The 105,312-nt window shown below is 45.8% G+C and overlaps 1 protein-coding gene and 1 long non-coding RNA gene across 14 annotated transcripts; one reads left to right on the forward strand and one right to left on the reverse strand.

Moving 5' to 3' along the window:
- Positions 1-5,879: 5,879 nt before the first annotated feature.
- BLK (BLK proto-oncogene, Src family tyrosine kinase) lies at positions 5,880-78,173 on the reverse strand. 12 transcript variants are annotated; one of them, XR_003521020.2, is made up of 14 exons: positions 77,999-78,173; positions 28,951-29,059; positions 26,232-26,283; positions 24,306-24,399; positions 23,247-23,345; positions 21,976-22,079; positions 17,354-17,500; positions 16,770-16,922; positions 15,318-15,497; positions 14,034-14,110; positions 11,082-11,232; positions 9,752-9,883; positions 8,759-9,047; positions 5,880-8,412 (listed from the first exon to the last, which is right to left on the reverse strand). XR_003521020.2 is itself a non-coding variant. In XM_027600249.2 (13 exons), the coding sequence occupies exons 2-13, from the start codon at positions 29,056-29,058 to the stop codon at positions 8,842-8,844; spliced, it is 1,503 nt and encodes a 500-aa protein (XP_027456050.1). In that variant the 5' UTR covers position 29,059; positions 77,999-78,173; the 3' UTR covers positions 5,880-8,841. The 12 variants fall into 12 exon arrangements, 8 of the variants coding, with proteins under 8 accessions (XP_027456050.1, XP_027456052.1, XP_027456051.1 ...); XM_027600249.2 differs by having other exon boundaries at positions 5,880-9,047; XM_027600251.2 differs by lacking the exon at positions 77,999-78,173 and adding an exon at positions 49,618-49,676 and having other exon boundaries at positions 5,880-9,047.
- LOC113925693 lies at positions 33,765-50,944 on the forward strand. 2 transcript variants are annotated; one of them, XR_003521024.1, is made up of 3 exons: positions 33,765-33,824; positions 45,412-45,490; positions 50,755-50,944. It is a non-coding gene; the product is annotated as an uncharacterized LOC113925693 (long non-coding RNA). The 2 variants fall into 2 exon arrangements; XR_003521025.2 differs by lacking the exon at positions 33,765-33,824 and adding an exon at positions 35,923-35,970.
- Positions 78,174-105,312: the final 27,139 nt, after the last annotated feature.

A 105,312-nucleotide genomic window follows, 5' to 3' on the forward strand; every position in this document is an offset into this window, starting at 1 on the left:
GACTTGCCAGCATCGCTACCTTCCTCCTGGCCCGAACGAAGAGAAACCAAGGCAAACATGCCGGGCAACACAAAGCAAGGACACCCCTTTGTAAATGGCAAGTGCTGCATCCATTCCGAGGAGTAACTGAGTTAAAGGCTCTATGCTCTGTTCCAAGAAATAAATTGGTCTTCTGGCATGGCTATGGAATGGGGTTTTCTAGGGAATCAACTAACCCGATTTGGAGAGTGTTCGGATATAAGGAATTCTATTTTCAGAAAAACCTGGAGTCAACGAACATCTATCCCCCAGGAAACCGAGTGTGTTGGGGTGGACAGAGAAAGGACTTGGTCAAGTGTCTGGAGGGCTGGGCCCTAGTGTGTGGGCCCCATGTGGCCTCAGTTTCCCATTTGTGAGATGGAGAGTGTGGACAGAGCATCCGACTAGGTGACTGATTTTGAAAAACAATCTTAAAGCCACACTGTGTTTAAATAACTCTTGTGGGGCAGCTGAAGGTGTGAAACAGATGTTAAGAGGGGCCTCGGTGCCCAAAGTGGGTGGGTAGGGTCTTCTCAACTCCCACCTCTGTCCTACTGTGAGCTTCCTACTCCCAACATCCCACCATAGATCCCCAAGGCTCCTAGGAGCCCAGCTTGGAACATCTTGACCAGATTCTTTCTGGAAGGATGATTAAGTAGTGAGTCCTCACTCCACGACTTATCAGCTGTGTGTCCTCGGGCCAGTTACTTACCTCTCTGTGCCCCAGTTCCAGCATGTATAAAATGAGGATCATAGGACCTACCTTTTTAGGTTGTGATGGCACTTTAGACTCAATAAATGTTGACTGATCATGAAGCTTTTGTTCAGCTAAGATTCTAAACATGGTATCAAGGTTGGCTGTCTATTCCAGAAGAATTGAAGAGCTCAGCTTGGCCACAGGGTTCACCGCAAGCTGTTGGAGGTCCAGGTGTCTGTCGCCTTCCCTGATCTGCCTGGGGTCACGGTGCCTGCTGCCTTTTGCTCTCTCCCCTACAGCCGAGTGCCCCAAACTGGACATGGTTCTTTCCAGTGATGACAGAGATGCTGTGTATCATGCAAAGCCCTGTGAACACCTGAGTGCGTGTCTTCCAGGGTGCAGGCCTACCTGGGGATGGCTGGTGAGAGCCCTGGGCAAGTCCAGGTCACCCTGAGGCGGTGCTGAGCGGACTCCTTCAGAGGGAAAAACCGAGAGGCTCTTTCCTCACGCTAGAGTCCTGTTCCCTGCCCCGGGACCTCTGCCCAGCTGGGACCTCTCAGCCAGGCCCACGAAGGCCCCTGAGCCCCAGTGCCCCATGGGAGACAGCCGAGGCCTCGGCCTGGAGCGGTTTGTCCTGAGCACACACGAGGGAACAACCTACTCCTAAGAAACTCAGAGTCACCTGAGGGTATGTCAGAGAGGACTGAGGTTCTCTGGGGCCCAGAGTCGAAGGAAGTTGGGTTATTGCTGTTAAATGACACTATCCACCTCACACCCAGTAGGAGGGCTAGGTCAAAACAAGCAGAAGATACCAGTGTGATGGAATCGGAACCCTCGGGCACTGCTGCTGGGGATGCACAACAGGGCCGCTGCTAAGCAAACAGTATGGCGGTTCCTTTAAAAATTAAAAATGGGGGCGCCTGGGTGCCTCAGTCGTTTAAGCATCTGACTCTTGATCTTGGCTCAGGTCGTGATCTCAGGGTCCTGGGACGGAGCCCCATATGGGGCTTCATGCTCAGCGGGGAGTCTGCTTAAGATTCTCTCTCTCCCTCTGCGCCCCCCCACCCCCAGCTTGTGCACATGTGCTCTCTCTCTAAAAAAAAAAAAGAGAAAGGGCGCCTGGGTGGCTCAGTTGGTTAAACGACTGCCTTCGGCTCAGGTCATGATCCTAGAGTCCCGGGATCGAGTCCCGCATCGGGCTTCCTGCTCAGCAGGGAGTCAGCTTCTCCCTCTGACCCTCTTCCCTCTCGCGCTTTCTATCTCTCATTCTCTCTCTCTCTCAAATAAATAAATAAAATCTTAAAAAAAAAAAAAGAAAAAAGAAAAAGAAAATGAAAATAGAACTACTCTATGGTCCAGGCTTGAATCTTTTTTTTTTTTTAAGATTTTATTTATTTACTTGAGAAAGAATAAGAGAGAGAGAGAGCATGAGATGGGAGAGGCTCAGAGGGAGAAGCAGACTCCCTGCTGAGCAGGGAGCCCGATGCGGGGCTCGATCCCAGGACTCTAGGATCATGACCTGAGCTGAAAGCAGACGCTGACTGAGACACCCAGGCGCCTGCAGGCTTGAATCTTGAAGAGATATTTGTAAACCCATGTTCATAACAGCATTATTCATCGCAGCCAAAAGGTATAAACAACCCAAGTGTCCTTCAACAGATGAATGGATAAACACAATGCAATATAGACAACACATTGTGGACTCGTTTCAGCCTTAAAAAAGGAGGGAATTCTGACACAGGTTACAGTACGGATGAACCTGGAGGGCACCATGTGAAGTGAAATAAGCGGACACAAAAGGACACATGCTGTATGAGTCCACTTACATGAGGTATTTAGAGCAGGCAAATCCCCAGAGACAGGAAGTAGAATGGGGGCTGCCAGGGGCTGGGGGAGAGGGAGTGGGGAATTGGCGTTCATGGGGGACAGAGTTTCAGTTTGGAAGATGAACAAGTTCTGGAGATGGATGGTATGGATGGTTGCACAGCAATGCGAGTGTACTGGACACTGCCAAACGATATACTTAAAAAGTGCCGAGGGTGGTAGGTACATTTTATGCTATGGGTATTTAACCACAGTTAAAAACAAAACCAACGACAACATGAGGCCTGAGGAACCTCGAATACTACTTTTAAAGTACCTAAAGGAAAATGCGGTGGAAACTTTTATAAAATAAATCATTAAAGACAGCTATATCTTTTGTGTACATCTGGACTGTCATAGATGAGTTTGCTGGAAGCTGGTCCTCTGCTGGGGTGCCTGGCTGGCTCAGTCAGGAGAGCGAGAGACTTTTGATCTCAGGTTGTGAGTTCGAGCCCCATGTTGGGTGGAGAGATTACTGAAAAATAAAACCTTAAAAAAACAAAGCTGGTCTACTGGTATTCCAGCTTAGCTGTGGATCTTACTTATTTGTGGCACACCAAATATTCTTGTTTCTGAAACTAGTCAGTCATAAGAATACACTAACACCTACTTTGTGCCCACTACTGGGTAGGGGTAGTGGAAGATTCGAAAGAAGAAATAATTATTACCTTTATGTGTTACTATTTGTGATGGGTTGGACTGTGTTCCCCCCAAATTACTATGTTGAAGCCCAAACCCCCAGTACTTTAGGATGTGACTGTATTTGGGGATAGGGCCTCTAAAGAAGTAATTAAATTAAATATGTTCATTGGGGTGGACTCTAATCTCACTACTGTCCTTAGAAGAAGGGGAGATTAAGACACAGACACACACAGGGAAGGCCATGTGAGGACACACGGAGATGGTGGCTGTCTGTGAGCCGAGGAGAGAGGCCGCAGGAGAAACAATCCTGCTGACACCTTGATCTGGGAGTTCCTGTCTCCAAAGCTATGAGAAAATACATTTCTGTGGTTGAAGTCCTCCAGTCTGCAGTACTTGTTACGGCATCCGGATCTACTCTTCCATTTTTAAAGTACTCTTTAAATCCTTAAAACAACCCTGCAACGGAGTCATTGTTCTTCCCTGTTCACAGACAAGGAAGTTGAGGCTCAGAGAATTTGAGTTATTTACCCAAGGTTGCACTGCTGGAAAGTGCCGGCTATACCTAGGTCCTTGACTTCAAATTCTGTGTGCTTTTTTTGCCATGCTGCCTCAAGGGTGGGAGGGGTATGAAAGTAGATGAAGAAAAATCACAGCAACAAATGGAAAACAAAACACTGGTGGTATTAGAAGCCCAAGCCTGGAGACAGATCACAGAGGACAGGGAAAACACCCAGGTAATGTGTTGGAGGTTGTGTGTCGGCATCTTTAAAGGCCTTTCTTTGGGGAACTATCCTAATAATAATAAGAGCTAACATTTCTGTGCATTTACGAGAAGACAGGCACTGGGATAAATGCCTCGCTTGTACTATTTTGTCTAAATCTTGAAACAAGCCTATATTTTAGGTGTTTTTTTAAAAAGATTATTTATTGGGGCACCTGGGTGGCTCAGTCAGTTAAGCGTCTGCCTTTGGCTCAGGTCATGGTCCCAGGGTCCTGGGATCGAGCCCTGCCTCGGGTTCCCTGCTCAGCGGGAAGCCTGCTTCTCCCTCTACCAGTCCCCCTGCTTGTGTTCCCTCTCTCGCTGTCTCTCTCTCTGTCAAATAAATAAATAAAATCTTAAAAAAAAAAGATTATTTATTTATTTATTTAGAATGTGAGCTGGGAGCGTGGAGGGAAAGAGGGAGAGGGAAGGAGACTCTCAAGCAGATTCTGCGCTAAGCTTGCGGAGCCCAATGCTAGGCTCCATCCCACAACCTGATCACAACCTGAGCCAAAATCAGGAGTCCGAAGCTCTATCCATGGAGCCACCCAAGCGCCCCTATTTTGGGTGTTTTTATTTCATGTCTATTTTATAGATGAAGAAACTGAGGCTCAGAGAAATCAAGCCAAGTGTCCAAGGTCACACATCCTGGGAAAGGAAGTGCTTGGATTTGAACCCAGGTCTCTGTAACCCCAAAGATCTAGCCGTTCTTCATTTTCCAACAGCGCTGCACATGTGTCTTTGCTCTGTGCAGGGAGAAGGATGGGAAGGCACGGTCTCCACCACAGGTGGGAAGACGTCCGGCTACAAGGCTGGGTGTGCTCCTCACCAGAGCTCTGGGTGAAGGGCAGCAATCAGATGTCTAGGGCCAGGGCCCTCCCTCTCATCTCCTCCCACGTGCAGATCCTGGTGGGAGAATATGGCCTCCACAGCCCTGAGTGAGCTGCCTTCCCACTCAGAAGACAAATTCCCAGAGCAGGAAATGTCGCCTTTGCCTGTTCATGCACTCTCTGTGTCTCTGATTCTCTCTGTCTCTATCTCTGTTCTCGGTCATGCTGTATCTCTCTCCATATCCTCTCACACTTCACTTTCTGGCTGGGAATTGAAAGGCTTCCTGTCCTTTATAAAGGGATTTTTAGTCCTAATGAAACACCGCCCCCCCCCCCCCCAACCCCGCCAGGGCACTCAGGCTCAGTTCCTGGCACCGATGAGGCAAGTGCACCTCCTGGTGGGGAAATGTCCCTCAAGGTCCGGCTCCAGCCTCACCCCCAGGAAACCTCTGTGCGCCTGACAATGTGCGTCAGAGAAGGTGCTGGGCTTGCGGGCTTCTTTCCTCACCCCCAGGAAACCTCTGTGTGCCTGACAATGTGCGTCAGAGAGGGTACCGGGCTTGTGGGCTTCTTTTCTAGTTTCTGCAGGTTAGAGCTTGCATAGACAACTGGGAAAAGCCACAGACATGAGCTCGTCCTGCAATTGCAGGACCTGAGCATCAGACTTGGAACCCCAGGTGCATTGCAACCTGCCCTCCTGGGAGAGGTACTTCCAGACCCCACGAAGCCTAGCCCCATGGTTCCCAATCCTGGCTGAACTCTAGTACCAGCTGGGGACATCTAAAATGTGCTGATGGTTGGGCCCTGCCTGGAATCCTGGCACTGGTATTTTTAGATGTGCCCACCCCCCTGTCATGGCCCAACGTCCACCCGCCATCATTTGAACTGTAGCCAGGGTTGAAACTATAGGAAAGATGGGGTTTCCAGATCCTACCTTCGGCCTGCTGGATCAGAATCTCAGAGAGAGACTAGAAGCCTGTCTTTTATTTTTTCAAGGATTTATTGATTTTAGAGAGAAAGAGAGAGAGAGAGAGCATGTGGGAGGGGGGCAAGGGGAGAGAATCTCAAACAGACTCCCTGCTGAGCATGGAGCCCAACACAGGGCTGGATCCCATAACCTGTGAGATCATGACCTAAGCTGAAACCAAGAGTCGGGTGCTTAACCAGCTGAGCCACCCAGGCACCCGAAGAAACCTGTCTTTCAGAACAAGGAGCTGAAGTGATTTTTAGAAACAGTGCAGTTACAAAGCACTGGGAGACCCCCCCTTCATCTTTATGGGAAGGCAGTGGGGTCCAGGGAGGTGACGAGCCAACCCCAGGCCTTGCAGCTTGTGGACAGCTGGGGCCCAAGTCGCTGGATACCAGTTCAGAGGGGCCATGAGAGGCAGGGAGGCAGTGCCAGGCCATAGGTCCAGGCTGCTAAGCGGGAAGGAGGGACTCATTTCCTCTCCTGCTTATACGAGCCCTTCTAGTCCTACCTCCAAAGGCATCCTGAGGTCCTCTCAGTGCCCTGCTCCTCTGTGAGCCCTATGGGCTCAGATCTGTCTCTGTCTGGCACCCTCCCCCTCCCTCTACAGGGGCTGTCGACTGTCTGGTGCCCTGAATTCCAGCTTAGTTTCCTCCAGCCATGCGCCCTCATCCCAGGGTCTGGGCCTGACAGCCCCGATCCCAAGATTGTGGGGAGATGGGATGTGGGCACTAGGCCTCCTCCAGAGTTGGGGGAGGCTGAGCTGCAAATTTTTTTCTGAAAGACTCAGCAGCCACCTCCCCCAAAGAGCCCTTGGTTCCTGGGGAGGTCAGAGGCAATTCTCTGGGGACCCGCACTGCCCCGAGGACAAGGTTCTCTGTCCCTAGAGCCCTCTACCTCCCAAACCCTGGACTGCCCAGGGGAGATCTGTCCAAGCCCCAATCTGACCACGTTGCCCGCTAAACACACACACACACACACACACACACACACACACACACACACGGCTCCAGCTGAGACTTGCTCGGTGAGCCTGCCTAACCTACCTGGGCCAGTACCCCCTGCTCCTGAGAGTGTCCTCTCGCCTACTTAGTAGTTTATGGCAAGGGGCTGGGGGCAAAGAATGGGTTCAAATCTGGGGTCCAGCACTGGCCCGCTGAGAGCCTCTGGACAAGTTTTGTGATGTGGAGTCTCTGCCATTTACTTCTTGTATGGAAAAGAGTAGAGGCATAATAACAATGGTGATGCCTTCCCAGAGCTGTTTGTGAATCTATAGATAGTATGGGAATGTGCTCTGGAAATCACAAGGACTATACAGACATGAGTTTTTCTTTGCCCAGTCACTTCTGTTCTCCTTCAGAGGCAGCCCCCGCTGTGAGCTTCTCCCAGCCCAGCAGCTCCCCGCCAATACTCTGCCGCCACAGTCTAGCAGCTGTGCTTGGGTCCACATCCCCATCCCCCCATTAATGAGCAGCGTGGCTTAGGAATACTACCCAAACTCTTTGTGCCTATCTTTATTCCTCCGTACATGGCATTGTAATATTCCTGCTTCCTTGGGTTACCAGGATCAAAGGAGTCAAAACATGGCAAGTTGATGGCCAGGGGTTCAAAGGGAGGGAAGGAGGGATGAATTGAAGCACAAAGGATCTTTAGGGCATCAAAACTCTTCTGTATGATAGTGTAATGCTGGAGGCATGTCATTATATATTTGTCCAAATCTATACAACATAACACAAAGAGCGAATCCTAATGTAAACTACAGGCTTTAGCTAACAATAATGTGTTAATTTGGCTCATCAATTGTAACAAATGTACCACACTATTGCAAGATGTTAATAAAAGGGGAAATTGAGGGGTGGGAGTGAGGGGTTAATGGACATTCTTTGTACTTTCCACTTGTTTTTCGTAAACCTAAATGCTCAGAAAAATCTATTATAATAAATCTATTTAATAATAATCTATTATAATAAATCTATTATAAATAAAACAAACAAAAAAATCTGTGACAAATAGCGAGCCTCCTGAACAGTGCAAAGGCTTGAACGTTTTTTTGGAGTTACCATCCCGTCATTGTCCACACATCGTTGATGAGCATGGTCTCAAGACTGGGAGCCCAGGGCACTTGCTCCCCTGTGTACGCATCCCCAAAAAGCACGGCTCTCACCGACAGTTTGGGCGTTTTGCTGAGCAAAGAGTCCCCGACTCAGACCTGGAACCCAAGGATTTCTGAGGTGAGGGCGCCACCTGCTGGCTCTGCTCAAGCCTCCCCTAAAAGGCAATGACCTTTGGGTGTGCGGCGTTGTCCTCGGGGCGGGAGCCTCGGTTTCCACGGATCCGCGAGTCCCTCGCTGTGCCACTCATGCAAACCACCTGTGTCACGTAGCGAGTCCAGGCTTGTCACCAGTAACGACATCTCATGACTTTATTACGGAGAAGTCCCCAACGTGCTGGAGCGCAATCAAGATCAGGGGCAGGTGGACGCTTCTCTGGGCGGAGGTCTCGGAGGACCCAGTCCTGCTTCCGGGCTAGCAGAAAGGGAGCAGCACAGGGGTGCGACGGCGCAGGTCGGAGCAGCGGGACTCCCAGCCACCGGTAGCGACGTCTCTTCTCGCTTTTGGCGCCAGCACAGGGGAGTCTTAAGGATGCCAAACATTTAACGGTGTGTCAGGACCTATTCTGAACATCTTACTGGGGTTAACTAATATAATCCTCTTGAGGAACATACGAGGTAGGTACTATTATGGTTCTTCCCTACTGTACAAATGAGACAGCGGAGGAACAGAGAGGCCAGCTGACTCACCCAAGGTCACACTGTCAGAGAAAGGTGGGGCTGCAATTGGATGTCCGGAGTCCATGCTGTGTGAGCGACCTCTCAGGCCGCCTCTACCTCTACTTTCCTCATCTAAGAAATGGGTGTACCAATTCCTCCGTGCCTTTCCAGGCTGGCTGGGGCTGGAATAAAAGCTGAGAGGTGAACACACCTGGTCTGTTCTACAGGTTGGGCCACGGGTGTGAGCCATCCCCGGGCCCCACGGGTGCCGGACCCGTGTCCCCGCGCCAGGGTCTAGGGTTGCAGCTCGTACTGCTGCTCGGTTGCCGTGTGGAAGTCCTCGAGCACCGACTGCAGGAATTCGAAGGTGGGCCGCTCCTCCGGCCGGTTCCTCCAGCACTCGGCGATGACACCTCGGTACAGCTCGGGCGGGCATGAGTCGGGGCGCGGCATGCGGTATCCGCGCTCCAAGCTGCGGATGACCTCGGGGTTGCTCATTCCTGCAGGCCGAGGGGATGCAGAGCGCGGCTGAGGGGCGTCCTGGGCCCGTGAGCCACAGACCGCCGCCTCCTCCCTCGCAGGTCACCGGGCTGCCTGGCTGTGCCACTGAGAAACATCCCTGAGGCTGGGGATGGTCTCCTTAGTGCAGGACAGTTCCTCCGTGTGTGGGACCCTGTCTTGCTTATTGGCGATGGGCACACAGCCGAAACCCGTCCCTCACTGGGCAGGTGCTCCATGAAGACACACCAGCCAGCAGAGGGACATCGCTTGCTGCAGGCTGCTGAGCTGCCCAAGCCCTTGGGGGCTGGGCCGGGGGGCTGGGAAACTGCACAGTCAGGATAGGGCTTCCCGGAGTACACCCCAGGTGGAAGGCCAAGGGAGAGACAACCTGTCCTCAAGTGAGAACAAACCAGTTTGGAGTAAACTTGAGTTCAGACACTGACCTTCACTTAATTCCTGGTTTGGGGGTTTACTGACCTCCGCTGAATGAAGGGGGCACAGCCCTGTTGCCAAAAGCAATGTTGAGGAAGGGGGCGGAGCCTCTGTCCCCAGAGTGGCATACATGGGTCTCTGTTCCGGCTGCGGGACCCCATTCTGGCATGGATGTGGGCAACCCCAGGCACCAAGGATGGGGTATCTGTCATTGCAGCCATTTCTGGAAGGCAGGAAGCCCATCTAGTCACTGCGGGGCGAAGCCACCTACCTGGGTAGGGTACACGCCCATAAGTGATGATTTCCATCAGGAGGATTCCAAATGACCACACGTCTGCTTTGATGGTGAATACCCCAAAATGGATGGCCTCTGGGGCAGTCCACTTGATGGGGAACTTGGCTCCTGTGAGAAAAGCCACGAGCAGCGTTGTGAGGCCATGACTGCCTGTCCCTATGCACCTGTCCCTCCCCCCTTTTGCAGGGCTTGGACCACTCTATACAATGGAGATGCTCCCAGAGACCCACTGAGACTCACTAGGGCATGGGAGCAGGAACGTTTAGACAGTAGGGGTCCACAGCACAAGACACAACCTCTGTCACCCTGTTTGGGTCTTGGCTCAGTGGGCTTCACAGCGCAACCCACATGTGTTTCCACCTGGGACAGAAGGGTCATTTTCCACCTCACATGTTTAACAACAGGGATCCGTGGCTTGAGTAAGTCTCCTTAACTTGTCCCTGCCTCAGTTAATCCTTACCTGCAAGATAGAAATGATGACATAGGACTCATGGACCACCTAGGTCACAGTGAGGAGGGAATTCCAATCCTGCTGTGCCATGAAGCCCCGTGGATGCCTGCAGTCCTGGTCAGCATTCAGAGTAGATGGCATACAGCTCAGCACTGGATTGCCTCCTTCCTTGCCCTGCTTTCTTGGTCTCCCCAGCCAGCCTGAAGTTTCCTCAGGGAACAAGCCCCACTGATCCTTCTCCTGTACCAACTGGGAGTAATATGCTCAGCTACTATTGCTGGCTAGCTTACTTGAGACATGTATTTGCCATTTCAAATCCTCTCGCGAAGAGGATTTTTTTACTTCAGTTATACCAACACAGGAAAGCAGAGTGCTCTGTGGAAACCCTAATTCGTGTATAAGCTTTTGCTGCTCATGCTTCAGAAAAGTGTTTTCCAAAGTGTGTTCTGTGAAACCCTAGTTCCGTGGGAGGCTAATAGAAGCTAAGTGGAAAAAGTATCTTGGGCTCAAATTAGTTTGGATGAGACCAGGTGAAGCAAATGTACACTGTTTCTTTGCTGCAAGACTTCTCAGTGCCTTTAATACATCGGTGTGCACCAGGAATCTCCAAAGGGGGCCTGAACAGACTGTGCAGCATTTCCAAACCTGCTCCATCACAAAGCCATTCCTCATTGGGCACTAGCACTCTGCAGAGCACCTTTAGGGAAATGCTGGTCTGCCTGGGAGTAAGGCCAGAATTGGGAAAACCACAAAGCTCTCAGATCTCTTCACATAGGGCTCTGCTCTGGAGCAGCAAGGAGAAGTCCAAGGGGGTTTGAGGAGTTGGGGAAGGTAAGGTCCAAGGTCTCTGCTCACCTTCTTGAGCGGTGTATTCACTGTCAATGATGCGGGCCAAGCCGAAGTCAGCGATCTTACAGCACAAGTTCTCAGACACCAAGATGTTGGCTGCCCTCAGGTCGCGGTGGATTGAATTCATTTGCTCAATATACGCCATTCCTTCAGCAATCTGGGGGAAGAGGCCACACATGAAGGACAGCGTAGAGACCTCCAAGCAAGGATGGAACCCACCCAGCATCCCCTGCACAGCCCCAGTGAGGAGAGGAAGGACCCTGCCCACCTATCTGGAGGGCCAGGCTTCACTCCCTCACAGCCCTGAAGGGGCAGGAACACTTGGGGGTCTGTGTTTGTATTTGTGCTCGTGTTTGTTGGCAGGGGCAGAGGGGGTGGAGGGTGCTGCTGGGGAAGGAGCAGGTTCTTGAGTGGAGAGGACAACCGGCTTCAGTTGCTCCTCCGCTGAACAAGCCATGCACCCCAGCCCTCGAAAAGCCCAGAAAAGAAGAGATGCTGGTGTCAGAACCAGAGCTGCCTGAAGCCCTCCTCACTCACCTCTGTCTCCTTCCAAGTGTCTGCCTGGGAGGAAGGCAGCAGAATGAAAGCAGGAGAAGAAGGTCTCTCAAGGGGCAGGGGAAGAGAAGGGCAGGGAAGGAGGGAAGGAAAGGATTTTATCTCCTCGCCCAGTCGGAAGCACTGTTCTGGAGCAAGGAGCCTTGGATTGGAGCTGCTTAAGCTCCCGGAGGGCACCCCGTCCTGACCTGCAACACGAAGAAAGGGGTCTCCAGGGTGCGGAGTTGAGGTGGGTGTTATACCACACAGGAGGCCAAGGGCCTAACCCAGCGCTGTCCTAGGCAGGCTCTCAGAGGGCATGCGCAGAGTCCCCATGGCCCAGCGGCCATTTCTGTTTCTGTCCCCGATCGCCAGCACCGGGCCAGGTATAGCAGCTCGTGTGGCCCTTGTGTCTTGTGGTTGAGAAAACTCATTCAGGCTTTATTCACGGCACTCTCAGATGATGGATGAAAAAATTGAGGCAGAGAATAGAATGCTAATGTATCTCCTCAGACCAGCGATGGCAAGAAGGCAGCACTGAAATTCATCCCACTTCTCCGTATGTGTCCAGCTGCACTGGTTTATTCATGAGTCCATTCACTTAGTCATTTAGTTATTCCTTTGCTAAATCAGTGCATCAATATACATTTATTGGAATGCTACTGTGGGGACTAGAAAGCTGAATACCAAATATCTTGGATCTGGATAGCATCTACCAGTACTCCTCCCATTAACAAATATGTACTGAGCAGTACTAAAAATACCACCAAAAAGAAAAAAAAAAAAGTTGCGAGGGACCCAGATGTGCTTTCAAGAAGACTACACCACGCACAATGCTAACAGAAACTCGTGTACTAAGTGCTCTCTGCCACTTTCCCATCCAGGGAAATTTGAATTGAATTTATCTTGGGTCTTGAAGGTTGATGAGGATTTTGCCAGATGAAATGCCAGGATTTTGCCCAGGCGTTCTGGACGGAGAGGGCAGCCTGAGTGAGGGCTCACTGGTGTGACAGGACATTTGGGGCTGCAAAGTAGGGCATACGGGTTATGGCAGGGGAGATTTGCATTTCATCCTGCAAAGCAGGAAAGGGGGCGTCCAGAAGGGTAGTGCGTGTGTGTCCACACGTGTGCATGGTGAGGGGCTAGCATGATTAGAATGTGGTTTAGAAGCTGTTCACTTGGAAGGTTCTGATTTTCTGGTTTCCTAACCCTTAGATTCTTGGCCACGTCTAGGTATAAATGCAGGTGGCTTTTCACAGCCTTTGCCCCTGGGGGACCCGATTTCCCCAGGGACGGAGAAAGAGACAGAGGAGAGTGAGAAAAGGCAAAGAAAGAAAGAAAAAAGGGGTGGACACGCTTATCACTGTTATGTGGTTTGAAACTGGTTCCCAGCGTTAATTTTCCGAGACCACTCAGCAGCCTACTCAAACCCATCTGCGCTTACCTCAGTGGAAAAAGGGCATCGTGACATCAGTTCCTGCACTGATACTAATAACAGATAATACCAGCCAAGGTGGGGATGGGGTGGTGTGGGGTGAGGGGGAGGTTTCCTCTCTGGAGGCGGAAGTGTGTCTTTCTGTGTCTCACCGGCTGACCACAGACCAGAGCTTTTCTGCTGAGAGTTCCAGTTCTAACAGACACACACACTCAGGGCCACCAGATGTGTTTTCCTGCCAGTTAGAGAACCCTCAGCTAACATCCCCAGAGAGGAACGATCCCTCCTCTCCATTTCGCTCTTCATCTCATGAAGTCTGGATTGCAATTCACCTGCTAGAGAAGGCATTTGTGGGCACAATCTGAGGAAGAGAGGTGGTCACAAAACACCCATCTACACTCTTACATGGAATGCAAGTAAACTCTCTGGGTTTCCCACACTGTCCGTTCTCCCTCTCTTCCTGAGTAATAGGACTCACCTCATTCCATCCCAACGGCCCAGAATAAAGACTACATTTCCTAACCTCCCTTGCAGGCTAGGTGTGGCCAGGTGACATGGTTGGAGGTGGGAGGTGGGGAGAGAAATGTTAAAGCAAGGATAGTAGGTGACTTCAGGGACATGTGTCTAGAGGGAAGAAAGTGGGCTTTCATCTCTCTTACTTCTTCCTGCCAGTTGAGAAGAGGACAAGATGGTAAAGTGTGAGCAAACATCTTGGGCAAGAAGATGACATGCTAAGTGCACAGCAGGAGGAAGAAATGTGGGTCTCTGGGTCTTTGAGGGAAAGACCCACCTACCTGCCCCCACACAGACCACCTCTGGATGTTTACAAACTTAAACCATTATTACTTTGGGGTTTCTGTCCTTCCCAACCCAGCCTAAATTGCATGGATACAACCTCTGAACAGCCAATTTCAGGAAGCCACAGGGCACAGAGGAGAGGGCCTGGGGTCATTACTCTGGGGCTCCGCTGTACTTGATAGCTCACAAACCTGGGCTGACATGTCGATCAGTCTGGGAAGGGACAATCTGCTACCTTCATCCGTCTTCAGGAAATCCAGTAAGCATCCTAAGGAAAGAGAAGTTGCATCTGCTCTTCTGCAAAATGATCCAAGCCCAGCTGTGCCCGTCTCTCCCAAGTGAGGGCTGCTCCCCACCTGGCGTCAGGAAGCATGGGGAACCCTGTCAGATCTCTTGCACGCAGAGAATAAAACCCCCCACAGCTGCAGAGCGCTTTCTGCTTTACAGAAATTCTAGTCTTGGGCGCCAGAGCATCCCAGGAGGCAGGTACTGTGCTCCCAGCTGCTCAGAGGAAGGTTGGTTCCAGCCATGTTCAGAGCCACCCAGCCAGGGAGCCGGGAGCAGAACCTGCTCTTCCGACCATAAGTTTAGTGCCTATTCCTGGCATGCCATTCCAAAGGGTCTTCCTGTCCCCTTCACCCTTTGTTGGCAGAGATTTTGCCTCTGAGGACCAAGGGTGCAAGAAAATGCCAGAATGGAGAGATCTGCCTCCTGGGGTTTGGTGCTGGGGACAAATGCAGCTCCACCATGGCATCTAAGAGCTGGGAGGGATGGTCACCTGAGGTGGGCTGAGGTGAGCAGGGGAGCTATTGTGCTCCCAGCTCAATGGGGGGCCCCCTTCAGGATGATTTCTAAGGAGCTAGGTTAACATGGCAGGTTAGGATCCTACAGGAAGGAGTGGGCAATCAGGGTCACGGGAGGGGTGGGAAGGAGGTCACAGGCTGACCCCATGCCCACTGCCCCATGGGACCTTGCCCCTCCCCCCCGCCCCCATGGACCTCCATAGCCAGCTGGCCCGACCTCTCTTTTCACCCATGCTGTCAGTTATGGTTGTCAGAGGTCCACGGCTAGTGAGTGGCAGAACTGGGACCAGAACCCATCTCTGGACGTCCAGTCGACCACTCTTGGCAATGCTCTGCCTTCCCTAGTGGGGCATGCAACAGTTCTGGGCACAGAAGATGCCCTCCAAAAATGTGGCCCGAAGTGTGTCCAAATGGGGGACACAGCTCTGTAAGAACCATTGACCCATCTTGTTTCTCACCATCCTTCCCGCCTGCCCCCCAGCATGTGGAATACCTTAGAACTGTAGGACGCTGGCTAACTGATGCAGCCCATGGCTCAGTGATTCCCCCACGGAGGTCCCCTGACCGGCAGACCCACTGCAGCAGATCAGCCTCAGCCTTCTGGGCCCCCCAAGCCTGGACCCCGCCCCTCCCTGCCCCTGTCTGACGATGCAACCCCATGCAGGGCACCACCTCTGGCCATGTACTCCGTCACGATGTAAATGGGTTCCTTGGTGACCACGGCGTAGAGACGAACTAGCCTCTCATGCTGGAGAGTTTTCATCAGGTTGGCCTCTGCCAGGAAGGCCTCCGGAGACATGGTTCCCTCCTTTAAGGTCTTGATGGCCACTCTCACGTTGTTCTTGTAATAACCTGAGCCCGGGTCGGGGAAAGAATACAGAAGCCATTCAGAAGACCCAGACGCTGAGGAAGGTGATCCCTTCACTACAATGTATATCAGCTTTCAGAAGCCATCCTTATTCTATAGGTGGAAGACTGAGGCCAGAGCAGTCCCCTCCCTGGCACCCAAGAAGGAGCCCTGGGCTCAAATGTACAGCTCCTGCAAGTAACAGATGAGCTGGCCTCCCTTGCAGGATGCCAGCCTGTCTCAGCCTCTTGTGCTCGTCTGGAGCCTCAGGAAGTTGAGGAACTTCCCTGCCTGGAGGGGGGCCGTTTTACTTCCTCACCCCTGCACCGGGTCTATGTCGTGTCCCTTCTGTTCTCCCTATAGCCTGCCACCCTTTCCCGACAGGAGTCTCTTCTACCACATGATAGCTTCAGTCTGGAAATGAGCATCCCAGCCCGTGGCAACACTGGGAGGCAGAGGTGGCTTGCAGACCTCCCTCCCTCCTTTCTGTGCCCTGCGATATTCCTTTCCCACTGTACCTCCACATTCTCCCCTCCCTCCATCAAGTCCCCCACCCACATGAAAGGTAAAAGAAAAATCATAATTGGACTTGCCCTTCTCAGGGGAGCTTTGCAAGGACCTATGCAGGGCTCCTGCTACAAGTGCTTTGGGCATCAGCCCCAGGTGCTGGAGGGTTTGGGGATGCAGCAGGATCCGACCTTGATATCATGCCCCAGAGATATGAACCATTCCAGGGATAAAATAGAGCACTGCCTTTTATAGTCTGATAGTGCCCTTGGTGAGCAGGAGAGTGGTTGTCAACTACACATACAGGGACCTGGGAGTTCAGTGATTTGGCTAGCCACCCCTCTACAAGCAGTGGTTTGGTCTATTATTAGAGTCCTAGAGCTCCCGGATCACTGTTGACCATGTTTAACAGGTCATTTCATCTGGCAAACCAAAGCTAAGAGGAGTTAGCCAGATGTTCAAGTTCATATGCCAGTCCATGGCAGGCTAGCCTTGGGCAGTGAAGAGTGAGGGAGGGAACCAACTAAACTGTTGGGAGAGCTGGAGTCTACTCTTACTGCACCACCGTGGTGTCCTAACAAGTGAGGACAAGTCACTTCAGTGTTCTAGGCTTGCCTTCATTACCTCATCTGTAAAATGGGTACCATCGCCTCTGGCCCTTCTCCCGAATAAGCTCTCTGGGAAGCACAAGGCACTGTGCATATCCCGAGCCTTCTGTGCTTCAGGACACAGGGCAGGGAGAGAAAGGCTCCTGGCTGCCATGTACTCACCCATCCAGACTTCGCCAAACTGCCCAGACCCAAGTTTCCTGACCAGCTTGAGAGACTGCCGGGGGATTTCCCATTCATCCTGGGCCCAGGGGTTTTGAGGAACCAGGCTCACACAGGGGTGGGTCAGCCTCTGGCATAAACCATCCCCTTTCTCTGCATTAGGGAAGAAGAGACAGGGCTGGAGATTACCAGAGCAACCGGATCACAGCTCTCCTTCCCAGCTGTGTCCCCTTCTTGTTTTTGCCAACCACACTCCCATGTCCAAGTACACGTGCCCGGGTACACATATACCACACACATTCTCTGCCATTTGTATTCATTTTGTATAAAGCGAGGCATGTTGTCCATTGACCTGCTCTCTCTAAGACTGAAAATCCTTGTTAATCTCCAAGTGGTCACATGCTGAGTGAGCCAGCAGAAGGGACTAGGGACATAAACTTTGAATCATTATGTTGATATTTGCTCAGCCTTGGGATAATCCCCCCCCCCAAGATGGCACCAGTGAGTCACATGGTCTTGAGATCTTAGTAATAGATCCAAAGACTCCTCTCCCCGCCGCCCCCCAACACATCCTCCGCTCTTACGAGAATAATGTTGCACCAAAGCCTGGAGAGTAGGGAAGGTGATGCGGGGGGAGATGTAATAGCCCCCTTCATCCAGGGAGCGGATCTTGTAGTGTTTGATCATCTCCCCCTGGGTGGTCACATCCTTCACAGTCAAAGAAAAGGCACCTAGAGGAGTAATAAAGACACAAGGCGTACGAAGGGAAAATCAAGATTGAGATTTGGGCTTCATTTCAAAGCCTCCCCAAATTCTGCTCCCCATTTTGACCCTTTCCACCATAAGTTACCTTTCTTTCACCCCAACCTCAACCCTCCAGAAAGCCTTCCTTATTCCTCTCCGCCCAACTCAGACCTTGATGTTTCTCTCCCAAAACTCAGCCAGGAAATCCCGGAACTCTGGAGCGGGGGCAGGATGTTCTCGTAGCAAACATGCTGTCCCCCACTTGGGGACCTGGTCATTTGGGGACCCCCTTTGCCGTGGACTATTGAGAAATGTAGAGTTACTGGAGGAACTAGGGGATTGATTGATTCATGGATTCATTCACCCATTCATTCTAGCTGAAAAGGCTGCCCTGCCCCCACAAGGAATAGCAAATCCCAAATTTAAGCACTCATGTCCGTGGAGGAGAACAGAATAACTTATTTCCCAAATTCATACACATCTATGCACCTTGTCACGTATATTACTGTCTGCCTGCAGACAAGGGTGGGTAGCAGATGCTAAAGGTTAAGAGCAATCTAGGAGGCAAGAGTTTCCACTGGAAAAAAGTCTTTCCACAAACTTGATGTTTTTATAAAATGCCTCTGTGCAGATCTCTGCCCACCACGCCTGCCACTCTTAATTAGAAGATGAAGAAACTGAGGCCAGGAAGGGGAACGTCCCTTGCTCTGGGTCACCGGCTGGTTAGCGGCAGGCTTGAAGGCTCCCCATCCTCCCTGAGGACGCATTTGCGGTAAGCGATACCACGCTCCCCCGCTAGGTGTCAGGCTCGGACGCCTCTTCTTCTGGTCTCCCACGCCTGGTTTTTCCGAGGTGCCGTTTGTCTCCATCGCAAACCACCTTTCCCTCTCATCTCCCTTAGCTATTGAGCCTCTCATCACCCACTTGCAAAACGATGCAAGAAGTGTGTGCACCTCGCCAGGCCCATCCCACGCCCGCTACCCCAGCTCCACCCTGCACGCTGCAAACTGTCTCCCCCACCTCGCCCCGGTTAAATGCAACGGTGTCCCAGTATCTAAGAAACCGGAGAGTGGCTCTAGTGGGTTCATTCAACCTCACACCACCCCGGTAGTGAGGAAGAGGGCCTTTCTCCCCCCCTCCTTTTTTTTTTTTTTTCCAACTGTACCCTGTATAGGATGCATCATAAGAAGCCTGGGAGACCCTGCTCTCCTCCCCACGATGCTGCTACGGGAGCTCATGATTTAGGGCCTCCCGCTTGCAGGGGTTCATCCAAGGGCCTGCCCCCCATTTCTTTTCACAATTCAATATTCTTCTTAAAGGAGACCTCCAAATCCTATCAGCTGCAGGTTCAGGGCTCCCAGAGATTGAGATTTAACACCCGCAGAACTGTCTGCCTTTGGACTGGGAAACTAGTTGGTCCTCACACAGATACCAATAAACGAGGCTTGAGAGGCTAAGGGACGTCCTGGAGGCAACATGGGGTGAGAATTCATTTCCCCTGCTTCTGAGGGCAGAGTTCCTTCCTTGTCTTACATCTACTGGCTGTGGTTTGCAGATGTGGATGGAAGGCACTTGCTTCGGAGTTGTGAGGAGCATGTGTGCACAGGTGTCTATGTGTGTATACATGTGTGTGGGCTTGGTGATGCTGGGACAGTCCTGCAGCCCCGGCTCCACCTGGCCAATTTCCAGCGTGGACTAGTTTCTCCAGGGTGGTCAAGGACAGGAGGGGTAGCCCCACCTTTAGAGAATCCCTTCCTCCATCCTCAGGTTGGGGGTCCCTTTCTCTCCAAAGGGCACCTTAGCAATAGACAATGACTAAGAATCATGTGCAGGGGGAAATCACATGATTCTGGGACTTGCGTCAACATAGTAGGGGTGGGGTTACACAGGAAACAAGATTGGCTGAGCGATCATCGTCACAGCGGAGTGTTGGGTACAAGGGGTTCCATTATACTATTCTCTCTACTTCTGTACATGTTGGAAACATTCTATAAAAACAAAACAAGTACGTCACCTCCAGTGATTCCCATATCATTTCTTGGTCATAGGTGTTTTGCCGTTAAAATGGAATAGTAGCAATATGGCAATATCCATATATATACATATAGATGGATTTAATTCATCCGCTGGTGCATTTCCAGAAATTCTGTACAGAGCACCCAACTTCCCAATGCATCCCTCCTACTCCTCAACCTGACTCTGACCCTTTGAAGGGCAGGGAGGCGTCGGGGTCTCCCCTGAGCCTCCCAGGGTGTAATGAGCAGCTCTCTTGGTCCCACTTTCGCTGTTCTGGTGCTTCTACTCACTGCAGTTCTCAAGCTGTGATGGAGCTGAGGGACAAGGCTGGAGGGGTGCTCCCACTAAGCAGAACCTCTCTCTCCTCTCATTGCCCCAACCATAGGGAACCAACTTGCAGCCCAGCCACCGTCTCTGCCCTTCCTCCTCTGATGCCACGGTCACCACCTCCTCTCCAGTTAAAAATTGGCCATAAGGATGTACGAGGTCCTTATGGGCCATGTCCTGATGAACAAAGGCTTTCTTCACATTGCTTGGGAAATTTCCTTCCATCAGCCCATGACAGGCTAGCTGGACACACTGTAGAGCTCCTGCAGCCTCTTAGATGATGTGGGCTCTGACCCTCTGACCCCTGTTCACTGTTGGCCTCATGGGAGTCACTTCCTCCCTTAGGGACTCAGTTTCCTCACCTTTCAAATGGGGGTATTGGCTCAACATCCCAAAGATGGCAAATATGTACCATATATAATAAGGTTTGGAGCAGCATGTTCATAACAGCCCCAAGCTGGAAACAGCCCATGTCTCCCAACATTAGAAAGGAGAAACAGCTTACAGAATATTCATATGCTGGGTTCTATACAGCAGTGAAAATGAACGGACTACTGTCCTCCTTGACAACATGAGGGGACCTGTTATGGGCTAGACTGTGTCCTTCCTAAATTCCTGTGTTGGAGCCCTCACCTCCAGTACCTCAGAATGTGACTCTATTTGGAGATGAGAGCTTTAAAGAGGTAACTACCGAAGTCATCGGGGGTGGGGGGCCTAACCAATATGACTGGTGTCCTTGTTAGAAGAGGAGATTAGGACGCAGACTGAGGACAGACCAGGTGAGGACACAGGGAGAAGGCGGCCATCTGCAAGCCAAGGAGAGAAGCCTCAGGAGAAACCAACCCTGCTGCCACCTCAATCTTGGACTGCCAGCCTCCAGCATCGTGACACAGTACATTTCTGTGAAGCCCTCCAGTTTCTGGTACTTTATTACAGCAGGTCTAGCAGATTAATATAGAATGTCACAATGTCGAGTGGAAGGGACAAGACATACAAAAATAAAAAATGGTATGATTCCACTTGCATAACGCTGGAAATATATAAAACATGGGTGGCAAGGAAGGATTTCCCTAAAAGTTGGGGCATCTAGGTGGCTCAGTCGGTTAAGCATCTGCCTTCGGCTCAGGTCATGATCCCGGGGTCCTGGGATCGAGGCCCGCATCGGGCTCCCTGCTCAGCAGGGAGTTTGCTTCTCCCTCTACCTCTCCCTGCTTGTGTTCCCTCTCTCGCTGTCTCTCTCTTGCGCTCTCAAATAAATAAATAAAATCTTTAAAACAAAGAAAAAAAAAAAGAAAAGAGGATTTCCTTAAACACTGAGATAGCAGTGACCTCTCTGGGGGGTGGGTAGGTTGAGTCAGAGAGGGGCACAAGCAAGCAGTGAGAGGGGCTGTGGATGTCTGGAATGTTCGCTCTCTTTGTGGCTGCACAGGTGTTTACCTATTATGGCTATAATTATACCCTCACTTATAATTTATGCAGCTTTTATAAGTTTTATATGTCAAAACAAAGGAACTTTAAGAAGGAAAGGAGAGAAAAACAAATGAAAGAGAAAGAGAGAGCCCGGTGGCCTGTGGGCGGCGGCGGCAGAAATGTTTTGCTCCGTCGGGGGTTTTGAATCCATGAGTGCTCCCAGTTCTCCACAATGGCCACCCCCCTTCTTTCATATCTAGCTATGGGCCATTCTCCAAACTTCTGTCACCTTCCAGGCTCCTGTAATTGCCTCTGGCTGAGATGATCTCTAAGGAGTCTATTGGCTCCCAAATCCTTTGATTCCAAAAGGTGGCTCTAGGTCACACCCCTTCTCCCGACCCCGCCAGCCTCAGTGTCCCCGTTGAGCCAGAGATGATGCACAGTGGCCTGGGCGGGAGCAGCCCTCCAACTGCCTCTCCTCCCTGTGCCCTGTACATTTCCAGCCCGGCCAATGGAGACCTGTTGGTGCCACAGCCTCACACTCAGCTACTGGGCACTAGACGGGCTGTCCAGGCAGGTCCTGAATTGACAGGGAGACAGGAGACCCGGAAACCACCGGGTTCCCCTGGCTGGCATTCCCCTCCCAGAAGCATTCTCGGGGGGCTTCCTGGGGCCTGCACAGGAAGGGTGTGCTGGGGGCCATGCTTACCTTTGTTGGTTTCACTCTCTCTGATAAGAAAGGAGCCCGCCTTATTGATTGGAGCCAGAAGCTGCCTCTCAGCATCTTTCCGGCTAATTGATCTAAAGAACCATCTGGAAAAGGGCAAAGGCAGGCAAACCTCAGAGGCTGGTCATGCTTCTCGGAATATTCTTATCTGTACCTCCCTTCTAAGCTGTATGCCCCCCCCAAAATAAAATAGCATTTTCCTGTTTTCAGGTTAACCCTGAACTAACAACACTTCTCATATCTTGATTCATGAAATGCCCTTTGGCCCCTGGGCCCCCTTTTCTTTTCACTTCCCATCAGCAGATGGACTTAATGTTTTCTTGAACCGAGAACATTTTTGGGGTGCCCTTTGTTAATTCTACTCTGGGAGAAGGCACCCAATCACTTTCTCTCAAAGCAGCCCCCCCTCCTTGAGGTGGAGTCTGAATTCCACAAAGTACTGTGACTCTCAGAGCACAGATTCCTGCCATGTTGCTCTCAAGCATGGACCAGTCAGTGTGGAAGTAAGAACCCATAGCACCACATACTGTTCCAGGGAGAGGCATAGGGCTGGGAGTGTCAGACAGAGAACCCTCCCAAGGGTGACCATCGCTGGATGAGGGATACCAGGTGAGGCCACTAACCTGGTTCCAGGACTTTGCTCATGAGTTTGATAGACTCTGAGCTCTTTCAGGGGAAAAGCCACATCCTACTCATTCTTACAGCTTTCTCAGTATTAGGACAGGGTCAGAGTCTGGGTCCTGTTTGCTCAGTGCGTGCTGTGGGAGGGAATGAGTGACTGGTGCTGTGTGGAAGTGGGTTATTAGGATGCTGGGGAGCACTGCTCTCTGGAGGCCAATTCTGGATGAGGCCACCACGCTGTGAGTCCCCCTGAGGTCTCCGCCCCTGAGGCCTGCCCACTGGAGGCATGGGAGGAGAGGGAGCTGATCACCAGGCCTCGATGTTAGCTTGCAAGGCCATAGGCCAGGAGGGACGTTTCCCTCCAAGTGAGCCAGGGGAGGGGCAGCTCCATTTCCCAGATGGGAAGAGTGAAGTGAGCACGGAGGGGTGGCTCCCTGAGCACGAGGTGGTCTGGGACGGCGGATAAGCCCACCCTGGCAGTTCCAGTTGGTGCCCCTTTCCTGTTCCTTCCACGCTGGGCTCACAGAGGCTCAGCTTTCAGCCACCTTCTGACCCCTCCCTGCCCAGCAGACCCCAGAGCAGAAGCAGCAAGAGTGCCTCTGCTTTGAGGGGCCTTCCATGTGTCCACCTACTTTTCCACTTCCAAGGTCTCCACTCGGGCCACAAAGTTGCTGGGCACGTAGCCTTCTCTTCCGGTGATGAGAGACCTGGCCAACCACCAGTCTCCAACTCTACGGAGGAGGAGGGAAAACGAAAATGGCAGAGTAGCTCTTGTGGGCCTCTCTTGGGGGGCCGCTCACAGCCCTCGCCCCACTCGGATTGCATCCCTGAGGTGGGGCAGTCATGGAGGGCAGATGAGAGGAAACGTGTACAAGTTGCTCAGTGAGGGGGGTTGCTAACTTGCTGAGCATATCACAGCCTAAGCTGCCCCTGGTCCAGGTAGGAAGGGGATGATGCAGCCTCCAGGGGAAGAGTTTGTCCAGACAGCCTGACCACCCCAGAGGGCCCCTGTCTTCTGTGAGTAGCCTTCCTCTTGATTAATGGGACAGATCGAGAGTTCAGTGAGGGAGTTGGGACTGGACGGGAGGAGAGCTGCTGCCCAAAGCAGGAGCCGGGCAGCCCACGTATGCCCAGAAGGTTGGGGCTTTTGTGGTTTTGGCTCAAGGTCATCACAGAACTTCAAGAACAAAAGCAGAACCTCAGGGCTCCACAGAACAAGCTGGATGTTTGAGAGAGAGCAGACTTTGAAGGAGTTTCTGAGAGGGAGCACTGGAAATCAAGTGAAGTTGATTTCACGAGTAGAATCCTGTGCAAGGTCTGGTCTGGCAAAGGGGACGCACAAAGTTGTGGCGGGGCCACCAGGCAAGCGCTGTCCCCATCAGGAGGGCTTCACGGAGGAGGTGACGTTCAAGGTGGGTTTTGAAGGAAGAGTAGGACTTTGACAGTGGGGCAGGAGATAGTGAATGGGAACCACCTTGTGAGAAAGACTTTGGAATGGTAGATAGAAGGAAGACGACTGGGTCAAGGTGGAAAGAAATGGCCGTGACTGGGCTGGGGGTGGAGTGATGGAGGAGATACTCATGGAGGGTGGGGGTGGGGTGAGGTGAGGAGGTGGACAGCTGGGTGGCCGTGCTGCTGTGATAGGGAGCCACAGAGGCCTCTGGCCACAGAGCTGCATTCCAGAAACTTACTCCTTCAGTATCTGTAGCTTCTCCCCCTTCAGCATCTGCAGGTCCCTGTCATTCACCGAGCTGTAGTTGTACAGGGCCACCACGAAATGCTCCTCTAGAACGAACAAGGAAGAGATGGGCACTGCTCAGGCCCAGCAGAGTGAGGGCAGGGGCTGGATAAGTCTGTGCTGTGGGCCATCTCTGGCTGCCATGAGGTCAGGAGGATGCAGGCACAGAGGGGAAGCTGTGGTGTGCTTTCTTGCTCACCGATGCAGCAGAAGACACTCCTGTCTAGCAGAGGGACCTCCTGACCTTGCTGCCGGGAACAAGGATGGGCTGCCCCACAAAGCCTATCCTGTCTTCCCCTCTGGTCTCCACATAGAAACTCTAAGGCCTGGCCAGCGCCATGCTCTCCAGGAGTGGCTAGCCTGAAGATCTAGGGAGATTGGTTGCGTTGGGCTGATGGCTGCCGTCCCAAGTTTGGGAACGAGCATTGGCTGATTCCTTATTGCCTCGAAGGCACATGAGCTTCCCTTCTCTTCCCCTTACCCAGCTGCGCCAGCTGCTTCCCCTTCCCCAGCTGCCCCTTCACATCTATTCCAAGGGGGTCTTGGAACATGGCAGCCATAACCTTGACCTGTAACCGTGCCCAAGGCCCTGTCACAGTGTGCCTGGCAGGCGATACCCCTGACTTGCTGCTGGTCCTGGGAATGGACATCTGGACGACCACGGCCAGTGAGGAAGGCCTTTCTGAACAGCTCTGGGGAGCCAAGAGCCACTGGAAAATCACTTGGAGACCACCCAGCTTACCTGGGAGTAGATGACTCAGCTTTGTCACCTATGTGTGGTGTGATGGCTAGTCACCTCCCTATGGGGGGGAAGGGGGATTGGAATAGATGACAGCCCCCCCCTCCAGTTCTGAGATTCAAGTTATTGCACCAAAGGCAGTTAGTTTATTGTTTTCCCCAGGGCTTCCTTGCTGGGGCCGTGAATCCCCCTTGTAGGAAGTGATGGACAAGCCCTGTGGTAATTAACTGCATCCCCAGCAGGATGAGAAACACCAGGTACGATAGCTCATCTGGTTTCAGCATCTTGCTCAGGAGTTTGACAGACTCTGAGCTCTTTCAGGTTGAGGAGTCACGTCTTATTCAATTTTGCAGCCTCCCCGGTATTTGGACAGAGCCAGGCTCTGGGTACTGTTTGCTCAGTGCATGCCGGGTGGGGGAATGAGGGATGCAGGCTCTGGCAGAGCTCCTGGTGCTCCTGCAAGCCAGTTTTGAAGGAAGCTATCATCCTGTGAGCACCCCCCCACCCCAAGGTCCAAACCCCTGACCCAGGAGAGCCAGGATCACTCTTTATGCAACCCCCCTGTCCTACCCACCAGAGTGGCAGTAGAGACTGGGGGTGAGGGAGGGTGGCCTGAGTAGTCAGAAGGTCAATAGCAGCTTTTGAAAGTGGGGAAGTGGGCAGAAAGATGGTGCTTCCATACACGGAACAGACTCAGGGCAGGAGGGAAGACGCAGACCCATCGGCCCTCGCCCTTTGAGGTTGGGAGTTAGAATCTTTGAAAACTTGGGTTTGTTTTTATGCTGTTTGTATTTACTGTAATGTTTTTCTTTTTGTCTCATTTACAGTTTGTAAAGTCCTTTTTTTGAAAAACAAAACCCAGAAAGCCCCCCAGGCTCAGATACAGGAACTGGGGCTTGGTTCCTGGAGGGAACCCCAGGGGCAAGGGCAGGTGAAGCCTGGGGCACAGCTGGGCCACACCCTGCACTGTGCCTGGTTCAGCCCCCTTCCACCACAGCCTCTTCCTCTCTGACCCTAAAAGGGCTGCCCTGTCCTCTCCAGGAAGCTGCTCCCAACTGGGCCCCTATTCTGCTTGCACGCAGTCCGGGCCCAGAGCAGATGGCCTGTAGACCCTCAGCTTCAAAAGCAGCCCTTTCTTACCTTGATCCAGGCACGTGTCCAGAGGTGTAGGAGCCAGGTGGTTAAATAGGACCTGGAGCAGAAACACACACACACACACACACAAGCACACGCACACACACACACTGCATTAGTTCAGCTTTGCTGGGCAGGGAACCTGTTGCACCTGTCAGCTGTGTGCCTTGTAGGGAACGGCTCTGTCAACAGGAGGTTGCACAGGGAAATTGTACACGTGTGTCACAACTCCTCAGGGACCAATGTCATCTCACATGACCCCTGGACCATATATGGGGTCAGAGGAGGGGTGTGTGGGGATGCCCCAGCGATGTAAGAGGCAGCTATAGAATCGGGGGGCGGGGGTTGGAAAGTCAGATCACCTGGATTCAAATGCTGACTCTGCCATTGAATGATGAGGCTGCAAAAGGGTATTTGTTCTTAGGGAAAATCATTTTAAAAGCACAATTCCCTAAAACTCAACAAATCTATCCCTAGGTATATACCCTGTAGAGAAACTTTTGCATGTGTGTACCCAGAAACATGTACGAGAATGCTCCCAGCAAAAATTACAATAATATGTAAGTATTGTAAAGGGTGGAAGTCATCCTTATGACTAATGACAGAAAAATAGGCAAACTGGGGCACAGTCATGCAAGGAAATGCTACATATGCCACTGTGCGAGTTCCTGAGCTCTAGCTACGTGCATCAATGTTGATGAAGGTCACAGACATAACGGAGATCTGACAACCGAGGGTCAGAAGAATACACGCTGTTTGATTCAATTGATTGAAAGTTCATAATGGGCAAAATTAAAGTAAACAGGCTTTAGGAGTGTGCACATGTGATGATACAAAGAAGCAAAGCTCAGGAATGATAAACACATTCAGGGGAGGGACCTGCGGGGAGGGATGGACTTGGGGGGACAATGGTCACTTCTCCTGAAGGTCAGAGGGGCTGCGATGGGTGTTCATTTCATTATTCTTTTAATCTGATGGATGTGTTATGCATATTCTTTGTTTGCCTTCCACATTTATTGAGCACAATTTTGAAGTAGCATTTTGCCAAATGGTATGTACACTCTGGCTCCACTGAAAATATAAACACATAATATAAATAACATTGAGAATAGGCAATTTTTAAAAATTATTATGTTATGTTCATCACCGTACATTACATCATTAGGTTTTGGTGCAGTGCTCCACGATTCATTGTTTGTGTATAACACCCAGTGCTCCATGCAGACTGTGAAGGCAATTTTTTTTAATTATTATGTTATGTTCATCACCGTACATTATATCATTAGTTTTTGATGTAGGATAACATCGAGAATAGGGTGTGGGGGCAGGAACTCTGAAGTGCTAACTCTGGGTATCGCTGGCTATTGGGATAATGAGTATTTATCATTTTCCCCATAATTAGTATATTATGTAATTTTTTAAAAGTAAAAACATTGAGGCACCTGGGTGGTTCAGTCTGTTGAGCATCTGCCTTCGGCTCGGGTCATGATCCCAGGGTCCTGGGATCGAGTCCGGCATTGGACACCCTGCTCAGCGGGGAGTCTGCTTCTCACTCTCCCTCTGCCCCTTGCCCCTGCTCATGCTCTCTCTCTCTCTCAAATAAATAAATAAATAAGTAAATAATCTTTTAAAAAAATAAAGTTAAAAACATTCCAGGCTCTATAACTTATTAGCATGTAACTTTGGGGAAATTACTAAGTCTAAGTCTGAGTGTACCCCGGCCATCATTCACTCATTCAACAAACATCTCATTGTTCTGTGCCAAGCCCTGAACTAAGTTGGGACACAGATAAAATACCTTGTTTGTCTAAGAAATGGGATTAGCAATCCCCACGACCCATCAGGTCACTGTTGGACTAAAGTGATGACCAGTTGAATGTGCCCCTGGAGGTAGAGAGCAAGAGAGCGGGTTCCAGACATGACTCCCAACTGCCCCAAAGATAGGTGGCCAGTGTCACAAACAATCACCTAAAAATGCCTCTTTGGAATGCAATAGCCTCCGTGGAAGGGTGCTACGTGCTCTGTAAACAAGTCAGAATTGCATCTCAGGCTCCACAGGAAACTGAGGGTTTGCTGGGGAGGTGTGAATAGGTTTAGGATTCCTCATCCCTGGAGAGTAAGCTTCTTAGAATGCTGACAGCAGTGCCGTGAAGGGGGCACTGATGTCCAGGAGCTTCTGGGTAGGGATGGGGGCAGCAGATGTTGCTAAATCCCTCAGACCCTTTCCCACCACACCCTCTTCTCGAGCTGACCTTTTTGATTTTTTTTTTCTCTTCAAGGCTGCACTTGCAAAATGAGAACTGGTTAAGAATTATTGGGGACTACCCATGCCCGGTCCTGTGCTAAGGGTAGTATGTACAGAATTGCATGGTTGTATATACATCACATATTGTTACAGCCCTATCAGAAAGGCACTTTCACTATACCCATTTTACAGATGCAGAAACTGAGGCATAGGGGAGTTAAGTAATCCGCTTCAAAGCACACAGCTGTTCGATGTAAACACCGGCGATCCGGCTGCTAAACGTTCTACTAAACTGCCACACCAACATGAGGTGGTGCCACGTTTGGTGGCAGGGGCAAGGAGCCGATTTGTCAGAGCCCTGAATTAGTTAGAGATGGCCCCGAAGCTGGCTGGAAACAAGCAGCAGCCTCCAGAGAGCCTCATGTGCTCTCTGCTCTCCTCCCCCAACCCCACCTCCATCTGGGAACAGCCATCACTCACCAGGGGTGGCAGTGGTGGGGGGTCTTTGCTCTGGGTGCTGACCTTCACAGGACTCCATTGGCCCTTACTCTTCTCCTTCACCTGCTTTTTGCTGCTCACCACTCCCATCCTGGCAAAGAGCACACAGCAGATTGGTGATGTGACTAGGTCTTCAGAGCCTCAGTACAGAAGAGCTCCCCCAGCCCCGTCCGGATGGCCAATTAGAAAGAAAGGGAGGAAGGAGGGAAGTGGGGGGGGGGCAATGAAGGTCAAAATAAGAACATGGAGTCAGTAGGGGGTCTGGCAGGCTAGGCTTGCATCGTCTTTTTTTCTCCAGAGCAGGAAGAAGGGGTCCAGAGAGGAGGAATGACGAGGTTTAGGTCACAGAGATCATCTGGTCTGAGTAAACTTCCAGAAACTGATGGGGTGGACCGCTCTGCCCTGGGGACAGGAGCCCGGGCATCCAGAAAGAGTCTGACAACCTGTCTGGCGGTCTGGGTTCTAGTCTTCACTTTGCCACGGGAGGCATTACATGGGAAGTTCACGTTCCTCTCTGAGCCCGTGTGAGAACATGTGTGATTTTCTAAGAACACTCAGATTTTCAGGTGAGAGGCTATAAATTCAGGGCACAGTGATGGTTCAGGCATCTGAGGCCAACTGTCTCTTCTCAGTAATCTCAGGGAAACTTCCTTAGAGGTGAGAGAAATATAGCCAAGATTTTTCTTGGGTAAAGGATCCTAGAATGACAGAAGTGGGGAAACTGCTAGAGACCACAGCCAACATCACCATGACATCAGCACTACCTCCATTCCAGGGCTGGTTATTTAGCAAGGGCTTACTCTTGACCAGGAACTTCACAAACCCTGTCTCCCATCAACCTTTTCACTCTAAAGTAAATGTAAGTAGGTGTTATCACTGTCCCAGACTGAGGTTTGACATGTTCAATAGCTGGTTCATGGTCACTTAACCTTTGAAGAGCCAACTCCGGAGCCCTGGCTGACCCCACACCACCATACTCCACCTCCCACCTGGCCTATCCCCAAGATGCAGACATTTAGTTCCTGCTCTTGTCTGAAGGGCTGTGTGGTTGATGGAGAGTTCCTGACGGCTTGCGGATATGTTCACAGTATCTCTTTGATTCCAAGATGTACCTTTTTTCACATTTCAATATCTCTGAAACCATGATGTATTTTATAATTGATGATGGTTCATAAAGTAATTAGCAGCATCTTTTTCCCCTATGTTAGTGATGCATAAAATAAAGGCTAGCCTTCCAAACAGCAGTGTCTTAGATTTAATGAAACGCAGTGTTACTTTTCTTCCAGAAAGTTGAAAGCGCATGTTTCATATCACTTCCCTTCAAACTCACCTCGAAGAAAAGGAAGACTATAATAATTTTAAATATAAGACAGAGAGCCACAATAACAAATAATCCATAAGTACTTTGTTGGAGTACGCCTTGTGTACAGAGCATTCAATACCTCACATTTGTAAAAGAACAGGACTTTTTTTGTTTTTAAGTAGTTTCTTTATGTCAGTTCAGATAAACCTTAGCAGCAAATGAAATCATCTCAGTTTTCAGAGATTTTTTAGTATCAGAATTTTGCATAAGGGATCATGGGTTTCTATTAAGAATTGATACTGAGCCCCGTGTCACGTCAGGCTCTCTGCTCAGCAGATGGTCTGCTTCTCCCTCTTACTCTCCCTCTGTACTCTCCCCACCCCTCAAATAAATAAATAAAATCTTTAGAGGGGGGAAAAAAAAGACTTGATACTGAATTTTATCAGGTACCTATTGAGTATCTCTTCATCTGATAATTTAATTTGTTGCTGTGATGAATTATGTTGATAAATTTTCTGCTACTGAAACTTCCTTCCATTCTGAAATAAAAGCTATTTGGTTACAATTCATCAGTCTTTTTGATACATAGATGGATCCTATTTGCCAATATTTCAAATGAGAATCAATATTCCCGAATGGGTTCTGTGTATGAGGAGTTAACACTAAGATGATGCTGGCTTCATAACATACAGGAGATCTGTCCACCTTTTTTCCTATGGCCTTGAATTGTTTTTTTTATTTTTTATTTTTTTGGCCTTGAATTGTTTAATAACCCTGGGACTCTCTGTTCTTTAAAGGCTAACTAGAATTTACTAGTCATCTGTTCTTGGGGTCTTTTTAAAAAGTAGATATTCAAGTAAATTTCCAATTTCTTTTATAGGAATTTGTCAGTTCCCATTTTTTCTCCTCCTCGCACCATTTTGATGATTTATATGATTTATTAGTAGAAATTTGATTTCCTCCACGTTTTCCAGTTTGTTGCCATAAAGTTTTATGTAGTATTGTCTTGTAATTATTTTAACCACTTCTCTTTCTTATGTCCTCTTTCTAGCTCCTAATGTAAATTAAATGAACTTTCAATAATAATTACAATTTTTAATATTATAAAATTTATCTGAAGTTTTCTCTGACCAAATAAAGTTTTATCTAGCTTTAAAATGATGAAAAAGAAGACTGTAATCAAAACAGCATAAAATTGGAGTAAGAATAGACATATCATCAGTGGAGCAGAATAATGAGTATGCAAACAGATTCCAGTGCATTTGGAACTGCATATATGAAAAAGGTAGCATTTTACTTCAATGGAGAACTGATGGTTTATTTTAATAAATGGTATTAGGAAAATGGCTGTCTACTTAGAAGAAAAGACAATCGGACTCCTACCTCACACCATATTAAAAATAAATTCCACGTGTACTGAAAAAAATATTAAAAATTTTACAAACTTTAATTGAAAGAAAATTTAGGAGACTATATAAATGACCCAGAGTTTGGAGATAACAATTAACAATGATAGAATAGCCAGAAGCTGAAAGGACAAAAAGACATGTTGATAGCAAAAAGACAAATTTATAAATGTGAAAGGTATTATATGGTAAAAGAAACCATTATGAAGTCAGTACCTGAGCAATAGATTGGGAAAAAGGCATACTGCAGATAAATGTGTTTATAATATACACAGAGCTCATGAAAATTAACAAGAATATGGGTCTAACATACAACCCACTCAATAGAAAAATGAGTAAAGATTGTAAATGTCAGTTTATCCAACACAAATCCCACTAGCTAAATAAACATGTGAAAAATGTTGAAATTACTTACTGATGGGGAAATGCAAACTAAGATAATAAAATAATCACACTACATCAATAGGATTGGGAAAAAATAAAAGGAACGATAATACCAATTGTTGATGGTAAAGCAAGGGAGAATTATGTTTTCATACATTTTTGGTACAAAAGTATTTATTATAATTACTGTTCTTTCATCTCTTCTTCCCCATTGTATTTCCAAGATCAACCCTCAGTGAGGTCTGGGATCTTTGTCTTACTCATTGCTGAATCCAAATTGCCTGGCAAGGAGTAAGGACTTAATAAATATTTATCAGACAAATAAAATATGAAATATTACTGTGTAGAAATTCAGTTTTATTAAAATTTAAAAATACATATATATTTAAATTTACAATCCCACTTCTGGGAATCTCAGAGACTAATCAAACATCATTATATAGGAATATATGAGATATGAAAACGTTTATTACAGCAATCTTTGTAGCTACAAAAGCAAAACAAAAAAACCCTGTAATGGCTCACCCATTTGGGGAATTATTGAATAAATATGCATTCTAAAATCTCTAATATATTACACAAGTTTTAAAAAGAATGTACTAGATCTTTACAAGTAAAGCTAAGAGGAATTTCTAGAACATGCTGTTACATGAGAAAAGCAAGATGCACAGAGGTGCATGAAGTTAATCCCATATTTGGAAATACCAAAGAATAAGAAAAGAAACCTCTATGTAGACACATGCATACATTTTTATGTTACATGAAGAGAGTTTTGGGAGGATGAACACAAAGTTATTTACTCTCACTATTGGTGGTGGAGGTAGAGACAGACAAGGGAGGTGGAAAACAAAAGAAAACAAAGCAAATTATAAAAATCGCGTGCGTGCGCGTGTGTGTGTGCGCATATTGTAGGTGTTACTGGGAAGCAGTGCCTCAAAAAGATACTTCCTAAAATGTTAATGCTGTTTACCTCAGGTGATAGGACTTCATGTAACTTTTACCTTCTTTCGTATAATTTTACATGTTCCTTGAATTCTTTAATAGGAAGCATGTATTATTGGTACAAGCAGAAAAAGAGAATACCAGTGACTTATCCAGCAACAGAGAGGGACAAGGCCTGGAGCCAGGACCAGCCCCAGTTCTTAAGAACAGCCACTGAGCAACCACCAGGGCTGCCTGAGCCTCACCCCTTTCCTGACCTCTGGCTCAATGAAGGGTCAGCAAACAGTAGCTTCTAGAATTTTCCCAACTTGGACTCCTCCTTCTGCCACTGCCCAAATGATCAGCCATATCTGGTCAGCCATATTGCCACCAATTTTAAACTTCCTGAGCAAATGTTTATGTCCGCTTAACATAACCGAACATTTAAATATTGACAAAAAGTAAAATTCCTGAAATCAAATCACCCACTACTTACACTTCTTTGTCCTTCGACTCCTTAGCAGTGTATATACAGATGACTTTTCATGGTTTCTATACATATTAGGTTCTCTATGGGTCCCTCCACCCCAATAGCTCTGACTGGAGACTAGAGTTACTCAGGGGGCCATGTGACAACCAGAGCTGTGTCTGGGTGCTGGGGCTGCCACCCTGCTGTGATATTTTAAGTTTCAGGCTGGGCGGAGCCAGGAAATGAAGAAGTCCATGCAAAACCAAAGTGTAACACGTGCAGGTCCTGGGTGGCTCCAGGGGCTTTGCTGCACCGAGAAGACATTGGCCTCCATTCCAGTGGTGAAGGAGGGAAGGATGGATGGAAGAAAGGTGTAAGTCTGTGTGTGTGTGTGAGAGAGAGAGAGAGAGAGACGGAGTAGGGAGGGAAGGAGAGAGGGTGTACACGTGTGAACCTGTGCATGTATCCATGTTGCGTGTGTGTGTGTGCGTGTACGTATGCGTGCATGCGTGTGTGCGTGCGCGCGTGCGCGTGTGTGTGTGTAGTGGGGGGCAGCTAGCGAGAGGACGAGAAGGTGAGGCAAGGGACTTCTGTTTGTTTATTTGGAATGGATTCTACCCCCCTGTGCAGACTTTGACCAGAGCAGGGAGGTCAGTGTTTGCCCCAGGGGAGATGCTCAAAGCCTGACACACAGCTGCAGCCTGACAGGGGATGTGGTGGAGGCAGCAACTAAAAATAGAGAAACTAGAAACACTTTATTTACAGTTGCCCAGCAGTTCACAGGTAGAAAAGCACTTGGCATATATGATTTATTTGATATTCATGAAAGCATCGATAGGTTGGTTACAATTATTCTCATTTTATGGCTGAAGATAAGAGCGGCAAGGTGGCTCGCTAAGGTTACACTGAGGTGGCAGAGCCAGGAGCTCGAGTACTGCCTGGAACTCGCTGCTCAAAGCAGGTGCACAGGTGGCCCTGCCTGGGGCTCCATCCCCCTGACCCACAGTTCAGGTTCAGGTTCAGATACCCTGTTCTTTCCTCCATGAGGGCTGCCACCTGCCTCGGAAGCCATCCATCGAGAGGAGAAACCTCCAGGTTTGCTGCTAGAACGGGGAGGTCTGGGGGCTGTGTGCCCTTCTGGAGTTCGGGCACACTCAGGCAGATTTCTCCCTACTCCTGGTGCAGTGCAGGGAGTCAGGGGTTCAAGGAACCTGGACTCAAAAGCAAGCTACGTACTAGCCGTGTGAACTTGGGCAAATCCCTTAATCTCTCTGAGTCTCAGTCTCCTTACCTATAAAATGGGGAGGTTTGAAACTTTTCTTTGTTTCATACATAAAGCCTTCCTGAAAAAGCATACTCAATGGTGAATGCTGAAAAAAGTTAAACAATGGATTTTGCTGTTTTGTGGGGAGAGAGCAGTTTTCTACAGAATTAAGCCATGTTATGAAATTCTCAACTATGTCTTGTCTATTTGGCAAATCTTCACCATCTATTTTCAGCCTCTCACAGGTGTTTTTAAATTATGCACTCATCCATCATTATGGGCATAATTTCAGCGACTATTCAACTATTTGTCTTAAATTAGAGGGAAAATGCACCAAAATATTAAACCAATTGTGCAAACACAAATACCCAGGCAAAAATGGTTGTCCTGCCAAGACTGAGCTGCTGGCAGGCGGTCGCAGGCGCCTGTGATGCTGAGAAACTTCATTCACCAGCTGACGTGCTCAAGTTCAAATGCAACATATGGAAAATGTTTTGGGATATTGACACACAAATATGTAGGTTTTCTAAAGGTCAAGACCAACAGCTTGTATATAATTCTCATGGTTGTCATGCAAACCAACAAGATGAGGGCAGGAAAAGAACAGAAGATAGAGAATGCTAAATAAATATTAACTAGAAGACGCCCAGAGCAACTTGGGTGATGCCTTCCCTCTTCAGGGTTTTGTGATGCCCAAAGGTGGCCCTGGGATCCACAGGGATTCCCACCTATTTTTTTAGGAGGGGTTTCTGAGGGCCTGGTGTTGGAAGCCAGGATGTTTGGTGGTGGTGGTGGGCAGGGGCACAAAGGCCAATGTAGATGGGGCTGCTGTGTGGCCCAGAAAACTGTTGATGGCTCTGGGTCCCTCCACCTATTATACTCGTTGCTCCAGAAGACGAGGCATGTTATTTTAGAGGCAGGGGGATGATTTGGCTGAAAAAAAAGTTTCGTGCATGAGGTTATGGAATGCATATAGTTTCATGACAGAAAACTCAGCTTGACTCTGGTTTACTTTTTTATTTTATTTATTTATTTATTTATTTTTAAGATTTTATTTATTTATTTGAGAGAGAGAGAATGAGAGACAGAGAGCATGAGAGGGAAGAGGGCCAGAGGGAGAAGCAGACTCCCCGCCGAGCAGGGAGCCCGATGCGGACCTCGATCCCGGGACTCCAGGATCATGACCTGAGCCGAAGGCAGTCGCGCAACCAACTGAGCTGCCCAGGCGCCCCTGGTTTACTTTTTTAAATAGCAGGTACTATAACATCTTAAGTACACTGTCGTGTTTGAGAGAGACCACGCAGCACAGGAGACAAGAATACTGAGCTCTGAATCCTGGTTTAGCGATTTTCTACTTGTGTATCCTTGGGCAAGTTGCTTAACATTTCTGTCTCTTAATTTGGGGATAATAACTGTTTACAATAGAATGTTGCAAGGATTAAATTAGTTATTACAGGCTATTGGGCCATCTTGGAACAGTGCCTGGCCTGAAGTCATTGTTTAATAAATGATTTACTATTTTTCCGCATATACAAATTATCAGTAGTAATCTCTTCAGTAACGGTGTGAGATAGGCATTACTACTTTCTTTCTACAGAGAGATGAACTTGGGACATAAAGTGTCTCTCCAGGTCAAGCAGCTAGTAAGCTGTGGGGCCCGCCTTACATCCAGTTCCGACTGGCTTCTAGGTCTGCAATCTGGAAACTTTGCCTTGTTATTTGCTAAAAACTTTACCTTTCTGACTTGACCTGTCAGGCATGGGTCGGCAGCATTGAGGTGGAAGAGGTGAGCCTATCTGCAAAGCCAGGGCTCAGCCCAGGCGTTCGCCGCCATGATGAGATATTGCCTTCCCTTCAGTGAGTTCTCTCTTCCCTCATGGAGTGTTTGCCAACATCCAGGCATTCCAAGTCCTGCCCCCATGAAGTCATTAGTGCCTCACCCATTTCCTAGATGAGAAAAGTATAGTAATGGCCCTGTCACTCTGAATCAGAGAAGAAGCCAAAGAATTTGAATTGAAACCCATTTTTTGAGTCTCAGCTTCAAGATAACTGAACTTGAATGAGGCTACTTCACATTTCCCTCCACATGCGAACATGAAATAGTAGTAGTGTTGGCTCTTAGAGCTCTATATTCTTGTGTTCATTCAGTCACTGTCAACAATGTACTGTGTCAGGCAGACAGAGAGAGGAAACAAAGCAGGAGTCTGCCCCGTGGTACGATAAAGAGGTGAGACATATACCCAAGTGACAACAATTCAAGGTGGGCAGAATTACATACTGAAAAGAGGTTTCGTGAGCTCAGCAAGAAGAATTCACTTCCACCTGGAAGAAAACACTAACTAGACCTTAAAGGACAATTCAGATGTAATATTTTAAGATTAAAACAATTTCAATGAAACATTTAAAAGTATAAAAAGGAGTATAATGAACACCCACATATCCATCACCCACATTCAATAATTGTACATTACTTTCTTGATATTAAGACAAATCACTTTATAAATAAAGGATTGAAACTTTCTGAAATGAAATGAAACAAATGGTTTGAAACATGCTATGTCACTTCCACATACTTTGCATGCATCACTAAAATGTGGAGACATTTCTCACATAACTGCAACGTCGTTATCACACCAAACAAAGCTAACAATAATTCCATGGTATTGTCTAACATCCAATCTGTATTCAGATTTCCCCAACTGTCTCAAAAATGGCTTCTTGCTGTTGGTTTGTCCTATTCAGAATTCAAACAAGCTTCATACATCACATATGACTATTCTATCTCTCCCTCTACTGGAGTAGCCCACAACCCCACTTTGGTTAGTTTCATGCCATCAGTTTGTAAAAACCAGGTTGGTGGTCCTATAGAATGTTCTGCATTTCGGATTTTGCTTCCTTATGATGATTTGTTTCTCTATCTCCCTATTCCTTTTACATAGAGTTAACTCAATGGGTTCCATTAGATCCAGGTTCATCTTTTTCTCGTAGGGATGCCTTATGGAAGGACATTGTGCTCCACATTATATACTATAAGGAGGCTTACACTGTCTGGTGATACCACTTTAGTGATGCTAACATAGATATGGGTTCAAGTGATGCTGGTCTGGTCTCTCCATTGACAAGCTCCTCATCAACACTTCAACTGATGTTTTCATTAGGGGTTACTAAATATTACTAAATACTGATGCTCTAATTCCAACATTCCTTCCACATTTGTTAGTGGGGAGTTGAGAAAGTAAAGGATCAGAAAGAAAAAAAATACCACGCATAATTCTACCAGGGTTGGGGAGTATTTGGATATAGAGAAATAGTGCTTTTCTGGAGACATGGAGATAGGAAACTTGCTCAGGAAACAGGAGTTTTTTCCATTGGTTGGACTGTAGAGCGTATGTCAGAATTATTCAAGAAACCTCAGTTACCACCTTGGGTGATACTTTTAAATACTAGTAGCATATTTGTCCAGTACTGATATAGGAATAGATATAGAGTTATAACTCCTGGCTGAACATGTGGAGCTCCTGGGGCACGTACAAACCCCTCTCAGGGGGCAAACTAGCAGTGATGACTTGCGACATGGTTGTGCTTCTTGGTCAAAGTGGCTGACAATTTAGGCACAGTGAGGAGGAGAACACATGTGGCTATTTCAACTTTGTACAGTGAAAATATTTCCACAGCGGAAATTAACTCCCCACCATGGTGAAGTTAATAGAAAAGATTTTTGAGTGGTAAAATGTTTGAGGGGGCTGAGCAAGCTTCAGGAAGGAAGACAGCATTCATGTGAATCTATGTTAAGTAAAATATAGACACATGTTGATTGAGTCACCCACATTTGATTCTGCTGACATACAGAAGCTTGAAATTTGGTAGGCATTTAGGAGGAAAAGTGGCACCGTGTTGATATCTAAGTTCTTGTTATAATTACTAGCTTGTGAATAAAATTCCTTTATTTGGAGACAACATGCAAATTTATATTTTCAAAAAACCCATAGTAGTGATAATTAAAACATGCTACTTATATGCCAAAACATAAATACAACTACTGTTGTACTTTGTATTGATGGGACTATGGACCTTAATCTGCTTTTTAATTTCTAAAATTTTTTAGCATTGTTTTCATTTTTTTAAAGGTTTTTATTTATTTGACAGAGAGAGCAAGAGTGAGCACAAGCAGGGGGAATGACAGGCAGAGAGAGAGGGAGAAGCAGGCTCCCTGCTAAGGAAGGAGCCTGATGCTGGACTTGATCCCAAGACCCTGGGATCATGACCTGAGCCGAAGGCAGACACTTAACTGACTGAGCCACCCAGGCACCCAGCATTGTTTTCTTTTAAAAAAAATTGAACAAAAGATCAAATCATGAGTTCATTACTGCCCGATGGAGTCAATCATGCTTCCTTAGCACAATTGGTCTCCAACCTCCGTTTGCAATACAACCAAACTGCGAGTTTGCAAATTCCTGAGGCCCAGCCCTAGCAGTTCTGATATTTGGGCCAGGGTGGGGCTCCAGGGTCTCCATTTTTAACAAGTGTCCCCAGTGATAGTGATGCAGACAAGTTCACCAACCCCACTTCACAAAGACCCTTTCTTAATTTGGCTGCAATTTTGGAGTATCACTTGCAAAAAAAGATTAAAAAGACAGGCCTATAGACCTTGGGTATTTCTTCATATGAGCCCCTCATAAATAATGCTTGTAGTTTTCCTGCCAGTAATCCTCTTGTTTTTAAATGAAATGAATTTTTCTATCCTCCCTACCTACATTCCTTACATATTAATATATTTCTGCAAGTTTTTGACATGGGGGAAATAACTTCCCTTTCTGTAATAACAGCTAGCATCCCTATGATACTTGCCAGTTCACAAAGCATTTTCACACACACTGTGTCTCAGAAACTTCAAAATGGCCCTATGAGCTAAGTAGATTTGCCATCAGCCACCTCATCCTCAGACAGGACACTGAAGGCAGAGGGGTAAAGAAATTGAGGTGCAGAACAAGGATTTGAGTTTCATCTGTCTTTAAAGCCTTGTTCTCTCCTACTGAGCTCACAGGTATCTTCCTAGGTCTGTCTGTTCACGACTTGGACTTCTTCAAAAAGACACTATCTGGGGCCTCCTGGGTGACTCAGTCAGTTAAGAGTCGGACTTTTGATTTCCGCTCAGGTCATGATCTCAGGGTTGTGAGATTGAGCCCCATGTTGTGCTCTGTGCTCAGCGTGGAGTCTGCTTAAGATTGTCTCCCTCTCCCTCTGCCCTTCCCAAACCCCCCACCCCATTTACAAGCATGCATGTACACACACTTTCTCTCTCTCTAAAAAAAAAGACACTATCCATCATTCAGTCTTTTCGAGCCACCTCTCCAACATTTATTAAACACAACCCAGAGATGGAATGTGTAAACAGAAGGGAGCCTGTGCAGAGAAGCACCTTTATCTACCAGGTTTCAGGGGGCAGGGGTCACACACTTGAACTGGAAAAATTGGCTCTATTTTATGCTTTCAAAGATGAAGCTGGAAAAGATTAAAGACAGAAAAAGAAACGAAGAAAAAGGTCTCAGGCCCCTGACATTGTGGGGTTAATTGTGATTATTGAATGGATCTAGAGACACAGATGTCCAGAGACACAGAGATTTAAAATTAATGTATAAAACTCTTTGCTGTAGGATTTGCCTATTACATGAAAATATGAATGCTAATGATTACTAGTGCAGTGTCTAGTACTCCTTCTTCCTCAAAGCTTAGTCAGCTAGATGCTGTGTGCTTTATATATAGTATATCTAGGCCTGACAGCAGACGTATTCCCTTCCATTTTACATACAAAGAAACTGAGGTTCAGTGAGCTCTAAGGACTTGCTCAAGACCATACAAGGAACCACATATTTAAAAACCAATTCTACCTGGCTTTGAAGTCTGACTGATCCCACTCTGTTCCAAAGTACGGGAAGTAATGAAAATAAGACACTTGTGATGATATCTGTGAAGAATGTGAAACTGATTCGATTATGTGTGAGTGATAGACAAGTAAAGGTGGATTTGGGTAGGATTTTAGAATAGGAAGAGCATCTTGGAGATTTTCAAGTTATTCATTTATTTATAATTACTGTTGTAAGTCTCATTCTGGACAGGTTTTGTTATTCCAGGGCCAGGCAAATTTGTCTGAGTGAGCCACCTTACTGAATAGTGCTAAATAATAGATTAATCTCACATTGAGGAAGGACTATAGTGGCTTGCTTCAGGGTTCTATCTTCAGCCTTTCTTAGTAAATATTTTATCAGCAATTTGTATGCTGTTCATTAGAGCCAGATTAAAAGAAAAATCCCTCAGGAATGAGAGCCTGAAACTAACAAGTTGAATTAAAATAAGAGTAAAAAAGCATGCAATTAAGACTAAAAAGATCAACCAGTGAGGCACCATAGCAGAGAGGCCTGACTCAGTAATAGTGTGTGAGAGACAACACAGTGGGTGTGATGGAGAGAGCACTTCCTGACTTTGGGAACTCACAGAAATGTGTGGAATCCTGTCTTTGCTGCTTAATAGCTGTTTGATAGGCAATGTGATTTATTTACTCCAAATCTCTGTTTTCTCATCTGCATAACGGTAATAGTATGCTTACCTTGCATAATTACTATAAGGAATAAATACAGTATATAAGAGGTTGGCATGTAGATTGTGCTTCATAAAAGTAGCAATTTTTGCCTGGAAAAGACTTAGGTGTGCCAGTAGGTATTAAGTTCACAAATCTGGATACAACCACCATCATGACCACTATGGCCAATAATAGCAACTAACATGATTATTGGTGCCAGGCACTACATTTAGCTTTACAAACCTTGTATCACTTTTTTAGGAAGCCAATCTTATTACCTTCTTACTTATTTCTCACACCTTCAGAAGAGCCCACACAACTTACTCAAAATGAACAGTCTGTCATTCTATTTAGGGAAGGGGTCAATGGGGAAACAGTCTCACATAGCTGCAGAGGAAATTTGTATCAGCTATCAATACAGAACTATGTCCTTTATGCATAAATATAAACAGTCAACCAAATGTCAAAAGAATCAGAAGAAAATGAGCAATATTAAAGAGAGGATTAAAAATAAACAAATAGAATAATTCAGGAGAAAGCAGAGATAGAGTGCAGAAAATAACTTGTAAGAAAACCTTTAATTAGTGTCCTCAGAGAGATTATACAGGATATTGTATAAATTTAAAAGGAATATGCTGATATCCTAGAAAATAGCATTAAAAGACTAATATATAATATCAGGAACAGTCAAGAATGTTCACTGCCACCATTCCTATTCAATACCATACTGTAAGTCTGAGCTAATGCAATAAGAAAAGAAGAGGAAATAAAAGGTTTACACATTGGGAAGGAAGAAAGACAACTGTTCACAAATGACGTGACTGTCTGTATAGAAAATCCGAAAGAATCAACAACAAAAAAATTCTCCTGAAACTAATAAGTGATTACAGCAAGGTTGCAGGATAAAGGTTAATATACAAAGGTCAATTGCTTTCTTATATAACAGCAATAAAGCATTGGAATTTGAAATTAAAAACACAATATCATTTATCCCAAACAAATGAAAGACTAAAGTGTAAACTGAGGAAAATGTGAACAAGATTTATATGAGGAAAACTACAAAATTCTGATGAAAGAAATCAAAGAAGACCGAAATAAATAAAGATATGTTCCATGAACAATGACAGGAAGACTCAATATTATTATTATTTTTTAAAGATTTTATTTATTTATTTGAGAGAGAGAGAATGAGAGATAGAGAGCACGAGACGGGGGAGGGTCAGAGGGAGATGCAGATGCCCTGCCAAGCAGGGAGCCCGATGTGGGACTCAATCCCGGGACTCCAGGATCATGACCTGAGCCGAAGGCAGTCGCTTAACCAACTGAGCCACCCAGGTGCCCCAGGAAGACTCAATATTATTACTAGGTCAGTTCTTTCCAACTTGATCTATAGATTTAAGACAATATCAATTAAAATCCCAGCAAGTTATTTTGTGAATATTAAGAAACTGATTCTAAAGTTTATTTAGAGAGGCATGATGTAATGAGCACTGGGTATTATATAAGACTGATGAATCACTGACCTTTACCTCTGAAACTAATAATACCTTATATGTTAATTAATTGAATTTAAATTAAAAAATTAAGAAAAAATATAAAGTTTATTTCAAGAGCAAAAGACCCCCAGGATAACCAATACAAAATTGAAGAAGAACAGTCAGAGGACTGACACTACTCAACTTTAAGACTTACTATAAAGATAGAGTGACCAAGATACTGTGGTATTGGTGAATCAGTAGATACATAGATCAATGGAACAGAACAGATGGCCGAGAAATAGACCGCCACAAATACAGCTAACTAGTCATTGACAAAGGAGCGCAGACAGTTCAATGAACAAAGTATATTCTCTTCAATAAACAGTGCTGGAACAAATGGACAGCCACATGCCAAAAAAAATTATACACGGACCTTATATGTTTCACTATAATTAGCTAAAAATGGATCATGACCTAAATATAAAACATGAAATTATAAACTCCTAGAAAATACTATAGAAGAAAATCCAGTTGACTTTGGGCTTGGTGATGACTCTTTTTTTTTGGTTCAAATTAATGATCTTATTTCTATCTTTAATGCTAGCTGAGGAGTCCAAAGCAGACTGATGTACATGGATATGATTTCCAAGAATTAAAAAAAAAAAACAAGCCTTTAAATGATCAGAATGATCCACAAGAGACTTAATAGTGTGCCATAATGAAGCCCAACACTCTTTAAAGAAACAACAACATTCAACATTCACTATAAAAATCAGTGCCTGGCATCCAATAAAAATTAGTAGGCACACCATCTGCAACAACATGGATGGACCTAGGGGGTATAATGCTATGTGAAATAAATTAGTCAGGAAAAGACAAATACCATATGATTTCACTCATATGTGGAATTTAAGAAACAAAACAAATGAACCAAGGGAAAAAGAGACAAAAAACCAGATTCTTAAATACAGAGAACAAACTGGTAGTTACCAGAGGGGAGGTGGGTGGGGGATGGGTGAAATAGGTGATGAGGATTAAGGGCACACTTTTTTTGATGAGCACTGAGTAATGTATAGAATTGTTGAATCATTACATTGTACACCTGAAACTAATATAACACTGTATGTTAATTATACAATGAAAAAAAAGAATAAAATTACTAGGCATACAAAGAAACAGAAAAACATTACTTGTAACCAGGAGAAACATGAATCCACAGGACAGAATCAGAAATTACAGACTGTGTAATTAATCAACAAGAACCTTAAGACAACCATTACAAATTATATAAATAGACTGAAGTGTATAACTGAAAATCATGAAATAGAATAGGAAGAGAAAAAAAAGATAAAAAAGACAAATCAACCTTTTAGAGATGAAAAATGTGATCTGTAAAACAGACAAAAAATGACCTCTAGAAAGGAATAACAGCACATTAGACCCTGTAGAAGAAAGATCAGTGAGCCTGTGGACATAGCAATAGAAACTATCCACAGTGAAGCACAGAGAGATACAAAACTGGGAAAAAGGAACTGGGCTATAGTGAGCAATGAGACAGTATTAAGTGGTCAAAAAACATAATCGGACCATCAGAAAAGGGCTGGAAGAGAAAAAGAAATGTCTGAAGATATGAAAGATGGAAATTCCAAATGTGTGAAAACCGGAAACCCAAAGATTCAAGAAAGTCAATCAACCTCGTGTATGAAGAAAATGACATCAAGTTATATCATAATCAAATTGCTGAAACCCAGTCATAAAGGAAAAAAAATGCTAAAAGCTGCTAAAAGAATAGATACATTATGTTTCTAGAAAAAGATCACAGCAGAAAATCTTTGTGATCTTGGCTTAGGTAAAAAATCTTTTAGAATATAAAACCATACACTTTAGGGACGCCTGGGTGGGTCAGTCAGTTAAGCATCTGCTTTCGGCTCAGGTTATGATCCCAGAGTCATGGGATCGAGTCCTGCAACAGGCTCCTTGTTCAGCATATAAATATACTTGCAAATGAAAAAAAATGTCTGGAAGCCCTTCACATAAATGAAACTGCTAACAGAGCCCCCCCACTTCTTGAGAATGAAATTCGCAAGCCAAAAGATTGGAGGACTTTACTTTTTTTTTAATTTTTTTTCTTTTAAGGTTTATTTATCTATTCTAGAGAGACAGCATAAGTGGGAGGGGCACAGGGAGAGAGAATCTCAAACAGACTCCACTAAGCATAGAGCCCAGTGCAGGGCCCAGAGGGGGCTCGATCTCAGGACCGAAAGCCAAGAGTGCCAGGCTTAACCGACTGCACCACCCAGGTGCCCCAGACTTTACATTTTTGCTCTACATACCTCAGTGCAGTTTGGATTAAACACAAAGCAATATGCTTAAATACATAATACCATTAAATATCATTTTAAAATTAAAATTAAAATATCATTTTAAAATTTAAAATGTAAAGTCAAAAAAAAAAGAAAGAAAGAAAGAAAGAAACTAGCCAATGGGGACATGTACCCTTGAGCAACATTGGAAAGGATGAACGAGGTGACGGAATTCTATCCTTTATGTGCTCCATCCAAACTTGGAGGACTCGGCCTCCTCTTATGAATCACATCAAATATGCTTTCCTCTTTACACAAGTAATCTGCTTCTGTTACAGGAAATCCAGAAAGTAGAGAGGAAGACAAAAAATACCTACAACACCGTCATCCAGAGAGATAACCACTGTTAACATTCTGGTACGTAATTTTCCATTGCCATTTAAAAAAAAAAAAAAGCAAAGCTGGGATCATTATCTACATCCTGTTTGGTGACCTGCTTTAAAACGAGTGTATCATGGCCATCTGCTCCTGGCATTACCCATTTTGCCTGTAGCATAGATTGCAAGGCAGCAAGGCATCTTATCAGTAAGTTGCACCATACTTATTTTACCCATTGCTTTTGTGCACACCCAAGCTGTTTCCATCTTTTAGTATCGGAAGGAATGCTGCAGGGATGCCCTTTGCTCATGTACTTATCCTTGTTCGTGTCCCCCATTAATCTTGGTTGAGGTTAAAAGTCCTAGAAGTGGAATTGCTAGGCGCAAGACCATAACACTTTGAAGTCTTCTGATCTATTTTGCCAAATCAGCCTTCTTTGAAGTCTTCTGATCTATTTTGCCAAATCAGCCTTCTTTGAAGTCTTCTGATCTATTTTGCCAAATCAGCCTTCTTTGAAGTCTTCTGATCTATTTTGCCAAATCAGCCTTCAGGCATTTCTTTCTTTCTTTCTTTTCTTTCCTTTCCTTTCCCTTTCTTTCTTTCTTTCTCTCTCTCTCTCTCTCTTTCTCTCTCTCTCTCTCTTTCTTTCTTTCTTTCTTTCTTTCTTTCTTTCTTTCTTTCTTTCTTTCTTTCTTTCTTTCTTTCTTTCTTTCTTTCTTTCTTTCTTTCTTTCTTTCTTTCAGATTTTATTTATTTGACAGAGAGAGACACAGCGAAAGAGGGAACACAAGCAGGGGGAGTGGGAGAGGGAGAAGCAGGCCTCCCACGGAGCAGGGAGCCCGATGCGGGGCTCGATCCCAGGACCCTGGGATCATGACCTGAGCCAAGGCAGACGCTTAACGACTGAGCCACCCAGGCGCCCTCCTTCAGGCATTTCAAACCACAGTATATGAGTATGTATTTCTCTATACTTTCTCTGATAAAGGTTATTATTGTTTATACTAAGTTAATTTATTTTTAAAAAGTTGTCTTTTACTTTTTAATCTAATTTTTCATAAGTGGGTAATAGATGCATGTTGAAAGTCAGAAAAATTCAGATCCATGCAAAGAACAAAATAAAAATCACCTGTAATCCCACGACATACAGAGAACCACTATGAATACTTTCGTGATGAATTTCCAGAGTTTTTATAGATTATATACACTTTTTTAAAAACTGGGATCAGGGGCTCCTAGGTGGCTCAGTTGGTTAAACATCCGACTCTTGGTTTCTGCTCAGGTCATGATTTTGCAGGGTCGTGGGACTGAGCCCCATATGGGGCTCCGTGCTCAGCGGGGAGTCTGCTTGAGGGTTCTCTCCCTCTACTCCTCCCCTGCTTGCATGCTCTTGTGCTCACTCTCTCTCTTAAAAATAAATAAGTAAATCTTGTAAAAAAATGGGGCCAAAAGGTGTATACAGTATTATAATATATTTATTTCAATAAAGAGTACAGTAAACTATATATAAGTAAATACAATTTTGGGGCCAATATTATTAACTTCATGCCATTGTACAGACTCAACATTAATTTTTTTAACCACTATTGGTCAAATAAATTATTTGCAACCTTTGACCATTACAAATAAACCTGTAATAAACATCTTTGTAAAATATATATTCAGTCGTTGGTCCAGTATTTTTAAAGCTGTTTTTCTATTAGTGGAATTACTAAGTCAAAGAAGATGCATATATGTATATGTAAGGATCTTCATCTCTGATGCTGGATTGAGCTCTACAAAGGTAATGCTCATTTACATTCTCACAGCGATGAAGGAAGCCCATTGGTCTAGACTTTCGTCAGTGGCTTTTATCAAATTTTAAAGAAATCTTTGTCAACCTGCTCAACTCACAGTGATAACATAGTTTGAATTTCATTTTCTAATAATATTTATCTGGTATTTATCAACCAGCTGTGTTTCTCATGTGATGAATGGCTGTCCATATCCTCTTCTCATTTTTACATTGAGATGTTTATCATGTTCTTAATGATATACAGGACCCCTTTCTATGAAAAATATATTTAATTCATACATTAATTTGTCACATATATTGTAAATATTTTTCTTGACTTATCTTTTGCTTTTTTATTTATGGTATTTATTGTACATAGCAGGGTATCATCTTTATCTAGCCCATTTATTAATCTTTCTTACCAATCTTTACCTTTGGTGTTCACGCTTAGAAATGTCTTCCCCACCCAAGATGGTAGAAATATACAACTAGTTTAAAATTTTTTCAATATTAATTAGGAATATTTTACATATATGAAAAGCACGCTAATGTAACAGCACTAATTTCAAACAGATATTTATATGATGTACATTTACTTCAGTTCCCTTTTCTTCCTCCCTTCTCTTTATGTCACAGATAAAACTAAAGCTTGATCATTATTTCCCCCTTCCTCTGTCTCCAAAAATAATCATTATCTTGAAGTTAATGAGTGCTATTACCATGTACGAGTTTGTACTTTTGTGACATATGCATAAAGAGCCACAGACAATATATATTTTTGCTTGGTGTGTTTTGCAAAAATGACTTCATAATGCATGTCACCTGTTTGCAATTTGCGCTTTTTTTTTTTTACCCAAAATTGTGTTGTTTTTTTTTTAAGATTTTATTTATTTGAGAGAGAGAGAGAATGAGAGACAAAGAGCATGAGAGAGAGGAGGGTCAGAGGGAGAAGCCGACTCCCCGCTGAGCAGGGAGCCCGATGTGGGACTCGATCCCGGGACTCCAGGATCATGACCTGAGTCGAAGGCAGTCGCTTAACCAACTGAGCCACCCAGGCGCCCCCCAAAATTGTGTTTTTAAGATTTGTTCATTTTGCTACATAGATCTCTAGGTCTTTTTTTATTTTTATCTTATTCCATTGAGTGGATAAACCTCATTTTATATATCCATTTATTCATTATTTACTAAAGAGCAGTTGTCTCCACTTTTTCATAATGACAAATTGCACCGTGATGAGCATGTCCCTTCGTGCCCACCTGTGAGAATTTCTCTCAACAACGTAGCTTTAATCGACTTTGTGGACTTACAGGGCAGTAAGGCGAGTTCCATCAGCTCTACTGTGAATTTCCAAAACGGTCTCCAGAGTACCAATTTGTATGCCCATCAGCAATACCTAAGAGTTCCCATTTCTTCCATATTCTCAAACCTGTTATCAGGCATTACTTTTCATAATTGTATGGGTGATAAATGGAGTCTTTTTGTTTTAATTTCTTTTTCCCTGATGATTTTTGAGATGTTTTTTGTTTATGGGTCTTCCCTCTGTGTATGGCCTTCATATCCTTTGACCATTTAGAAAAAGACAGGGTTTTGTTTTTTTTTTTTAAAGAACTCATTTCTAATAACAACTAAAAATATAATTGCCTAGAAATATATCTAACAAAAATGGGCAAATTTGTATGATGATATAAGCTTTATTGGAAGACATTAAAGAAGTATCCTAAAGAAAAGGAGAGCTACACATTTATCATGATGAAGAAGACTCATATCTTGAAGAAGTACATTCTTCCTGAATCATTTGAAAATTGAATGTGTTCTCAGTCAATATTCCAACTATTGTTTTTGAGGAAATTTATAAGCTGGTTCTAAAATTTTACCCATGATTGGGGTCCCTGGGTGGCTCAGCTGGTTAAGCATCTGCCTTCGGCTCGGGTTATGATCTCAACGTCCTGAGATCAATCCCCATATTGGGCTCCCTGCTCAGCGGGGAGCCTGCTTCTCCCTCTCCCTCTGCTGCTCCCCCTGCTCTTGCTCTCTTTCTCTCGAATAAATAAACAAAATCTTAAAATAAATAAATAAATACATAAATAAATAAATAAAATTTTACCCATGAGCAAAGGCCCAAGAACAGAAAATATATCCCTGAAGGAAAAGAATAAGATAGGAGACCCCTATGAGATACCAATGCTTATTAAAAGCTGTAGCAATTAAGAGTGGAGGTACATGGACAGAACAGGAAAATGGAATAGAGAGACCCAACCAGACCCTCACCCACATGGAAAATAGTACATTCCAGAAGAGACACAGAAGATCACCAAGAAAATGACAAGCCATTCAATGCATGATGCTAGGACAACTGGTTTTCCGTATAGAAAAAAACATGAAATTGTATCCTTACCTTACAATTGCTCTCAACTGTCCAATTCAAACTGATGGAAGAATTAAATGTCAAGGACAAAAATTAAAACTTTTTTGAAAAATATATAGAATATTTCAGGAATGAAGAGAAATATTTTTGTTAGCAAATCAAATATTATATGATAAATTAAAAAAAATACATCTTTCTAGGGGCACCTAGGTGGCTCAGTCCATTAAGTGTCTGACTTGATTTCGGCTCAGGTCATGATCTCAGGGTCATGGGATCAAGCCCCACATCAGGCTCAGTGCAAAGTCTGCTTGGGATTCTTTCTCTACCTCTTCCTCTGCACCCATCCCCTGCTCCCGCATTCTCATTCTATCTTTCTCCAAATAAATAAATAAATAAATAAATAAATAAATAAATAAATAAATAAATATTTTTAAGAACCCATCTTTCTCAATGATTTGAAATGCTTGCTTGTCCAATATTCAATTTCCACATATTCATGGGCCTATTTCTGGACTCTATTTGTTCCTGTGTAGAACTACATGTATTAATTACTCCAGTTTAATAATGCAGTTCAAGTTTTTCTTTTAAGATCTTATTATTCTTTCTCACTCACTTTTCTAATATAATTTAAGAATAATTTAAGGGGCGCCTGGGTGGCTCAGTCGTTAAGCAGTGTCCTGGGATGGAGCCTCACATCGGGCTCCCCGCTCCGTGGGAAGCCTGCTTCTCCCTCTCCCACTCCCCCTGCTTGTGTTCCCTCTCTCGCTGTGTCTCTCTCTGTCAAATAAATAAAATCTTAAAAAAAAGAAAACATTTAAAAAAAGAATAATTTAAGAATAATTTTAATAAATCCATGCATTATTTTTGGAAAATGGGTTTGCTAATGTTATTATTGAAAAAAGAAAGCTATTGGTGTATATTGTATATTTGAGTTATTATATTAGATTCTGATAGTTTTTCAATTACTTGTCTTAGATTTCTCAGGAAGGCAAATATATCATCTGTCCTTTCCTTAAATATGTAGTTTTACTGCTTTGTCTTGTTATATTACACAGGCTAAAATTTCCAAAACAAAGCTAAATAATATTAACGTTAAGCATGTCTCATTTATCTTGAATTTGGCTGTTGGCTTTCAATAGATATCTGGAAACTTTTCCTTTCCCCTAGGTTACAAGAAGCTTTCACAGGAATGTCGCTGAATTCTGCTTAATGTCTTTCAAAATACCTATCAGGACAGTTATCAACAATTATATGTCTATTTTGACTTGCTGATGTGACAGATTAATGTTTTTCTTAATGTTGAATTCTCCTTTCACAATGGAATGAACTCCACTTACTCACAATATATTAAATATCATATTTGACTCAAATTGCTTTTTTAAGAAATATTTTTGCTTTTATATTGATAAGCCAAATTTATCTATAGCTTTGTGACAACTTATTTTTTAATAAAACTAAAAACTTTTAAAATAATATGTACTCATCATAGCAACAAATTTAAATATAAAAATTTACAAAGAAGAAAATTTCCTATAATCCCAATATGCAGAAGCAACCTCTGTTAATATTTTGGTGTATTTCATCTTAGTCTTCTGTGGGTGTGGGGGAGGGAGCATTTCCAAAGCTGAAATAAGTATGCAGCATGGTTGAAAATGGAATCTTTGAAATGGATTTAAATCCTGACTTTATGATTTATAAACTACACCACATTCATCAATATCCTTGATCTTTTGAAATCTCATTTTCCCAGGCAGTAAAATAATAACAGCCTCACGGGGAGAGAGGAGGGAGGCAGGAAGATATAAGTAAAGTCCTCGGTGCCTGGCACAAATAACCTCTAAATACATATTAGCTATGATCCGGCTGTACATACACTTTTGTATGCCTCTTATCACTGAATACTACACCATAGGCTTTTTTCCTTCAAACTTACAATAAACACAATTTTAAAATTTCCCCCTAGTGCATGTGTGTGCACACATACATACATATATAGCTTTATCTAATATTTGTGCATAAATTGCTGCCTACATTTCAGATTTTTCCCCCTTGGTTTAGGCTCTCAGAAGGAAAACTATTTTGGACCAACACTGTGTGGAACTGTTTCAGGATTCCTGAACCAAACTGTCAAATTGCTTTCCAGAAAGACTGTGATGATGTGGGTTCCCAGCAGCTGCGTGTGAGAATGAGCCCCACCTCTTGGCACCCAGGGCAGCCCAGAACCATGTCTCCTCCATGTGAGGACCTCATTCTGCCCCCAGTAAATACCTTTCCTCTCAGACTCTGGGCCACGCTGTGGGGTGAGCGCCAGACACAGAGTGGGAACAAGACAGTCCGGGTTCCCCCTCCAGAGCTCACTTTCTAGTTGACAGGTGGCCAGTAAAGGGGAAGCCAGAGAATAAATAAGTAAATGGCCAATCATTTCCAAAAGAGGTAAGTGCTGGGCAGAAAGTAGAGGACAGTGTGATAGAATTACCTCAGAGGCACTGGGCTATTCAGACGATGAGGAAAGGCCTCTCCCAGGGTGTGACATTTTTAAACTGAGGCGGGGGCTCTGCAAAGGTCGGGAAGGGCAGTTGGAACAGCAGCGGGGAAGGCCCTGAGGAGGGCGTGCACTTAGGACATTCTAGGAGCAGGAGGTGGGGGGTCTGTGTGCTTGGAACAGGGCGAGCAGGAAGGCCGGGGAAGTGAAGGCAAAGAAGCGGGGCAGAGGAAGAAGGAGCTGGGCTTTCTTTCAAAATGCCACATTAAAGTATTTTAAGCAAGGCTGACTTACCTTTTAGAAAGATCACTGTGGCTGCTGTGTGGAGGAGATTGCGGGGTGCGAGCTCGGAAGCAGGGTCGCTAGGGAGGAGGCCACCCAGGAGGTATGGTGACAAGTGGTGGGACAGGGGTGTTAGTGGAAATGGGGGAAGTGCATAGAAATGGTGAGGTGCTAATGACAAGGTGAGGACCTTCAGATGTGGTGGGGAGGGGAGAGGAAAGAGATACCCCTCCAACCTCCTGAAGGATTAGAACCTTCTGCTGCACCCCCTACCCCCTGCTGTGGGGCGTCTGCATTCAGAAGTAGAACCCAGTGTCCAGCAGGAATTTGACAGGTCCGTTTTTAAGCACTGAACGCCCTGAATAAACACACGGGAAAGTGGGTACTTGATCTGGGAAGCTGATCTAAAGCCTTAGCTAGAGCCTGAATTTGAAAGTTGGTCGGCACCTTGTGGCTCAAGGACCCCCCGGTGCCTGCGTGAGGCCACAGCGCTGCTCAGTGGGGCGCTGCCAGCTCCGCGGCACCTAGGAGAACCAGGTTCTAGACCTGACGCCACCTTCAAAGGGCTATGGATCCTGCACATTCCCTTGCCCTCCCCCGGCCTCTGTTTCCCCTTCTGTGAAGTGAGCTCTGAGAGCCTGGCACCCATGGCACTCACTGACAGTCAGCCATCCGAGGATGCCTGGCTCCACATCTTTCTGATGACCCTTCCTGGGGCTCACCTCCTAGCCCCCCAACCTCCGCTGTGGGCACCAGGCTGGGCTGCTCTGGCTACTGCTGCTATGGAGAAATGCAGGGAAAAGGTACTTCTCTGGCTTTTCAGGAGTCACTCTCAGCTCTGAGGGGGGGGGGCTCTGACTCAGGGTCCAATTCGTGAGGCCTTGAGGAATAGGACCCCACCATGTCGCCGGGCCAAGAGCTCTGACTGCAGAACCGGGCTGCCCCCGATGACAGGCAGAGTCTCTTGGGCTGCCGGCTCGGCCGGGCAAGGAGTATGGTCTTCAGGAGCTGGGCGGCAAGCTTCTGCCCCCACAAGGGACCACTCACTCTCACAGGCCCAAGAAAATCTCTCCTTCAAATATACTCTGAAAGCAGGTGAGGCACAGAAGAGCAAGGCATAAACTTCGACAGCAGGAGGCTCTCCAGACTCTAGAGGTATCTGGAAGGTCCGGGTGTGCTTGGAGGCTGGGAGATCCATGATTGTCATGGGTCACACAGCAATGGGAATGAACTTAGTGTCATTGAACTGTGCGCTTAAAATGGTCAATTTTATATGATGTATATCTTACTGTGTGCACGCGCACGCGCACACACACACACACACACACACACACACCAAAGTCCTTACAATATCAGACAAAACCCATGATCCACACCTTTCTCTTCTCCCTCCCGGTCTCCTTCCACTGTACCTGTGCCCACTCTGCTCCCAGCACACTGGCTTCCCTCCTGGGAAGCCCACACACTCCCACCTTCGGGCCCTTGCGCTCGTTTTTCCTGGGCCTATGACATCCTTCCCCAGACATTGCCGGCTCCTTCACCTCCTTCTGGCTCTGCTCAAATACCCCTGAGTAGCAGTGGGACCTTCCCTGACCTCTGAAGATAACACAAGCCCCATCCACTCCCAACCCAGGCGCTTCACTTGGATTTATTTTGCTCCATAGTCCCGATCGCCCCTTGACACTGTGTATTTACTAATTTGTTCAGTATCCTCTTCCCCCCACTGGAAAGTAAGCCCCATGAGGGTAGGCCTTTGTTTTGCCCATGGACGTAACTCCACTCCCTGCACACAGTATCCGTGCACAGATGTTTCTGAGTGAATGAATGGACGGCCCCTCTTCAAACATGGCACCCGTCTTAATATCTACGGTGGCAATCGAACGTGTCATGGAATGTGGTCTTTGCAACAGCCTTGTGAGGTTTTGGAGGGGAGGGTACTGAGCTTGGGGTGATGCGATGATGCATCAGGAATCCCACCCCTCACTCTAGTCCTTGCCTTTTCTCTTCACCTCATGGCCCAAACCACTGTTGTCACTTTGCCCGCCACAGCAGGAAGAGAAGGGATTGTAAATCATAGCGAATGCATTTCAGCCACAGCTCTGTGTCTTTGCAAAACTATGCTCTTCTCATCTGGGAGCCACTCGGAGAGCTTCTGGCATCTTCTGTGTGCAGCACGCTACAGAAGTTATAACCACGTGCTAATAGTAGCTCCCTTATTAAACACACGCTCCACACTTTCACTTTCAATAGGCTCCCCTCCATAATTGCTAGAGAGAAAGAAGGTCTCCCTTTGGGCACACCGGTAGGGCAGTTCTTAGCCACTCTTCCTTTGCCAAGAGGAGACCTAGTGTCTTGAAGGCCCAGCAGCATGGAGTGCTTCTCCCTGTCGCTTCTACAGACCAGACTGGAGATTTCCGGACCCCTGTTCCCCCTTCCCCCTGGGACAGCGTCCGTTGAGCCTCTTAGCTTCCTGAGGGTACAGAGGGTTTTACATAAAATCTGCAAGCCTGGAACATCTAGACCAATCCATCTTTATTCCCACCTGTTTCCTTCCTTCTGTGACGCCTCCCTCCCATCCTTCCTCCCTCCCTCCATCCTCCCTCCCTCCTTCCACCGTTACTAAGTGTGCTAAATACTTGTCATTTTTATTCCCTTCCACACCCATTGAGTGTTCTGATTTTAGTTCTTGGGAAAAATGGGAGAAGATGAAGAATGTATAAGACCTACTGGATTATCTTTTTCTCAAGAGACATCAACAAGTGTTTCTTGAGCAGATCATGAAGCCCCTGGGAAGGGGCAAAAGGTCACCAGCAGCCCCTCTTTTGAGGACTCTCTGCTGCACCACACAGGGAGGGGAGATCTCCCCCACAGATTGCTGGTGCCCTCCCTGCGCTGTGTGGTCTGAGGTTGTCCCTGGCAGTGTTTGTCCAAATTCTTTTCCTTTTTTACCACGATCATCATTAAGAAACACTGTACATCTGTAAGCTAGAACATACCCAGTTGCACATATGCACACCCCCCACCACCACCATGAAACAAAAGTTCAGGAAACATTTTTTACCCTTACTGTAACAATGCACTTGGACATTTTCTAGTCTATTCTACTTTATTTTTTTAAAGTTTTAATTGTGGTAAAATACACATAACATAAAATTTACCATCTTAAGTTTTAAGTGTGAAGTTCAGCGATGTTAAGTAGATTCACATTGTTGTGGAACCAGTTCCAGAACTTTTTCATCTTGCAGTATTGAAACTCTATATCCATTAAAGAGCAACTCCCCATTCCCCCTCCACCAACCCCCAGCAACCACCACTCTACTTTCTGTCTTGATGAATTTGACTACAGTCAATACTTCACGTAAGTGGAATCATTCAGAATTTGTCCTTTTCTGACTGGCTCATTTCATTTAGCATAAGCTTCTCAAGGTTAATCCAGGTTGTGGCATGTGTTTAAGTTTCCTTCCCTTCAAGGCTGAATAATTATACAAATATGTACCGCACAAATATGCAACAATTTGCTTACCGATTGTTCATCCCTTCAAACATGGCTACTATGAACAATGCCTCTATGAAAATGAATATGCAAACATTTTTTGAGACCCCACTTTCAATCCTTGTGTGCATATACCTAGATGTGCAATTGCTGCATCATAGGGTCATTCTATTTTTAAATTTTGAGGAACTGCCATACTATTCTCCAAAGTGGCTGCACCCCTTTTCATTCCCACCAACAGTGCGCAAGTGTTCCCCTTCTCCACATCCTCACCAACATGTGTTTTCTATTATTTTGTTAGTGGCCATCCTAAATAGTGGGAGGTGATATTTCAGTGTGCTGTTGATTTGCATTTCCCCCAATGATTAGTAATGTTGAGGATCTTTTATTTGCTGGCTGGCCATTTGTATATCTTCTTTGGGAAAACATCTATTTAAGTCCCTTGCCCATTTTTATTTTTATTTTATTTTATTTTTTTAAAGATTTTTTTTTTATTTATTTGACAGTGAGGGAGACACAGCGAGAGCAGGAACACAAGCAGGGGGAGTGGGAGAGGCAGAAGCAGGCCTCCAGCGGAGCAGGGAGCCCGATGCGGGACTCAATCCCAGGACCCTGGGATCATGACCTGAGCCGAAGGCAGCCGCTTAATGACTGAGCCACCCAGGTGACCTTGCCCATTTTTAAATCAGGTTTTTTTTTTTTTTTTAGTTGTTGAGTTGTGGGAGTTCTTTATATACTCTGTATATTAATCCCTTATCAGAAAGATGATTTGTAAATAATTTCTCCTAGTCTCTGTGTATTTCATGTTTTAAAGGCTTGTGACAATCCACTGAATCGATTTTACGAACAACTAAAGGGCTTGATTCCTTGTTTGAAACCACTGCTCTGAAGGAAAGAGAGGTGAACGAAGTGGCTCCGGGAGTTGATGTCCCACCACCTCCCTACATCTTACAACATGACTGTGTAGAGTACAAGGTAGAAAGGAGTGTCAGGGCTAAAACTGTCCTTCTAAGGAAAAATTATATTTTAAATGCATATACTACTATTAGAAAAAGCAAGGACCTGCAGATGAACAAGGTAAGAAGGAAAAGAATGAAGTCAAAGAAAATGGAAGGGAAGAGAAAACAAAATGCACAGATTAGGGCAACAGAAAACAAAGAAGCAACAGAGAGGAAAGTCATGTCGTGAGAAAGATGCCAAGTTAAAAGGAGCAAGGGGAGAACCCATGGGTGCCTGGGACCTACTTGTTCTGGGCACTCATCCAGGCCCTGGGGACGTGGTGTTAAGCCACCGACAAGCTCCCTGGTTCACACTTACGTTCCAGCTTCCATTTAATCCTCACCTACACACCCTCCCGCCCCTGCATAGCAGGCATTGATGACCACACTTTATAAATTTTTTAAAAAGGGGGATGACAGAGGCAAAATCTGCCTGCGATCCCTCAGCCAGGTGTGGAGTCTGGCAGGGCTGCAAACCAGGGCTTGTCCACCTTCATTCCTCTGCTGTGGTCACCTCCACTGCTGGCCCAGGGAGGGAGCTCTTCCCCATGGTGTCTACTGACAAGATGGCAAAACCCTGAAGACATAGGCCTGGAGACTGTGGGTGCTTGTGGTGCCTGCTGGGCCCATAGGGGGCAAACAGGGGAAGGATGCCCAGAAAAGACACTTGATGGAGGAGCGGTAGGAGGATTCCCAAGGAGGCTGAGGCTGTGTGTGAGTGACCCTGGAACGGGAGGCGGCCAGAACAAGTGGAGCAGAGGTGAGGTCAGTGGGTCCCGATTCCTGTGCAGGCAGAGCGTCCTGGCTGGTTGTGTTAGGTGCCGTCTGGGACCGTAATGGATTCCTGGGCTCCCCACATGATGCAGAAAGTCTGAGGTGGGGCCAAGAATCTGTATTTTTAAAGCAACCCCCCACCCGGTCCGCCGGTCCCCCAGCCCTGTGTGCGTCCAGCTGTGCAGGCACATTCACCAGCAAAGCTGCCAGGACACAGTGGCCCTGGGGCTACTCAAGCCCAGAAGTGGGCAGATGGGAAGGTTGCAGGGGTTGAGGGGGGCAGAGAAGGCCCCCAGGGCAGGGCAGCCAGGAGTGTCTCTGCTCAGGCTTGCTTGCTCCCCACCCCCCGCACCTCCCACACCCTTATCCTCTCTCCATCTCCCACCCCTCAGAGCTCAGCATTCAGGAAGGGCCCTCACTCTGCTTTTCAGGGCTTGCGAGAACTTGCAAGAACTGGGGACACCCTGAGGGAGGCCACTGCAGGTCTCATACCTATGGCATTCAGACACCTTTGTCCCGACATTTAGTTCTGCTTATGACTATGGCTTCAGAGTGGGACTGAGACATGAATGCACCCTTCACAAAAGGACAACTGACTTTTCTCAAAGTGAACTCAGCGGTGATGGGATAACCCTGTGGACAGACTGTGGCCCTATTATTTGTGGTTTTCAGCTGAGCTGGAATGACCGCTTTACTCAGCAACTAGCAGCACACAGTGAAGGTGATCAGGGACAGAGAATGTGTCCAGACCCTATTCATGTAAAGAGAGGATTTTCCTTAAAATTCCTGAGCTGCTGAAACAAAATGGTCCCTTGTACCAGATGGGAAAAGTCCAGATAGCTCAACAGACCAGGTGTCATGACAGGTTTCATCAGGTTCAATATAGTAAAATGTCATAGCCACTATGATCAATAAAAAAAAAAAGTGCTAAGGGTGCCGGGTGGTCAAGTCGGTTAAGTGTCCAACTCTTGATTTCGGCTTGGGTCATGATCTCAGGGTTATGAGATTGAGCCCCACAACGGGGTCTGCACTTAGCAGAGAGTTTGCTTGAGATTCTCTCTCTCCCTCTGCCCCTACCCCCCACTTGCACTCTTTAAATAAATAAATACATACATAAATACATGAATAAAATCTTTCTAAAAATCCTAAATATTTCCCTCACAGAACGCCAATGAATTAAATACCCTCCAAGGCATAGGCTTCTCCATTTTGGTAAACTCTGAGACCCAGCTTGGACTCACACACAGCTTCCACATATAAGATAAGATACACGGTCTGCCAACTGACCAAGTTTAAATAATGTGGAATTTAATAAATGCTCCCAACCTGTTCCAAGCATGTCCTACCTCTTTCTGAGTATTCAGAAGGCACTTCAGCATCTTATAATGCCTTCAGAGCATCCCTGGGTCATTCAGTATCCATTTAGTGACCCATGGCGCAGTCTGCATCTAGTCACCTCACCTCTTTGCTTCTACCTCCTCATCCGTATGATGAGGGCTTTAGAAGGATGATCACCATGTGTCCCTCAGCCCTAACATGTGGTGGGCCCGTAATTCCACTGCAGATTTCTGGAGGTGCAGAGAAACAGGGGGGCCTGAGGGGAACCCGGGCTCTGCTAAGAGCTCCCGAGAACAAGGCTGGAATATAGAGATGGTCCAGCCCCTGCATTCTTATCGCCCAATGGAGCCCAAGGTGGTGAGTCAGAGATCCCACTGGAAATGGTTCTCTGGTTTCTCTTCCCCTCTTAACTCCCACTGCCCTCATCACTGTGCACAAATCACATGGTCTTCATTTCTGCTGCCCTCCGGCTCGCTCCCCTGCCTTGGGCAGCTTCACCTCCCAACCTGTTGATACTCACTCTAAGATTCGGAGTCCTGGTTCCTGGACCAGCCACACAGTGTCATCAGCGGCCTCAGCCAGGCCTAGGGTGTGGACATCAGGGGGCTAATCCAGGCAGTGGGTATGGAGGTAAAGGATGAGGCAGATTGTGGGCCAAAAAATTTTGAGAGAAACTCACTTCAGCCTTCCTTGAATAAATAATTTTTTAGAAAAGCAATCATGTTATGTTGCCCAGAAAAACCTTGAAAGTGAACAATCTGGATTCATTTGTAAGATAAGGCAAAGGGAAAAAAGCCAAAAATGCTTTTATGAAGGGAAGTTCCTGAATGACTTTGTATTAAATAAAATGAAACATGTAAAGTACTTAGAATAGTACCTTGCCACATAGTAAGCACTAAATAAATGTCAGTTATTATTATTATTATTATTATTATTGCATGGCACAATAATAGTAGTGACTCCAAACCATCAAGAAATCATCACATTTATTTATTTAGAAGTCTGGGTGATTTGGGACAAGATTTTTTTTTTTAAGAGAGCATGAGTGGGGGCGAGGGATGGACAGAGAGTGAGAGAGAGAGAATCTTAAGCAGGCTCTATACCCAACACAAGCCCCATGTAGAGCTTGATCTCGTGATGCTGAGATCATGAAATCTAGAGTCGGAAGCTTAACCAAGCCAGTCAGGCACCCCTGGGAAGAGATCTTTAAATCTCTCTGAGCCTCAGAGATTGCTTTATCTATACAGTGGGGCTAGGACTAGGTTTCTCTGCTTGCCTTAAAGGATCAAATGAAACATTAAGTAATTTGTACACTATAAAGCACCATAGAAAAATCTCTGCTGAGACCAGAGTTACAAAGCCCAAAAGTTCAGAACCGTCAGTTTTCAGACTATCCACATCCCTGTCGGATAACTGACATGTTGGCAGGTTGATTTCAGTGCAGTGTTTAGAATGAGGATTTCATGTTAATGATCTTGATTAGACCACATTAAGAAATGATAATAGGTTCTGGAAAAGAGCTAAAGAACACCCACCATGATTTTCTTGGGTGTCATTCCCTGGGTCTGACTGAAGAACGAGTCTTCCTTTAAGACTTAGTCCAGGCATCACCAGCTCTGGGGAGCCTTTCCTGGCACTCTGTCACCCCTCCCCTGCGCCCACAGCACTCCTTACGCACCAACCACAGTATACTTGGCCCTTAGTTTAATGCCCGTCTTCTAAATGAGACTCCTTGTGAGTGCCTCAAGGGAAGGGAGTATTTTTTTTTTATCTTTGTATGTTCAGGGCCATTCTCAGCATTTGGAACATATGAGATATGCAGTAAGTCTTTCTCTTGTTTTTGAATGAATGGATGAATTAACTAATCAGAGAAACCCAAACATCAGAAAATGCCTTTTTATCCATCCCCCACCCAGTACCCCATTGCCATGAAGAGTAAACAGTTCAATTTACCAGGACAATGATAGAAAGGTGTCATTTATACCAAATCCAATGTTATTCTAAATAGCGATTATTGATCAATAACCAACACTTTGGGACCAAGAAAGCACACTGATCTAATGTTTAATGTTGTATTACATCTAAGATGCCCAAAATTAAATTATAATTTCCTTTCTTTTATTGCATAATTATTTCCCATATTTCAGGAAGTCTCCTCACCTCTTTAGTTATTTATTTTTAAAGATTTTATTTATTTATTTGACAGAGAGAGACACAGCGAGAGAGTGAACACAAGCAGGGGGAGTGGGAGAGGGAGAAGCAGGCCTCCCTCGGAGCAGGGAGCCCGATGCAGGGCTGGATCCCAGGACCCTGGGATCATGATCTGAGCTGAAGGCAGACGCTTAACTGACTGAGCCACCCAGGCGCCCCCACCTCTTTTTTTTAAATTGAAGTATAGTTGACACACAATGTTACATTAGTTTCCGATGTACAACACAGTGATTCGACAACTCTGTTCTGCCGTGTGCTCACCCGCAGTGTAGCTCCCGTCTGTCACCATGCAACACTACTATAACATCATTGAGGAAGACTTTCCCCTTTAAGGGAGGCGAATTTTCAGTAATAATAAGTGGCTAATTTAGCAGAGATTCCCAGAGGAAGCAAGGAGAGTGAAACTGGATTATGCCCCACCTCCTTTGCCTCAAGGTATGCACCGGAGTTTAAGGAGATTTAGCACAGTAATACTAAGAGAAAGGAAATCAAACACATTTAGGAAGCCAAAGTCACTTATTGGTGCCAAATAGTTTGTTGTTAATAAAAACATCTGTTTGAAAAGGGCCCAGTGATATTCAGGGAATTGTGGGCCGAAATCTCCCACCTGATGGGTTGAACTGTCAGATTTGGTATCTTGAATTTCAAAGTTTCTTTGGTTCCTTAAGCCTTGAGTGACAACATTTCAGTTTGATAAACACAGCTCACCTCCTATGGTTAATGCTTGTAGCAGGAAAGAACAATTAACCAACCACAAATATTTCTGTACCAGCCTGACTCCCTGGAGAAAAATGCAAGGCTTTAAAAAATGCCAAAATATTTCCTTTAGTTAAGTACCATGGATGGCCACAATCATAGCAGAATCTCTCACTTTAACACATTAGCAATTAGCTTTGGTTAAAGAAATAAAAATAGAAATGATTCTCTTAACCATAAGGCACTTTAGCATAATGGGTACGCACATCCAGACTTGCTAGTAAAACAGACATGGGTTCGAATCCATACATGCTGGCTGTGGGGAGCCCTTAGAAGTATTTCTGAGCCTAGATTTTCTCATCCTTAAAATGGGGATAATATGTTCTCCATCCCAAGACTGGACCTCTGTATATAGACACAGGTCTTTAGGATTCTTTCATTTTAATCCCAGTCTCCCAAAAGGAGCTATAGGGAGTGTGTGGGGTCGGGGGGAAAAGAGAGAGATCAGTCGTCTTTTAAAACAATGTTGGGGTTACAGCCTTCTTTGAGAATCTGGTGAATACAGATTTTCCCCAGAAAATACACTTCTGTACATACAGGTGCCCAGTTTCAGCACCCTTCGCCCTAAAAGCCCCCACAGCAATTAACGGACCTCTAATTAAGAACCTCGGGACAGATGAGACCAAAGCCTTGGGTTTTGTTTCTTCATTTTTTTTTTAAGATTTATTTATTTATTTGAGTGAGAGAGAGTGGGGAAGGGGGTACGGACAGAGGGAGAAGGAGAGAAACAGACTCCCCGCTGAGCACAGAGCCCTACAGGAGGCTCCATCTCACAACCCTGAGATCGTGACCTGAGCCAAAATCAAGAGTCCAATGCTTAAGCAACTGAGCCATCCAGGCACCCTGGTTTTGTTTCTTCGTGAGTCACTTCCTTTCACAAAGAGGAAAGCCTGCTCTCTGGCCAAAGACCACATCGGTCACCACAAGGAGCTGGATGGGAGGGGATGAAGCACTCAGGCCACTATCACCATGACGTAAAATGCAGTTCAAAGTCCACCCGACTCCACCCTCAAAATGAGCATTTCGGCTCCCTGGATAATTTGCGTTCCTTGGAGGGATTAGGAAAGAATAGCCTTCAGCTGCGTCATGGGCTCAGCATGGCTTTGCAAACTACATGTTATATTGTTTTTAATCATAGCCCTCTATAATGTAAAAAAGAAGAAGAAGAAGCAAATGTCCAGCTGAAATGGTGAAGTTGAGTTAACACGATGAAATGTTATGCAGCCACAAAAATCATTGTGAAGACATGTCACCACAGAAAAGATGCTTATGTTATGATGAAAAAAAAAGGAAGGAAGGAAGAAAAGCAGTATCTAAACTGCTATGCCCCTTATGATTCCAGCCATTAAAAACCGTATCATATGAATAAGATAAGTAGCTCTTGGGTAAAAATGTGAGGTTAGTAGAATTATTGATGGTTTGTATCTGTTTTCAAATTTTGGGGGTATTATCTAATGTTTACAGTTGTCAAGTAAGGAGATAAAGGATAAATCTGTACAAAATCAGCCTGTTCTTCCAAATGGCTGTGGCCCTGTCCTGCCCCCAAGCAGTGGCTCATTCTGTGGCTTCTCTCTGGAGTAGGCTGAGAAGGCAGGCAGGGTGGGCCGACTGGGTCAGAGGTCCCCCAGCCTCCCCCGGACAATCAAGCCTGCCACTCAAAGAGCAGAGAGAGCACACTCATTGTTCCCACCCTGCAGCACCACCCTGGTGGGCCCTCCAAGGTTTAGGTCCCCGGCATCCGAGTCTAGCCAATGGGGAGACAGGCTCATGCATGCAGCCCAAGGACATTCATGTCTAAATCCATGTGAGCCTCTGGTGTTCCGATTCATGCCATGCACAAGTGGGCTGACCCACAGAGTCAGAGGTAAATGACTTGTCTGATGCTTGCTGGTGCTGGAAACAGACACGGGGTCCCCATGGGTGCTGGGAGGTTGGCTGTTCTCACAACAGACATGAAGAGACAATTATAGAAAAGCTTCCTGGGGGCGCCTGGGTGGCTCTGTCAGTTAAGCGTCTGCTTTCGGCTCAGGTCATGATCTCAGGGTCCTGGGATCCAGTCCCACATCGGCCTCCCTGCTCAGCAGGAAGCCTGCTTCTCCCTCTCCCACCCCCCCTGCCTGTGCTCTCACTCTCTCTCTCAAATAAATAAATAAAATCTTAAAAAAAGAAAGAAAAGGGAAGGAAAGGAAAGAAAAGCCTCCCACAGTGCAGCTTGCTGGAGGGGCTGAAGCTCCAGCCATCAGGAGGCCACTCGACCTTCTTAAAGGTCACGGTCAGCACACACTGCTCATTGGGACCGAGCCTCCCAAGTAAAAGCAGCGTGTGCTCCGGCTCACTTCTCCCAGGTCAAGTGCCTAACTGCTTCTCTGTCATGTAGGTGCCCACAGCTGGGGGACATGAGCAGTAGGTGCAGCAATCTGCCCTCCACGCCGCACACCCAGCATTTCCTTCTCAGAGCACTCAGCTGGGGCCCGGTCTCTCGGTCCCTGTGAAACCTTTCCTCCTGAAGCTCCTCCATGGCTCTCTGACCCCTGGATCAATGGGTGGCTCCCTCATTGGGTGGCCCCAAAGGGCATGGCAAGACCTCAGTGACAGCCCTGTCACAGACAGACTGGGGCAGGGAGGATGGCTGTACGTGTCTGACTTGAGCAACTCTCGTTTGTGTCCTCGGGGCCTAGCACGTGTCTGGCTGACTTAGCACATGTCACTATAAGTAACGCTGGGCAACTGACAGTTCCAGGGCAGAGAGACAATGGGGCGGGGGGGGGGGGGGCGGTTCAGGAGAGGGCGGATCCCCAAGGGCGGACAGATGTGGGGAGCAACAGAGAAATGAAGAGTGATGTCAAGGAGGCTTGAGCTACTGGGTGGACAGGGGTGATGCTGACCCAGATGGGGAAAAGGCAAGTTGGCAGGTGCTGACCCGGCCCACAGGACAAGAGAGGCATTCTCGGGAGGGACATTTCTTCAGGCAAGCTGATGCTAGATGTCTCCTTAGGCAGAGGTTTCCCGGATGCTAGGTGAGCGCCTCCTTGTGCTCCTTCATCCTTGGCTGTCCGCTTCTGCTCAGTTGCTGTGTGTTGTTCTGCAAGCTGCAATTTGACAGCCTGCGTTTAGCCTTTGCCTTGATGCAGGTGCTAAGCTCCTCCTGTCGTTACTGTAAGCTTGGGTCAGGGCTCTGCTCACAGTGGGCAGCTGATAGACCAAATAATAAAGAGCTAAGAGCCCTGGTTTTGGAGTCGCACAGACCTGAGTCTACATCTGGGCTCTGGCCTTCGAGGCCCCCCTCCCACCCCGGGCCCTTGGTGAGTTCCTGATGACGTCACAGGGCTTTTTGTGGGGAATTAAGTGAGATCATGGTGCAAAGCCCCTGACACATTTCTTAGCACTCCAGTACCGGCAGCTCTTCCACATTTGACTGATAGGCAAGTAGACAAGCAAAGGGTTGACTAGAAGGAAAGCTCAGAGCTCACTTAGCCTACCCCCTTGTTTGGCAGAGTCAGAACCTGAAGCCCAGAGAGAGTAAGTCCCCCAGCCAAGATGGCGAGACCAGTGCCCAGTTATAGAAACGCAGTCTCGGGGACAGAACTAGCTTGGTACAGGCTGGTACTCGTGGCCTTTCTCTTCTCATCTCTCCTGGTTTCTTTCCTCTCTTGGTCTCAGGCTCCTCCTCCAGTCCGCATCGGAGATCACCGTCCTGTCTTACTAAAGTCATCTGCACCCCCTTCCCCAGTGCCTGGAAACTCTGGCACCCTTTCACCTTTGTCTTCACGTGAACCCTTGTATCCCCTCCCCAAACTCTCAAGTCTGCCCACTGGAATTCCCTGATTGGCCACTTTTAGATTCCAAGTACTAGCTGGCCCCCTGAGCTGGATCCTCTATCTCCACTGGAGTCACCAGGCTTCGGTCCCTTTAAAGTTTCTTTAGAGTGTAGATTTCCCTTCCTCTGACAGAGCCCAGCAGCTGAGTTGTGGGTGCTGTCTTCCCCTCCAATCAGGGCAATCTCCCCTCCTAGAGAGAGTGACAGGCCCTACCTTGGCGGGATCCTTCAGCGCCCACCTGCATCTCAACATCCTCCTGGGGTCTAGGCCATACTCAACAGATCTTGGATCATTCCCAGGGGTGAGGTGGTCTGCCACAGGTAGGAAGGCAGGGCACTCTGCTTTCTTCTAAGTTCCTGTGTCCATTCCTCCCACAGCTGGAACTGGTTGGCAAGCCGTCCTTCCTCCCTCTGCCTGCCTCAATTCCTTTCCCCTTGTTTTTCCCGATCCGTGGGAGCTCTCACAGCTCCCCAGGTTTGTAGACACAGTTTGGAAACATGGTTTACATCTGTACTCTGTGTTGGAAAAAAAAATCAAAGCAACAAGTCTAATGTTCCTTTGCCAAGATTTCTGTCAGCAGGTAGAGCAGACATGTGTTTTTTGAGATGTTAATGGATTTTTTTTCTTCTTCTATTCACTTATTATTTTGTTCCTCACCCATGTTGAAGCCATTGCCACAGGGAAATAAAGTAGAAACAAGAGAAGTCTCTTGGCTCAGATTGAGAGAAATGCGGTGAGTCAGGCTGGGCAGACAGGAGCCCAGGGGGTCTCACCGAGAGTCTCTCAGTACAGAGTTGCACGGGAGTGATGTCATGACTCCCCCACCCCATGATGTGGCACAGAAGTCCTGGGGGAAGGATTGACCCAGGTCAGAGGCTGGCACAAGACATCCTGGCAGCAGCCTGTGTGGATTGCTGATGAAGACCAGATGGGCTGCCCCAAAGTCCTAAACCCGATGAGCCCCACCCCACTCCCCCAAACTGGGGCCCAACCCTGGAGAAGGGGAGAGAGCTTTGAGTTCACTGGGGTTATTTCCCAACATCTAGCAGAAATCAAGATGCTCAGACTAGATACTCTATTTTTGCACACTACTCTATTTTGGACCGAGATTCATATTCACCCCACATGAATTTACTCTGTCATGACTTCCCTGAGCTCTCCAGATGTTCTTCCAGAGCCTAGGACCACCTTTGTAATAAACTCCCTCAACCCACTCTTCTACCTTCTATGAAGCTGGCGTCCTTGTCAACAGCCTCTTTGTTTTCACAAATAGAACATTCCTCTTCTTTTTTTTTAAATGAATGATAAATGAGCCAAATACATATTCTTGAGTGTGACCTTGGGAAGGTAAAAGAGAATAAAGCCAAGGGATAAATTCAGCAGTGTGTTGTCTACCCTTAAGTTTGCAAAGGGATCATGGGAGACCTTCAAGGTAGTTTCACACCTGCCTTAGAGAGACACCCCACGGTGTGGCCAAGCAGAGTGAGGAGCTAGGAGGTCCAGCCTAAGAGCCAGGTGGGTTGCTGCTTATCTGTGTGACCACAGACGATGGACTGTGCCCTCTGGGTGTGCCACTGGGAACTGGGGATACAACCGGGTGGTGCACCTGGAGAACGAGGGTGGAGAGCTGTGTTCACCTGGTATGAAGCTCAAGACCCTTGCTACCCTAGCCCCCTGCTGGGCTCAGTGACAGAAGCAGTCAGCCATGCCTGCTGGTGCCTGGGTCAGAGTGGCCAGGCCACAGAAGACTCGTGGAGGCTGACCTTGGGATTAGAACTTCAAGGATGCCCAGGATCTCTCCTCGGGGATATGGGCATTTCAAGCAGAGAAGAGGGCTTGGCACAAGCTCTGAGGTGTAATAGGCAACAGGGAGTCATAGGGGACAGGACTCCTGGGACCCACGAGCCTGAAGAAGGATGACGGGGGGGATACTGGGATGGGAGACCAGATGTCTGGTCCCGTGAGGCCTGGGCTTTGTTCTCAGGCACTGAGGAGTCAATGAAGATTTTTACCCTGGGGGTGATAGGGCCACATTTGAGCTTCAGACACATCTTGCCAGCCACACAGAGGATGAACTGCGATGTGGGTCACTGCAGGCAGAGACAGGAGCTCTAAGGATGTGGCAGTCATGGAGTCTAAAGGCAGGAAGGGCCTGAACTAAAGCAGTGGAGATATGGGGACAGATCTGAGAAAGGAGGGGACAGATGTTACCAGAGTGTTGCCCTCACTCAGGGAAACTGGTGCGTGTTCTAGCTCACCCTCTGGCCTTTGCTAAGACTCCTACTTTCCCCAAGCTTTAGGTTCCTTCTGAGGGGAACAGAGCCTCCTCCTAGAGATGCCAGGGGACTTAGTCACCCTTAGCAGGGCGGTGAAAGACCAGGCAGGGATCCTGAGGATTTCAGACCCTGCCTCTTCAGTGTGGAGTCAGGCAAAGGAAGGCCACCCCCAGGGAAAGAGGCAGACCTGAAGCCTCCTTCATCTCCTTCCTCTACTGCTCTGTGGTCCCTCTTGTGACCCCCCTCACGCCCACCCTGTCGCCCCGTGGAGCTGCTGACCACCAACACACCAGTCTGAGCTCTGAGGTGAGGCGAGTAGGATGGGGATGCTCCCTCCCTTCTCAGGACCCGCTCAGACTAGAGGACAGACATTGCTTGCCATTTGACAGCAAAAAACTTTGTACAATGAAAAGAATGAACGAGAAGAACTTCAGGGAGGATGGTGCTTTAGCAACTGGATTTCTACAACATGGATACAACTTGGGAATCTCTTTATGGGGCAGACTTTATTCCTTCACTTTTTTGCAATGGCATTTGTGATGGTGGGTTTTGTGATGTTTTGTTGTTGATAGGTATGTGTGTGTTGCCTCTGTGTGTGTGCCTGCATGGGTCTGTGCATGTGTGTGCATAAGCCTGTGTGTCTGTGTGGTGTGTCCATGTGTGTGAGAGACAGACAGAGAACATATCCTACATCCATAACCTCCTTCCCTGAAGAGATTTCCTTTTTGTCTTTCTAGTTATAAAATCCTTAAAATGGAGTCCAAAGTGGACCAGCTTCCCCCAAACACCACATGCCAGAGAGCTCCAGGATATCCAAGGCAAAAACCACAAACACTCCCTTCTCAGGCCGAACCTCACGGGGGTGGGAGATTCAGGACACCCTTAGTCATTCATGCTGACCTCCGACAGCAAACCCCCACACTGGAGACATTTTTGAGCACATGCTTGGTGGAGACCAGCTAGCAGCAAGGAGCTGAAAGTATGTAACCATGAAGATTCATAGAGGATCTTAAATAGCAAACTATGACAACGTTATATATGGACAAAACCAGCTCCCAAGGGTTCGAAGTTCTTCCCCACTCTGTTCATGCTTTTTCTTCATTCGATTGTCAAGGGGCTTTCCGATCAACAGGAAGAGAAGGACCAAACACAGAGGCGTCAATTGGCTTACACACAGGCTGGCTCTCCATGGCGGGCTTGACAAGCCGCAAATGAATCAGAGGAGGGGAACGAATGGGGAGGATGGTGGAGTGCACATAATAAGAGTGGCTTTACATGCAGGCAGCAATTAGAGGAAGCTGATTTGAAAGCTGAAGGCTCCAAGCCCACTGGGATGAATGTTGCAGTGTCATTTGGCAGGAACGCAACGAATGTGGCATTGCACTCCCTGTACGCCATGCTCAGCCTCACCGAGGGGCCTCCTGGAGGAAACTCTTAAACCCTTCTCCTATGCCACAAAGGAGAGTGTAAGCTTTCTGTGAGGAAACTGTCGTTCAAGCCAATGAGATCTTTCTGAAGGCCAGGGTGCTGGCTTGGAGGAAGGCATCAGTCACAGGGCCCGTCCCCTGTGATGTCTGAGCCAGAAGCCCCTCTGGGGCATTATTTTCACTTCCCATTTGCTGGTTCTCAGAGGCCACTTGTCTTGGTTGACAGGGTGGAGCAAAGGAACCTGGGAAGATTTATTTGACCCGGAAGACAGGGCGGGAGCTGGCTGTTTTCTCCGACGGCCCGGGAGGCAAGCAGCTTCGGCTAAGATAAGGCTCTGGCAGAAATATGGGTACAAGGGACACCCCACTTTACCTTCTCCACAGCTGTGATAGAGCCTCCAGGCCTGGTTGTCATGACCGACGGGAGCAGGTGTTGCCCTGCCAATCTCAGCCTCAGACGGTTGCCAACAACGAGCATTCCGTACTTCACTGAGCCCTAATCCACTTGAGAAAACATCTCTGCTTTGTACATCTAGCTGAGACTAGTGGCGAAGGCCTCCCGGGAGTGATTCTTGGAGCAGGAAGAGAATCCCATGTTGACCCATGTTCCATGACATGGAAAAGCCACGTTCACCCCTTGGCAGTTAATCAGAAGCCAATTCTTCTTGTGCTAGCAGTCCCAACCCCCACTGAATTGTTGAAATCTGATGAAAGCCAGAAATGATCTTTGCAGAGGGTTGCTCATGTCCTCCACAAAAGTGTTTATGCAAGTTTTTTTTTTTTTTTTTAAGATTTCATTTATTTACTTGAGAGCACAAGGGAGCACAAGCAGGGGGAGCGACAGAGGGAGAGGGAGCCCAAAGCAGGGCTCGATCCCAGGATCCTGGGATTATGACCTAAGCTGAAGGCTTAACCAACTGAGCCACTCAGGTGCCCTGCTTGCCTGCAAGTTTAAGAAGCTCATAAGCTCCAGGAAACTCATCAGAGGCCTATGGTCTCCAAAAGTTAGGTCACCAGCAACAGGAACTGGTGCAGGGGCATGACCCTTGTAGGGAGAGGGTCTTTACCCAGGACCACGCACACCCCTCCTGCCACCAAGCACACAGCAGGACCCTCTGGGTACCTAGACCTCCTTTGCAAGGCTCAGGACTCAGGAAATCCCAGGAGGCAGGCTATGCTCCACTTTTCCCCACTTTGCAAAGCCAAATGCAGACAGGACGCTGATCTGTGGTTTGAAACTGAGATATTCTGCTTCTCATCAGCAGTGTGCCAGGTCCAACTTGTACAGGTCTGTGGGAGTCACTTGTTAAATTTAGGGGAATTTTGTGAGCTATTTGCTAAGCACATCACTATTCAAAATTAAACCATACAAAATTAAAATTATATAAAATAAAAATTAAATTATATAAAATATAATTAAATGAATTAAAAATGAAGGTAATAAACACTCAAATGTCATCATTCCCTAGTTAATTCACTACATTTCACTACTATCTCTGTTCTTGAGGTTATCTGTGTGGTGGAAATGTTATCTAATCGTCCGCTATTGCTCGTTTCTTCCCAGCCCCTTGTGCAGCCCGGTCACGTGGGCAGCTTGATGTTGGCTCTCTAGGGGTGTTTACACCACAGGAATAGGCGAGGGCTTCAAACCTGGGGCTGATTTGCCTTTTTGTTGATTTTCTGGACTTAATACAGTGATGGAGGAAATGTTAATAATGTAGGTTCAACTTCAAAATGTGTCCTGTTTATAGCCGTTAATAGACAAAAAATTGAGAAAAGACTTTTGAGTAATTAAAAACTATTAGCCAATTTAACAAAGAAGTCAGTGACGTCACTGCCTACACCCAGCGTGCAGGGCCGGTACGTCTTTGTCATTTTGGTCTTGTTAACATAAATGAAGACATCAACGACGTCCATGTCACCCTATACTTGTGTGTCAGTTGCAGCCATAGCTTGACCATGGACACAAGAATTTGGCAGAAGTCAACAAAAGCCATATGCACCCCAATGTTCATAGCAGCAATGTCCACTATAGCCAAACTGTGGAAAGAGCCGAAATGCCCTTCAACAGATGAATGGATAAAGATGTGGTCCATATATACAATGGACTATTACTCAGCCATCAGAAAGGATGAATACCCAACTTTTACATCAACATGGTTGGGACTGGAGGAGATTATGCTAAGTGAAATCAGTCAGGCAGAGAAAGTCAATTATCATATGGTTTCACTCATTTGTAGAACATAAGGAACAGCATGGAGGACATTAGGAAAAGGAAGGGGAAAATGGGGGGAGAATCGGAGGGAGAGATGAACCATGAGAGATTATGGACTCTGAGAAACAAACAGGGTTCTAGAGGGGAGGGGGGAGGGGGGATGGGTTAGCCCAGTGATGGGTATTAAGGAGGGCACGTACTGCATGGAGCACTGGGTGTTATACGAAAACAATGAATCGTGGATCACCACATCAAAAACTAATGATGTATTGTATGGTGACTAACATAACATAATAAAATTAAAAAAAAATAAATAAAATCTTAAATTAAAAAAAAAGTCCACAAAAGCACTCTATGGAGAATCGATGCCTCTATGGCTATCTACTTATAATAAAGAATATTACATATTTTGTTATTACTTGTAAATTATGTTACATATTCTTTATACCAGTACAGTTTATAATAAACTTACGTGTGTACATGTGTTTCCCAGAAAGCTGGTTGTTGAACATTTACCCCCACTGCTGTCAGTTTAGAAGATACCTATCTTAACCTAACCTCCCCTACCCCTGCCCCCACCCCCGCCCTCCCCCTCCCTGCTGCACTGACAGATGCCAGGGAGTCCATCAGACAGACAGATAGCACAATATGGAAATGATTCCTTTCCCCATGAATGCATAGGGAAAAGAGATTTGAGCCTTTCCCATAAAGCCACCTAAACAAAATCAATGAAATGGATTATTACTTTTGATCCCATCTCCAAATGCAATACTTAAAATAAATAAATAAATTTATTTGGGGGCGCCTGGGTGGCTCAGTCAGTTAAGCATCTGACTCTTGATTTCTGCTCAGGTCATGATCTCAGGGTCTTGAGATCAAGACTTGTGTCAGCCCCACACTACGCATGGAAACTCCTTAAGATTCTCTCTCCCTCCCCCTTTGCCCCTTCCCCACTTCACCCCTCCCCAACTTGTGTGCCAGCTCCAACCCGATTGTGTGCTCTCTAAATAAATAAATAAATTTCTTTTAAAAAATCTGATTGTACTATAGGTATGGCAAGAATAAAGGGAAACTTAACATGAAATAACTGTATATGATCTTTGCAACAATACAAGGTGGAATATCTAAAAATAGGTGGTGAAACAAGCTGTTTATGTGCCTATAACAGACTCACAGCTGAGCATGTCACCATAGGGTGGCCCCCTTGGTAAAACAAATAAACAAGGAATTGGTCTCTGTTTTGTACACAGAAAGGGAATTAACTCTTACTGAGCACCTACACCATGCACCAAGCTCTTTCAAAAATGCTGTTCTATTTTGGTTTATTTACTTATTCATTTTCTCGGGCTTCCAAAAAGATCTGAAGCTACTTATAAAAGCAAACATGAAATAAATAGGAGAGAAAAAGAGACGAAGAAATCAAGACCAAAGGGTAGGTTAAGGCAGAGAAACAAATCTGAGGGTAAAGCTGGTTACACAGAAATACAGACCATGAGATGGGGTTCCCCAATTGCTAGTGGTTAGATGCAAAGTAGGCTCTAAGCGTCCTGGAGTCCAAAGCACAGAGTGGGAAGTTATCGGTTTATAGAATCAGTGTCTTTAGGACATCCATTGCTCCAGAGAAGCATGGATTTCCCAGGTCTGGAGCCTGACAGGAATTCTCCTGCGACTCCTAGGGTGGTCCTGAGTGGAATGGTGGACATCGGTCTCAGTGGCATCACAGTAATGATAACCTTATTTCTTACAGCAACCTTCAGCTCGAGCATAGGATGACATGCCCTCACCAGGAAAGGGTGCCTGAACCTGACTCTGGAATGCAATCCCTTGAACACCCCAAGCATCAAGATCCAGACACACAGCATGAAGACCGACTAGCTTGATGGCGAAGAGGGGGAGCACACCCAAAATATCTGGATTCATTTTTCTCAGTCCCATTAAACGCATTTCCTTTTTGGGAAACATAACAAAACCATGGTCTTCCTTTTGAGACTTCAAAATAAATATTGTGCATAAAAATAAATTTAAAAAGTTACAATATGCGGGGGCGCCTGAGTGGCTCAGTCGTTAAGCGTCTGCCTTCGGCTCAGGTCATGGTCCCAGGGTCCTGGGATGGAGCCCCACATCAAACTCTCTGCTCAGTGGGATGTCTGCTTCTCCCTCTCCCACTCCCCCTGCTCGTGTTCCCTCTCTCGCTATATCTCTCTGTCAAATAAATAAATAAAATCTTTTTTTAAAAAGTTACAATATGCAATGTGCTTTTTGCAAATTACAGGGACTCCTCTGGTGATTCTCACATGGAGAACTGGATAGAATCTAGGTGGAAATATTGTATACTTTTCAGTTTCAACTCACCTAAGAATTAGGACTTTGGGGTTTAATTTTTATAACCCCGTGATGTGCTGTTACTAGCAAATAAAGAAGTAAGACTCAAGGGTAAAAGTAACTTACCTGAGTTATGTCAGTATAGACTGAGGTCAAACTACTGTTATTTCACAAGGACATTTGGTGACTTGCCCAAGGTCACATAGAAAGCTACAGGGTTACACCTTGAACTCAAGCCCTCTGGTCCACAGGCTGACCATCCAACCTCTAAGCTAGAGAAGCTCTCAGCCACAGTCGCTTTGCTGTACTCCTGTGCCCACGTTCTTTCTAATTCCTGGGACCCACAACGCGCTGAGAGATAAAATTAAATATCATTACTAAATACTGGACTTGGTGATTCCAAATATTTGGGGTTGGCGGATCCTTTTGGGAATGTGACGGAAGCCAGGAGCACTCGGTATGGGAGTATGCACATGCAAAAAAGCTTGCAGACAAGTTCAGAGAGCTCCTGGACCCCATGAAACTCATCAAGGGTCTGCGGTATCGGAGGTTGGAACGCCTGGCTTCATCCATTAAGCACAGACCACCTCATATCCTTGTAGACACTAGAGAAACCTGCGCAAACATTTCCTGAGAGTGAGGGCCTCCTTAAACTCTGCACCCCAGGTGACTCGCTCACCTCACCCTGGTCCTAGCCTAGCAACTCAGGTATCAAGGTATGCGAAGAAGCCAGTAGAAAGAGGTGAGGACAAAGCACCCAAGAGAACCTCTTTCTACGACATGGTTTTGGAAACATCGGCCCTCTGGTGAGAAAGCACATAGTGGCCTGCGTTGAACGGAGGTCCTGCAGGGTCAGCAGGGACCACGGCAGAGCCTCCTCTATGCTCCAATCACCCTGCTCAATCTAGTTCTCATGTCTAGGCTTGAAGCTGGCTGCACCTGCTCCCATCTTACAGAGACCTGGGTCCTTTGCTCATACTTGTCCAGCTGGAAGTGGCAGAACCAGGTCCTAGAGCAGAACTGGCTGGCCCCAAGGCTCAGCATCTTCCTCTGGATGATACCGCACCTTCCAGTGACCAGAACATACCAGAGACCTAGCGACAACCACCCTCTTCCACAAGGGCCCCCATTAAAACCCCGGGCGTGGCGACGGCAGCGAAGCTCGCTGTGGCTAAGGGAGGTCATTAAATCTCACGTGCGATCCTGCCTTCAAGCTTTCTTCCTCCTGTCTTAATCTTCACTGGCATTCCAGAACTTGCCCTCGTTCCTTTCCCTAAAGAACCATTTCACAGGGCACCCACCCTGCTCCAGACACGGTCCTGAGGGCTGGGATCCAGAGGGGGATGTAAGGCGGCCAGCTCCCCATCCCGGGGGAGCTCAGATCCAGAACTCCTGCAAACAGGGAGGCCTCGGCATGTGTTGGAGGTTCACGGGGACATGGGGCTGGATTTGGGCCCTGGGGACAGTAGAGAAGGGCAGTGACACTGGTCCAGGAGTTAGAACAGGTGGGACTTGCCCGGATGGGAGAGGGGGGCCCAGGTTGAGGGAGCAGCAGGAGCGTGGCCTGGAGCATTCCACAGCAGCATGGGGCTGGCTTAGTCCAGGCAGGCGGGCTGGCCGTGGGGGAAGCTCGAGCTGTGACAGGAAAAGGACTCGAGGCCCAGTGGTAATCGCTGCTCTCGCTTCTGATCTTCATCTAACTGTTGTGATTTTCATCTAAGTGCTGTCTTCCTACAGCTTCACGATTCTTTCTTTTTTCTCTAATCTGGCTGGGACTTCACCCTCCAACCAGGGCACACCTGCTCTGTTGGGCCTGGGAGGGGGCGGGGGGGCGCACAGAGGTGTGTGTGTGTGTGTGTGCACGTATTGGGGGGGTGGGATCAGGTCCCTCCAGCTCCCCTGCTACCTCCCCACACACCTGACCCTTCCAAGCAAGGATACTGGCCCCTGGTGGCTCCATCTAGCTGCTGCAGACTCGAGGGAGGGCGGCACAGTGGGCTCCCAGGCCACACTCCTCAGGCCACAGCAGGGCTCCGAGGGAATTGGTTCCCAGCACAGCTCACAGCCGCTTGGTTGGCCACAGATTCTGTGGGGATAGTTGGGCCAGAAGATGGCAGATTCCAGCCTGATATTCCACGCAGGGTCAGGGCCCTCACTTGTCTCCGTTCAGGCCTTCCGCTTCCTCACCAGGGAAAGGGTCAGGTTTGGGTCTCTGGGCATGCACCTGGAGGCCTGCAAGCCTGAACCAGCACAGTGAGCGCTGCTGGGCGGACAGAGGCTGGGGTACTTAGCCCTAAAGCCCCTGACACAGAGCTCAAAAAAATGTGTGCTGAATAAAAGACGAAATGAATGATGAAAAATGCCACAAAGAGAGAGAAATATAGGGGCACCTGGGTGGCTCAGTCGGTTAATCCTCTGCCTTTGGCTCAGGTCATAATCTTAAGGTCCTGGGATGGAGCCCCATGTCGGGCTCTCTGCTCAGCGGGAATTCTGTTTCTCCCTCTCCCTCTGTGCTCTCTCTCTTTTTCAAATAAATAAATAAAATCTTTTTAAAAAAGAGAGAGAGAGAGAGAAATACAGAACTTTCTGGGACTAAGGTGGGGGTTGGGAGAGACAAATGGTAAAAAAAAAAAAAAAAAGCAAAATGCCTGCTATGTTCCAGAAAGTTCAGAGAGGGCAGGGACCACTGCGCCACGGATTCCAGTTTTCCCAAGCAGGCTCACCTTTTGACCACACCTGCTCTAAGGCAGGATGAGTATAATCTTTTTTAGCTTTTTATTTTGGAATAATTTTAGGTTTACAGAAAAGTTACAAAGATAGTCTAGAGACTTTGTATATACCCTGCACTCAGCTCCCCCTAATAATTCCGTCTTACCTAACCACGGTACATGTGCCAGAATGAAGAAATCCACATTGGCACAATGGTATTAATTTAACTCCAGACTCTATTTAGATTTCACCTATTTTTCATTAAATCCTTCTTCCCCCTAAGACCCACTCCAATCCCGGATGTGAGTTCCGAGTTTAGTTGTCACGTCTCCTTACGCTCCTCTGATGTGTAACAGTTTCCCCATCTTTCCTCGTTTTCTGTGACCTTGACAGTTGCAAAGGTCAAGTATTCTGCAGATTGTCCCTCACTTTGGGTTTGTCTGATGTTTTCTCATGATGAGACTGGGGTTAAGGGTTTGGGGGAAGAATAACACAGAGGGGAAGTCCTTTCTCCTTGCACCATAGCCAAAGTTATATAATACAACACGACTTATCCCTTGAGACATTAACCTTGATTCACCTGCTTGAGGTGGTGTCTGCCAGCATTCTCCACTATGGAGTTACTGTTCTTCCCTTTCCATACTTCATTCTAAGTCCCTCCGGCACTGAAGGTGAGGGGAATCAAGCTCATCCAGGAAGGAGAAGTATCTACATATATCATGCACAGTTTTTCTCTCTAACTATGGCAGCACGATGATAACAATTCTTTAGTTCCTTGGTAATGTGGATAGTTGAAGGTGGAAGTGATGGCCAATTAGCAAACAACTGGAACTGTTGCCAAAACCCTAGAATTTTAAAACTCCTCTCAAAATATGTTATCAACTGTTCATTCCTTTTCAGAAACTGATCTCTTAGCCCCAAAAGTTATCATTAAACATATTCCATCGCCCTCCCCCTGATGTCTGAAAAATGGAAAACCTTATTTAAAAACAAACAAAATGTTAAAAGGGCAACAACCAATCATTTGCCCTGAGCCAGACACTCCCCATACATCACTGCTAACCTCTGCCATGTCTGCCCCTTAGGGACAATTACCCTTGTTTATAGAGAGGCTGAGTAACTTGCCTGGAGCCCCACAGCCGGCATGCGTGTGCCCACCCCCATTCCCACTCTACAGTCTTCTCCTATCTTTCCTCTATGGCGCAGTCACTGGCTTTTTCAGCTTAGAAAGCCCAAGAAGCAGAATCTCCCTGGATGGATGAGCTTTTTATAAATCAAAAACAAAACAAAACAAAGATGCAGAGTCTTACCTTGATAATGCTCAGGAGTTTGTCACCATAGCTTTTTCAATCCCAGCACCCTCGTGATGCAGCCGCCTTCTAGTGACAACCAGCAACTCCTGAAAGAATCCCAAAGAAAAATCCCATTCTGGTTCTCTCAATCGGTTCCCATAGCTCGTGGCTTCCTGCTGGCGGCAAGCACCAGGCAGAGGTGGCAGGCTCCCCGATCTGTGGTCAGAGCTTCAGCAGCTTCCCCCAAGGAGCCCCGCCCCTCCCACGGAGCACTTTGAAGGCTTCTGTGGGTTCACTGGGTCCACTGGGCACCGCTGACCCAGAAAAGCCTGGGAGGAAAGACCACAAGCAGCTGGTCTTTCTCAGGCCCTGGGCCACACTCGTTCCAATGACCCTCTGCCACTAGAAAGTTTTCTCATGGGGTTTTGGTTTAATAACATGGGTAGTGTTTTCCTGCACCAAACTTGGCAGAGTTAGTAAACCTCCAAGTTAACTCTGCAAGGTATTTCACTCTGCCTTGCAGCGTTTATGTGCAAGACAAGAAAGAGCTTGGTATCTGCTGCCTTGTGCCATCTGTGTGAGACTGGGCAGCTGTTCTCTCAGCCTTGTTGGTTTTGTCTTGTCTTCCAAACAGTGCCAGTAATACCTAACCCAGAGATACTATGGGCACAAATGACAGAACGGGTGTGACAGGCACAGCATTGGCTCTTGATAAATGCTAATTCTCATTTAAAAAAAAAATAACACTCTAGCCAGTCATTGATTCTGATCACAGAGCCTCTTCCATTGTCCTACTTCACTGGGCTCTGAAAACTCAGGGATAGAAGTGGTTGGGGAAAGGACCCTATCATCTGGAGTGGTGAGGTGCAGTCCTGTACTACACCAGCCGAGGGTTCAACAGGACCAAGAAGGTTGCTGAGACAACCTCAGGAGACCTACTGGTCCAAGCAGATATGGTAAGGCACTGGTCACCTGCTTTCTGATCCAGGGACCAAAGGGAACCCATGGACACTCTCCTTTCCTGCCCTTATGTCTGGGAACCTTGGCAGGGATGGAGTTCAGACAGGCTTGCTTCTACTCCTGGCCTGGAACCACAGTCCAGAATCTCAGTTTCCTCATGGATTGTATGACTAAGACAACAATTTGCTGTGAGTTTGGGGTAAGAAAGAACTTTTTACAGATGTTCATAGCAATAGCATCAGCAACATGGAGTTTTTGGGTTCTAAGCCTCCTTGAAAACAATGTCTGATTTCCCCAAAAGGTTTGTGTGACAGTAAGTGGATTAATGCATTAAAAATATGTATTACAGTGTTTAGTACATAATAAACTCAAAATAACTGGTAGCTGATGTGAATACACCTAATTTAAGTCCTAAATCTAATCCTTAACACTCCTTTGTCTTCTCCTAGCTTTGGTAGTAAAGAGCCCAGAACAGTGTCCCGAACCAGTTGTGCTCAGTGAATCATAGCTCTTATTAATTTATTATTATATTCATCTCCTGGCACCTGAGAGTTGGATCTAAGCATTAATACAAGTTGAAAGAATCCCAAACTCCTTAAAGTTATGACTTAAAGACTTGCTGACTTGAGATGAGATTATTTAGCCTTGTTATTTCAATTCAACTAACACAACAAACTCTTGTGAATGTTTGCTCTGTGGTAAGCACACACCAGAGCCTCGGGGTAGAGGTATAAATAAGCATGACCTTTGAAGGAGTCAGCCTAGGGAGTCTGGGAAGGGTGTCTGGTAGACAGACATTATATAATGGGGTGTGGGAAATGTGGCCAGAGAAGCCCAGCAAGGCACAGTATTAGAACAGAGGCAGGAGCAATAGGAACATCAGGGATTATTGGAGGAAGTTACCAAGCAGATGGCTTTGAACATGATTTGTGACTAAGAATCCTTCAAACTCTCAGAGGCAGATACCTAGGTTGAGTCTTTTACTGAACAAGCATCCAAATGATGCTGCCTGAATTATGTCCCATTATGTCTAGTTAAATAAATGACTAAATATGTGACTTTTGGACAAATTTTATATACTGGCACCTGAGGATATCAAAAGTGTAGTGGGGAGCAGGAAATCCACCTTCCTAAGGAGAAAATCTATTTTCCTCTGACTGGCTCATCTGTTTAAAATTGGAGCGCAAGGGGAGGTGAGTGTCTGCAGGGAGGGGAGGGTAAGCTGACCTTTTTGTGGTCTGGAAAAAAAATGTCACCTTTCTATCACCTCCAATAGACAAGGGTCGGAAAAAAAAAAACAAAAATGGATCCTAGCAGCCACTCAGAAAAGAACGAGGAAATGACCTTGCTCTTGGGTTTCACTTGTCTGAGCAGAAGTGAAAGTTAATTTTAGCCATTTTCACCCTCAAAGAGTCATAGAATCCATGAGAAAGGCAGAGGGGAGATGTAGGCAGGACCCAGGGGAGAAGATAGGAAGCAGTGAAACATGTTAGGTGAGGCTAGGAGTATCCTTTTTAGACATGTTTGTTAGAGAACCTCAGAGATTGGACTCCACTGAGATTGGACTCTGAAACCCCCAGTTTAGTGTTCAGCCTCATTGGCTCCCCCATTTATTTTTGCACTTTTGAGATGACTTATGCAAAATTTGGAGCTCTCCTTCCATGTATCTACACCAACCTCCTGACACCAGTACATTTCTGATCAAAATCTAAACGTGCGGGCAATAAAATATTTGAGTAGAAGAAACATTAAAATAATCCAGTCAAAAATTCACTGCAGGAATGGTGGTGTGATAATCTGGGCAATCTCCCTTTGAAGAAAACAATCATAAAACTAGACAAAGATGTCAAAACCAACCATTTCAGGGCACTAGAAAATGACCAATGACGAACAACAAATTAAGAAGTGTTTAATCTTGAAAAACTGCTACTGCATTAGAATGACCATGAGTTTGTGGCCTTCTTGCTTACAGCTTCCCATCCCTTAGCTTGAGTGGTGAGAATCACAGCTTTTCCAGTGGGAATGAATAGTGGGCTTGGTTTGAGAGCTGTTAGTTAGTGAAAACCGGTAGCCTTACCAGCTAGTGGTGACAGATATGGTCTGTGATGGGGAGATGAAAATCTGCAGTTTTATCAGTTAAAGGTCATGGAATCAGTTCTAGATAGGAAGTGAAAATCTGCAGCTTTACTGGCTTGAGCTTATAGCCTCTGTTAAGAGTGGGCAGAAAATCACCCAGAAAGGTAATGGGGGAAATCCTGGAAGTAAGAGAGCCATGCAAGGGCTGCACTAATAAACACCCCATACCTTTTTGACTGACTGATATAATATGCATGAGTTGGGAAGAACCGAGAGAGTGAAGCACAAAGTGAAAACCAAGGGAAACCTAAGGGCTTACTGTAGATTTGAATTTGTTCCTCCAACCACATAAAGCTGGGGCGGCAGAAGGTAGAAGGTTTACTTATTCAAGGTGTCTGAGCATAACTTCTGTTCAAATAATGGCCTGACCATTAAACAATACAAAAACAAGGGTGCCCTTAGAAAGCCAGACTAAAACACAAAGCAGAATACTAAAAGATAGAAACTACACAGTCATATCAGTGGCTGCATACCATGGAGGAAGACAATCTAGGTACAGATCAGTTAGTAAAACAAAAAAAAAATCAACAACTTTCAGGAAAATAAAACAGAATTCAGAGTCACTACAATATCCAATTTTCAACTAAAAAATTATCACACATGCAAAGACAGGAAACTGTGACCAGAAAAAAGAAAGTCACTAGATTCTGATTCCAAATGGGCCTAGATGTTGGATTTAGCAAACAGACTTCAAAGCAAATATTACAGTTATACTCAAGGAATTAAAGGACAATATGCTCAAAAAAATGAAAGGAAATTACGTTAATGAACCAACAAGAACAGAATCTCAACAGAGAAATGGAAATTCTAAAAAAAAAAAGAATCAAATGGACTTTCTAGAGCTGAAAACTACAAAACTAACATTGAAAATTCACTAGATAGGTTCAACAGCAGAAGAAAGAAGCTATGAATTTGAAGATAGAGCAATATATAGTAATACAATCCAAAGGATAGCAAAAAAAAAAAAAAGCTAAGAAAAATGAACAGAGCTTTAGAGATCTGCCAGACAATGTAAAGTATTCAAGTATAAATATAATAGGAGCCCCAAAGGAGAAGAAAAAGAAAAGGCACAGAAAAATAATTTGAAGAAAACATAGTTGAAAATTCTCCATCAATAGTAAATAACATTAGCTTAAAGAGTCAATGCTATCATCTGAATGTGTCTCCCCAAAACTCATATGGTGAAACCTAATGCCCAGAGTGATGATATTAAGAGGTGGGGCCTTTGGGGGGTGATTAGGTCATGAGAGTGGAGCCTCATGTAAGTTGGATAGAATCAAATTCTCTCAGTAGTATTTATCTGGAAAAGCATGAAAATTAGTGCCCAAGAATAAAACAGGCCCAAGAGAGCCCTCTCCTCCCTTCCACCATGTGAGGTTACAGTGAAAACATAACCACCTATGAAGTGGGCCCTCACTAGACACCAAATCTGCTGGCACCTTGATCTTGGACTTTGTAGCCTTTAGAGCAATGGGAAGTAAATTTATGTTGTTATAAGCCACCGAGTCTATGGTAACATAAAACAAAGAGAACCACACTTAGACATCATGGTCAAAATACAGAAAACCAAAGAAAAGAGATAATCTTGCAAGCAGCAAGAGGAAAAATAATGCATCACATATATGGCAACAACAATACAACTTAAAATTGATTTCTTATTGGGAACAATGGAAGCTGGAGGGGAGTGGAATGCATATTTAAAGTGCTAAAAGAAAAAAAAACCTGAAAAACTGTCACCTAACAATTTATTATCCAATAAAACTATCTTTAAAAATGGAGGTGAAATGAATCCTTTTCCAGATAAAGAAAACTGAGAGAATTTGTTTTTATCTGACTTAAACCACAAGAAAGAAAGAACGAAAGAAAGAAAGAAAGAAAGAAAGAAAGAAAGAAAGAAAGAAAGAAAGAAAGAAAGAAAGAAAAGAAAAGAAATTCTTCTAGCTGAAAGAAAATGGCACCAGATGGTAACCAGTTAATAAAAGGGGATGAAAATCACTGGGAATGGCAAGCATTGAAGGTAAATAAAAAATACATATATAATAACATAAATATATATTATCTTTTCTTCTCTTTTTAAAAACACATGGATTGTTTAAAGCAAGAATTATAACATCACACTAGGGGTTTATAACACATATAAATGTATATGATAATAATAACATGGTGGGGGGATGAGAAATGGAGCTGTACTAGTGCAAAGTTTCTTTTTTCACCAAAATATTGGTTTTAATTTGAAGTAGATTGTGATAAATTGAAGATGCATATTGTAATCCCCAAGGCAACAACTAAAGAAAACAAATTCAAAGGAACTTAGTTTTTTATTTTGTTTTATTTATTTATTTGAGAGAGAGAGAGAGAAAGGATGGACAGGGGTAGGGGCAGTCAGAGGGAGAGGGAGAAGCAGGCTCCTCACTGAACAGGGAGGCTGATGCGGGGCTTCATCCTAGAACCCTGGGATCATGACCAGAGCTGAAGGCAGATGTTTAACTGATTGAGCCACCCAGGCATCCCTCAAGGGAACTTAGCTGAAAAGTAAAGATGAGAAGTGATGTTAGCAAGTTAACAGACTAGGAGGTCCTAGTGCTTATCCCTCCTATTAAAAAAAAAGTAATGAATAAAGAGCTACGAACAGATGAAAATAGCACTGAGAGAGCTCTGGAATAAAATGACAAACTTGCAGCAACTCAATAGAGCACAAAACCAAGAACGGCTGCATAGAAAAGCATAGAAAGTATCTTATCTAGACTACCCTATGCCCCAGTCTGATATAGCTTGGTACCAAGAGAGATTCCCTCATTATGACCTCCCCATATGGGGAAAAAGGAGATCAAGAAGATCCCAGCAGCCCTCACCCCTCTTGTAGATACCCAAAAGCTTTCACCACCAAAGACTCCCACAGTGTTTATTGGTGCTGACTTCAGATGATGAAGCTCCCTGGAGTTGATGCTGCTGTGCCCCCCACCCAAAGAAGAAGCCACTGCTATGCCCTCCTCCTGCCCCAAGACCACTGCCATGCTCCCTGCCCTGAGAAGGAGCGACTACGCATCCCCCGGGGCTGGAGCAGCCCTGCCTCTGTCATTCGCCTTCCCCAACAACTGCACACATGCCTCATACCCTAGCTCAGCAGCTGCTCTGTGTACAGTCATGCCCCAGACAATGGCATGACCACCACAACAAGTGCACCTGTGTGTTGATCCCAGAGCTATGGTTACTTGACATTTGCCTACATCTTAGACACAAATGCTCCTGCTGTACCAAGCATGTCTGGCACCCCCAACTCTGGAGCTACAGTTGCCCTACACATGCTTGTGCACCAGACCTGGCAGTATGACCACTTCACTGCCCTCAGAAACTGGTGCTACCACTAGAGTGAGCATGACCACATGCCAAATCCAGCACCAAGAAAGATCTTCTTGGTCACAACATTCCCCTGTGGGGAATAAAGAGAAACAGAAGGATCCCAACAACCTTTGCCAACAGGGACCTCAACACATAAGGACCCATCACCATGACTGGGAACACCTGCAGCCTTGGCTGCTAAGAACCTCCACAGTCTTTGCTGAAGGCTGACCTCAGCTGCTGGAGCTGCACAGAAACTATACCACTGTGCCTTCCCCAGATCTAGGGCTAAAGCTATGCCCCCCAGAGCTGGAGCCACAGACCCTTACCCAGCCAGTGCCCTAGAATCCACCCACAGGTGAAGCTCTTTCCCCACTAAAGTCAGTTTGTAAAGGCTGGAAGAGGTTGTGGCTTCCTTAAATGCACAGACATCAACACAAGGCTATAAGGAAAATAAACTATCAAGGAAACATGACATTATGAAAGGAACACAAAAATTTCTCAATAACCAACCTCAAAGAAATGAAAATCTATGAGTCTATGATAATGAAATAATTGTTTTGAGGAAGCTTAGCAAGCCATAAGAGGATACAGGTAGATAACTCAGTAAAATCAGGAAAACAACACATAAATAAAATGAGAAGTTTAACAAAGAGAGAGAAATCACTGAAAAGAACTGAACAGCTGAAGAATATCATTAATAGAATGAAAAATGCTATAGGCAGCTTCAACAGCAGACTTGACCAAGCAGAATAATTTGCAAACTCAAAGTCTCAACAATTTGAAATTATCTAGTTAGAGAAGAAAAAAGAATGAGAAAGAGTAAAGAAAGCTTACACAATTTATGGGAAACTAGTAAATGAATCAATTTATGGATAATGGGATTTCTGGAAGGAGGAGTGACAGAACTTATTTTAAAAAATAATGGCTGAAAAATCCTCAAATCTTGGGATGAAAAAGTACATCCAGATTGATGAAGCTCAAAAGTTCCTAAATAGGATTAGCCTAAAAAGAACTACATCAAGACATAGTATAATCAAATTGTCAAAAATCGAGGACAAAGAGAACTTTGAAAGCAGCAAGAGAAAAAGAGACTCACCACATATAAGGAAATCCCCATAAGACTATCAGTGGATTTCTCAGCAGAAAACTTGCATTCCAATAACTCCTGAGTAGTCTCTCTCTTCTCCAGAGAGACTGGAATAATATATTTAAAGTATTGAAAGAAAAATCTGTCAACCAAGAATACTATAACCAGCAAATTATCCATTAAAAGTGAAGGAGAGTTAAGTTTTCCCAGACAAACAAAAACTGAGAGAGTTCATCACCACTAGACATGACTTACAGGAATGCTCCAACTCTTCAGAATGGAGGAAAACATGCTAAATAGGATGGCATCAAATGAAAAAAGTTTCTGCACAGTGAAGGACAAAATCAGTGAAATGAAAAGACAACCTATGGAATGGATGAAAATATTCACAAACTGTGTCTGATAAGGGAATAATATCCAAAGTATATAAGGAACTCATACAACTCAATAACAAAACAAGAAAATAAAAAGCAAATGAGCAAAAGATCTGAATAAACATTTCTCAAAAGAAGACATACAAATGGCCAACAGGTACATGAAAAGGTGCTCAACTTCACTAGTCATAGTATTACTTCACATCTGCTAAACTGATTATCAGAGAGACTAAAGATAAGAAGTTGTCAAGGATGTGGTGAAAAAGGAATCTTTTTTAAAGAGTTATTTATTTATTTATTTATTTATTTATTTATTTATTTATTTATTTTAGAGAGAGAGTGAGTGGGGAGGGCAGAGGGACGGGGAGAGAGGGAATCCTCAAGCAGACTCCCCAATGAGCACAGAGGCAACTCAGGGCTCAATCTCAGGACCCTGAGATCATGACCTGAGCCAAAATCAAGAGCTAGCCACTCAACTGACTGAACCACCCAGGTGCCCCCCAAAATGAATCTTTGTACATTGTTGGTGAGACAGTAAATTGGTACAGGCAATATGTAAAACAGTGTGGAGTTTCCTCAAAGAATAAAAAAATAAAATTACATTATAATCCCACTTCTGGGCATATATCTAAAGGAAATGAAATTGGTATCTCAAAGAGATCTTCACTCCCATGTTGATTTCAGCATTATTCACAATAGCTAGGCTATGGAAACAATGTGTTTGTTGAATTGATGAATGGATAAAGAAAAGTGTGTGTGTATATATATATATATATATACACACATATATGCATATATATATAATATTCCATCTTTAAAAAGAAGGAAATTCTGCCATCTGTGACAACATAGCAATAAATAAATAAAGAGCTAAATAAAGCTGATGGAAAAAATAAACAGAAATTAAAATGGTATACCAAAAATATTTTTAATACAAAAGCACATAATAAAGGATGAACAGAAGAACAAAATAGAGATGAGACATGTAGAAAACAAATAGTAAAGTCATAGATCTAAATATAAACATAAATAATTACATCAAATACAAATGGATTAAACACTCCAATCAGAAGGCAAAGATGGACTCAGACTGAAAAAAAGAGCAAGATCCAACCTCATTCTGGGTACAAAGCATACACTTTAAATTGAGACCAATATTAGGGGCACCTGAGTGGCTCAATGGGTTGAGCATCTGCCTCTTGATTTTGGTTCAAGTCATGATCTCAGGGTCATGACATGGAGCCCCACATTGGGCTCCGCACTCAGCATAGAATCTGCTTGAAATTCTCTCCTTCTCCTCCTCCCACATCCCCCCCCCTCAAATAAATAAATAAAATCTTTAAAAATAAATAAATTCAGACCAACGTTAAAGCTAGACCAACGAATAAATTAAAGTGAAAGATGGAAAAATGTATATGATGCTAACAATAAATATAACTGAAGTATCTATATTAACATCAGACAAAATAGACTTTAAGATGAGCTATCACTGAGAAAAGAGGATTATTTCACAGTAACAAAAGGTCAATAAAGCAAGAAGATGTAAAAAATTATAAATGCGTGTGCACTAAAACACCAACAAAACCCCTGAAGCATATAAAGTAAAAACTGATAGAATTAAAAGTGTAGTTTAGGGGCACCTGGGTAACTCAGGTGGTGAAGCAGCTGACTCTTGATTTCTGCTCAGGTCATGATCTCAGGGTCCTGGGATAGAGCCCTGCGTCAGGGTCCATGCTCAGGGGGGAGTCTGCTTGAGGATTCTCTCTCTCCCTCTCCCCCTGCCCCTTCCCCCACTCACATGCTCTCTCTCTCTCTCTCTCTCTCTCTCTCTCCCCGTCTCTCAAATAAATAAATAAATCTTTTTAAAAACTGTGGTTTATAATCCAAAAATTATAGTTGAGGATTTTGATAGTCTTCTTTCAAGAACTGGTAGAACAAGTAGAAAGAAAATCAGTAAGTTTTGAGATCTGAGAAATGCTATCAATTTAACTGACATATAAACACTCCACCCAGCAACATCAGAATACCCATTCTTTTCAAGTCTGCATGGGACATTTGTTAGAATAGACCATATGCTAGGCCTTAAAAGAAGCCCCAATGACTGTGCAAAGAATGAAATTATACAAGTATATTCTCCAACCATGAGGGATATTACATTAGAAATCAATAATAGATATAAATCTGGTAAATCTCCAAATATGTGGAAATTGAACAACACATTTCTAAATAACCTCAAAAAAGAGAAATTAGAAGGGAAATTAGGAAATATCTTGACTTAATCAAAATTTTAAAAAAGCACATCAAATTTTATGGCAGCAGCAAAAATGTACTTAGAGGGCAATTTATAGCTTTAAATGTTAACATAAGAACAAAAGAAATATCTAAAATCAATGAAAAAGAAGAGCAAATCAAATCTGATGTAAGTAGAAGAAAGGAAATAATAAAGATCAGAGTCGGAATCAAAGAAATAGAAGGCAAACAAACTAATAAAAAGAGAAAATCAATGAAACTAAAAAGATACTTTAGATAAACCTTTAGCTAAACCAATCAATAAAGAAAAGAGAAGACCCCATTTTCAACCCATTTTCAACACAGAATCTCCAGAAGATTCAGGAATTTAAAATGAGGGTAAAAGGATGGTAAAAATAGAACAATTGATGAAAGTTTACTTAAAAAGCAGTTAGACTCCACCCCCTTGCTTTTTGTCTCCTACTCAGCACATCTTGACATTTGCCCCTCCCTATCCCAGCAGAAGCCTGGAGGTTTCTTCTCCGTCAAGGTTACCACAGAGGGACTCTGTGCTGGGAGACTCCAGGCACAACTGAACACACAGCTAAATGCTAATCTCAGAGGGAGTAAGTGAAAATTTGTTTACTAAAGATTGAGAACTGCCAACCTCAGCTTTCTTTCCAACTCTGTATCCAAAGCACAGGCATCCAGGCCTGTGCTTCCAAGCTGGAGAGTAGAAAACTCTTCTTTGGGCACTGACTATCCCAGAGTCTAAAGATGCTAGTGTGAGAGTTTCCATGGGAACAGTTCACGTGGTATCACTCTCTAAGGAGAACAGTTGACAGTCCCCACCCATGGGCTCAGAGTTTCCAAAAAGGTTTTTGAGTACACCACTCTGAAATACGAGCAACCAGTCAAGAATAAGTATTTGAAAAAAAGCCTCTACTACATCAGACAGAGACAAAGCAAACAGGAGGGGGAGAAAAACAACTCAGAGGAAACAGAACCTATACAGGAAAGGACAACTTCAAAAAGACTATTACTGATATTCTTAGAGTTAGCAGATAATATTGAACCATGAAACAAGAAAAACAGGATGTTTAAGAAAGAAGAAACAGAGACTCTAAAAATAGAAAGAGCCTTAGGCATCAACAAAGAAATGGAAGGGCTGAAAAATAAAATTGAAGAAATCTCAAAGAAATAGAGAAAAAAAGAAAGGAGATAGAGAAAAGAAATGAAAATTAACCACCAAAAAGTTCTAACCTTTAAATAAAACAAGAACAAAAACCTCACATAGATAGAAAAATAAAACAGAAAGGAGGAAATTATCCAAGAACTAGTTAAAGAAAATGTCGGAGTTGAAAGATGTAAGTTTCCAAATTGAAGAGGCCCTTTGAATGGTCAGCACAATGGATAAAGATAAACCTACACCAAGGCATTGCAGCATAAAATCTCAGAACAATGAAGTAAAAGGAATATCCACACATTTCCAGAGAGAAAGCCAGTGAACAGAGGGCCAATGGCCAAAACAGCTTCAGACTCCTCAAAGGAATGCTAGAAGCTAGAAAGTAATGTAATAATGTCTTGAAAATTCTAAGGGAAACTTATTTCCAACTTAGAATTCTGTCTTAAGCCAAACTATTAATTAGGGTGAGAATAGAATAAAGACATTTAAGGGGCATGCAACATCCTAAAATATTGATTCTTAGGAGAGGTGCAGCTGTGAAGCACGCTTAGAGAGCAACCCATACACTCTGGAGCAGGTCAGAGCCTCTGGGGGATGTCTACGGTATGGTGATATTACCACATTGCTTGTTGTATTTACATGTGTTGAGAAGAGATTTATACAACTAGGGACAACTAGTTTAGGGCAGGGGGTTGAATTAGTGATAAAAATAGATAAGTAAGCAAATGAAAAATCCAGTAAACTATATCCAGGGAAAACTTAATTTGTGTTTGACAAAAATAAACGTAGTATATCTTACAGCTGTAGTAGATTTTATAATCATAATACAAACAACATATAACTAATAAAAATTATTATATAGCTCTACAGGAAAGATAGGTAGGGGTCTCAGAGAGTTTGAAAAAGAGCTAAATTTATTTTATAGTAAGAAGGAAAAAGATCTTGTCTAAAACTGAAAAATCAAGAAGTAGCCATCTAAGCGTGTTATTTGGTGAAATGGAGGTAAATGTCACAGGTATCAGTTGGAAATGCTAAGGCCCTGGGAAGCAGAAAAGGGCGGGGAGTTGGCAGAGGCAAAGAAAGCCCTTTGTTTTCATAGCAAGCCTCTCTGAGTCTTTAAACCACATACATGTATGACCTTGATAGACCCTAAAACTAGATCTTTTTAAAAGAAGAATTGAGAGAGAGAACAGGATGATCCAGGGTATGGGGAGGAAACCTTCTCTGCCCACAGGTGAAATAGTGCCCAGATACAAAGGAGATTCTGGGACTGTGGCTCTGAGAAAAATCTCAGAGTGCTGGATGGGAGAGGCAGCAAGTAGAGGCGATTTATTTGTTTGTTTGTTTGTTGTAAGATTTATTTATTGGAGATAGTGTACATGAGCCTGTGCTCACATGAATCAGGGGAGGCACAGAGGGAAAAGAAGAGAAACCCTCAAGCAGACTCCCCGCCCCACTGAGCAGGGAGCCCAGTGCAGGTCTCAATTCCAGGACCCTGAGATCATGACCTGAGCCTAAATCAAGAGTCTGAAACTCAACCAACTGAGCCACTCAGGCACCCCATAAATGTGTTTTTTAGCAGCCATCCCAAAGCTGACCAAATTGGCAGTCTTGTCCCTAATCCTTGGGAACTCTAACAGGAAGTGGACTTAGTTTTTCAGAAATAGCTCAGTTCAAAACTGGAGAGGGTACAGAGCCTATTGTAAATATCGTAACCCTCTGGGCCCTAGAGGAGGTGCCTGCAGACAAAGGGTCAGGAGAGCACAGAGCAGTGGCTTCCAATGGTTTTTTTTTAATTGTGACCCAGAGTTTACATTACAACTCAGTATATAAATGTGAACAACTAAATGCAAAGTTTCACCAAAAAATACGTCTCCTTACTTTTTATATTTTCTATTTTATCCTATTATATTCTATTTTTATCTCTTCTCCTTTCTTCTGTGTGCTTTATTCTTTTTCTGTTCTATTTCAGTTTTTTTTAACGATTTTATTTATTTATTTATTTGACAGAGAGCACAAGCAGGGAGAGCGGCAGGCGGAGGGTGAGGGAGAGGAAGAAGCAGGCTTCCCGCTGAGCAGGGAGCCTGATGCGGGGCTCAATCCCAGGACCCTGGGATCATGACCTGAGCCGAAGGCAGGTGCTTAACCAACTGAGCCACCTAGGCACCCCTATTTCAGTTTTTTAAATGCTGGTTTTGACGTACTAAATTGACTTTCACTACCATTTAGTCATCAAGCCCCACAGAGACAAAAACACTGGCATAAAGCACCTCGAAGGGACTTTTGGGAGCCTAGGAAGCAGCTGGACTCAGAGCGAAGAGCACAGGCTTCACCACTGCACAGTCTGGAGGTGAAATCCCAGTTTTATAAACTCACTGGTTGTGAGAATCTATTGTGTCACCTAACTGCGCCCAGCATCAACTGTGCGGTCTCTAAGACTAAACTAACAAAACCCAACCCTGAGGGTTCTTGAGCTACAGATATGCAAAGTGCCTAGCCCTCAAAAAGCACTTAGAAAATGTTCATTATCTTTTCTTTTAAATCGAAGGCACAATGCCCCAAGAATGTGGGCCCTTACAAGTGAGTCTCACAGATCCCTAAAATAGCTTAGTGGTTAAGACCTTGGAGTCTGGAGCAAGACTACCTGGGTCAAACCCTGCCATAGATACTTAACAGCCCTGAGAATTTGGGCAAGTGTCTAACCTAGCGGGGGTTAGGTTCTTTGCCTTAAAATGCTTTAGGGTCTCTTAGGGTTTTGTGAGGATTCAATGAGCTGATAGAAGAAAGTACTTAGAATGATTCCTGACAAATGGATACCGTATAGACATTGACCATCATCACTGTAATGATACATGAATACTGTGTAGAGATTTATCATAGCCATGGTAACAACACTTGAAGGTTGTGTAGAAGTTGACCATCATCACTGTAATTGTGTTGGCTGGACTCATGAAATAAGTGACACTGAGGGTGGATCCAAGTTTCCCCAGGGAGGGCAGAGAGCACTAAATGTTTGGCACGTCCATGTTGGCACAGCTGCACTGAAGGTTTGCAGCCAAACTCTATATTGACTTTTTGGTGTTAAATCTTTTAAAAGCACTGTACTTGTACCTATTCGCTCAGAATGACCTCTCAACACCCTCAGAATGGCCCTCCCTGCTACAGAGGTGAGAGCTGAACATGAGGTAGAACCCAACTTGGAGTAATAGGCAAAAACAAGGCTGGGCAGAGCCTTGATGTGGTTGTTTAGGATTTTCGGAGCACTCAGAATGTCCTAGGATCTGAACTACAGTATGGATTTGGGCAGTTGGCCCACTCAAGCATCAGAACCAGGCAAGAAATGAGTGGCAGGTGTAGATACAAGACATTCATCAAATATGTCTGCTAGGGAGAACCGAGAAGAGTTTGGAGCAAATTTTGCACTTGTACATTTCTCACACCCAAAAGACAGGGGTGAAGACTCCCATCATTGCCAGAATACCAGGAGTGGCAGCTGAGAGAGTTGGGAAATGTCATAAGATCTGTGGTTGCCTAGCTAATATCCACTCTGCTTCCCCCTTTTCATAAAACTCAGATTTTCAGGGATCGTCTCCTCTGCTTTTCAAGTCCGAGTGATTTGAAGGAATCAGGCCCCAAATCACCCAAGTACTGATCAGTATACCCCATCCCTGAGACCATAGCCCTTGGTTAAATGGCAGAAGTTGTTCTAAGTCGTTCCAACCAGGGTAAATAGGAGAGCTCTCGTCTGGAATTATAAGATAGGAGAGCTTGATTTGAACTTCCTACTTTCTCTACTTACCCTTCTCTTTCTGTGATGTGGTTTGGGAGCTAAAGGTAGCTACCCTCAGATCACAGAGGAGCAAGATTAGGGCAAAGCCAGCAATGCAGCTGGAAGGGCAGAAAAGGGTAAAGGAACCAGTCCTTTGCAATGGTGTTGGCTTGCTGGATTAAACCAAGCCTGAAGTCTGTCCTACTTCTAAACTTTCCACTGGTGTGAGATTGTAAATTTCCTCCAGGTGAGTTTGCAGTTATTTGCAGCAAAAAGTCTTGACTGAAAAACAAAACAAACCAGGGGTTGCTGGGGGGCTGGGGGTGGACTCAGGCTAAAGATGGCTGGCAAATGTTCAAGACTTCATGTCATATTGTGAAATATATATTTGGTCTTCATCCCAGTTTCTGGCACGGGGCTCCTAAAGTCCTTAGAACTTCTTAAGTGGCTGGATGACAAAGGTATCTTTAGTTATGTTAATAAGGTGGCTTTTGGAAAGCCCCTAGATAGCCAAAGGATGGGAGCTGGTTGCCGGGGAAACCAACCACGTGATTACAGGGTAGGAACTTCCAGTCTCACCATCCAAACTCTGGGGTGTGGAGAGGGGCTGAAGATTGAGTTCAATCACCAATGGCCAATGATTTAATCATTCGTGTCTATGTAAGGAAATCTTCTTTAAAAAACAAAAGGACATACTTCTGAGTGTTTCTCCGTAAATGAACACATGGAGATTTGGGGAGAGTATCTCGTCAGGAGAGGCATGGAAGCTCCAACCCCTTTCACCGTACTTTGCCCTGTGCACCTCTTCCATCTGGCTGCTCCTGAGCTCCTGCTGGTGATTTCTGAAAACTTCCGAAAATTTGTGTATTTTGTACATCTCAGAATTCTGTGGATGGAGTTAGTTCTGGGCTGAATTGTGCCCCCCTCTAAATTCGTATGTTGAAACCCAAATATCCAGCACTTCAGAATGTGACTGTATTTGGAGACAGGGCCTTTAAAGAGGTGATTAAGTTAAGATGACGCCACTGAGGTGGGTCCTAATCCAATCTGACTGGTATCCTTATAAGAAATGGAAATTGGAACACACAGGGACAGCTGGGTGGCCCAGTCGCTTGGGTGTCCAACTGTTGATTTTGGCTCAGGTCATGATCTCAGGGTCCTGGGATCAAGCCCCCATTGGGGTCCATGTTCAACTGGGAGTCCGCTGGAGATTCTCTTTCTCCCTCTCCCTCTGCCTCTCTCCCTGCTTGCACATGCTCATGCTCTCTCTCTGTCTCTCTAAAACAAATAAATATTTTTTTTAAAAGAAATTTGAACACACAAAAGAGACACAGGACATGCAAATGAACAAAGGAAAGGTCATGTGAAAGTGGCCATCTGCAAGCCAAGGAGAGAGGCCTTGGAACTAAAACCTGCTAACACCTTAATCTTGAACTTCCAGCCTCCAGAACTGAGATAAATGTCTGTTGTATAAACCATCCAGTTTATGGTATTTTGTTATGGCAGCCCTAGACAACCAATACAGAGTTCCATGACACTTAACTCTGGATCGACAGCCACAAGCTAAGTGCTGCTGCAGAGTCCATTTAAGTTGCCTACTGTTCTCTAGGACAGCAGACAAAACAGTTTGGGGCAATCTGTGGAAGATTGTAGAAGTTGTTTTCTGTTTTGCTTTGGTTTTTGTTTTGTTCTGTTGGCTTTTTCTATCTGCCTCTCAAAATTTCCCATCCCTCTACTTCTGGTAGGAGACATGCTCCTTGGTCACGGAGGAGGGCAACGACCCAGGGCCTGACCAGCCTTAATACCCTACCTCTCTGATAACAAGGATTGGTCTTAGACGCTAGCATGGCCAACAAGAGCCCCTTGATTGCTGTAGAGATAACAGTAATGACAGCTAACTTTGATTGCACCTTACTACGTCCACCTCTTGTTTTAAGTCCTATACGGATATTATCTCTTTTAGTTCTCAAATAACTCTATAGGGTGGTTTCTTTCACTATTCCCTGAGAGGTTAAGTGACTTACCCAAAGTCACAAGATTAGCAAAAAGCTGAGCTAAATAGATACCCAGAGAGTCTGGCTCTAACACCCATGCAGTCTGCAGAGGGCACTAAGCCAGAGACGCTGGGTGGGTGTTTTCCCCACCAGGCAGAGGACAAAGAAGCTGCGTCATTCAGCGTGATAGTGCCCAAAGGATGAGGCAGCAGATGCACTGTATTTGAAAATCACCCTCCATGGAATAACACTGGCATCCTCTACTCTCCATTGGCCTCCTTTGGCAGCACTGAGATGGGGCTGGCCCCCGAGTCCCATCTCAGTCCCCGAGCATGAACTGTTCTCTGCTGGACCCTTGGGCAGGTCAAAGCTCACCTGCCCTCTTGCAAAGATCCCAGGCCTCGCCCTGTGGATGAGGTAAAGATTCCAACTTGGCCAACATCCCTAGGTCTCTTCCTAGTCAGCCATCCTGCCCCTCAACTGTAAATAGAGATGCCAATATCTACTGAACAGACTGATTATGGGGTTTAAAAAGAACTGACAGGGAAGAGGATCTCATATTGGGCAAGGAGCAGATGCTCATTGGGCACCCCATCACTTTAGTATAACCTGGAAACAATGGAGCTTATTAGCTATAGAGTTGCTAAGATGTTTCTTTATCCCAGAGTTCACTGACTTAGCTGTATCGCCAGAAACCAGACCTGTAACTTCCATGCCTGATGCAAGGATGAGACCTGCCACGTGGGGTCTTTGGGACACCCCTCTACCAGGAGCCAGCAGCCTTTTTGTCTTCTAAAATTCTCTCAGGGAAAAGAGCCTTCCCCTGCCCCAGAAAGCTCCTCATACAGAGATCCTAAGGTCTCAGAGGGTACTGAACTGCTCAAAGCCAGGCCCTGACCTAAAACATCCCAACAACTTCATCAATAACACCTTTGGATTGGGGCATTGTTCTTTTGCCCCTACATGAACCCTCCCCCATCCCCCCCAAAAAGAGAGTGAAAAAATACCCTACCAGAGAAAAAGATGCCCAATGTCACTGATCTTCAGCAAAAGGTAGTCTGTAGCTGCTTTCCTACCTGTCAGCTAACTGGGCCTATGGGCCCAGGATGTAACAGGTGTGGATTTTGTGCTGAGAAGTGAGAACAGCCCCAGAGCCAGCTACGGAAGAAGTTTGGGGCCAGCACTGGGATGCCTGAGGCACTGGGAGAGGGGGCCAGTGAGAGGACATTTGAAAGGGGATGGAATGGGTGGGACATATGTAAAGAGCCCTAGAAACCCGCACCCACACTTCTGCTAGCCCTTCACCCTGTGCGAGCCCTTTGAATCTGCTCTGCATCTCTACAGCACACTCTGAAATAGGGTGCTCGACTACCTTCAGCTTATCCCCCCTTGGGTGTCAACATGTCTATGACCAATCTCTCGATCTTCCCTTCCAGACCCACGTCTCCCATTCGATGAATCAATACCATCACTGACTCTGCTACTCAATCTAAAATGCCTATTAGTCATCCTCTTGATCCCAACCAGCAAATCTTATGAGCACTGCCTCCAATGTGATCTAGAATCTGCCCATTTACCTTCACCCCCATGGCCATCACTCCAGTACAAAGCATCAGTGGCCCTCTCTGGCGCTTTTAACTCCCCTCTCCCCAGGATTCTCCTTTGAGCCACCATTTTATTTTCTTGATGTACTTAGCAATAGCCCAGGTTGCCTTGTTCATTGGTTTATTTGGTTGCTACTGCATGTCGTCACTCACTAGAGTGTAGGTAAGCCCCACAAGAAGGGGTCTTACCTTCTCATCCATCACTATATCCATAGCCCTTTGAACAGTCCTTAGCACATTGAAGGTGCTTGGTCATGGGTATTGAATAATTGAAGGAATCCTCACCTGGGTCTTATCATCCCCATTTTACAGGGTTAAGAGAAGGAAAGATATCTGCTCGAGGCTGCAAGCTGGCAAGCAGTAACACCAGGACTGGACTCCAGGTCTCCTGACCCACAGTGCAGTCCTCTTTTCTCTCTAACACTGGCTGCTTAGAAAACTCTTCCCAGACTTCCATTCCACAGTCCCACTAATGACTGGTTTGAGTTGAGAGCAGATGTTCCAGGAGCTTCAAACCCTGAAGGCTGAGCTTCCACAAATCAGACTTTCTCAGTAGTTTAAAGAGAGGTCAGCAACGTCTGCAGCTTGGCAACTCTTGGCCCTCCCAAATACCCCCCCGGGGGCCCCCAGGCCTGCTGGGGTCCTGCTGCTGGTGAGTCATGGCTGAGTCAGTGGAAGCTGTTTCAGGGATGAGTGCCCAAGAGGGCCCTGGCCTCTCACAGGGCAGTAAGCAGAAGCTGAGACAGAGACAGGCAATTCAGTGGAACACAGACCAAGCCTTGGACGGGCCAGCTCTGGGGCTGAGGCTGGGGAGACTCAGTGGCTGCAGGGATTGGAATCTGGAAAATTCTCCCCATTGAGGTGGAAGAGGCCCCCACACAACTTTGGAAACTTCTGACTCACTGGGATCAGGTCCCAAATAGCTCCTACCTCTATCTGAATTACTTTAACTTTTCATTTATAGATCACCTTACTACTTTGTTCCAGAAGGGACTTCAATCTAACTAAAAAGATACACATCAACAGTACACTAAAATAAAACATTTTAAAAGTAGATGGGGGAAGAATTAGTCAAAAGAGTGAAAGTGACGAAAAGTAAGGTGGAGCCAGGAATGAGGACAGTAGGCCCAAAGCCTACTATGAAGTCCTCCCCACTTGCTGAGGAGGGCCGCACACTTGGCTCTGAGTCTTCTAGAACCCAGAGTGAAGAACACAGCACCACAACACAAGAATCACAATGTCCAAAAGAGAAAACCAAACCAGTGGCTCAAAGAAGCTCAGTTCTTCTGAGGCTGAGGTCACAAAAAAGTCCACCCAATGCTTCAAAGTTGTCTGAGTTATCTGGTGGGTCCTCTTGGGGTGAGTGGGGTACAGAACACTATATAATGTAGGACAAAACTCCTCACTGCTCCTCACAAAAGCTCAGGGATGAGACTGTTTTCTGTTGTGCACCGTGGTTAGTTCAGGTCACACCAAAGGGTGGCAAAGCCTGAGGAAAACAAAACAGGCCGAGGAATCAACAGAAACCCATTTGAAGCCCATGTCGGCCATGAGACAGACCATGGACAACTCATGTTAACTCTCTGGGCTTCAATTCCTCATCTAAAAAAAAAGAGAAAAATAATGACCCTCACAGAATTTCTGTGAGGATTAGCAAACTAATGTTGGCACTGTTATGGAATAAATGTTTGCATCCCCCCCTAAATTCATATGTTGAAATCCTAACCGACAATGTGACAGTATTAGTAGATGCGGCCTTTGGGAGGAGGGGCTTAGTCATGAGGGTGGAGCCCTCATGAATGGGTTTTGTGCCCTTATAAGAAGAAACATGAGAGAGATTATTTCTCTCTCCATCATGTATGGACACCACGAGAAGGTGGTCATCTGCAAACCAGGCAGAGGACTCCCAACAGACACCAGATCTACTGCACTTTGTCCTTGAACTTCCCGGCCTCTAGAACTGTGAGAAGTAAATGTTTATTGTTAAACCATCCAATCTATGGTGTTCTGTTACAGTAGCCCAGAGTGACTGAGACAGACACCGGAATATAATAAAGCTATAATTAAAACAGTGTGACAATGATTGATTTGGGAGTAGACAACCTGATCCGTAGAACTGACTAGAATGATCTGTGTATATATGAACATAAACTATACTAAAATGTTGGCCTTTTAAACCAGTGGGTAAAGGATAAATGATTCAATAAATGGTGTTAGAGTATTTGGGCATCCAGGTAGGGGAAAAAAAATTATATGCTCAATCTCAGCGGTAACCAAAGAAACAAAACTAACAGCAAGATACCATTTTCTCAGAACACACACAAAAATGTCAGACCATACCAGGTGTTGGCTTGGTTAATGGGTAAATGGGTCCTACTGGTTGGGATGTAAATGGTTACATCCCTATATGGAGGAGAATCTGTGCGTAGACTAGCAAAAAGGAAAAGGCCTAGTCACCCACAATGTTACCCCCAGGGACCTATGTTGGAGCAGCACAGGTAGATGAGGATGATACTGCACTCTTGTGATGGGGAAAAATGGAAATATCCATCAGGAAGGGAGTGGATCCAGGTGGCTCAGATCCACGTGTATTATCACCAAACCCTACTGGGGAGGCAAAAGGCAAATTGCAGAACAATACCTACAGGATTATGCCATTGGGGAAAAAACAAACAAAATGAAACTGTGTGTGTGTGTGCTTTGTATACATATGTGTACAAAAGTAAAACCATGAATAAGGAAAATGTACCCCAAACTCATGGCAGTGGTTATTTCTGGAAGGAGGGGAGAGAAATAGTCCTGGAAAGAGGCAAGTGGCAGAAGCTGGTCAAAAGGGACTTAGCCTTACCTGTAATGTTCTAATTTTTTAAAAGAAAGAATTGACCTACTTATAACTAGTATACTTGTTAAGATAACATATACTATGGAAGAAATGTAGAAGCAAATATGCTGAAATATTGATAACAATTATGAGTAGTAGAAATACATACGATTGTTCTTTTCTTTTTGAAACTTTTGATTTCCTTGTTTCTAAAATTTCCCACATCTGCAAAGAAATGGGGCCAAAACTAAAACCGAAGGCCCCAAAACCTCTGTCCCTGGACTACCCCAGGAACGGGGGTGTCTCTGTGGTGACCCAGCAGGTCGGGGTCTGGTAGAGCTGGGCCCAGAGTCGGCAGCAGGAAGACCCAGGCTGCCTTGGCCTTTGGACCTCACTTCTCCCCTCGGGCCTCTCAAGAAGCGGGTCACCCCCGTTTTGCTCTCACTGCACCGTCCAACCTCGCCTATTTCTTTCCCACCAACTTCCCTGGCCTCAGCCCTGGGCCCCACACTACGGCCCCAAACAGGGTCCCAAACACACAGGAGAGTTTCCGGCCTACACAGGGCCTAAAATCTGAGGGGGCCTAAATCCCCACTGCCTGGCTCAAGCCATCAGGAGGGACAACCATCACAGGAATAAATTCGAGGCCCGAAACACACCGGGGCCGCTTTCCCTTGCTCAGCCCCCTGCTTGGCTGAGGAACATCCAGATACCCAGGTGCAAATACCTCAGCTGCCTGGGCCTGGGGGCAAGGTGGGGCAAGCCGTGGAATTTTCCCAGGTGGTGACTCCTGAATGGAAAACGTTGCCAGGCGGATCTTACTCTTGAACTCAAGGCTGCAGGGGAAGGAAGTACTGGACTAGAGAAGGGCCAGCTTCCCTTCACTTTGGGAAGTGACCTCTCTCTAGCCTCAGCCTCTCCATCTGCAGAAAGGACATGGCAAAGTTTGCCTCTTGCTGATTTCCTGGAAAAGGAAATGAAGTAATCTACTACCTCCTTGTAGCTCCTTGGGAAGAGAAGCAATCACACAGGTCCATTAATAACAGGGAAGAGACCCCTCCCTGTCTTTCCCTGAGTCAGAGTGCGTGAGGCTAGTGATGGCCAGACCACATCTGAGATGAACTAAGGGAGTCCCAGCAAGCTCATTCCTAGGTGGGAGAGGACAAATGGCTTAGCCCTCCAACCACCCATCCCATTGCCAGCTGCCCATCTAGAACATTCCTGGCATCCCTGACTTAGCTCATTTCCCTCCCATTTCTTCTTTGTAGAGGAGATTAAGCACAAGGCTTTATAAGAATGCACGCTCATTCATTCATTCATTCATTCATTTGTTCATTTACACAAGCACCACTGATTAGGGGCCCACCAAGTGCCAGCCCAGTCCCAGGCCCTGGGAACAGAAGTAAGACACCATCCTTCACCTCAAAGGGCTTGGGATCTATGGGAGATATGCACAAGAGACCCATGTCCTCAGGGTGAAGTCTTAGGGTAGCTGTTTGCCTCGGGTGACAGGGAAGCATAGATGAGGGGCACCAATTCCAGTTAGAGGGATGGATCTTGGGGGAAGAGAGAAGCAGAATTAACACATTTTAGAGAGAGACTGGAGAATCTATGTATTCTGGGATCTGCAAATAGGTGCACTGACCAGATTTATTAAACAAACATCTCTATTCCCTTCTAACACTTAAGGTAGATCACACAAGTATAGATAGCCTAGAACCTCGTAATTTGCAGGTATGAGATATATTTGCGTGGGCATGTTTTATGTGAGTGGGTTTTAAAAATCTCATGGTTCTTCTGATGACAAGAAATCTTTTGTAAAGACATTGTTCAGAAGGACGATGATGTTTAAAGTTTGAGTCTTATTTTAAACTTGGCCTCTGACTACTTCCTTTTGGGCTCCATCTGATTTCTTTTAGCCACTGAGATTGCACAGGTCTGGGTCTTTTGGACAGCTGGACTGCAGGGTAAGAAGGGCCAGTGGGGGAGGGCGGGGTGGGGGGGTTTGAGAGGATTTTGTATAGTCGCTCTAAGCAGCTCTTCTCTCCCTACTGCCAACAAGTTATCCCCATCCCATTGGTAATATTCTAAGAGAACCCAACCTCTTCAGCGCCATGAGCCCCGACTTGCAAGGATGCAGGAATGGCCCATGTGGGGAAATTGGCTCTTAAAATGGAGGTCAGGTTCAAGGAGAACAGAGTATGTCCTACAGAGAGAAGGCGTGGTGAGGCTGTCTTGAGGTGGGTGTATACTGTGGCTAAGGCTTAGCTGCATAACCCTTAGCCCTGGGCTGACTCAGCCCTTCCTACGACAGTTAGACCACCTGGGGCCTACATGGACCAAGACCTTCATCAGAGGGGCAGTGGGAAGTATCAGGAGGAGGTTATTGGTCCATTCTGGCTGTGTCGTGTTCACTTACAGAGGCTCCTGACTCCAGGAGACCAGGCCACTGAGGAAGAATGTACCCCACTGTCTTCGTTTTTTTGGGGTGCTCTAACAAAATACCACAAGGTGGGTGGCTGGTAAATGACAGAAATGCATTTCTCACAGTTTTGGAGGCTGGGAGTCCAAGATCAAGGCAGCAGTAGATTGGGTGTCTGGTGGGAGCCCACTTCCGGGGTCATGGCTGACTGTCTTCCCGTTGTGTCCTCACATGGGAGGAGGGGAGCGGGAGCTCTCAGGGGTCTCTTTATAAGGGCTCTAATCCCATTCATGAGGGCTCCACTCTTATGACTTAATTCCCTCCCAAGGCCCCACCTCCGAATACCATCACATTGCGGGGCAGGTTTCAACATATAAATTTTGCGGGGACACATGCAGACCGTAGCACCATTCTGAACACCTTCCTTTTCTTCCTTTCTCTTTCTTCTTCTTCTCCCTCCTTCCCTCCCTTTCTCCCTCTCCCTCTCTTTCTCTCCCTTTCCCCTCCCTCCCTCCATCCCCCTCTCTCCACCTTCGTTTCTCTGTCTCTCTCTTACTCTCCCCTTCCTTCTTAGAGGCTTATGACATCATCACAAACAACCATTTTCAAGGAGGGCTGATTTGGTTTGCTGAACATTTTGAGCGGATCATGAAACATGAACCTGAAAGTGATTTCTCAGGGGGACCCCGCAGAAGTGATTTCTCTGTGCTCATCAATCTGTCATTTGCACCTTGGGTTCTCCCACCTTGCAGGGCAGTAAGCAAGCCCCTCTCTGTGTGCCTGCCTCTATTCTCTCTCTCTCTGTCTCCTGCCTGGTTCTCTCTGTGAACCAGGAACAGTCCTCATCCTGACACGCCAGTCAGTAGAATGGCAGCCGACCCTGCCGAGGTGGCTTGCTACATCCCCCACCAGAAAGTGCTCTGAGTCTGTGCCTGAAAACTGTGGCCCAGCCATGGTGCATGTTTGTCTGCCCCGAGCTCTGTCCTGTTTTCCTGATGTCAGATTCCAAACAGAGCTACCTCATGTCCGAAGAAGACAAACAAGGCAGCTAAGATATTCGGGAGGACGGCCAGCTTGATTGTTTAACATTTGTTCACGCTGTGCATTAGACTAGAAAGAGCTACAGGCATGCCTCATTTCAGACGGTACACCATCGAATATCAGTTGGCACACAGACAACAGAAGAAACATCATTTCTTGGGTGCGTACTCTGTGCCAAACATTTGTCAGGCATTTTATAGGTATTAATTCTAATCTTCGCGATAACCCACGGTGGAAGATACTGGTACCCCCAAAGTGTAGATGAGAAACTAGGGTCCGAAGGGTTAAATATTGGCCCCAAGCAGCCCAACAGCAAATGACAGAGCCAGGACAAGACCCAGGGTCCCCGAAGCCTGAACTGTGCACCACAATATACTTCCTTTCCAACCTCACCGGTCAGGTTGGGGCGGGAGAGAAAGTGTGTATCCCACTTGCTTTCACACCTATGGGGAAGTCGGTTTGAGCTGATGTTTGGAAAGCAGATAAGTATAAGGGGGTTTCTGGCCCCAGGTAGGGAGTTCTGTCCTCCCCCGGACCAGATTCTCCTAGAATCCCTCCCCAGTGCTCTGTGACCGATGACCAGCACTCTGTTACCTTCCGTGAGCAGGTCTGGATCTGCCTGGAGAGCCCATGCGTATGGTCTAGGTTTTCTTGGTGACAGAATGATTAAGTCCAACTTCATGTCTGTGTGTGACAATGTCTCCTCCTGACACCCACCCCTGGCGTCTGGTACCATCAGACATTGGCTGGTGGAAATGAAAAGAATGAACTCATTAGCAATAGCTGTTGGCTTGGCCGCTGGGCTCAATGTTCAGTTTGTGAAGCAGCTGGGCATCCTTCTGCTCTCTTCCTGAAGGGGCAGAGCTCTTTGGCAGGCCCTAGATATCTTCGTTCCGCCTGTGGCTCTGTGACCACCTCATCACCCACCCAGCCCCCCAACCAGTTTAAAGCAGGGCAGAGAACAAGTAGGCTCTCCTTCAGGATATGTTCATGAGTGCCTCACCTGCGAGCTGTCATCCTAGCCTCTGTCTAGCTGGCTTGGACCCCTTGCCAGCCCAGACATGCGGTAGCTGCCAGACCCTCCCACTTTGCAGTTTCTGGCCCTGCCCCGTGACACAGCCCAGCATGACAGATGGGTGGGGAGTATCACGGAATGGTGGGTCAGAATATGCCAGAGCTTGAACTCCTCTTTTTGGTGAGAAGGAAACCATCCAAGGCAGGGCGGGAGGGGAGGGAGGTGTGAAGTGATTTGACAAATGTCTACGTGGTTACAGATCCAGAACTGGAGTCTGGATCCCCTGGTTCCTATCCAGAGCTCTTTCCATCATTCAAAGGAACCAGGCTTCTTGGGTGAGGTAATGCTTAGAAGAATCTAAAAGGCTCTCCCCTGCCCATCAGAGCTGCTTCACTGTCATATTAGTGGAATCATTTCAGGTTTCCTTCAAATGCTGTACATGCCCAGGAAGGCCTCTTTCTGGTCGTCACTAGGATGTGCCGGTGCTGGGCCTAGAAATACTCTCTGCAGCATCTTTTAGGTAATGATTCTCAGTCTGCCTGCCTCCAGACAGTTCCTCTTCACCATGCTACTTTCCCCATCACCCATCCTCACCCGGGAAATGCAGTGAGCCCCTCCCTGCCGTGGGTCTAGACTTTTAGGGCCTCTCACCCCCAGTAAAATGGAAACAATCTCTTTATTGGTCGCCTTGCTTCCTATCTGGTCCCCACATCCACTCAGCCTCTCTGAGATACAAAAGCCATGGCACGCTCCCTTCTTAACCCCTTGCCGTCAGGATCATGCCCAGAGGACTTATCTGGGCCCGTCATGCCCTCTCACAGTCTGCTCAAGTGCATTTCTGTCCTGCACACATGATTCCCCCTCTTGCTGCACTGCACCTCACGTCTCCCCAAAACCTCTCCTAACCAGCTCCCACTCATCCTCATCTGGGCTTACAAGGTGTCCATCACCTCCCTGACTCCAGTTCTAAGGTCAAAGCTTTGTTAATTATCTTTCTACACTCATCAGCTACAGGTACCCTACCCCAATGCCTAGCACCCGGTGACACAGAGTGAGCCTCTCACAAACGCTCACTGAACTAACGAGTTCCCCATAAGAGGGGACACTGCCCACCCTCCTCCCATCTCCCTTCTGTGTCCAGTTTGAATTATCCCCTTCGGAGAGATAAGGGCAGAAAAGAGCCATTACTGTTGCTAGTGTCGATGCCAAATGACTGACACTTCCTGGATCCTCTTGACACCCTGGGCCCCCGGATGGGAAAGTCTCTCCTAAAGGCAGACAGCGGAAGCTGGTGGACTCTGGCCCAGGGCCGCAAGTCCTCATTGCTCCCGGGAGCAGGAGAGGGTGTGGCC

Source organism: Zalophus californianus, chromosome 2 (assembly GCF_009762305.2).
Source record: "Zalophus californianus isolate mZalCal1 chromosome 2, mZalCal1.pri.v2, whole genome shotgun sequence".
Lineage (NCBI taxonomy): Eukaryota > Metazoa > Chordata > Mammalia > Carnivora > Otariidae > Zalophus > Zalophus californianus.

Excerpts from the sequence above, each read along its gene's own strand:
- BLK (XM_027600249.2), bottom strand. The coding sequence starts at position 29,058 with ATGGGAGTGGTGAGCAGCAAAAAGCAGGTGAAGGAGAAGAGTAAGGGC. Across the intron at positions 23,346-24,305 it reads AAGCTACAGATACTGAAGGA|AGTTGGAGACTGGTGGTTGG; the intron begins GTAAGTTTCTGG and ends CCTCCTCCGTAG. Across the intron at positions 9,048-9,751 it reads TGGGCGTGTACCCTACCCAG|GAATGAGCAACCCCGAGGTC; the intron begins GTAGGTGGCTTC and ends CTCGGCCTGCAG.